General features: G+C 35.2%; 6 protein-coding genes across 12 annotated transcripts; 5 read left to right on the top strand and 1 right to left on the bottom strand.

The window, feature by feature from the left end:
* Positions 1 to 205: 205 nt before the first annotated feature.
* On the top strand, positions 206 to 5,197 carry LOC306867376 (CCR4-NOT transcription complex subunit 9-like). Of its 2 annotated transcripts, none has more exons than XM_079412990.1 (8): positions 206 to 385; positions 1,105 to 1,260; positions 2,416 to 2,531; positions 2,625 to 2,734; positions 2,808 to 2,917; positions 3,017 to 3,115; positions 4,342 to 4,433; positions 4,643 to 5,197. In XM_079412990.1, exons 1-8 carry the CDS (start codon positions 368 to 370, stop codon positions 4,809 to 4,811), a joined length of 870 nt encoding a protein of 289 aa, XP_079269116.1. In that variant the 5' UTR covers positions 206 to 367; the 3' UTR covers positions 4,812 to 5,197. The 2 variants fall into 2 exon arrangements, with proteins under 2 accessions (XP_079269116.1, XP_079269115.1); XM_079412989.1 differs by having other exon boundaries at positions 226 to 385; positions 1,078 to 1,260; positions 4,643 to 5,187.
* Positions 5,198 to 11,765: 6,568 nt separating this feature from the next.
* Positions 11,766 to 30,482, top strand: plcd4a (phospholipase C, delta 4a; the record flags this gene model as incomplete). The annotated part of the gene is made up of 15 exons (XM_079413171.1): positions 11,766 to 11,805; positions 12,723 to 12,881; positions 15,783 to 16,011; positions 16,388 to 16,517; positions 17,011 to 17,242; positions 17,493 to 17,694; positions 17,808 to 17,952; positions 19,590 to 19,742; positions 20,446 to 20,613; positions 27,155 to 27,311; positions 27,405 to 27,521; positions 29,387 to 29,562; positions 29,644 to 29,776; positions 30,164 to 30,313; positions 30,391 to 30,482. The coding sequence occupies 15 exons, from the start codon at positions 11,766 to 11,768 to the stop codon at positions 30,480 to 30,482; spliced, it is 2,283 nt and encodes a 760-aa protein (XP_079269297.1).
* Positions 30,483 to 32,709: 2,227 nt separating this feature from the next.
* Positions 32,710 to 50,118, top strand: slx9 (SLX9 ribosome biogenesis factor). Its single transcript, XM_079413863.1, has 6 exons — positions 32,710 to 33,086; positions 33,210 to 33,336; positions 44,164 to 44,232; positions 45,946 to 46,111; positions 47,557 to 47,622; positions 48,837 to 50,118. Exons 1-6 carry the CDS (start codon positions 32,895 to 32,897, stop codon positions 48,955 to 48,957), a joined length of 741 nt encoding a protein of 246 aa, XP_079269989.1. The 5' UTR covers positions 32,710 to 32,894; the 3' UTR covers positions 48,958 to 50,118.
* A 1,692-nt stretch (positions 50,119 to 51,810) lies between these two features.
* On the top strand, positions 51,811 to 80,513 carry LOC306867179 (double-stranded RNA-specific editase 1-like). Of its 2 annotated transcripts, XM_079412755.1 has the most exons (13): positions 51,811 to 51,981; positions 53,864 to 53,943; positions 58,646 to 58,696; positions 66,208 to 66,234; positions 69,362 to 69,430; positions 72,608 to 73,545; positions 74,336 to 74,450; positions 74,534 to 74,702; positions 77,227 to 77,378; positions 77,493 to 77,661; positions 78,730 to 78,911; positions 78,996 to 79,174; positions 79,297 to 80,513. In XM_079412755.1, exons 2-13 carry the CDS (start codon positions 53,874 to 53,876, stop codon positions 79,471 to 79,473), a joined length of 2,298 nt encoding a protein of 765 aa, XP_079268881.1. In that variant the 5' UTR covers positions 51,811 to 51,981; positions 53,864 to 53,873; the 3' UTR covers positions 79,474 to 80,513. The 2 variants fall into 2 exon arrangements, with proteins under 2 accessions (XP_079268881.1, XP_079268880.1); XM_079412754.1 differs by lacking the exon at positions 53,864 to 53,943.
* A 10,091-nt stretch (positions 80,514 to 90,604) lies between these two features.
* On the top strand, positions 90,605 to 105,701 carry LOC306867730 (centrosomal protein of 70 kDa-like). Of its 3 annotated transcripts, none has more exons than XM_079413570.1 (19): positions 90,605 to 90,947; positions 94,410 to 94,540; positions 95,496 to 95,525; positions 95,934 to 96,033; positions 96,359 to 96,482; positions 98,004 to 98,184; positions 98,261 to 98,436; positions 99,889 to 99,948; positions 100,023 to 100,134; positions 100,207 to 100,295; positions 100,371 to 100,448; positions 100,514 to 100,616; positions 100,735 to 100,833; positions 101,121 to 101,279; positions 102,662 to 102,811; positions 102,889 to 103,057; positions 103,150 to 103,264; positions 104,628 to 104,707; positions 104,880 to 105,701. In XM_079413570.1, the coding sequence occupies exons 3-19, from the start codon at positions 95,517 to 95,519 to the stop codon at positions 104,933 to 104,935; spliced, it is 1,860 nt and encodes a 619-aa protein (XP_079269696.1). In that variant the 5' UTR covers positions 90,605 to 90,947; positions 94,410 to 94,540; positions 95,496 to 95,516; the 3' UTR covers positions 104,936 to 105,701. The 3 variants fall into 3 exon arrangements, with proteins under 3 accessions (XP_079269696.1, XP_079269698.1, XP_079269697.1); XM_079413572.1 differs by lacking the exon at positions 90,605 to 90,947 and adding an exon at positions 93,335 to 93,494 and having other exon boundaries at positions 104,880 to 105,037; XM_079413571.1 differs by lacking the exons at positions 90,605 to 90,947; positions 94,410 to 94,540 and adding an exon at positions 94,933 to 95,054 and having other exon boundaries at positions 104,880 to 105,037.
* Positions 104,344 to 111,628, bottom strand: LOC306867731 (cobalamin trafficking protein CblD-like). 3 transcript variants are annotated; one of them, XM_079413573.1, is made up of 8 exons: positions 111,592 to 111,628; positions 110,940 to 110,978; positions 110,700 to 110,844; positions 107,628 to 107,845; positions 107,459 to 107,546; positions 107,260 to 107,381; positions 105,471 to 105,557; positions 104,344 to 105,376 (listed from the first exon to the last, which is right to left on the bottom strand). In XM_079413573.1, exons 2-8 carry the CDS (start codon positions 110,946 to 110,948, stop codon positions 105,161 to 105,163), a joined length of 885 nt encoding a protein of 294 aa, XP_079269699.1. In that variant the 5' UTR covers positions 110,949 to 110,978; positions 111,592 to 111,628; the 3' UTR covers positions 104,344 to 105,160. The 3 variants fall into 3 exon arrangements, with proteins under 3 accessions (XP_079269699.1, XP_079269700.1, XP_079269701.1); XM_079413574.1 differs by having other exon boundaries at positions 104,475 to 105,376; positions 111,399 to 111,628; XM_079413575.1 differs by having other exon boundaries at positions 104,476 to 105,376; positions 107,260 to 107,360.
* Between the last annotated feature and the right edge of the window lie 8,372 nt (positions 111,629 to 120,000).

Raw genomic sequence — 120,000 nt, 5'->3', positions numbered from 1 at the left:
CTATCTATCTATCTATCTATCTATCTATCTATCTATCTATCTATCTATCTATCTGTCATTTTATGTAATAATATTACAGTAATTCTATTTTTGAATTTTAATACTAATACAATTATTATTATTATTATTACTGCACATTTTATTAATAAACAGCGTCTGCTTGGGGGCAGCAATGAACACTAGATCCCGCCATAAACTTACGCCGAAGAAGAAAACCCTACAGAAGAGTACCGTAGAAGAAGCAGCAGCACAGGAAGGCGGTTGTTTTCGCTTAGCTTGTTTGCTCGTGCAAACAGATTTATTTCTCTTTGTTTTAACAACTACAGCTCACTTTTACTCTGGAGATCACAATAAAGTGATAGGGAGGATGTTGGCTACAGGAACAGTGAGTTTTTGCGGGGTTTTGGGCGCTTTACGCTTGTTTATGATGGGGTCTCATAGAGCTAATGGCTAAAGCTAATGCAGTCAGTTACTATGGTGATATATTAAAACGTATAGGCCGCTTTATATTAGGATATGATTAAGTATCTCGCGTTTGAGTTTATATATTCATTAGAGTATCTTATGTTTGAAATAATAGTCTTAAGAAGTGACGGGTCTACTGAGTTTTCCACGTGTAACGTTACTGTTTGTAAACATGCGTTGTCTATAGTTATGAATGTGTGATTAATAATTGTATACTAAACAAACTATTTATACAGAATATGAGTCGTCTGTTTTTGTTGCGGTTTCATGCGGAAAAAGTTGTATTATCCAATATTAATAAAAAGTAATAATAATGATTAATTGCTGTAGTTTATAGAGCATTTTTAAACAAGATTATAAGAAAGTGCATAAATAAACAGATAAAAGTAAACATTTATATAAACAAAATCTTACATTTCTGTAAGAATGATTAAATGGAAAAGGAAGACCAATATATAATCAATTAATGATATAAAATAAGCATTTCAATCAAGGTGCAATTGAAGAGAATGCACAAAACACATGCATTTTTAATAATAACAATTAATAAATACTAGTTCTAATATACATCAGTTGATGAGTTATCTCTCATCTGTAAACTCGGTCCTGTAGACTGTAACCACAGTGGGTCTGACGCAGGTGGACCGTGAGAAGATCTATCAATGGATCAACGAGCTGTCCAGCCCTGAAACGCGTGAGAACGCCCTGCTGGAGCTCAGCAAGAAGAGGGAGTCTGTGGCGGATCTGGCCCCGATGCTCTGGCACTCCTGCGGTACTATAGCGGCTCTCCTGCAGGTGCCTGCCAATCACTTCAGGCTCAGTTTAACACACAATATTATTTGTGTACATGTATATTTTAGTGATGCAAAATAAGGATTTAATAAGGACTTAATTTAGATCTATATATTGTCATTTTATTTAAACAATAGCTTAGTTTATAAAATATCGTTTAAATTAAATTAGAGCTGTGTAGGCCAAAATACTAAACCAAAATCTGTAATTATGTAAAAAAAAAGAAAAATAATAATAAAATGTTTTATTTTGCAGGAAAAAATAAACTAATTAAAACTGATGAATTAATAAGTAAGGAAAATACAGTATGTAAAAAAAAGTGATTTTTTACCGCTTTTTTATTGATTTATTGGATTTCTTCTTTTTTTTCAATTTATAAATTCAGCCAAATATTTTTGAATGAAAATGAGTGACATTTGGCAGTAAAATAATGCTAAAACAAAATTATCAAAACAAATGAATTAATAATGAAAACAGAATATAACAATTTCCAATTCCAATGATAGAAAATTACAAATATTATTTAAAAATTGCAATAATAATAATAATAAAATATATATATATATATATATATATATATATATATATATATAATTTTTATTTATTTATTTATTTTTTAATTGCAATTTTTAAATAATATTTGTAATTTTAACTAAGTGGTTTGCTACTCTCTTTTTATTGATTTAACTGATTTGTTTGTTTATAAATGTAATAATTGTTTGGGAAACCAGTGACGTTTGACAGTAAATTCTTAAAATATTCAGCTATTATTTTAAAATTTAGAAAGAGTGAAAATAACGTGTAAATATGATTGTAATTATAATTACATTATATGTGACAATTTTTACAATATTGTATTTTTTTTTAAATGAAGTATATTTGTAAGTAATGAAATACAATCTCAAATATAGCAATTGATTATACAAAAATAAAGTTTTTAAATAAATTGTCATTTTTATTACATAAAGTAATTTGTAACTTTTATTGATTTAACTGATTTTTATAAAACAATAATTATAAAAATTATTTCAAATTATAAAAAACAATACATACAATAAATAATAATATTAACATTAATAGTAATAACAATAAAACTTTCAAATCCCAGATTTTATTTAAAAAAAGGTGTTCTTAATTTTGATTTTAATTTTTTTACAGGAGATTGTGAACATCTACCCATCCATAAACCCCCCGACACTGACAGCACATCAGTCTAATCGAGTGTGTAACGCTTTAGCACTGCTGCAGTGTGTGGCCTCCCATGTAGAGACACGGTAACTCACTTCCTGTACACACAGGAAATGACACACTGTTATTAATCCTGTGCCGCGCTGACTGTTTTATCCTTTTTTGTCTTTCATCCTCAGCTCTGCTTTCCTGGCAGCTCACATCCCTCTGTTTCTGTATCCCTTCCTGCACACGGTCAGTAAAACTCGACCCTTCGAATACCTGCGGCTCACAAGTCTGGGTGTCATCGGTAAGAAAAGCAGCTAATACAGAAAACTACTCAACATTGTTTTAGTGTGTATTAGAATGTATTTGTCTGATAGGCGCACTAGTGAAAACAGATGAGCAGGAGGTGATCAACTTCCTGTTGACCACAGAAATCATTCCTCTATGTCTGCGCATCATGGAGTCCGGCAGCGAGCTCTCCAAAACGGTTCGCTTGCCAAAATATCACCAAATAACATCAATTATTTATAATTATGAGTGTAATTGGACATTCAAAAGGATGGATGTGTATTTTTTTCTCTTTCAGGTGGCCACATTTATACTGCAGAAGATCCTCTTGGATGACACGGGTCTTGCGTATATCTGCCAGACCTACGAACGCTTTTCTCACGTTGCCATGATACTGGTGATTCATTATTATTCATAATTCTTATTTTGCTTAATTGACATTTGTTACTGTTATTTGTTTCTTTGTGAAATTGAAATAACACTATAATAATATACTAATATAGCACTTGCATATTATTGCTCTTTTGTTGGTTTTGATTGCTTCTATTCTCTTCATTTGTAAGTCGCTTTGGATAAAAGTCTCTGCTAAATAACAAAATATAAATAACAAAACTAAATTGAAATTTTAAAACAAGCTCCAAAACAACTAAGTAACACATATAAAAGAAATCTCTTCATATAAACAAAATAAGGCTTTGTCTGATCTCTTTCCATTTAAAATTAGAGGCAACCACTGCATTTTAATCATGATCCAAACAAAGATGCTGCATATATGCAACATGAGCAGTTTTTAATCTAAATTAGATTGTATAATTTCCAAATCTGAAGCAAAAACAGAATGATCTGACTTCAGTTTTGTGAAACTATACATTAGAAATATCTGCATGAAACAGAAACAGCAGACGAGCCGAATGAGACGCAGATTCACTCTCTGCCAGCAGGTGGCGCTTAAAGCGTTTCCGCTGTAAACAAAGAAGCGCTGCAGTTATGAACTTTAATATGCATTATACAGAGGCAAGATGAAAAAAAAAATACAATCTAAACTTTTCTAAAGACAGTAAGTTCCCTTCAGACATACATTCATATAAACTCCTACCCCTAACTGAATAGCGATTTGTTTAGCATCTCAACCGATTTGAATCGTCACACATTTGAATCGATTTTCACCCGGCTCGCGGTTAATCGTTACATCCCTAATATGTAATGACTCAATGTGTCAAACTTTTAAAATAAAGTAATGAAAATACGGTATAACATTTTTGCATTTCTTTAAAATGATTAAAGAAATACAAAATGAATAAATCATCATTTTGTAATTGCATTTTTTGGATGAAAATGAATATTTGAAGGTAAAATGCTTTGAAAATCATTTTTCAAGTACTTGAATATTAAATTTAAATTAGAAAAAAATAGAAAAGTAATAAAGTTAAAAAACTGATGAATTAAGTAATGAAAATAATGTAAAAATGTGCATTTAATTATACGAAAAAAATCAAACATGCAAATATTAATAAAACAATGTTTTTTTTATAAAGTGATTTGTATCTGCGTTTATTGAAAACTGATTTACCTTCACACACACATTGTTTTTATGTATATATTTTTGTGTTTTTTGTCTTGCAGGGGAAGATGGTTCTTCAGTTGTCAAAGGAGCCCTCGGCTCGCCTGCTGAAGCATGTTGTGCGCTGTTATTTACGACTTTCTGACAACTCCAGGTATTTTTATTTTTCGCCAATAGTTTTCCTGCTTTTGCAGTTCCTTGCTCATTGTTGGTATGTAGGAGGTGCACAAATGTTGCAGTTTGATAAAGATTAGAATTCTGTTTGTGTTGCTGAATCATTTGTTAAATCAGTGTGATTGATCAATCAATATAAGGAGGATCAGAAATCATATTTAAACACAAATCATATTTTGCGTCTATCAGGGCGAGAGAAGCTCTGCGTCAGTGCTTGCCCGACCAGCTGAAGGACACCACGTTTGCTCAAGTGCTAAAGGACGACTCCACCACCAAACGCTGGCTCGCTCAACTCGTCAAAAACCTACAGGAAGGGCAGGTCACGGACCCCCGCGGCATCCCCTTACCACCTCAGTAACACGCACTCACACTCATCCCACACCCTCCAGGACGGCCAGCAACACATCAGACTGTTTCACATACAAGGGCACTTAATATTTTTCGCCAAGAAGCTCAGAAACGGTGCTCAGCATTCACGGTTCGTTTCGAGATATTAAAAATTGACTTTGGACTCTAACCTCTACGCCTTTTTGACGGAATTGAGAGGATTTGAAAGACTGTTTTGTTTGTATTTTTCATCACAAAAATGTGTAATTTTGAATGCTGTTAAATAAACTGTCATGCCATTGGAAATGTCAAGTGAAATTGCCGTCTGCTGTGCTGCCTTTCTGGTCTTGAGGAGGAATTAGGCTATTTCAGGCTAATTTTAAATTACAATTAAAGACCTTAGTCAGAATAGACTTTATGAAATGTGAATGAAACTGAGGATGTGAGAAGATAGAGATAGCAACATAATAATAATGTTTATATATATATATATATATATATATATATAGATGCACACTATTAAGCCCCATTCACACCAAGAACGATGACTATATTACGTCCACACCAGTGAACAATATCATCTGTAAGGGCATGCTCATCTGCTGCTTTAAATTCTTGAGCTCGTTACAGCAGGATTGATTCTGATTGGATGTCAATGTGTTTATTGTTAATCAGCTGAAAAAAATCATTCTGAAAGTGAGTCCAATGATATAGTTTCTCTGTGCCTTTATCGTTATAGCTGTGGTGTGGATTTTCCTATTCTTTAATACTGAGAAAGATTTTTAGAACTATATCTTTATCATAATCTTTACAGTTATCGTGCTTGGTGTGAACGGGCCTTAACATTTAGTGTAAAATGTATGCAATTTTATACAATTATTATTATATTGTATAATATTGTATAATAATATAATTACACTATATAAAATAGTGTAAAATGTATAATTTTATATATATATATATATATATATATATATATATAATTTTATTTGTTTTACACTATATATATATTATATATGGTTTAAAAATACAATTTCATAATATATAATATGCAATTAACATTAAATTATTACAGATTTTGTGTGTGTGTGTGTACAGTAAATTTTGTATAGTTTTTTTTTTTTTTAGACTAAATTGGATTTTTGAGTTATTTACACACACACATACAGTCATGGCCAAAAATATCGGCACCCTTGGTAAATATGATCAAAGGCGGCTGTGAAAATGTATCTGCATAGCTGATCCTTTTGATCTTTTATTTTAAAAATTCACAAAAATCTAACCTTTCATTGGAGAATAAGAATTTAAAATGGGGGAAAATAACATAATGAAATGTTTTTCTCAAAAACATGTTGGACAAAATTATTGGCACCCCTAGAAATTCTTATGAGTAAAATATCTCTGAAGTATATTCCAATTCATATTCACAATTTTGAGCACTCCAGGGTGATTATGAACATGAAATTATACAGCCATGGCTTCCTGTTTCACAGAAATATAAATAGGAGGGAAAACAAAGCTCAAATGGGACTGACTTCTATGGTCAGATGAAACTAAAAAATGAGCTTTTTAGCAGCAAACACTCAAGATGGGTTTGGTGAACACAGGGATAAAAAGTACCCCATGTGTACAATGAAATATACTGCTGTATTTTTGATGTTGTGGTCCTATATTTCTGCTGGAGGTCCTGAACATCTTGTTTAGACACATGGCGTCATGGATTCTATCAAATACCAACAGATAGAAAAATCAATAAGTGACTGACTCTGTTAGAAATCTTATAATGGGCCATGTTTGGATCTTCCAACCGTACAATAATCCAAGCAAAAACCTCAAAAACAACACAAAAATGGGTCACTGAGCACAAAACCAAGCTTCTGCTGGCCATTCCAGTCCTCTGACCTGAACCCTGTAGAAAATGAGTGAGGTGAACTGAAGAGAAGAAGCACCGTCATGGAGCTGGGAATCTAAAGGGTCTGGAGTGATTCTGGATGAAGGAATGGTCTCTGATCTCTTGTCAGGTGTTCTCTAACCTCATCAGGAATTATAGGAGAAAATTTAGAGCTGTTAAACTGGCAAATGGAGGTTTCAAAAAGTATTGAATAAAAGGGTGCCGTTAATTGTGGCCAATGTGTATTAGAGAAAAACATTTATTTCATAATGATATCCCCCCCCCCCCTCATTTTAAATTCTTATTATCCAATGAAAGGTTATATTTTTGTGATTTTTTAAAATAAAAGATTAACAATGCAGATTAATTTTCACAGCCTTCTTTGGTCATATTTACCAAAGGTGTCGATATTTTTGGCCATGACTGTATGTGTGTGTGTAAATAACTCAAAAATCCAATTTAGTTAAAAAAAAAGTATACAAAATGTATTGTTTTTTTTTTATTATTGTATGTTGTATTAATATATTTGTTTATATAATATGAATTTTTATTTCTTAAACAGCTATATGGCACATGCTGAATTAAACATAATGGGACAACAATGAAGCATACCATAGTTTAGAGCTTTAAAACATTGTTTCTTCCCTTTTTAGTAAACAGCATGCAGTAAAGTGTATGCATTACATCTTGATGCTTCCAATTTCATTGGCTACCACCTGCTGACCCTTAGTAGTACTACAAAAACCAGCTCTGGAACAGTAGAAATAATATAATGGCCACCTCTTCAAATCAGCAATCATTTATTTTTAATGCAGTGAAACCTATGGTGAATCAGAGGCTAACAGTACGTTTGTAACTTGTATAATAAAAGTACTGTTTGCTGTTCACTTTTATACATATCTACATACAAATCTACAACTTGATTATGTCCCATTTTCCTTAAATGGTGAAATCTAGTCTGAGATCCAGTAGAGTTGTTCTAGTCCCAATTACAAGCATCATATCAACCGAATGGTCAGTTGAGTTTAGTTGCTAAGTAATCACTATTGTGTAATGAACGATGTGATACGTCGTTAAACACAAGGTGAGAGTTTCATTGAGGCGATGTCTGCAATGGAAAGTGTTCAGCCACGTGTGTGCGTATAGGAGTCTGGAAGCGCTTTCAGGTGCTGGCTCGATGATATAGCGAGTAGGCAGGGACCCCCTTTTAAAGACGCCAGTGCTATGTGTGTAAACTGAGCTCAGACATCGAGCTCGGCTGTGTTTTATTCATGAACAGAAACACGAGGAAGGGACAGAGAAGAATAATTCCTAATGGGAGAAGAAGCCAGGTACAATCGAAATTGACCAACGAGACCTCTTGATAGATGCAAATGTGCTTCAGATGGGTTGATTTTTCAAATACAAGATGTTCTGTATTCACCTAAATAGGTTTACATGCTCTTATTCGCTGTTTCCGCCCGAATGCAATTTAACGGGGTTGCTAAATGTTGAATGCTTGCTTAAGTAACCTGATCCTATCATCTGGGGTCTCCGCTAAAGGGCCCAAGCGCAGACAATAGACTCTTGAGTTGTGCTCCACAAACATGCATTAAACTCCCAGAGGCGTGTTTCAGAGGCAGACTGGAAGCGGGCGGCAGTGTCCGATATATGGCTGTCAACATGCCATGAAGACGTTTTAATATTTTATGAACATTCAGTTGATCACATGTATGTAGTGAAGTTATGCCCCTTCATCATTTTTAGAGGGAGCGCTGTTTATACTGTAAAGGTCCTTGCACAAGAGTCCAAAATTTTCGTAAGCTTTTTTCGTAACTTACTCGTCAAAATTCATCACGCACAGAATGTCTCGGGGGGGGGGGGGGTCTGAATTGTCAAAACACCTTTCAAAATGCTGGCTACAGATGCGAATAATTTAGAAAATTGAACCCTAGCCGAGTTTTTTTATGACGGACGAACGTTTCGAAGGCAGTGTGTAAACGTGATTTGACACAACGTGAGGTATGCATTTATTTTTTAACGTGCGTAAATTTCAATTGAGAATTATGGACTCATTGTGCAAGGACCTTAAGTGTGCAATGTAATATGCCAATAGTGTTAACTCACATAGCCAAATATTCATTTGAATTCATTTATGGTGGTGTTAGCTAATGCTAGCACACTATTTCTGTTGCTCATACTTAGGGATTTGTACTCTTATCTTGAGGAGGCAAGTACTCACCTTGCAGCACTTGGGCCAGTAAGCAACATACTAGCATCCAACCAGGACCACTTAGCAACATGCTATAATGCCTTATTAGCCATATAGTACGGAAGTTCTAAGTGGCCATGCATTATTATAATTTTTCTGTCTTGTTTTCTCGTGATCACGACTTAATTTTCTCGTGATCACGACATAACAAGTTGTTTTGTTGTTATCACGACTTAATTTTCTCGTGATCTCGACATAACGAAAGTTGTTTTTTCATTATCTCGACATAACGAAAGTTGTTTTTTCATTATCTCGACATAACGAAAGTTGTTGATCTCAACGTAAAAACCGTTTTCTCACGATGTAATTGTAGCTATCGTGAGAAAATCAGGGTCTCTATATTGTCTTCGACGATAAAGTTGCAGACCCAACAGCCTCCTTCTCAAGTGTCGAACACTTATGTGTAAGTCGGCAATCACTGACAGACACAAAACTATTTCAGTTTGAGTGAGTCCCTGATCAAAGTAAAAGCGAATACGATCATCCATGATGCTGCGATGATGCTGCTTCTATAGCATTTTCTCATGCCGAATACACAGAGAAAATTAAGTAGTGATAACGACAAAACAACTTTCGTTATGTCGAGATCACGAGAAAATTAAGTCGTGATCACGAGACAACAAGACAGAAAAATTATAATAATGCATGGCCGCTTAGAAATTCCGTACTATAGCAAGAGCCTAGCATTCTCACTATTTTGATTCGGGTCCATCCAGAACACCTCGTACTTAGAAGTATTTGAGCAGGTAAGTATTCACACTTCAATACGTCTATAAAACGTTTCCTATCAGATGTCAAATAGACATTTAAAAGATGTCTTTCAGATGTTTATGATTTGGAATGTATGTAAAACTGACATCTTAAAGACGTCTATCAGATTTTTGCACACAGGAGATGCTCCCCAGATGATCTTTAAGACATCTTGCAGACGTACGTGTGTTATCTGGGTATGTCTTGCAGATGTAAATATAGATGTCAAAAAGACGTCTCTGCAATGTATGTGTGCAATCAGAGAGATGACTTCAGAAAAATACAAAAACGCTCTGTTTGGCATAATGTGATATGCAAATAGCTTCGATAACTGCAGCCAATCAGTAACTAGGAACGGTATTTCTGTGAATTCACATAGGATTATTTCGAAAAGTGTTACATTTCACATTTGCACGTTTATTTGGTCACAATTAAAGCTTTAGTTGTCACACCGCAGGAATGCAACACTCCAATTACGTAATGCGCCTGATTGTGTTTCCACCTCAAAACTGACATACCCTCGTTTTATGTTTACAGTGGACAGAGACGCAAGACAAAGCAGCCTGAGGGAAGGTTTTGACTCCCAAAGACAGAGAGGAGACAGAAAGTGTATTTTGAGGACAAGGGGCCCTTGTGGGCATTGAGTCGCGTGTTCTGCTGTGGATCTGTGGGTGTGTGGTTGTGCGTCAGAGGGAGGTGTGTTGTGGTACGATCAGTTGTGGCGAGATGTGGACAGACAGTCCAGTTGTGTTGCAGCGGGGGCCACATTACACCGGCTTCTCCTGAGTTATCCTCTTCAAAGCTCAAATACAGATCCAACTATGAGCCCACAGAGGGTAAGTGCTACTTCAACCATGAGATAGTGAATATTATTGTACTTAAGTACCTGACTGTGAAAGTTTATCTACAGATACAGGATACCTGTTCGTAACTGTTGCTTGTTTTGTCTTTCTGCTTATAGTTAAACTGTTATTTTTAATACTTATACATATTTATGGTGTAGTTATTTATATTATTTGTATTTTTTGTAATAAAAAAATATTTAACATAAAATGTATTTAAAAGTAAAAAAAATGTTTGCAGTTCTAATCCTTTAAATGTTCTATAATATAATAAAGTGAACATACGTTGACGATGTTGTTGTCATTTGTAGCTTGATGTAACTCATATGTTATATCAGTATTACAAGAGTTTTAGTTATTAGTTGTAACAGTAACTAACAACAAATGAAAGTATCTGGGACATATGCTTGAGTTCAGCATGTTTTTGAACTCGTTAGCAATGTTGGACATTTTGTCCACCATGTTTAAGGCCTATGTGAAACCTGAATCTTCATGGCAACTTTGGCTGGGTATTACAAAACATCTCTACTCACATCGCTAGCTTGAGGTCATTTTTAGTTTTTAGATGAGTTTTCCTGGTTTTATCTTAGTATACTTATAGAAATTCAGTTCATAATTCAATGTGTGACTTTTTTTGTCTGGTTTTGCATGGCTGTGCAGTATTTGAGGGCAAGTGTGAGATGCTTTCACACTGAACAGATCCGTACAAACATTAGAGAGTCTGAGGCAACAGCTCTAGTGCTGATTCCTGTCTTAAAGCTAGACGTCCAGCCATTTATACCATCTGAAAAGATTTGTTTGAGGGTGTGCATATGTATTTGTTTGAAAGCAGTGAAAAGGTTTTCAGCTGCATGAATGGATGAACATATAAGACTTAAAAATTGGTTTTAATATTATTACTAATGCAGTTAAGTTTCTTAAAAAATGTAAGTATCTGAATATTTTACACTTTTTGCAATGTTTGTGTGGTGTTTTTTTAATTTATGGCTGATGGCTTGTTACTTTTATTGATGAAAATTATGCTGTTACATATAAAATCTAGCTTTTTATATTAGGGAATGTCCCAAGTATACCTTTTTAATGCATGTTTTTAACATTTACACTACAGGCGTAAATGTTATTGTATAAATGTATAAGCATTTGCTGTGAAATGTATGATGTCTTTTAATATTCTTTTAATATTCCACTTCAGTCAATGTGACTCATTCATTTCTTCTCTCTCTTTATTCTAAAACAGGAGACACCTAAAAAATGACAGAACGACAAATGGCTTCTACTGAAAGGAGCCTACGTAAGTTGACATTTAAACTATGGGGAAAAAATCCCTGATTGTTTTCAATTTATTTATTTGTTCTGTAGTAATTGACTCAGTAAAAGTGATGTGACATACGGCCAAGTATGGTGACCTATACTCTGAATTTGTGCTCTGCATGTAGCCCATCCAAAGTGCACACACACAGCAGTGAGTAGTGAACAAACACACACGTACACACAAACACACCGTGAACACACACCCGGAGCAGTTGGTTCAGTGCCTTGCTCAAGGGCACCTCAGTCGTGGTATTGAGGGTGGAGAGAGCGCTGGACATTCACTCCCCCCACCTACAATCCCTGCCGGCCCGAGACTCGAACCCGCAACTTTAGGATTACGAATTCGTCTCTCTAACCATTAGGCCATGACTTCCCAATGTAAAACTGTTGGGCGTGTGAAAAACGCCAAAGTGTTGTACCTGTAGAAACACTGCAAGTAAGCAGGTGGCTTACAGTATATAGACCATTGTATACTGTCAATATAAACACTTTTAAGGTGATACAAAGGTTATTCCATTAGTTCTAGTAGATTTTGCCTTTAAATGTCTCCACAAACATTGAAAACCATTCATTGTTAAAACTGTTGGGAGGTTCTTACTGGGAAAGCTTGACAAAAGGGCTAAATGATATCTAATTTTGCATTTAAAATGCTAAATATTAAATCATATCTAAATAATAATTCCATTACCTCATCTGGTAGCGTTAGAGCACTAGCAACACAAACTTATAAGGATTCATAAAATGTATGCCAAAACCTCATTTCTATACAAAAGGAGCATTCATTATCTGAGGCAGGGGATGTTTCTAGCGTGTTGTGTTTATAATGATGTGCTAGGAATGTCCTGTTGTCTGACCCCTACTCGCCCTCTTCGTCTCCTGTACGGTCTTGCTCCTCAGGTATCCAGGCTGATGACGACTTGAAGTCTATGTTTGTCGGCACAGTGATGAGAAAAATCAAGTCTCGCACATGGAAAAAGCAGCGTTATTTCCGGCTACAAGAAGACTGCATGACTATCTGGTACAAGAGCAAGAAAGCAGGAAATGCACACTCCACCTGTAAGTAGAGCTGACAAGATCCAGAATTGTAATTATTAGTAATTTATCCAAAGCAACAAATACAAGAACAATCCCATACGCCAGGGGTTTCCAGTCCTTCTCCTGGAGGGCTTGGTGATGAGAATTGAAACACACCCTCCTAAAATTTGTAGTGATCCTGATGACCTTCGTTCAGGTGTGTTTAATTAGGGCTGGAGCAAAACTGCTGGAACGTGGCCCTCCAGGAGCAGGATTAGACTTTGCTGTTATAAAAGAAAACTGAGTTTAAGTATTTTACTTAAGATCACAGTAGTGATCGTCCATGGATCAACTTTTCCTGTGATTGAACCTATAACCTGCCTAGAACAACTGCACCATTACCCTAGGTAGGGCTGTGCAAATAATTTAATACACAGAGCTGTAGTTCGCTGACAAGCTACGCAATATCGCCTTCAAAATCGAATGCGATTCATCTGCGATTTTAAAGGCGATATTGCGTAGCTTGTCAGCGAACAACGGCTCTGTGTATTAAATGCCGCTCCATCTGAAAGCACGTAAAGGAGATTAACTACTAATCACAGAACCGGCTTTACTGACTAGATGCACATGATCATCGCATTCGATTCTTTTCACAGCCCTAACCCTAGGCATACAGTCATGGCCAAAAATATCGGCACCCTTGGTAAATATGATCAGAGAAGGCTGTGAAAATGAATCTGCATTGTTAATCCTTTTGATCTTTTATTTTAAAAATTCACAAAAATCTAACCTTTCATTGGATAATAAGAATTTAAAATGGGGGGGGGGGGGTATCATTATGAAATAATTTTTTTTCTCAAATACACGTTGGACAAAATTATTGGCACCCCTAGAAATTCTTATGAGTAAAATATCTCGGAAGTATATTCCCATTCATATTCACAATTATGAGCACTCCAGGGTGATTATGAACATGAAATTATCCAGCCATGGCTTCCTGTTTCACAGAAATATAAATAGGAGGGAAAACATAGCTCAAATTCCCTTAATCATCCATCACAATGAGAAAAACCAAAGAATATATTTCTGATGTGCAGCAAAAGATAATTGAGCTAGAGCAGTGAAAATTCCCATTTCCACCATCAGGGCAATAATTAAGAATTTCCAATCAACAGAAAATGTTACGAAACTGCCTGGAAGAGAACTTGTGTCTATATTGTCCTAATGCACGGTGAGAAGGAGAGTTTGAGTGGCTAAAGACTCTTCAAGAACCACAGCTGGAGAATTGCAGAAAATAGTTGAGTCTCGGGGTCAGAAAACCTTTAAAAAAAATTGTCAAACATCACCTGCATCACCACATGTTGTTTGGGAGGGTTTCAAGAAAAATTCTCCTAGCTCATCCAAAAACAAACTCCAGCATATTCAGTTATCAGACACGACTGGAAATTCAAATGGGACTGACTTCTATGGTTTCTATAAAAAGTACCTCATGTGTACAATGAAATATACTGCTGTATTTTTGATGTTGTGGACCTATATTTCTGCTGGAGGTCCTGGACATCTTGTTTAGACACATGGCGTCATGGATTCTATCAAATACCAACAGATAGAAAAATCAAAAAGTAACTGACTCTGTTAGAAATCTTATAATGGGCCATGTTTGGATCTTCCAACCGGACAATAATCCAAACACAAACCTCAAAAACAACACAAAAATGGATCACTGAGCACAAAACCAAGCTTCTGCTATGGCCATTCCAGTCCTCTGACCTGAACCCTGTAGAAAATGAGTGAGGTGAACTGAAGAGATGAAGCACCGTCATGGAGCTGTGAATCTAAAGGGTCTGGAGTGATTCTGGATGAAGGAATGGTCTCTGATCTCTTGTCAGGTGTTCTCTAACCTCATCAGGAATTATAGGAGAAGATTTAGAGCTGTTAAACTGGCAAATGGAGGTTTCAAAAAGTATTGAATAAAAGGGTGCCGTTAATTGTGGCCAATGTGTATTAGAGAAAAACATTTATTTCATAATGATATTCCCCCCCTCATTTTAAATTCTTATTATCCAATGAAAGGTTATATTTTTGTGATTTTTTTTAAATAAAAGATCAAAGGGATTAGCAATGCAGATTAATTTTCACAGCCTTCTTTGATCATATTTACCAAGGGTGCCAATATTTTTGGCCATGACTGTATATATAGCAGCCATCTTCATATAAAGTATTTTCAGAACCTGTAGATCAGGGCTGGACAACTTCGGCCTTGGAGGGCTGGTCTCCTGCAGAGTTTAGCTCCAGCCCTTGTCAAACACACCTGCCTGTAGTTTTCCAGTAATCTTGAAGACATTTATTAGCATGTTCAGGTGTGTTTGTTTAGGGTTGGAGTTAAACTCTGCAGGACAGTGGCCCTCCAGGAATAAAGATGCCCAACCATCCTCTAGACCAGGTTCGGCTCCTGGGGGGCCAACATCATCCAGAGTTTAGCTCTAATTTGCTCCAGCACACCTGCCTGGAAGTTTTTAGTAATGGAAAAGACCTTGATTAGCTATTTTAGGTGTGTTTAATTATAGTTGGACTCTGCAGAACATTGGCCCACTAAAAGCAGGATTGAATGCTCCTGCTCTAGACTGGATGCAGAGTTTGGGTGGGGATCAAAGTTTGATTTGATAGGCCAAATATTGGTCTGGTCTTGTCTCCAACTCTTAGGGCAGGGGTTCTCAACTATTGCCCTCGAGGTCCACTTTCCTGTAGAGTTTTGCTCCAACCCTAATCAAACACTCCTGAACACGCTAATCAAGGTCTTTAGGATCACTAGAAAGTTATAGGCAGGTGAGTTATATCAAGGTTACACTCTTCAGGAACATGGACCCCGAGGGCTAGAGTTGAGAGCCCCTGTTTTGGGGTTCAGTGGATGGTTAGGTAAATGTTTGCTATGTGTATCTATAGTTTCTGTGGGTGATGTGGAAGCTGTGCGGGAAGGGCACAAATCTGAGGTTCTGCTCAGCATTGCTGATGAGTTCCCACCTGACCGCTGCTTCACCCTTGTGTTCCGTGGTCGACGAGGCAACTTAGACCTAGTGGCCGAATCAGCAGGGGAAGCGCAATCATGGATTAAAGGGATACGCAAACTCATCGATAACCTGGAGAACATGGGGCAGAGAGAGAAACAAGACCAATATCCTTTACTGTCACTCTTTATCTGCCTGTCTATCATTCCACTCTCTGTCCATCTTACACACACAACGTTTCAGGCAGGCTAATAGGCATTAAAGGACATTTAAATACACATTAGACTGCAGCACATGTGATGCATTTACCTGCTTTCACTCCATGTTGTGCAACATGAATTATGCAAGGGGGACATGTTCCTGGGACAACATTCATGTTTCTTAAAGTTTTAACCCTATCACTATGCTTATTTTGAAGTCCAAGCCCCTAGTTTGAGCTCTTAACTCTCAGCTCTTAAACATAACCCTAAAATCAGTTGACAGGAACTCTACTTAAGTAAATCATACCAAGCACTTTGGTTTTCCCTTAAATGCTGTTTCCAGATGGATCTGTGATTGGTTTAAAAAGGCAGACAAAAACAGAGATGGACGGATGAACTTTAAGGAGGTCCGAGATCTGTTGAAGATGATGAATGTGAACATGAACGAGCATCATGCTCTTCGTCTCTTTACGGTAACTGCACATTTATGGTCGATCTACGGTTTTTCTATTGCTGTACCACTTGATGTAGCTTCAGTTCAATGACAGTTTTTACACTAGACACAATTAGGTCATTAATTTGGTGATCCATTTCCAGGTAGTTGTTTGTATTTTTTTAGTGCTGTCAAACGATTAATCGTGATTAATCACATCCCAAATAAAAGTTTTTTACATACTATACGTGTGTGTACTGTGTATATTTATTATGTATAAATAAATACACACACACACAGCATATATTTTGAAAACATGTATATGTATTTACATGTATATTTTATATTCATATATTATATTATAAATATTTAATATATAAACAATATATCTTTCTTAAATATATAAATGCATGTGCGTGTATTTATATATACATCATAAATAGACATAGTACACACACATATAACATGTAAACAAATTAATCGTTTGACAGCACTAGTATTTTTTTAATTTTGGAACTTCTATTGCTCTGCAGATGGCAGACAAGTCTCAGTCAGGAACTCTTGAAGATGATGAGTTTGTGCTGTTCTATAAGATGTTGACTCAGCGTGAGGACGTCCTGCGAGTGTTTCAGGAATATTCGGGTGATGGGCAGCAGTTAACACTCCAAGGTCTGAAAGATTTCCTACAGGAGGGGCAGCTACATGAGGACGGAATTCAGCAGTATGCACTAAAACTCATTGAATGTTATGAACCCTCAGATACAGGTAACTAACAGGGTTGTACTTTTCTTACTCAAGTTTCTTCAAAGGTTATTTGTATTTTACTTTCCACTTTCCATTGATCTGTTTAGATCGTCCTCGGTGGTTTGGGTTCTTGTCGCAATCAAATTTTTAACTTTCAAACTTCTCAAACTCAGTAACTTCTAGTTCCAGGTATCCTAAAGCTGCATTTTGTGTTCTTGACATCTTGGCTCACCTTTAAATGCATCCATTTGTTTACCCTATGTTCCTATAGCAAGAATGCTACAAGCGATGACGTTTGATGGTTTTCTGATGTACCTGAGCTCACCAGAGGGCTCTATCTTCAACCCTATTATGGTGGAACTCTACCAGGACATGACTAAGCCTCTTTGTCATTACTTCATATCATCTTCTCATAACACGTACCTTTTGGAAGACCAAATCAGAGGACACAGCAGTGTGGAAGGCTATATACGGTACACAAGTTTTCAAAAAATTATTTTAAGTAGACATTGCCTTCAATTCTTAAAACTGCAATTCTTCTTTATATTCATAAATATGTAAATATTCATAAATATGTGTGTTTTAGAGCACTGAAACGTGGCTGTCGATGTGTAGAAGTGGACTGCTGGGATGGACCAAATGGAGAACCAATTGTCTACCATGGACACACTTTCACCTCCAAGATCTTCTTCAGGGATGTTGTCACTGTGCTTGGCAACTATGCATTTAAAGTATGTCACAAAATATGGCTTTGTTTTCATTCACTCTTTTACAACTGCACATTCATAACAAAAATGTTCTGTGGTTGAGCCATGGCATAGTGGTGTTATCAGATGGTAATGCTACAGTGCTAGATGTTTCATTGTAATGATTGATTACCATATTCAAATACTATGGTAAGTCAAGGAATACCATGGTATTAGCATTATAATAGTGTTCAACATAATTTATTAGCATGGTACCATTTTGAAACAACATGTTATTACCATAATAACTTTATTTTAAACAATACTGTACCATGATATGGTTATGGCAACAGATGACAATACCACAGGCACGTCAAAGAATAGCAAGGCATTAACATGGCAAACAAAAAACCATAGTATTACCTTGGTAAATGTAAAAAATAAATGATACTTGGGGAAAATTAGCATAGGTTTTTGGACTTTTACTATGATATTTTTGAAAGCGTCATGTAAATGCCATGGTACATGCATGGTATATTTAAAAAAAAAAAAAACATAGGGTATTTTCATCAGATTCTAGTACTATACCATGGTGCAACAGTGCTTTTTTTTGTAAGGGGGTGATATCTGGTAGAAATACCATATACCTATACATGTTCTTAATTCTTAAAGGATATTCCCCCACCCCCCCGAAAATAACATTTTGTCGTTAATCACCCCCCTGTCTTTCCAAACCCGTAAAAGCTTTGTTCGTCTTCAGAACACAATTTAAGATATTTTGGATGAAAACCGGGAGGCTTGTGACTGTCCCATTGACTGCCAAACAATTAACAATGTCAAGGTACAGAAAAGTATAAAAAGCATAGTCAAAATAGTCCATCTGCCATCAGTGGTTCAACCGTAACGTTATGAAGCTACGAGAATACTTTTTGTACGCAAAGAAAAAAAAAACGACTTTATTCAACAATTTGTCTCCTCTTGTGTCAGCCGCGCCACAAATATATGCTGTTTTCGTTCAAATCAAAGCGTAAACAAACATAGAAGACGTATCCATGAGGTGCGGCTTACACAGAACAGCATACGCAGTTTGTGTCCAACGGATACTCTCCAAAATGGTGCTACGATGACACAGAGGAGATGAATTGTTGAATAAATTCGTTATTTTTTTCTTTGCGTAAAAAAAGTATTCTCGTAGCTTCATAACGTTAGCGTTGAACCACTGATGGCAGATGGACTATTCTGATGATTTTTTTTTATACTTTTCTGGGCCTTGACATTGTTAATTGTTTGGCAGTCAATGGGACAGTCACAAGCCTCCCGGTTTTCATCCAAAATATCTTAAATTGTGTTCCGAAGACGAACAAAGCTGTCACGGGTTTGGAACGACATGGGGGTAAGTAATTAATGACAATTTTCATTTTAGGGTGGAGTAACCCTTTAATACTTTATATAGCCCTCTTGGTTTCTTCATCTTTGAGCCTTCTAAACTGGTTTAGAGTACTGTACTAGCTTGCATTTTTGTGTGTGTGACAGACTGGGGACAGGGGCCAACATGCCCTTCTGTTTCTGTGTAATGTTATCTAGGGCAGTCGACCCCTGCTTGGCAGTGTGTTAGCCGCAGTTCTGTGTTGAGTGTTCCATTTCACTCCATCACTTATTCACACACACTCTCCCCCCCACAGGCATCGCAGTACCCTGTCATCCTGTCCATTGAGAACCACTGCAGTGTAGAGCAGCAGAAAGTCATGGCCCAACACCTCACCCAGATCCTGGGAGACAAGCTGTTGAAAAGCCCTTTAGATGGAAAGATTCCCATTGGCCTCCCATCTCCTGAGGTGAGCTGGAGAGCATGGATGCATGCAGTCACTTAAACAAGTACTTCCACTTAACAAGTCCACTTAATTGCTGCTTAATGAGCAGTAAATGTCTAGCACCAGTCATTCATCTTGAAGAGTCAAAGATCTCGAAGTTTCCACCCCACTAGCAGACGTTTGTATCAGAGTTCAGAGTGTGGTGACCTCTCCAGGATACATTCACTTTCTCCGGCCATTCACCTGGGGCGGCAGCCATATGATCTATGTCATGCGACATAGCCACACTGAATTATTAAAGCAAACGACCCTACTAAGAAAGACCAGCTCAGACTAGCATGCATTACCTTGTTTGTCAAGGCTAGCTGTTTCTGGCAAAACTTGCTAACCGGTGAATTCTTGCTAGAGGACTGCACACCACCATCATCACTTCAGCAGGGTCTAAGCAGAAGTGCTATATTACTGACAAGACCATCATAGCTGTTAGCCACTAGCAAAACTTAACTGAACACCATAGTCTACATTGTGAAGCTAATTGACTAAGGAAATCTTGCTGGTTTAGGTGCAAATTTATTGCATTCCTATTTGACCATCCACTATTAAAAGCATACCTAATGGACCTTTTTAAAATTTTAGTACCGAATGGTATCGCAGTCGGTACTTTTGACAACACTAGATGCTTGCTGATGAATGTGTATCTTCTTCATATTTGTGTGTGTGTGTGTAGGATCTGAAAGGGAAGATTCTGTTGAAAGGAAAGAAGATAGGTGGATTAGAAGATAGCATGAATGGGGTTGTGGATGACCCTTTGATGGGAGAAGTGAGCAACGAAGAGGAGACTGCTGAAATTGACGATGACCATCATCACAATGACAGCAAACGGCATAGAGTCAAGGTACAGTGATACATTTCAGGAGAGATGTTTGTGTAGATTTTCTAATCAAGGCAGGAGTAATTTATCAAATGATGATAAAGATGAATTCTACAATCTTGCACTTAAAACATGCAGTGGTGTAGCCAAGTCAGAAAAGTGTCTGAAACCCAGCAAAGGTAGATTTACAAACTACAACTGTTGTACCCTTCAACAACACCAATACCCAGAGGTTACTCGAGGGGGACTGTTCCTGTAATTAGTACATTCTAAATCACTCGTGGTAAAAATGGCAAATTAGAAGTTATTATTAGAACGAAATTATGTTAAATATAATGGAGCATTTCTAGGATACAATTTCTTTGGCTACTTTATGAGCCAACATATTGTAAAATATTGAATGGCGCTCTTGTCTCGCTGGGAGTTTTATCAGGTCTTCATCAGAGCTCTGCGGTGCTGCATCCTCGAGTAAGAGTTACAGTCTGCCACGACTTTAACCGCAAGATTTAAATCTAATTACGTAACATGTTGAACACTTCGGTTTCATCATCCCTGGAAACTTCCACTTCTGATCAGGAGGGTTACTTTGTGCCAACTTTTAGTGAAAAAAATCTGGACCATAAGCAGTTTAACTAATGTAGGCCAGCTTGTCTCATGTTAAAGGTAGCAAAATATTCTGAGACAAGAGAAGCTCAGTAGCCCTGAAAGCGGGTAGATTGCATAAACCACTAATGCAAGTTGGATGGACTGACACTGGAGCAATCTTGGGAAGAAAACAAGAAAAAGCAAGAGAGAAAGTCAGAGATACAGTGCCCTCCACTAATTTTGGCACCCTTGATAAATATGAGCAAAGGCAGCTGGGAAAATAAATCTGAATTGTTTATCCTTTTGATCTTTCACTACAAAACTTCACAAAATTCTAACCTATCATTGAAGTAAAACAATAGAAAGTGAGGGGAAAATCTCATGATGAAATAAATAAATGTTTTTCTGCAATGAATGTTGGCCACAATTATTGGCACCCCTAGAAATTCTTATGAGTAAAATATCTCTGAAGTATATTCCCATTCATATTTAAATTTTTTAGCACACCAGGGTGACTAGGAACATGAAATTGTCCAGCCATGGCTTCCTGTTTCACAGGATTATAAATATGAGGAACACAAAGGCCAAATTCCCTTAATTGTTGAGCATCACAAAATAGAAAGTGGCTGTAAGAAAAGAGTTAAAGCATTGACAATCCCCATTTCCACCATGGGGGTAATAATTAAGAGGTTCCAATCAACTAAAGATGTTAAAAATCTGGCTGGAAGAGGACGCGTCTATATCGTCCTAATGCACAGTGAGGAGGAGAGTTTGAGTGGCCAAAGACTCTCCAAGGATCTCAGCTGTAAAATTGTAGATATTAGTTAAGTCTTGGGGTCAGAAAACTTAAAAAAAAAAAAAAAAAAAAAAAATTAAAACATCCCTACACCACCACATGCTGTTCGGGAGGGTTTCAAGGAAAATTCTCCTCACTCATCCAAAAACAAACTCCAGTAAATTCAAATGGAACTGGCTTCTATGGTCAGACGAAACTGAAAAAAAGAGCTTTTTGGCAGCAAACCCACCAAATGAGTTTAGTACAAACAGGGATAAAAAGTACCCCATGTCCACGGTTAAATATACTGCTGGATCTTTAATGTCGTGGGCCTGTTTTTCTGCCTGTAGGTCCTGCTCATCTTGTTCAGATGCATGGCATCATGGATTCTATCAAATACCAACAGAAAAAAAAATAAAAACCTGACTGCCTCTGTTAGAAATCTTATAATGGGCCGGGTTTGGATCTTCCACCAGGACAACAATCCAAAACAAACATCAAAATAAACACAAAAATGGGTCACTGAGCACAAAATGAATCTTTTACCATGGCTGTCCCTGTCCTTTGACCTGAACCCTACAGAAAATGAGTGAGGTGAACTGAAGAGAAGAAATACTAACATGGAGCTGTGAATCTGAAGGATCTGGAGAGATTCTGTATGAAGAAAGTGATCTCTGATCGCTGATCCCTTATCAGGGGTTCTCCGAACTCTTCAGGCATTATAGGAGAAAACTCAGAGCTGTTACCCAGGGAAAAAGACATTGCAATAATTGGGAGCCAATAATTGTGGCCTACATGAACTAGAGAAAGCATTTATTTCACAATGAGATTTTCCCCCCACTTTCAATTGTTTTACTTCAATGATAAGTTGGAATTTTGTTAATCTTTTGAATGAAAGATCAAAAGGATAAACAATGCAGATTTATTTTCACAGCCGCCTTTGCTCATATTTACCAAGGGTGCCAATATTAGTGGAGGGCACTGTAGATAAGACAGAAACTACATATCTTCTGTGGTCTTCTGTTATCTGATAGGTGACCATGTGCATTTTCTGGCACTGCTGTTACCTTGTGACACTTGATTCTCTGAACTCTGGTTAGCTGCAGTCAGGGATCACCTCTCTTGGTTTCTCCAATCCGAGATACAGTCATCTTGTTGACTCATCAACTGGAAAAAAGTTGTCATGAAATTTGTAGCTTTTAACCTGTTACCCTGCGCCCCTATTTTTGAGCATTTTGTAAAAAACGATATAACCAAATAAAAATGTCTGTAGCTCTTGAACCCTAAGGTCTATATTTAAAAATCTGGTGTTGTTTGAAACTAGACACTTGATCCTTTGTTACTCTAGAGTCATAATAACTCAAAATTAGTATAGCAATAGAGTAAAACAAGGTAAAATATACATGAAATTGACTCGCGATATGTTTTAATGAAGCTCACTAAGGGAAAAATGGATGAGACTTGCATGCCAAAGGCCTGAAAACACCATAAAGATAAAGCTGAACATCTGACCATGTTTTGACTCAAATTTGAGGATGATACTCCCAAAAATGTAGTTTCTGTAAGCTTTTATTTAAAAAAAATCTAGGCGTCCTTTCAAAAAAGCCATTTGGAGACCCCAAATAGACACTTTGTAAACAAATGTCCAAATGAGTCAAAACTACATAATACATATATGTATATCAATTCAGAACTGCTCTGCCCACCAAAACACACAATAAAAAACTATTTCTGAACAGCATTTGTAGTGCTGACTCATTTAGTCATTTGGTTAGTCTACAAATGGCATTTTTGAAAAAAAAAACGCCTAAATATTTCCTGAAATAAAATATGAAATAATAAATTTTTTATAGGTAAAGACTTACAGAAAGTACATCTTTATGGTATTTCATTTCAAGAAAAGCTTTGGAAAAGTCATTTGGATATTTTATTTCAAGAAAAGTCTAGGAATCCTTTCAAAAATGCTATTTAGAGACTCCATAAGACACTGCATACTACATATGTATATCAATTCAGAACTGCTCTACCAATGAAACCACAAAAAAACACAAAACTATTTCAGAATTTGAACATAACTAAACAGTCTTTATTCTGAACAATTCCAATAATGAAAACAGTGAACCAAAACAGATTTGATCATTTTTGAACTAGTGAAAACACAAAACATGCAAAATACATTGTTTTTACAACATTTGTATTTTTTATTTATTTTATATGGTGAATATTATGAATATTACTATTTTACTAATATAGTAATAGATTACTATTACTAATATTACTAAATAATAATAAAAAAAACTATTTACAGTATTTACAGTGGAGGAAGACGCTCTAGCAGCCACTAAAATGGTTTTTTTCTGACCATCTGGATTCACCAGACCTCTGAAAAGACAGGAAAGAGTGAGAGAAAAAGAGTGAGAAAGTGTGTAAGCAAAACAAATCAAACTTGCAACACTGTTTACATTTTGTACACACACACACACACACACACGCGCGCACACACACACAATACTCGGGACATACCCACAAACAAACACACCCACACGAACAAAACTCATGTAATCCCCTCATATTATCCCTCTCCGTTGTCATTTTTAGAATCTAAAACAGCTAACATGAAACAAAAGCTGCAAATAACTACATGATAAACACACAAACATTCAAGAGGAGGGTGGAGACACTTACGTGCTAATGCTATCCACGCTTCCCAGCGATCTCCGTGCGTTTTCGGTTACTAAATTAGCCATTTTGTCTCCCCACGTCCTCCAAAACACCACCAAACGCCACAGAAACTCTTCTCAAGTCGAAGATCCATGATGGAGAGATTCAGATGTGAGCTTTGGACAACATCTGTTCGCTGATAGCCAGTCTGTGTAGCGCTGCGACGCCATTATGTGTACGCTTCATGCGTAACCCGAGAGCGCACGAAAACACACGGACAATACGCCGAGCTATTCTCTAAACAATCTTACGTAAACTATTCAAACTGTCAATCACTGTAAACGTCCTTGTGGTTGGCTAACACTTCCATCCATCAAAACTGTGCTGGCGAGGCATTGGCTGGCTTCAAACACCCCTATTGTGATGTGTCCGGATTGACACCTCGCTGACCCATTCACGGACGCGCTTACTGTCCCGGGTTATAACAGCTCCTGCGATTGAAGGAGAGAGACGAGGGAGGGCTATTCTTACTCGGAAGAGACGATTCTGCTGGAAATAGATGGCGTTTCAAAGCTGGAATCCGAATTATAATCGATATTTATTGGAAAATGGACGCTATCGATAACTATAACTCGAATCGCTTATGTAAACAAAGGAGGATCTATCGTGTTTTCCCCTATTTTTTCGTTGTTTTGGATTAAAAAGTGGATGCATTTTGAAGAGTGGACCCTTCTCTTGAAATGTATGCTGGTGTGTCTTGGAATAGTCTGAGCTGACCAGCGCTATTGGCGATCAAACGTGAGTACTGCGGTTCGCTTTGTTCATTTTAAATGGCCGGTCTTTCAGCATTTCTGTTAACCCTTTCCTCTCTGGTGTATTGATTTCAAAAACAAGCTCAGATCGTTAATCTTGAGTGTTTTAGCTTTCAAATGATATATAGTTAATGATAATTGATTGAATATTGTTCTAAAACAAAGGTAATAAAAAGCCCGACCACGCCCGACCACGCCCTTCCGGCCCGCCCACGGGCCGATGCGGGTTAACAGGTTAAAGGGGTCATCGGATGCAAAATTCACTTTTCAAGTTGTTTGAACATAAATGTGTGTTGGAAGTGTGTGTACACATCCATCCTATAATGATAAAAATCCACCCAGTGTTTTTTTTAATTCCTGTTTTAAAATCCCCTTTCTCAAATCAGGCTGTTCTGAGATTCCTGTCAGAATGACGTAGTTCTTTACAGACCGCTCCCACGATAGTTGATTGACAAGACCGTCTTACCTTAGAATGAGCTGAGAGCTGTCCGCCATTGTGTCGACTTCAGTGCAGGGAGAGACAAGATGTCTCCGATTGAGGTGTTTTGTTGTTGGATGTAATAATGAATAAAGTAGTCATCATTTACTCCCGACATCTGAGCTGCTGAAGACGCAGAGGATTAATGTTATTTTTGCTTTGAAGTGCCTAAATGCGTCTATGTTCGTGATCCAGCTTCATCTACAGAAGAAGTGAGTATAACGGTTTTTTATGAATTTTTGCAAATCGCCTTTCCTAATAACGTGCTAGTTAGCCAGTTTCGCGGCTAAAGTAAACAGTACTGCTCATCACCCCATGGAAGAGAGGGGCGGGGCGAGCAGAGCTCATTAGCATTTAAAGCAACCTGGACTATAAAAATGAAAACAGAGCTGATTTTGACAGGGTAAAGAATGTGTTTTTTACACTACCATTGAGAACTTTTAAACAAAGTATGTCATAGATTTTTCATTAAGACCCTAAAGAATCATATCAACTTGTGGAAAATGGGCATCCGATGACCCCTTTAATTTGCACACAAGCATTGTTCTCTTGCTGGATAACTGGTTTAGGCCAATTACTAGGCTAATTAGTCATTTAGTTAACAAATTTATCCTAAGTGACATTACTACAGGAATAGTCCCTCTTGCTCAATGGTACAATGTTGACGGATTAACCCTTGCTGGCTTTGGTTATCAGCCCAGATCTAGGCTTCACCACTCTAAGCAAGCTGAATATCATGTTAAGTTGGCACAGTGGGTTGGCAAGAATGAACCCAACAGATGGTAGTGTAAGATGAAGCCAGGTGGATATCTGGCCTCATTATCCAAAGGGTCGTCTGTCATGACATTGTTAAGTAGTCCTGGGTTCAATGGTTTAGGTAGCAGAACTGAATGCTTGCAGTAAAACCACATATACAATCTAGCTAGCAACCTTCTCAAATATCACAGCCATTTCCTTAAGTTTGCGATGCTCCTGGTAAAATCAGGCCTTGCTCCTTAAAAACTCGGCTAAAAAAGTGGTTCTCAGATCTTAGATGGCTTAAGCTGGTGTTTAGCTGTGTTAGCTGGTTGGCCAGTTTGCCTCAAAGACCTGACCAGCTTGAAAAGTGCCAACAACCTCTCTGAAATAATCAAAACAGAGCACCCTGACTAGTAAAAACTAGCAAACCACCTTAGGAAGGAGGTGGAAATGAAAACGAGGTGGATATTAAATTGTTTTTCTAACCTGTTAAAGACTTGTTTTTGTACTGTCTAGAAATCCAAGCAGCGTCTCTCTAAAGAGCTGTCGGACTGTGTGGTTTACTGCAAGAGTGTCCACTTCAGCGGCTTTAAACATTCACGAATTCACTCCAAGTTTTACGAGATCTCCTCCTTCACTGAGTCTAAGGCCCGGAAACACATAAGGGAGGCAGGTAAAGGAAACATGAGTCTGACTGCTCATAACAGCTCATAAATTTTTTTTTAGAGAATTGTATTGTCTTACTGTGTTTGTCTCTGTGCTACAGGAGCGGAGTTTGTTCTCCATAACGCTCGTCAACTGAGCCGGGTTTACCCCAGTGGTTTGAGAACCGACTCATCTAACTTCAACCCACAGGACATGTGGAACGCAGGGTGCCAAATTGGTGAGTGTACCAGATTACCAAAAAAATGGTTGAAATATAAATATTCCATAATTCATGAGATTTAGCTAGTTTAGCTAAGATTCATGAGGCTTTCGTGGAATTTTAAAATATTCTGTTGATTAACGTCACAACTATCTATACGATAGTTGTGATTAAGACAGATGTGATTAATATCTAGTTCTTGAGTCAACTAGAAATTAGTCTGACTAGCCTGTTGAAAAAACTGCTTTAACCAGCCTAGCTTTAAGTGATGTGCTTGTTTTAGTTAACCATCTTGCTGGTTAGGCTAATTTGGTTTGTTGGTTTTAGAGAAATTTTAGGCACTTTTCAGCTGGTCGTACTAGGAGACCAGCTAACACTGGCTAAATCAGCTGAACACTACCAACCTGACCAGGCTGGGAGACCAGCTAAACCAGATTAAAGGGGTCATGAACTACCTTTTTTTATTATTTTGTACTGTTCTTTGAGGTCCACTTATAATGTTATAAAGATTTTTACATGAAAAAAACATCATAATTTAGAAGTAATAGGCTATTTTCTGTCCTGTTTTGACCCTCCTCATCAGAACGCTTTGTTTGAATAGGTGTGGTGGATTGTATACTCGGAAGTAAACGCCCTCTGCTGTGATTGGCTAACACTTGTATATGTTTGACACCCTACATCCTTCACAGATGGACACTGCAGTGATTTAGGTTAAAAACGCATAAATACTCATTTCAAACGATCTAACAGACAAAGCAATAGTTATCACGTAATGAAAACAGTTTCTCACAATTGTGTGGTGCGACATTATTGTCAGATCCAATATATTCAGCACAGCATCGTTTTTTTATTTTCAATCTTTCTGAAAATCCTGCATCGAATTGTGCCTAGTTTGTAAACAAATCCGCAGTAAAAGTATACAAAGGACCAAGTTCTTACTGACACAGTCTGGAACTTCATTAAAAATAAAGTTCATCCACTCTTTCCTAATGTTAGGATAAGAAGGAAAGCAATGTAAAGACTGTTTTTCCACAACTTGACACTAAACAGCGTCTTGTCTTCAGAGCTATCTTTACTGTTTTCTGCATTGACTTGGGTTGCCAGGTTTTCCCAACAAAACCTGCCCAATTGCAACTCAAAACTAGCCCAATGGCGTTTTGAGGGGGTCCCCTGGAAAAATCGCGTTCTGGGGCTTAAAATACACATTTTTTGGCGAGGTTCCCCTGGTAAAAATTAGCATTGCAGGGACCAAATATCACGTTATTGGGGTCGCTTCAACCCGTGGACATGAAAAACAACCCGCGGCAACAGTGCCCAATTCCACAGGAAAACCGCGGACTTGGCGTTTGTCTCTCTCGTTCTTTACCTAACACGCAAATCGCTGGGCAGGGCTAAACAGGCAGTGATGTGTGGGGTGCGGAGGCGGTCTTTAGCAACAGTATTATGACAAAAAGTGGCACATTTCACAAACTGTCGTTTAGGCAGACTGGCTTCATTATAAGCTGTTTTTAGACTAACGAGAAAATTGAGTTCTGAAGCTTAGAGGGTGTCTTTATAGTACAATGACCTCTTATATGTCAAAAGATCAAGGGAATTTTGATTTCTTAGTTCATGACCCCTTTAAACCAACCAAGACTATTCAAAGTTGATGAGCATTGCTAGTTAACTAGCCGATATATCACTGAAAATAGGAAATGTTCCAATATACAATGTTTTAGGCAGGATCTCTTACTACTAAATACAAATGGTGGTAAATATTTTTTTAATTGGTAATTGTAGCCTTCTCTTCTCTTCTCTTCTCTTCTCTTCTCTTCTCTTCTCTTCTCTTCTCTTCTCTTCTCTTCTCTTCTCTTCTCTTCTCTTCTCTTCTCTTCTCTTCTCAGTTGCTCTAAACTTTCAGACCGCAGGGGTCGAGATGGATCTGAACGATGGCTTATTCAGTCACAACGGACATTGTGGCTACGTACTGAAACCAGCATTCATGCGCAACATTGACGAGAGGTTTGACCCAGAAAACCCCCAAAATGATGGTTACAAGCCACTTAGCCTGTCTATTCAGGTACAAACCTGAATTTCTGTGTATGTCCTGGCGTTATTACGTGTATATGCTAAACCTGCATATACTGTGTGATCTTTTCAGGTAATCAGTGGCCAACAGCTTCCCAAGGTAAACATCAAGGAGGGCTCAATCATTGATCCCCTCGTTCGGGTGGAAATTCACGGCGTACCACTGGACCAGGCCAAGCAGGAAACCAGATACATTGACAACAACGGTCAGTTAAAACATATAGGACGGGAGTTGTGTCTAGACTGAGAAAGCCTAGATGCAGTTAAACCAGAGATCTAGTTGTGTTTGAAAGACTGAACAAACTTGAAACAAATCTTGTTTTCGAACGAATGGTTTTGGACATGTGCTATGGTTCACAGTGAATGTGGATTATTTAGCCTATATATTGTATATTACTGTAAGTTTTTCACGATTTTAATCACTTTTGAGCAGTTGACTTAAATAGTCCTGTGACTAATTCATTTTTAAAAGTGCAAATATTCCATGTACTATTTGTACAATATTTATTTAATAATTTAGAAAATTTGCCTTAAAAAGTTCATTTGTTGAAAATGCTTGAAATTTTATGTCAGCTACCCATTTGTCTCTGCAGGTTTTAACCCAGTATGGTATGATATGCTTCAGTTCACAATTCACGTCCCTGAATTAGCGCTGGTACGGTTTGTCGTCGAGGACTATGATAAAACATCAAAGAATGACTTTGTGGGACAGTTCACTCTCCCTTTCACCTGTATTCAGCCAGGTACGTCTCCGTTCCACCAAATGCATCAAAAATGTATCCTCCTGTTAATACTAAGCACGTTTTGTTCTTCCTCGTAGGATATCGTCACATTCATCTCCTGTCTAAGGATGGCACCAGCATACCTCCTTCCTCGCTATTTGTTAATGTCCGTATAACTAAACTAACCTAAACTGACTTAAAGTTATCTTACACTGACACGCGCACAAAAGAAACTAAAAAATGCAATAATTTCAAGTCTTCCCAGTCAACACTTGTTTTCAGAATGCTGACAGTACAGTAAAAATGTATTAAAAAGTAACAATGTACAATTTAAAGATAAAGTTGCGTTGCTATAGATTTAGATCATTTGTATGCCAAATAATTTTATAGTTATTTTATTTACTGTTATTAAGATTTGTGTGATTGTAAGGAGCTGTATCTAAATATAATATCAATGCGATACATGTCCAGGTTGTGTTTTAACTTTAAAATGAAAAATTATTTAAAATTAAAAGGAAAATATAAAATTATATTTGCATAAGGAATTAATCATATTTTGGTTTGTTTTTAGGACTAAAATATAGATTGTTTCCCTTAAAGTTTAGGTTGAAATATGCACAGCAAAATATAAATTGTGTCTTGTTTTCCAGGACAAACATCTAAACGTTCTTAAATTACGATACATTTACTTGCGATGCAAAATGACTTGCATTAAGTCATGTTTTTCTGAAAAAAATATAACATAATTGAGTGAGTTTTTGCTTAAAACAAGAAAAAATACCAATGAAGGAAAAAAAATACCAGTGGTGTCAGAAAAGTTATTTTGGTTTCCTTTTGAATTTTTTTTTCTTGCCCATCTGGCAGAGATTTTTTGTTTATTTTCTTGTTTTAAGCAAAAACTAAATATATTTTGGGACATTTTTTTCAAAAAACAAGATTTATAAATTTATCTTGATTTAAGAATGTTTAGATATTTGCACTGAAAAACAAGACTTTTTTTTGGACATTTCATATAAGATGCATGACAAGTCTTTACATCTTGCTTTATGTATTTTAGAAATATTTAAATAGAAATAGTGTTTTTTTTTTTTATCCCACCACTACATTTCAGTAGTGATGTGTGTGTTAACTGCTCCTTTGGAATAAAGTACAGAGATAATGGGCTCAAGGGCTCAATTACAATCTTACTTTGACCCTGAAGTACCTCAGGGGCCAGACTCAGTTACACAAAGATACAGAAGGAGGGCAGTGAAAATTACCCCATCTGTTCCCACCTCCCCCTACAGTACCTGGATACAGTATATCATCAAAATACATATACCAGTACTCCTAAAATGCACCTAAGATGTACAAGAGAACTTGTAGTAGATTATTCTGAATCATGTCAAGACATTTGTTAAGTCAAATGTATGCTGCTGGACTAATAGTGTTATATTTTTGTATTTCTAAGCTGAATCTATATACTGTTTTTGTAATATTGTTCAGTAACTATCTGTAAACTGTCTGTTTTGCTTGTGTATATATGTACGTATGAATTTATTTGCCATATTCATCAAAGAATAAAGACAATTGTCAAAGGACTTCCAGTTTATACCAGTTTGATAAATGACTTGGTAAGAATGAGGTGACTAAAAATGATCTCAAAACTCTGATAAAGGCCTCTTTACACCACTGAGTTAAGGCTTCTCTGTGCCTGCACATAATTCAATGCAAAGACACAATGCCACATGATACACAAAATAAATTATGCCTTCTCTGACCACCCCAAGCCCTAGTATCAAATTAAACAACTGTAATTTTTGTGTAAATGAATTTATGCCACCTCTGGGCAGCAACAACCTGTGTAAAGACACCTAAATGCTACTTCAGAAGTGCATCTGTGCCAACTTTGTAATGTAAGTTTCATTTACTACCAAAATTACACTGCAAATGTGGCACACAGGTGCTACTGAAATGGCATTTAGGGTCTTTACAAAGGCTGTTTAATGCTGCTCAGAGATGGCTATGCTGTGATATTAGGAGCTGAGGTAGGTCAGAGCTGACTTAGCATTACAATTTTACACCAAATTTTGAACAGGCACAGAGCAGGCCTTACGAAAATGAACCATGGTTTTACCACAAATAAAGCCCACATGGTTACTATAGTTAAACTACGGTAACCACAAATGGTTTTGCTACACTAACCTTAGCTTAACCATGGTATTTATAATAAAACTGTGGGTATACAAAAGGTAAATATTACGCCAAAGGGAGCAAACGTATGGGAACGGTCATTTCTTGGAAATACCTTAATTTCGTTACATTTCTATTTACTTTTGCCACTTGTTATGTGTTTTATGTTCAAATTTGTTGTTTATTTAAGATTTAAAGATGGTTGGAAAACTATACCTAAACCTTTTCAAGTGTAGACGAGCCTCGACGACCTGAGGAGGAGTTTCGACGGAACTCATCTTCCGTTTCTTTTTTACTCGGACAATATTAGCTGTAACACCAAACAAATAGTCAACTTTAACACGTGCAGGACTTTTTCTGAGTGTATAAACGCTGTGTATAAACGTTAGGATCTCATCCAAATAAATTAAAACACGCATACTTAGCCAGAATGGTGGGGAAAATTAAACGGGTCCGGCAGAAGCTCCATCACGGCGCTGTGAAGCTGGAAAATGAGCACCAAAACAAACCCATGCTGGGGAGTCTGGAGAAGATACAGATCCAGCCCGTTCAACTCATTAAAACAGATTCACAAGAGACCAAACTCAACACATCTGACAGCAGTATAAATAAAAATTCAAAGGTATGGCCATTTGTTTGTATTATTAATTTGTCGTATGCTATGAAATAGTTCACACTATCAGTGTAGTGTCATTTCTCCTCAGATGATCTAAACGAGATCTTCATGTGTTTTCTATATAACTAGGCGTTCAGTTTTCCCTCTGGAGTTTTTGCTGGAACTAAAATCTCCCCAGAGTCTTTAGTTCAAACGCTGAAAGTTGATGAACCATCAAATGTGACCATAAACAAACAGTCTGCAGGAGAACACAAAGGTGGGTTTTCCCCTCTTTTTTAATATCACTTACAGATTTGCTTTTAAATATAATATTTCATTTGAAAATCAGACCGTTTATGATTAAACAAAATGTAAATAATGATTTATTGATTTTTAAAAAGTAAAAAAATGATTTAATATTGTTTTTAATATTATAAAATACTGTAATTGCACAATATTTTAGTTTAATTCTGAAAGCGATGCAAAAGGCAAAGTTTTATAATTTTGTAAAATGTAAAACAAAATACAAAATGAAGAATAGCATTTATTTTATTTATGTCATAATCATTTAATATTTATTTTACTTCTGCTATTATAATATTATACTTACAAATTTTTGCACAGATTTGCTTTCAATAATGCAAGTAGTTCAAATGAGTATTACATATTAATAATAAATTATTGTATTGTAATGTAGTAGAAATAAATCTGCATTTAAATATGTTGTTGACAAATGTAAAACTATGTAAAGAAATAGTACTATTACTATTATGGTTTTTCTTTTGCACATGTAATTCATTATATTGTAATATACTGAATAATAATTCATATTTTTTTTTACATTTAAATCTGAAAAATACTTATTTTAATCTATGTAAAACAGAAAAGTTATAAGCCTAATGCAAAATAAAAAGGATGATCACGATTAGTTTATATTCATTTTACTTGGTATTGTGTTTTAATTGTGATTTTGTTTGCGCTAATTTGTTATTAAATATGTATTTCTACTGAATGTTACAAGTATTTAATATAATACATACTCTATAGGCTGTAATCATTTCATATTATTGTAATTAAACTGTTATACAATTATAATTTAATTAATTAAAAATATAATGTTATATTAAAATTGAATTGCAAAAAAGATTATTTAAATGCACACGCATTTGTTGTCACAAGATGGCAGACTATTGCATGTTTTTGAAATCTTTTCAAATCTAATGTCTATTTTGGAAATGATGCATATGAGTCATCTGTAATATGTCTTAAATGTTGGATGTTTGAAATCAGTGAACAATGATTTGATTTAAGCTGTAACTCAGAGGGTGGTGTAGTTTACTGGAGAAAGAAGATCCAGGCTCCTCATTGAAAAGTTGTTGGTTGGAACCCTGGAACTAAGCGAGGAATGAAGTTGTAGCAGTGTTAATGGAGGTATAATGTAATTAGATGAAAGTGAGAGTGTTTTTCCCCTCACATGTCCTCTGGCTTTGATTGGTCTCTATAAATGTCAGCTGCGTGTGAGTATTAAGGAGGGATGTTCTATTCCTGGCTGTCTGCAGTATAAATAACTCATGCGTGAACATCACAGCGCTGCTGCATCAATGCACTGACGTGACCGCTGACTCCACGGCTGCTCACGCGAACCAGTCTGAGTTCCTCTTGAGGAGAACTGCTGGACTGAAAGAGGAGGCGACTAGTAAAGCTGGAACCATTATATGAGTTATGCCTCACTGTGGCTACTATTCGAATCCCATACAGTACGTTTACTGTACTTAGTATTCAGACTTTTAGTGTGTGGTTGTTTCTTTAATTACAGGCAGTTTTGATACTGCAGACTTTTTTTTAGAAACTCTCTTAAACCATATTTTTTACGCACTTAATACAATTTTATTTGTTCAGTATTGACAAACAAACACAATTTTTTTCTTAAAAATATTTAATATTTTCTTCCACATCTGAGAATATGTAATGCGTTTAGTATCATTTTTTTTTGGTGGAAATGTCATTTCATTTTCTTGTTTTCTAAGGCTAAGTTCATAGCTATAGAGTTGTATGTATCCTACATGCACAGTGTTAAATAACTTTTATATATATTTAAATAATTTATTTGAATAAATTATATAAATCCTTTTAATGTAATAAATATCGAAATGGTTTATTTCACTCTTTATTTAGATAATAGTATAAAAATTCAGTTCTTATTTTGGGATTTTCTTAGTTTCTTAAATAATCAATGTATTTTTTTAATATCGTTTGAAAATTATTCAGATATAATCAGTTTGAAGATATTCTAATAAATTAAAAACGAAAACATTGGAAATTTTTAATATGTGTGTGTATATATATATATATATATATATATATATATATATATATATATATATATATGTGTGTGTGTGTGTGTGTGTGTGTGTATGTACGTGCATGCATGCATATATACACACACACACACACACACACGCATATATATTAATCGCATCCAAAATAAAAAATTGTGTACATAACATATGTGCGTGTACTTTCTGTATTTATTATGTATATATAAATACATACATGCATGTATATATTTAAGAAAAATATGTTGTGTTATAGATTATATTAGATTAAATATATTTATATATAATATAAATTATATGAATATAAATTTAAATACATGTAATTTTCTAAATATACACTGTATTTGCTTGTCTTTATATATACATAATGAAAATACACAGTACACACACAAATTATATAAACAAAAACTTTTATATTTCATGCTATTAATCGCAATGAATCATTTCCCAGTACAAAAAAAAAAAAAATATATATATATATATGTTTATTTTTAAATTGTAGTATTTTAATAAATTAAATTGTTTTTAATTAGAAAAATTTAAATTGTTCTATTAAAACAAAAATTGAAAAGATTAAAATTGAAAATATAATAAATTGTTGTATTAATTTTAATTCTTATTAAATATAATTATTTAATATTCGTGATTGTTTAAATGCACTTCATATATATTCAGTCACAAAGATATTAAATTTTTTTATTGTTTGTTTATAGCTTTTGTACATGTAACAAATAAACAAAAACTTTTATATATAAATAAAAAACGGTAAAATAAAATGTAAATATATTTAATTACACACTCACACCCACATATGTATATATATAGATAGATATACATAGATACATATATAATTTATGTGTAATATATTATAAATATTTTATATACTGTATGTGATTTTTTTTTTTTTACATGCTTCATTTATAATCACTTGGAAGATATTTGATGTTTTATTGTTTGTTTTTGTATATTTTATTTTAATATTTTTTCAGACTATGCTTCATTCGTGTAGTTTGAGGATCTAGTTAAATGTGCCTCAGTTGCGGCTGTGCTTGAGCGAGGTTGACGCAGAGAATAGATGTGTCCGCGGCACTGCTTTGACAGAACAAGATCTTTCGCCTCTTTAATTGGGGGTATCGGTGTCTCGGCGTGACCTCGGAAATTCACCTCCTTCACCTCCAGCTCAGCTCCCCAGACGCCCTGCCACCTCTCACAGTGCTGGCGGGACAGGGAGACAAGAAGTGCAAGTGCAGAGGGGCAAAAAGGGCAGCCGGGGTGTTCTGTCCGCTCCTAATTGGCGGTATCCGTTTCAGCCAGCTCTCTGAACATGATGCTGTCTCTGGGATGGATGTGGTGGGAATTATGGATTTTTTTCCCTATCCCTGGTTTGCGGCAAACAGACGGATGCAGAGGCGAGATTGAGTTTCCAGTGTCAGGAGTGCTGGAGGGAGATATGAGGGCCGGAGATCCCTATCGGGCAGATACAGCAGAAAAACACCACTGTTGTTATTTCTGTGGTGGCTGATGGTTGGATCGGCTCACTGATGGTTGTTCCTGATCTGAGAGCGGTTTAGTGATGGCTTTCAGTGGTTCAGAGTGTGGAAAACTGGTTGTGGATCAGGCAGGGACTGGAAATTGGCAAACAGATATTGAATGGAGACAATGTAAATTAAAGTTTGGATTTTTACAATTGTAAATTATGGTATGCAATTGCAGATTATGGTCGTCTTTGATTTGGTTTTGCATTATAATTTGAGTGTAAATTTCAAAATCATCTTATTCGAAGCAAATCTGTGATGCCCAAGATTTCTACAGCATAACAGGACGTAAGACTCAATGCATTCAACCCTGTTATTTTAAGTTATTTTAAGAAAAATATTTTTTCTTTAATTTATGGGTAATGTAAGTTTATCAACAACTAAAAACCAACATGTGATTTTAAACTAGCTAGTACCTACTGAGTTATATCAAAATTACAGCTAATTGATCAACTCTGTTAAAAAAAAAGAGTTAGTGTTGCTAAAGTTGGCAACACTGTACATCTCCATTTCTCCAACTACGGGCTAGGCCACGGGTCAAACAGAAAATGTGCGCTGCGTTCATTTTTGTTGCTATGTTTAAATGTCATACATTTACTCTAAATTTACTCTTACTCTAAATTATTTGTGTAATTGTGGTAAATATATAATGTGATAAATATAGGCTAATATATTATTTAAGAAAATAACACACATAACTGTAAAAATACAATATATTTCCCCTTTTCTCGTTATTGTCATTTTCCCAGTGGAGTTGTGTAAAAGCAGATGTTTGTTTTATTTATCATATTGAAGGAGGATGAGGGCGTTTGTGTCTGGACTTCACATGCAGGTCAGTCTGGAACAAGTGATATAGTGTGGAGAAATGTGGGTCGTAGGACATGACGTTTATCTCTGTTATCGAGTCTCCTCTCCAGACTCATTTCCAGAGGACAGAGCTCAAAGAGCAGTTTGTCCATGGCCGTGTCATGCCCATATACAGACAAAAACACACAGACGTCTGTGTGTGTTTATAATGCTGTTAAAACTGAGTGAAAACTTGTTTTGATGTGTACATGACACGTAATCGTTCAGGACTCATAAGTAACTCTCATGTTATTCTCTTGAGTCCCCTGCATCGAATCTGTCCTGGTTCAGCTTTCCTTCACAGGAAGATGACGGTCATTTGAGATGCTGTTTCTCTTACAAACACACACACACACACACACACACACAGCAGGCCAGTCTTCTCGAAGTGATTGACACATACAAAATAGCAGACATAAATGCACAGAAATGTGCTGCGGATGTGGCTACATTTTTCCAATTGGATTACAGATGTTGATTCACTTTTCACGGCTGGGAAATGAGTGAAAACACTCTTTGGCATCAAAATGTGGAAAACACACAACAAACTCAAATTATTGGTTTAAGTTTAGATCATTTAGTTTGAGCACAGTTTTATAGAATGAAAATATTTTGGTTGGAAAAGAGTATGGTTTTTAGATATTTTCTCTTACTCGGTTATAAACAAACATGCACTTTTTATCAATTTATTTATTGTATTGTTATTTCGTGAGTAAATTTCATAGATCATATTTAACCCTATAAGCAAAAATATAAGAAATTATATTTGTATGACATAATTATAGTCTAATTATCATTACTGTAATGGGAATAATATAAAGAGACTTTTTATTATTTATTATCTAAAGTAAAACTTCTTAGATACCTTCACGCAAAATCTTATATCACAATATGAGGAATTTTAGCATTTCACAGTAACGATATATATCATGTTATTATCTTTGCTTTAAGGTCTTAATGATATCAAAATTTGTGACCATAGGCGACAAGAATTTTGAAATTTCTGTGTCAACATCAACAACTAATACTAGCCTAAATTAAAAACCAAAAAATAAAAATTCAAGCTCACTGGTGACAAGTAAACAGTCAGTGATTAAATAAGAAACTAATTGCAATTAATGTGACACAAAAAAAAAAATGCAGTAGAACAAATAAATAAGAAATGTGAAATGTTACATACATTGTATGTAATCAAATGTATAAAAACCCTGCATATTCTTCACTGTGGAAAATAAATATTTCTTCTTATTAAAGTTACAAAAGTGATATAGTCGAGAGCAGTGAGAGATTTTCTCTTTTGTTGTTTGATTATAATGAATGACAGAAAGCAGGAATATTAGACTGCTGTCACTTTAAGAGCTGCCCAGATCCCATGTAGTGTTACAAATGTGTTTTCTTTCTCAGCTGTTTGATTTCACTAAAATAACTCCATAACCTCATCTTCACTAGCCTCTCTGACAGCGATCAGAAATGTAGAGAAATGAGTTCTCTTGTGTGCTGCTTATTGCATTTCAACAGCTTAAAATCACTTGTTTTAAACAGCAATACTTATAAACACTTGTAAAGTTTTCGTCACCACATAGCACAGCAACGTTACGCGAGCGCGTAACTGCGATAGAGACAATAGTCCAAATTCTCTACCGGATGACAAATTTCTGCCGTTTAATTGTGTCTACCGGTATATCACACACCCCTAAAATATACATAAATATATATACAGTCATGGCCAAAAGTATCAGCACCCTTGGTAAATATGATCAAAGAAGGCTGTGAAAATATAACCTTTCATTGGATAATAAGAATTTAAAATGAGGGGGGGATATCATTATGAAATAAATGTTTTTCTCTAATACACATTGGCCACAAATTAACGGCACCCTTTTATTCAATACTTTTAGAAACCTCCATTTGCCAGTTTAACAGCTCTAAAGTTTCTCCTATAATACCTGATGAGGTTAGAGAACACCTGACAAGAGATCAGAGACCATTCCTTCATCCAGAATCACTCCAGACCCTTTAGATTCACAGCTCCATGACGGTGCTTCTTCTCTTCAGTTCACCTCACTCATTTTCTACAGGGTTCAGGTCAGAGGACTGGAATGGCCAGCAGAAGCTTGGTTTTGTGCTCAGTGACCCATTTTTGTGTTGTTTTTGAGGTTTGTGTTTGGATTATTGTCCGGTTGGAAGATCCAAACATGGCCCATTATAAGATTTCTAACAGAGTCAGTCACTTATGATCTGTTGGTATTTGATAGAATCCATAATGCCATGTGTCTGAACAAGATGTCCAGGACCTCCAGCAGAAATATAGGTCCACAACATCAAAAATACAGCAGTATATTTCATTGTACACATGGGGTAATTTTTATCCCTGTGTTCACCAAACCCATCTTGAGTGTTTGCTGCTAAAAAGCTAATTTTTTAGTTTCATCTGACCATAGAAGTCAGTCCCATTTGAATTTCCAGTCGTGTCTGATAACTGAATATGCTGGAGATTGTTTTTGGATGAGCTAGGAGAATTTTTCTTGAAACCCTCCCAAACAACATGTGGTGATGTAGGGGCTGTTTGACATTTTTTTTTTTTTAAAGGTTTTCTGACACCGAGACTCAACTATTTTCTGCAATTCTCCAGCTGTGATCCTTGAAGAGTCTTTAGCCACTCAAACTCTCCTCCTCACCATGCATTAGGACGATATAGACACACGTCCTCTTCCAGGCAGTTTCGTAACATTTTATGTTGATTGGAAATTCTTAATTATTGCCCTGATGGTGGAAATTGTAATTTTAACTGCTCTAGCTTTTCTTAAAGCCACTTCACTAATTTGTGAAGCTCAATTTTCTTTTGCTGCACATCAGAAATATATTCTTTGGTTTTTCTCATTGTGATGGATGATAAAGGGAATTTGAGCTATGTTTTCCCTCCTATTTATATTTCTGTGAAACAGGAAGCCATGGCTGGATAATTTCATGTTCATAATCACCCTGGAGTGCTCAAAATTGTGAATATGAATGGGAATATACTTCAGAGATATTTTACTCATAAGAATTTCTAGGGGTGCCAATAATTTTCCAACGTGTATTTGAGAAAAACATTTATTTCATAATGATTTTTCCCTCCATTTTAATTTTTTCTTATCCAATGAAAGGTTAGATTTTTGTGAATTTTTTTTAAATAAAAGATGAAAAAGATTAACCATGCAGATTAGTTTTCACAGCCCTCTTTGATCATATTTACCAGGGGTGCCGATATTTTTGACCATGACTGTGTGTGTGTGTGTGTATATATATATATATATATATATATATATATATATATATATATATATATATATATATATATATATATATAACACTGGAAATTACGTTATATTTCCAAAAATCAAATGTCTGCACTCATTAGTTATGCGAATTTAGGGGGAAATCTGTATAATTTCTGAAAATAATATAACAAGGTTTTTACAAATTTGCTTTGCAAAAAAAGTATTACAATTATATAAAGCTTATTTCAAAACAATGAAATGTGACCTTGCTATATTTTTCTGAGACATATTTTCTCAACATTGTCCTCTTAAAGATAAAGGTGTTGATTTGACCAAAACGCTCTGCTTAGTTCATATGTATTCTGAAGAAATAAAGAACATGAACTGCTATGATGAACATCCACAGCCAGGCAGGAGAGGTCAGTGAGGTCTCCTTCTGTCTCTTAGTGACCGGATCTTTGCAGAGCTGTGAAGGCGTTTTTCATGATCAAATATCTCATACAAACACTCTTTTCCTCTAAATGTTGCTCGGCAACCAGAAGCTTGTTGAGCTGAGTTTTTCCCCGGAGATGGAAATCGCAAAGGTCGACTCATTTCATGTGTTTCTCTCTGGGTTTAATGCACTTGTGTTATTTTTGGACAAAGCGGTCACTGTAATTTAACTGTTTTTAGCATATATTGCGCAACGCAGATCATTTCAGAGTGCCAAGCGAAATTGTGTGTGGGCAGTTTATGTTGTTTTATGGTGATTTTCACAGTAATTCAATTATTATTATTAATTAGCAGTTATTACTATGCATTACACCAACATTCAGATTATTATAATATTCAATTATTAATAAAAATTTAATTATTTTTGTTAAACACCCAATGTGCATTTTCTGAATGTAGAGCATGTACATCTTGACACTTTCTATTTTTTCCATGCTTTGTATTTTAAATATTTGTATTAATAGAAATTATAATTAATTTATATTAATAATTGGAATGTTATAATAAAATTTAATTATTAACAACATTAATTTATTAAGCACCCAATGTGCATTTTCTGAAAGTAAAACATGTATATCTTTTGATATATTTTTATTTTTTCAATGCACAATCATTTAAATATTTTATATTTAATATGATTAGCCTAATTATTATTATAAATTATATTAACATTTGCACTGTTATAACAATATTAAATGATTAATTTAGTCTTTTTAAAAGCTCCCGATGTGCATTTCTGAAAGTGAAGCATTTTTTAATAATTTAATTATTATTATTTTTTTTAATAGTTAGTTAATGTTTTAAGTTAATTATTATTGTTATTATTAATTTTACTAACAATTGGAGTATTATAATGTACAATGAATAAAATCAATTTAATCATTTTTATTAAGTGCACAGTAAGTGGATTTTATAAAAGTGAAATATTTTTTTATTTTTACAATTCACATAAATTTAATATTTTATTAATAGTAATAGATACTAACAATTTGAATGTTATAATTAAATTACAAACAAATTAATTATTTTTATTAAGCGCCCAATAAGTGGATTTTCTGCAAGTGAAACATGCAAAACTTGTGACATTTATATTTTTTCAGTGCACAGTAATTTAAATAATTATTTTAATGAATAGTAATTATTATTAAATATGCCATCAGAATATGTTATAATAATGTAAATTGATTAATAACAATTTAATATTTTTATTTAGCCCTTTTCGTGAAAATGAACCGCGTAAATCTTGTGCGTCACACATCACTTCTAAAAGAGGTTTATTTGTGGTTTGACCTCAGTGGTCTGTGAATGACCTCTGTCAGATGGACATTACACTGATGCATACACACATAGACAACTAAAGATTCCTCGTCACACTTGATCTGATCCCCAGAGGTCAGCACAATCGTTAAATACACACAATATGCTCCTCCTGATAAGACATCACTATCCGGGAACAGGAAGTTACATGCAGTTAAACAGACAACACTTCTGTGTCATTTCAAAACATTCATTCAAAGATCAATTCATTTTATTTGACTTTTCCCACCATACATTATTTTCTGACCAGCAGTGCAGTTCCTGGCTCATTTCTGTTGGGAACTGAACCTGCAGCCTTTGTGTGCACAGCCTTAACTGATTGGCTGCCACTGCGTTATTTTGACAGGTGCGTGAAGTTCACGCTCTGCAGACAAAACAATACCCACATGAACCAAAACACCTGCATTTAAACCCAAACTAAAACCCTCTTCAAAGAATAAGCTAAAAGTCTAATGCATGTGTTTTGCTTTTTGTATTTAAACCAGTGCTTAAAACGAAATAAAACTTAAAATGAATAAAAATAGTTTTCATTAATTAAAATGAAGCTTAAATAAAATGAAATATAAATATCAGATGACGAACTTAAACATTACTTTTTTTTAAGATTAATTGTTTTTAACTAAGGCTATTTAAATAGTTTTTATTTCTTTAATTAAGATAAGGCTGAAATAAAATATAAATATTAGATGAAAAACAAACTTTCATATTAGAAATGATTAAAGCGAACAGTTTGTTAATAAATTAAAATAAAGCTGAAATAAATTACGATGTATTTTAGATAGAAAACTTAAATTTATAAAACTTAATCTTACTATTATAAATATTGCAACTAACTTTTTTTTATTACTGACATTAAAAAAATAAATTTATGCCAAGTGGAAAAATACAAAAACTTAACAAAATGACAAAAAGCACTTAAAAATCCTAAATTTTAAATGAAAACAAAATAGTAAAGTAGTATATTAATAATACTAAATAACACTGGTTTAAATTCGTCCCCATTTGAAAGTAATGGTTTGTATTCCATTTTTAATTTTATGCATTCCTGTACCATTTTCATTTTATGAACGTTTTATGGTTTTTACTTATTTTTATTCCTGTTTTATTGTGTGATGCCTTTTATTTTTATAGTTATTATAATATATGTATTTTTAAACTAAATATAAAGCACACTTAGCTTTTTCTTTTTCCCCTTTTGAAAATAATAATTTTTTTGTTTTGTTTTTATTTTTAAGCCTTTTAGTGTTGAACGCATAAAATGTGTAACATCTTTGTAAAATTGATCACTAATGATCCATATGGAAATGTCTATTTTTAGGCACAGGAGAAAAGAAACAACAGTCGAAGAAAGAAAAAATGAAGGAGCGCAGGGAAAGATGGCTTAACAGTGAGTATTTTTTCACCTTCTCTTCTTCCCTTTCCCGCAAAGAAAATGATAATATCATCAACTGAATCCCGAAACACTCATGTGAGGCCATTTCTTTGATGGTGAGCTGATCTCATGGGCCGAGGGGAACTTCAGAGATGGATATGGCGGGATCATTAACGCCACACCCCGATTCTGACGCCTGGAATCGCTCCGACCGATCAATGCGGCATGTAACACAAGCTCCGGCCGAGGTGATTATAATTAGGATCTAATGGGGCTCGCGGCTCCAGCCGAAACCCAAGCCTCAGACTGCATGTCGCATTGTCAGGAAATTAAAAAGGGGGGAGAATTGAGATGTTGATGGATACATAAAACTCAAAGACCTTCAAGGTCTTAACAAATGGTGTACAAAAACACTTATATACAAGGTTAACAAAGTCATAAAGAAAATAACTAAATTGCCACTTGTGAGATGAAAAATGACATTTATTTTGTGTTTGCAAAAAGACGTAGTGCTTCTGTCAAAGAAGTGCTTCTCTGTCTGTTTTTTTTCTTCCCTACATGTACTTTGTTGTTTTTGGACTGAAGCACCTGGGGTGTCCTGCTTTCTGTCTCAGAGCTTCGGTTTGGTTTTAGATGGTCGAGTGACATCAGTCTGTTCCTGCAGGAGTTATTTTCTGTCTGAGGGCTGGAGAGGAAGTCATAGGCCTACTGGAATGAGCTGATTTCTTTGATTCCTTGCCGTGTTTAAAAGGAGATATGTTTATTTGAAGTATTTTTATGTGTAGGGATAGGTTTAGAGAGATGGATTATGTATTTTACACTTTTTAAAATTAAAGTTTTTTATTTTGTGCTTTTGTTTTTTAAAATGAATTTGTACCATATTATTTTATACTTTTTTTTAAATATATATTTTTATGCTTTTATTTTCCACTTTCTTTTTTTTATGTATAGCCTTTTATTTTACACGTTTTCTTTTTTGTTTATGCTTTTGTTTTTAAAAAGATTAAGCATCTTTTATTTTGTCTTAAGTATTTATTTTCTATTTTACATATTTTTATACATTTGTTTTTATTTTATGCTTTTTAATTCCTTTAAGACATTTTTTATTTATTTATTTAATTTATTATATGAATTTATGTTTTATGTTTTCGTTTTCATGCTCTTTATGGCTTTTTGCCTTTCTATTTAATGACACTTTATTATTTTTATGAATCTGTTTTATTTTATGCTTTTTATACCTTTTTTTAATATTCCAATTTTTTTGTTTTATACATTTTTAGTTTTATTTTATGCTTTTTTTAAATTCACTTTATTTATTTATTTATTTTTAAATGCCATTTTATTTTATACAATTTAATATATCATTTTAGACATTTTTTATTTATACTTTTTTAACACGTTAAAAAAGCTATGCCATATATTTATTTTATCCTTTTTTAAATAATTTTTTTATGTTTTGTTTTATACTCTTTATTTTATGATTTTCCTTGATTTTAAATAATGCATATGTGTTTTTTTATTTAATTGTTGTAACTATTTTATTTTATTCCTTTTCATACCGTTTGCCAGAGAACAGAAAATAAGGAGAAAAGGATCTGGAAATGGCTTCACAACCTCGCAACAGTTCAAAGAGCCTGTGTCAATTTGAATGAATATGTGTCTACTGCTTGTTGTAACCAGAAAAGCTCTTTTTCATATGTAGTTTGTTTGTTTCTGTATCATCTCCAGAGATCAGTGCAATCAAGCTGGCGAATGAGCAGCAGGTGGCGCAGGCGCGGAGGAAGGCCACACCCGTGGTGGGCGACATGAGACCGCTGGCCGATGCCCTTCCTGAACTCTCCCTGCTCCTCCCGTCTCTCAAAACCCCCGCCAGCACACAGCGGAGAAACAAAGCGTAAGCCTCCGTTTTCTCATGACTGCACACAAGCTCTGGGATAATTTATGCAGATTTGTTCATATTTTCTGGCATGAATGAGCGTCTCAAAACAACACGTCATGCAAACATATTTCATTCAACACCTCTTTTTTGTATTCATTTTCTGCAAATCAATTTACATCTTTTTTTTCTTTTTCTGCCCTCTTGAGTTCTATATATTTACTTAATATTTATAGTACATTTAAACTATTAGTTTTTCTATTTCCCCAGAAAGATATCTAAAAAAATGCCAGAAGATAATCTCATAATCTCAAACACGTTTCATTTTGTTTTACAAATTAATTCTGCATTAACTCGAGATAAATACCCACTCTCAGTATGAACATTTGCACTTTTTACGTATTATAAAAATGTATATTAATATAATTTAAAAAAGTTATACAAAAAATATTTCATCAGCTAGAAATTTTTCTTTTTCAATAAAATGTAAGCTTAAAATTAAAAGTAATCACAAACCACTGGAAGTCATGAAAATACATTGGTCAGGTGTGGGAACCCTGTAAGTAAACAAATAAGAGATTTATATATGGAGAAGTCATGTATATAAATATGATTTTAAAAAATTTTGGACAAAAATTTAATCGGCTTGAAATTGGTCTTTAAATTTTAGTGATTTTGTTCTGCATTATCATCTTCATCTTTTTTTTTAATGTCGTCTTTTTATTCATTTTTATTTCAGTTTTAGTTATTTTAGTACATCAAGGTAAACTAAATGAAAATGAGAAATGTTGCCTTGGCAATAAGATATGTTTAAAAAGTTAAAGTTTGTTTTATTTGAAGTGACCCAAATGTTGTTGTTATTGTTTGTTTTAGTTAACTATAATAACTCTTGTGTTAAAATGTAAACCTTGAACAGCAGACAAAACATTTCAGTCTTTGATATTTTTGCCAATCCCCCCCATAAGCATACTATAGTGAAAAGTATATTTATATTGCACACACAGGCTCTAAATGTATTTCTTAAGAAATTAAGCATGCCACGTGTCGACAGCAGTCACGCTGTTTTGTAGATTAATCGAATTTGGCTGAGCACACACAACTCTGAAAGACAAAACGTTTCTCACAACTGTTTAATTGCTTTGATCCAAACCACATTAGTCTGTTTTCTGTTTGTTTGTGGTGTTTTATCTGTTAGTCATTTGATGTGTTTTGAAGTCTTGCTTTGTCTTCAGTGAGTAATAAATAACACTTGTGTGAGGAAAGCCTGTGCTCTGGAGAACTTCAAAGCGCTTCTTCAAACATGCTTCTAATATATAAAACTCTATATATCTATAACATCTCTATATATAAAACACTTGAGCATTTTTCTGACATGTTTTTATTTATTTATTTCTAAGTTAATGATGATAACTATATATTGTTCTGCATGTAACACTGTTGTTTGTTCTTGTTTCTTGCCACAGTTCAGTTAAGAAACCAGAACCTACAAACTTCAGCTTGATGAAACCAGCCCAGAAACGAAAACTACTGTAAGATAATGGCTTCCATTATATTTCCACGCTTTGCTAATGTTAATTTCACATTAGTATTTTATTTTATAAAGCAATTTTTATTAATATTATAATTAGTTTAAATTATTGTCATGACAGTTAAGCACATTCTTTGTTAAATTCCTCATAAAAAATAAACAATTAAAAAAATATCAAATGTAAAATACAAAATCATAATGTGAGGTAAAAAGATTAATTATTAATTAATTAAAAGAAGTAATACCCTGTGTACCACAGTAACATATACTGTTCAACATTTGTAAGATGCAGCAATTATTCTATTGCAAGCCATTTAAAACTATTTATTTGACACTGTGTGCTATTTTTTTAATGCAAAATATAGATTCCACGGGATAATATTAAAAAAGACACTGATTGCAAATGTGCCTACTATTATTGGTGAGAAGATAGTATTAATCTTCAATATTTTGCATTATTGTCATGACAATTAAGTACATCACATTAATAAAAAAAAAACATTTTTTTATTAAAAACCTTCTGTAAATATATTATTTACAAATTATTTATAATTTAAATAAAAATCATTATTTAAACTTTCATTATTATAAATAATTATATTGTTTAATTGAGGTTAATTTATATTAAATTATTTCAATAAATAACAACATAAAATTGCCATGCAAGTAATCTTACTACTTGTTATGAAATGTTACTACTATATATATGTATATTAGTGTTGTCAAACGATTAATCGCGATTTATCGCATCCAAAATAAAAGTTTTTGTTTGCATAATATATGTGTGTGTACTGTGTGTATTTATTATGTATATAAAAATACACATACATTCAATATTTTTAAAATATTTACACGTTTATACATTTATATATTCATATTTTATATTATAGATAAATATATTTAATATATAAATATAAAATTTTTCTTAAATATATACATGCATGTGTTTGTATTTATATACACATAATAAATATACACAGTATACACAGATATATTATGTAAACAAAAACTTTTATTTTGGATGCGATAAATCGCGATTAATTTTTACTAATATGTGTTTGTGTGTGTGTGTGTGTGTATATATACTGTAAAAATTTAACAGGTTTGCTTGTTCACCATTGTAAGCTTTCTTTGTTTTGTCACATAACATTTTATTTGTGCACAGATATTTTAAAGTCAAATGTCAAACGAACCGTTATATTTGTCCGGTTTCAGCGAGACGGAAGCATCTCACTTCAGCGAAGCCATGAAAAATCCCGCCTTCAAGACCAACCCTTTAGCTGCGATTGGTGATCACCTGCGAAAACGACTCAAACAGGAAGAAGAACAGATTTAATCGCGACTCTGCTACGCCGCCCTGTTAGTAGACTTCAAGAACTGTGTTTATCATACGCTGGTACATCGAAACAAACAAATACAGTAAAACTGGTTTTGGACATCATAACAGAATATGAAAATGAAGAGGAATCCAGAGATTTGCATAAGTTTATCTGACATGCATAAACATTATGGAGGAAACGGTTTATCGCGGTTTTTCAGTGTAATTTCGTAAATGAGTTTGAGTAAAAGGAATTGCTTTAATAATCAAGTTACCAGATATTTAATGAGTGTTTCCACGCTGTCTGTTCCATATGCTCTTGATAAGATAAAAATAAATCCAAGTCGAAAATGATTACGCATATGTTTTTTCTTTATTAGCAGCACATGCTGAGAAATACTTGCCTTATAACGTCAAAAAATTCCATAGGCTTAAACTGAAAAGGATGGATTGCTTACTATGAAATTGACTCTACCTGCTGCTTTCGTTCATTGAATATCACAGACAAAAGCCTCTAATTAAAGAGACTTTTAGCATGTGCTTTTGTATTTCCATGGCAACACTTTGCAAAAAGAAGGAAAGGGTGGCAGTAGCGGCAACACTTCAGAGATAAAGGAGAAATTGGAACCGAAAGCCTGTCATGAACCTGACTTCTCTTAATGGCTTCATGAGAGCAGACTGTAGGGGCTCTTGGATGTATGAGATTGAGGAGGACCTTCTCTTGGATCACGTTTCAGCCAAACTGGATCCACTTCACAATCCCATCAAATGTGCATAAATGCAACATTGTGGAATAACAGAAGCATTGAGTCAGCACATATGTAATGTTTGTGATCAAGTGAGTGAGGAATGTGGGTGTAGATAGATGTTCTTCACCCACACAAGATTCATCTCGGCGTGTTCTTGTTGGTTTGTCCTAAATCCATTTATTATAGGATAAGATTCTAAATGGTGAAATGTGTATAATTTCAATGACAGATAGTTAAAAGAAAAGCAACATATCCATCTTAATATCTACTCAGCAATACTCCTAGACACATTTGCAATCAGTGTCAGAAATGAAAAATATTCCTGGAATATATTTTGATTTAATCAGTACAATGTGTCATTTTGTCAAGTTGAATTGTTTGCAATTGAATTAATTCCTTATTCACGTTATTATTAAATATATAAAGTTGCAAAAACATCACATGCCTTACAAGATTTGTTTTATCTGGTAGATATATTGTTTGTTTATTTTATTTTGTGTTTTTATTTATTACTGTGGCATTTATTTATGAACCTGGTCAGTAGTCATTACAATATTTATTCATTTTTAGACATTTAGAGAGAGTGCTTTATAATACTCAGTTTAGCTTCTAACACATGAAAAAGCTTCAGATTATATATAAAAAATATAACATGTAAAGGTAAGTGTTGTATAATGTACTCAAGATTCATAATTCACCTTAATCAGTTGTACAAATACTCAGAATTCATTTTAATCTAGCTTAATCTCTCAAAATCTGCCAAGAACATGACTGGGCAATAATGCACACCCAAATCAAAAGGAAGACATTATAAATATGATTTTATTTTCTCGCTGTGACATTTTTTTATGAAAACTAAGCACAGTTTCCTATTAATTCTTCCACTGTTAGTGTTCATTGATTTACAGTATTTTTTACAGTTATACTAAAAAAGGACTATTATAGCAATGAGATTTTTAGTCTTAATGGCACATCACAGAAGCTTAATTTTCATTTTTGGTCTCAAATTCTTGCAGCGTTTCTAAAATAAAATTTGGCTGTTATATAAGGCAGTATGCGTCAGTAGACGGAGGCGGCCGCTGCTCCTCGACTCCTCTTCATCCTTCAGCGGGTCAGAGTCGCACCCCAATCCCCCTCAGAAGAGTGAGTCACACACACACACACACACACACACGGGGTCAGGAACCACAACAAGCCTTCATTCATTAGTCTCAAATGTATGCATTTTTTATAGCTATAAAAATATTTATCTATAAAGTTCTATATTTTTATTTAAATGTAAAATAACATTTATTTATTTTTTTGCTTATTTTTAGTTTATTTGTTTGCTTGTTTGTTTGTTTGTTTGTTTGTTTACACACATTTGGATTCAAATACAAAATAATCCAGCGATGGTTAAGCATCTAATAATAATAATCCAACAAGTGCCATCCATAAATGCTAAAAAAGAAAAATCATTATTTTTTTAAATCCAGTTTTGCATAAAAGTATTTAATGTGTGTCACGGTGAAAATTGCGTATGGTGTTAATTTTGGCTGGTCAATCACACTACTAACTAATTGTATAAATAAATAAATATTGTATTTTATTTATAAATAACTAAACATTCGAAGAAAAAAAAAATAGCCTAAATAAATAATAAAAAGATTTAAATGTAAATAAAATATATATACAAATATGTATACATTCTGCTATTTTTATGTGTGTATAATATATAAGTGTAGCTATATCAAATATTTATTTTTAATAAGAATAAAATAAAATAAAAAAGCAAAAGAAGCCAAAAAATAATTAAAATATGGTAATGATTCAGCTTGATTCTCTATATATATTCTATATATTGAATATATAGATTCAGCTTGATTATTTATATATATATATATATATATATATATATATATATATATATATATAATCATACAATCTATTCTAAACAGTCTTTTTTTCTGATGTAGTAGTTTTACGTCTCTGTAAATGTCTCCGTATAAATTAAACCATACGACGACTCTCTGACCAATCAGCGCTAGAATTTTGCCTGTCGAGCTCCAATCAAACGACAGAGTGTAGAAGAGCCCGCCTACTCTCTGGCCAATCATGTCTCCGGATCGGTTAGTACTTCTTTACATCACTGTCTCTCAGATGCAAACGCGCATAATTGAATGTCGAGAAAAACTGCACGCCCGCTTTCTAACATATTCATTTATCTTTTATTTGGCGTTTACCTTTGATTTCGTGGTGTTCACTGGAGGCTTTTTGTTCATCTCAGCCCGGGATATCAACCCAACATCACACTGTGAGTAATATTCACATTTATTCACGGACAAAATTATATATACAGTGCTTTCAATTTACATTATCGTGTGTTTTACCAATACTACAAGATACCTGTATCAAATAAATAATTATGAATATAAATGAATGGTCCGTTATCTACAGTTCAGCATCCATTGGTCCACGAGCTTCAGATATGACTTATGGCCATATAGCCTACAGATACAGATGTGGTTGATTATGTTTTGTGTTATTCAAATTACTAGCATACAAACTGACTTGCAACCAAATGCATGGTGGACCAGCACTGACTGATGAGTTTTTGGACCCCCAAATCAAAGAAGCATCTGTCCCAACTGCTTTTGTCTCTCATGAGGACCAGCAGTTGGTTTCTGTGCATTGTTTTGGACATGTTTTTTGTTTTTTTACACATACATCTGAGATTATACATACCGATGTTTTGAGTTATGGTGTATTTTAGATAGCACATTTAAAATAATAGTAATAGACATATTACATTATGATATTAATTTGGTAACACTTTATTTTAAGGTGTCTTTGTTGCACGTTACATGTTACTATTTTAATTAATTATGCGTAATTGCATGCAAATAACCCTAAACTAAACCCTAATCCTAACTATATAGTAAGTACATGTAGTTAATTAATAGTATTCAGTACTTAAATGTATACTTACACTGTAACAAGGACACCTAAAAATAAAGTGTAACCATTCATTTAAAACCCCAAAACTTTTTTTGTTGCCTAAGAAGGTCATTGGTTGAGATTCATAATAATAATATATATATATATATATAATTCAATTGTTGTCATATAATATTTGTATTACATTTTTAATATTATATATTGTTTTCATATTTACATAAAACATACATATAAAAAATTACATTTTGATTAAATAAAAAAATAAAGTCATAATATAATATGTATAACAGCATATAATATAACACATATATAACACATTAAGCCACATTAATTTAAGGATTCTTTGAACTAAGTCTCTGCCGCTGTTCTATACTGACCCTGAAAGACGGCTTTGTTCCTTTTGTTTGGATTCCGATCATAGTTTAAGGAAAAACTATCTAAACCTCTTGCCCGGGCGAGTATGAATTCTGCAAGTAAAGAAATGAGGTGTACAAAGACATGGAATTGAACCTGGTTTGATTAAAATGAAAGAAAAACAATAATAAAAATACACAAAAGGCAAGCAGAATACAGAGATCAGAGCATTTGAAAGTTTTATTAATATTTTAGACTGGGTTCCTTTCAGTGTTTTTGACATTCAGACAGCACATACAGTATAAGCCAGCGATCAGGCAGTTTGCCAAACCTTGATCTTTCATAAGAGCTCTTTAACAGAAATTGCATTTGGTTAGATGATCTTATACTGAATTGCTGAACAGCAGTCCGTTTCACATCTAACAGTTTAGAGTTAGGATGGGAATATACTGAAGTTCTCTATTTCCATATCACAAATTGCACTTAAGCCGCATTAACATCATGTGTAAAACAACCATAGGTTCAGTAGATTAGGAGTGCAACAGTAGCCATGCCCTGTGCAAAATCTGCTTTTTTATTATTTAATATAACATTATTATATATTTAATATGTACTATTTTCTATTTTGTGTACATTTTCAGTTTAAATAAGTAAATAAATAAACATTTTTATTCATAATTATTTATTATTTATTGCTGTCCTGATATTAACATATTTAATGATCTATACTGTTTGTAGTCTTTGTTCTGTTTTGTCCTAAAGTGAGCCTGCCCACTGTTCTTGACCATTAAATACCTGACACTTTTATGACCTCTTAACATCAGCGTATGCATGTCTTTTATTTTGAAAAACTCGTTTTTTTTTTTTTAATCTTTTGTTGTTAGTTTCCTCTTCATGGTTCATTCCACCTGTTTGTCATGGATTTGCTGCTCTCTTATGCTGGAATCTAACCATGAGTTTATTGGTGAGTGTGTTGTGGTTGTTTTTTTTAAAATGTATTTTCATATCCAATTTTTAGTATATATATATACATGCATATATCCCAGCCTGCATTTGCCAAAAGTGCATTCGGCATTTGCTTCTTAATCAGATTTGGAGAAATGTAGCATTATATCACTTGCTCAGCAATTAACACTCTGCAGTTAGTGAATGGGTGCCGTCAGAATGAGAGTTCAAATAGCTGATAAAAACATCAAAATAATCCACAAGAAATCCAAACTACCGCTTTAGTTCATCAATTAATGTTTTGTGAAGTTAAAAGCTGCGTTTATAAGAAACAAATCTATCTTTTTAATTTTTAAAATTAAAGTCCATAATCGATGATAGCTTAAAAGTTCATCCGCTTATGTTCTTCTCTCACATCAAAATCCACTGACACGTTTGTTTAAAACTGTTTGGGGCTGTTTTCACTTGTAAACAGTGCTGGATCTGTGCATATTTCTCTCCTGATTCAGATGAGTTGACTTTTTCACTGGAAAGAAATATTAAGGATGGGAGACTCTATCCATATTAATATTAAATAACGGCTTGAAGATAAAATCATCTGAATGATTTATTTGTTTCTCACGAACAGTGTTTTTTCACTTCACAAGATGTTAATTGATAGACTGGAGTTGTGTGGATTACTTATGGATTATTGTGATGTTTTTATCAGCTATTTGGACTCTCATTCTGACGGCACCCATTCACTTCAATGGATCCATTGCTGAGCAAGTGATGCAATGCAACAGTAAATGTCTCCAAATTTGTCCTATAATGAAACAAACTGAATTCAAGCTGATCTTGCATGGCCTGAGAGTGAATCTTCATTTTTGGGTCAACTATTCCTAGATCATTGGCTGATGCTTGTGGGTGATTTTTCGCATTAAAACAGGTTGAGCACATTGCATTGTGGGATACACTGTACCATGCAGTGCGCTCTAGAAGTATACTGTACTTTTTGGTGAATACAATAATGAAAACGGTGCAAAATGTGATCCAGTATCTAATTAAGCAAACCCTGACCCTTTGGTTAATGACTGAAGTTAATTAATCAACCAGAAGCAGATGATCTGAATAATATCAACATAATACAGCGTTACAGCAGGTGGACGTTTAGCGCGAGTCTTTGTGTTGAAGTGGCTGATGAGGTGAATTTATAGTTCCCCTCTTTTTTTTGGAGTCACGAGCCAGCTGTTAGCAAAGACAAATGAAGCGCCTCTAGCTGAATCATCACCAAGCGTGAATCATCGTTTTTTGCCTCATGGGTTGTGTGAGAGGCACTCTTTCTGAATTTTACACTGCTGTAGTTTATATTTTCTCTCAAAAACACTAAAAGTGTTAGTCTTTAGGTTTCTTGTACTAAATATGTCAAACTTTCTTCGGTCCTTATAGTGGCTGTACAAGTAATCTGACAAATTTTAGTTGTGGTTTTGTTGTTCAAGCTTGACAAGCCGTTTCCATTGAAGCAGTGATGTTTATTGAGTGCTTTACAAGAGAGAAGAAGATTTAATCCATCGCTTTAATGATCTTTCTGTCAGGCGACAGCAAATAAATGAGGTTTTTGAGAGCTGAGGGCTGAGTAAAGACGGATTACAGAAGATTTGACTCTTTAGTTTATCTACGATGTGGGAAACTGGAAATGCGTCTTTCTAGGGCTAGTTCTGTGAAGCTGCTATTTAATTAAGACTAACGTATGTGTATGACTTTGACATAAACTGGTAACTATGTGTCTTTAGGGGGGTATTGATATCTTTTTCATTGTGAGATTGGTATTGTGTGCATTTCTTTGACACTTGACGAATAAGACTCATTTGCGGCTGACCCCTTTCAGATACGAGCCCTTTAGAGTTGTAGGGACTCGGTGAACTTATTCAACAGGAACATTTTAATTTGAGTTCTCTAGAGTAGGTAAAACCACTTTTTTGACATTTGTTTTCAAGCCGGATTATAATAAGGATATGCACAAATGTACTTTCTTTTTTTTTTTCTTTTTTTTTTTAAGTAACTATGTGGTTTGCCTGCACAACTAGCTGAATAATTGATCTTTATAGAAGCCCTGTTTAATTAAGACTTTTTATTATTTTATTACTTTATATTTTTAAATATAATAAGAATTAAATTCAATGTTTATGTTTTATAAAAATGCTTTTTTTTAGCACTATAAGATTTTTTCTTCCATTTTTAAGTTTGAGTTTATCATCTTTTTTAGAAATTGATGCAATAAATAGTGTTTTTTGTCTTTAGAAAAGCTACTTTATGAATCATCAGATCACGGTGTACATACACAAGCAGATTTGTACAACAAGAAAAAGATCAAAATGTTCAGATCATTTTGTACATATTAGCCAGTAAAACTTTTTATTCAATTTCGGGGTTTTTTAAATTGTAATTAATACATTTTTTTATTTATCGCTTATTTTTAATACTTTTTATTTAAAATATTATTCATTTTATTATATTTATTTATTTAAATACTATTATTATTTAAATTATGATTATATTCTTCTTTATGTAGGCTACTGTTTATATTTTATAATTTAAATTAATTAATTTTATTTAAAAAAGAAGTTCATATTCATTTGTGTGTACATTCAAATGCCAATATTTAATTTTCGAATAATAATATATTTTCACACTCAGTCCTGTGATTGTGTTACATTTTAATTCGGAAACAAAAACAGCTTTTGTTTAATTAGACGTTGTTTAAGCAGCTTGTTTTCATCTCGTAAATGGGGCTTTGTGTGTTTTGCTCAGTTAATTTGCAGAAGTCGAACTGCAGGATACTGCTGTGTTTATTTTTAGCTTTAATTGTGAATGTTAAACAAAAGGTAGCCGTACATAACCTGAGAAGATTACACGGAGAATCGTTCAAAAATATTATTTGCATGTTTGCCGCACCAAGTCATAAATGATGTTTGCTAGGTGGGCAACCAAGACTCATTTTAGTGTTTTGTTTTGTTGTTGTAAATGTATGGCAACAATTAATAACCTCATATCCTTTCAAAACATATGAATTCCGAGTCATTTGTCTAGGTATTTTGAGTTTTGGCTGTGCTCGGATACAAGCACTTACATGCTAAATGTATGCAGATTGAGATTGAAGGTAGAGTCTTATGAGCTCGATTATTTAAAGAATTAACCAAGGGATGTTGACATATGAGAAAATGTTAATGGTCTCTGGAAATGCTTTTTTATATTTCAACAGGGCCCTGCCTCCAATACAGCTGTGTGTGTGTGTGTGTGTGTGTGTGTGTGTGTGTGTGTGTGTGTGTGTGTGAGAGAGAGAGAGATAAAGTTTCATCGTGTTGTAATGGTGGTTTAATTTTATTGTATATAATATTCTATTACTATTTTTCCCAGTTAAATGGTAATATCTGCAAAAACATTGACAGATATCCAACCATTTGTAGTCTAGACATTTTGTACATGAGCTAGTATTTTTTTCATATGATTGCAGGTTGCATTTATTTAATTTATATTTTTATTTTATTTATTTTTAACATTATACTTTTATTGTGATATTATATATTACTACAATAAAAGTCAAATGTTACAAATAAATAAAATGTCAATTTAAATATGAAATTTTAATTCTTATTTTATATTTTTACGTATATTTTATTTTATAAACACTATTTTATTTTTATTAAATTTTATTTAATTTCATTACTGTTTCATAAGAGACTGGTGGCTGTTTATTAATAGTGCTAAAACTCACTTAAACATAGCATTTGATTTAAATTTATTTAAATGCATTTTATTTAGACATTTTAATTTGTATTATGGTATCACTTTAAAATACTTTTTATTTAAATGCTTTATTTTAATTTGTATTCTTGTATTATTTTCAGATTTTAATTGAAATTAATTTACTTTTAGTTTGGTATTATTATTATTATTATTATTAAGTGTAAGTTGGCGGGTTCACCTTGAGTTTACAGCGCTGTCTTCTGGCTGCTTTTAGATGCTGTTTGATCAACACTTTTAGACTGCATCTCAGATTTGCTCCTGAATTTGATTTGAATCCATGTTTTCTATTCCTTCAAGTTTTTTATTTTTATTTTTTTTTTTTTTACATGATTTCTTAATTAAATGTATAAATTAATTAATGCAAAATATGGGAATAAACTAAAATACCAAATTTTGTTTTATTTTAATTTTCATATTTTGTATTACTTTATTATATTGATTTTTTAACATTTGCTTTTTTCCCCCCATAATTTATAAATTAAATGCATAAATAGGATCATTATTAAATAAAGGAATGGAAAATATGCGATGAAACTAAAATATACAAATGTGATGTTATATGTTAGTTTATTTACGTATTTTGTATTACTTTGTATTGTTTTCATTTTTTAAATATTTGTTGTTTTTTTAATGTATACATTAAATGCTTAAATGGGATAATATAAATAAGAGAATGCAATACATGGGAATAAGCTAAAATACTTGCTGTGATTACTTAAATGTTTTTTTATTATTATTGTATAGCTTATATAAATAGTATGTTTTATTATATTCATTTAGCATCTTTTTTTTCTTAGAATTATTATTTTTTGAACAATTGCATGTTTGGTCCTTTATAAGATCTGTCATGCAGTGAAGATGTTTAACAGCTGACTGATCTGATTGTCTTGTGTCTGCTGTAAATATGAAAATGCTGATATATTCTTTTGTTACAGGTCTCAACTCTCGCTGTAAGGCTTGTAAAGAAAAGGAGGCTAAACATACAGGTGGGTTTCACATATATAGCTTCATTTGCAAGTGTATACAGGTACATCTCAAAAAATTTGAATATCGAGAAAAAGTTAATTTTTTTCTTGTAACTTATTTCAAAAAGTAAACCTTTCACATATTTTAGATTCATTACATGTAAAGTAAAACATTTAAAAAGTTTTTTTGTTTTAATTCTGATGATTAGAGCTTACAGCTCATGAAAGTCAAAAATCTCAAAATATTAGAATATTTACATTTGAACTTCAATTAATGACCATCCCTACAGTATAAATTCCGGGTATCTCTTGTTCTTTGAAACCACAATAATGGGGAAGACTGCTGACTTGGCAATGATCCAGAAGACGATCTTTGACGCCCTCCACAAAGAGGGTAAGACACAGAGGGTTATTACTGAAAGGTGTGGCCGTTTACAGAGTGCTGTATCAAAGCATATTAAATGCAAAGTTGACTTGAAGGAAGAATTTGGGTAGGAAAAGGTGCACAAGCAACAGGGATGACCGCAAGCTTGAGAATACTGTCAAGCAAAGCTGATTCAAACACTTGGGAGAGCTTCACAAGGAGCGGACTGAAGCTGGAGTCAGTGCATCAAGAGTCTCCACGCTCAGACGTCTTCAGGAAAAGGGCTACCAAGCCACTTCTGAACCAGAGACAACGTCAGAAGGGTCTTACCTGGGCTGTGGAGAAAAAGAACTGGACTGTTGCCCAGTGGTCCAAAGTCCTCTTTTCAGATGAAAGTAAATTTTGCATTTCATTTGGAAATCAAGGTCCCAGAGTCTGGAGGAAGAGTGGAGAGGCACAGAATCCATGTTGCTTGAAGTCCAGTGTGAAGTTTCCACAGTCAGTGATGATTTGGGCTGCCATGTCATCTGCTGCTGTTGGTCCACTGTGTTTTCTGAAGTCCACAGTCAACGCAGCCATCTACCAGGAAATTTTAGAGCACTTCATGCTTCCTTCTGCTGCCAAGCTTTATGGAGATGCTGATCTCATTTTCCAGCAGGACTGGGCACCTGCCCACACTGTCAAAGGTACCAAAAGCTGGTTCAATGACTATGGTGTTACTGTGTTTGATTGGCCAGCAAACTCGCCTGACCTCTCATCTTCCTCTTGGGTATTGTCAAGAGGAAGATGAGAGACACCAGACCCAACAATGCAGATGACCTGAAGGCCGCTATCAAATCAATCTGGGCTTCCATTACACCTGAGCAGTGCCACAGGATGATTGCCTCCATGCCACGCCGCATTGATGCAGTAATTCTTGCAAAAGGAGGCCCAACCAAGTACTGAGTGCATAGAAATGAACATACTTTTCAGAAGCCTGACATTTCTGTTTAAAATATCCTTTTTTTATTGATCTTATGTAATATTCAAATTTTCTGAGACACTGAATTTTGGGTTTTCATTATCTGTAAGCCATAATCATCAAAATTTCAAGAAATAAAAGGCTTGAAATATTTCACTCTATGTGTAATGAATCTATATAATATATGGGGTTCATGTTCTGAAATGAGTGACAAAAAACATTGACCTTCATGATATTCTAATTTTTTGAGATGCACCTGTAGTAATCTGCTGCTCTGATAAGCATTTGTTGGCGAATTGGTTGATGGGACAGTAATTGTGGTGTGGTTATATTGAATGTCCACCAGAGGGAGGCCGAGGTTTGCTAGTCACAGTTTGAATGTACTCTCGACTTCACCTCTTGCTCTCCTTTTGCCTCAAAATGTATCTGTGGGTGAAGTTTTTAATGCTCTCTGTTTGCATGTACACATCAGAAACTGAATTATGTAACCGTAATTGCAAGGACCTTCAGAATTTAGTATAAGAACACTTTTTTGTGTTTGAGCTTTCAGGAGTGAATTATGAGACTGAAGCCTTGTGTGATTGTGAGGTGAAGTAAGTGTGTGTGTGTGTGTGTGTGTGTGTGTGTGTGTGTGTGTGAGACAAAGGAGGTCGCTATGTACTGCCTAATTAAAAGGTTAATTACTTGTTCACTCAAACATAATTTTTGGTCACATACAATGGTTTGTAACTTTATATAAAAGTTTATATTTTGTCATAAAATGTATAAATTCAATACATTTTTGTTGAATTAAAATTATTTAAAATTAGTTCATTTAAAATTTGTTAAAATATTTATTTACATTTTAATTTAACAAAAAATATTTTAACTTAAACATTAAATACATTTAATTTGAATGTGTTTAATGTTAATTTAAGTGTATTTAATTGTATGCAATGAAAAGCGGTAGCGAATTCATTTTTATTAATTTTATAATAAATTTCATTAAAATAAATGCAATTGTAGTTTAATTAAAATGTAAATAATTAAATATTTACTAGTTACATTTTGATTTAATTAAATAGTTCATTTAAATTCATTTATTTTTAATTTAAATGTATTTAATTTTAATGAACGTATTTCTATTGATATAATAGAAATACATATTATATATTCTAATATATAAAAATAAATATATATTCTATTTATATTTTAATATAATGAAACTTTAAATTTAATTAATGTATTTTTAAATGAATTTTGTTTATATTTAATTTTATTACAATGAGGATTTTAATTTATTTAAATACAATTTTATTTCAGTTGATTTTTAAAAAGTAACTAACTCAAAAGAGATCTGCATGTTCACTGAAAAAAATTATACTAAATTTTTTTAAAGTTAAATTGAGTACAATTAAATACAATTGTTACATAATTTAAATGGAATTAATAAAGGTAACTATTAATAATAAGAATAGTGTTTAGAATGTAAGTATATATAAATATTAATTTAAAAATAAATTAATGTTTAATCTTACTTTGAGAATTTTAATTGATTTAAATGACATGTAATTAACTTGATTTAAATGTAGTAAAAAGGTGACTATTAATAAGAATTGGCAAACAATAGGTATTAGAGTTCAGTTGTGTGTTGATAACTAAATTAAATGATGTTCTGTAAGCATTTGACTAAAGAAAAAGCAGAAAGCTGGTTTCAGACGAGTGAGACGTCAGTAACATGAGGGAGTGAGCAGGAGAGTTCACAGCACGTTACATCCCACCGTCAGCCCTCCCTCTCGTTCCCTCCGTCTCACCCTCACTCCTGTCGAAGTTGACTTCAGAGACAGGGATTGTGTTTACGGTGAGCGTGCGGCGGTATGGCTCAGAGTCAGAGCTGCTCTCAAAGCATGGGCGCGTATTACTGCCTCGTTCGCAGGAGGTTCAAGAGAAGACGCAAAAAACGATCCGAACGCAAAGGTAAACCATTTTTCTGTCCACATTAAATCTAAATCACTTAGAGTCGCTCTGGATCAAAGTTTACATAAATGTTCAAACGTTTGTGTAAACATTTAATCGCAAATGTTTGTGTAAACATTTGCCTTTTTGTTTGACACGTTTTTCTAATTTTGATTTGTTCGTTTAATTGTTGAACTACATAAAACTGCAATCTACTAAAATCCTCTAAATGATTTATTGATTTTTTGAGAAGATTTATCTTCTGTTTGCCCAAATTGTGTGGTAGTATTGCTTTTATTTGTGATTTATCAACACCAATATGTAGTTAATCAAGGTTTACAATCTTGGAAAAACCTGAAAATGTTTCGGACCTTTGAAAGGGTGGAACAGTAATTCTATAGAAATCATATCATCTTAAATTGAGTTTTGTTAATAATGCGCAGCAAACATAACATTTAGAGTTGAGTGTACTTGATTTCTAACAACGCAAATAAAACTTGGTTCCAACTGCCATGGAAGTTTTTATTAAATTGAAATTTCTATTAAATGAAAATAAAATAATTTTAATAAATTTTCCCATATGTAAAATATTTATTTAAATTTTAATTTAACTTAAATGTTTAATGTTAATTTAAATATATTTAATTTTATGTAATTATTTATTTGATTTGTTTTATTTTATAATAAAATTAATAAAATGCTGTTTTTAATTTGAATTAAAATGTTTCAAATAATAAAATGTTTATTATTTACCTTTTGATTTAATAAAAAATATATTTCATGTAAATGTATTTAATTGTATTTATTGAATTTATTTTATAATTTATAATAAATTAATAAAAAAGTATTTAATTGAATTAATACATTGTATTTACACTTTAGTAATTATAATAAAATATTTAATGAATTGAATTCAGATTAATGTAATTTTTAATGGATTGTATTTATATTTACTCATATTTCAATGAGAAGTTGAATTAAATTCTATTTAAACTGAATTAAAAGTGATTAATAATAATATAAATTGATGAATAACAGATATTAGTCTTAAATTGCATGTTGATAATGTAAGGTGTTATACAATTTTTATTTAATTTAAATGTATATAATTATGTATTTAATGAAATGTTTTTTTAATTAAATCTTATTTTTACTTTTTTAAATTTAAATTAAATTGAATTTTATTTAATTTGATTTAAAAAAAATATATAGACAGACATATAATTAATATTTTTTATATATATTTGAATAAAATGAAATTAAATTCGAAATGCCTTTTATGTATATATTTTATTATTAATTAAATAAAAAAAGCTCTTTGATAATCTAATGGAATGAAAAATTGGAAATTCTAATGGAAAAGCCTTGGAAATCCATTGGACAAGAATTGTTTGAAGTTCAGAAAGCTGTTGTTGCTGTCAGTGACAATATAGCGTCTCAGACTGGCGTTGCTGCCCTCCTACATACTGTACTAGTTCTTACATTATTTCTGTCAGCCATTATTTTGGTGTAGGTCTCGAGGTTCGTAAAGGCTCGTCCTGTTTCTCTCTCTTCGAGTGTGTGGTGTCGGTGCTGAAGGCAGCAGATAGCAGGTTCAATTCAGAGAGCTCCTCATGTGTGAAGTTTAATCCGTCTCATTAGAACAGCCACTTCACGCCGCTAATCTCTCACCATGGTTACGCTGCCAATCCAGTCCAGCAACGACGAGCAATTGAGTTAGTGTTCAGATAACAGATTTTATCAGTCACTTGTTTAGTGAACAGATAACCTTTTAATTCCCCGTCACTTCAGCAGATTCGTGATGCTCTGAAGGACGCACGGCTTCCCTGCTAATTTGTAGCTCACAGTCTCTTTAAGATTCCTGGATGGAGGAGATCTTGATAAGCAACTGTTTAAATATAATACAAACCTTCCCTCTTGGTATGATCTTGCCTTTGTTCCCATAATCTCCTTTATAATGGCCAACCTCTGTGGTTGAGTAATTCATTTTGCAGCTTTCTAGTTGATAAAGTGTTATTAAAGGGTTAGTTCACCCCAAAATGAAAATTATTTCTTTAAGCAGTATTAATAATATTATAATAAATGTACATATAAAAATATATAATAATGTATGATACCATTTTTAATAATAATATAATTATAAATATAAAAATAACAACTATATATTTTAGTATTAGTATTATTAAATATTAATATTTATTAGTAGTATTTTATTAATGATTTATAATAATAATAAATAATATATCATTATAAATCATTCATATTTATTATTATATTTTATATTATTATATTTATATTATGTATCTCATTTATTTGATTTTAGATTAAGTGAACCAATCTTAACAATTCTGTTAATTATTAATTTAATAGAGAATAAACCCTGCTGATGACAAAAATATGGGAATTTCATATTTCAGTAATAACTTCTTAGTTTATTAGATTTTTTCTTTGTTCTAAAGGCTAATTGAATTGATGAGTGTAATGCTATAGTATTTGAAATATTATATTTATTGTATATAGTAATATATTTAGATATTGCATTTAGTCTATATTACATTCTAATTATAAACATATATTAAAATTGTATATATGCATGTGTTTTCTGAAAAACAAAATTCAAAACAGTTTTATATATATTATTACATCTATATTAGCAAATTATAATATATATATATATATATATATATATATATATATATATATATACACACACACACACATCTTTACTAAAACTGTTATGAATATTTTGTTCAGAAAACACAGCTTATTTATTATGTATTTATTTCTTTCTTTTTTTCAGTTGACTGCTGTCTAGGAATAATTCTGCAGTGGTAAATAATCCCCAAGCAAGGATTAGAAACCTTCTGGCATCAGATGGTTGAAAATATACATAGAAAAATGCAGAGTTATTTCCTTATGGATGCCTGCTTGAAAATATTGAATTTTGAACAGAAATGGTGCACATCAAATTAGATAAACATGGTTACTTAAGCGTTTCTACACCCTGTGCTGTCGTCTCTCATGCTCAAACATGGAGATAAAAAAAACCCATTTCCTCCAGACCAAGTGTAGTGGAGTGAAGTCCTGAGGGACGGACTGTGAGTTTAATCTACTGGAGGGGGGGGAATAAATTCAGCATTAGCTCAAGCGCTTCAGGTTTGACCAGCCGAAACCGAGACCGTGTCCAACCCACCTGTCTCCTCCTCTCACTCTCTCACTCTCACTCGCTCTCCCTCGTTTTTTCCTTCTGATGGAGTCGGCGATAGACCCGTCTCTCTGGCATGTGGTCTGGTCTGGAGCTTTGCTGATAAAGTGTGTTATCTGTCGCACCTGTTCTCACCTGTAACATCAGTGGCACCAGTGTTTGCTCCTTCATGTGTTAGGAATAATGGCTGCTTTTCACATTTTTAAAAGTTTGCTTCTAGTACAAACAAAAATAAAAAGTTGTGTTGCTTACTCGCCCTCATGTCGCTCCAAACCTGCATGACTGACTTTCTTTTGGAGAACCTTAAAGAAGATCATTTGAACAATGTTTTATGTTTTTATCCATATAATGGAAGTCAGTGGGGTCCAAAACAGCATAACATTGAACCCCATTGACTTCCATTGTATGGGGGGTGGGGGTGGGGGGGGGGGACTGACACATTTAGTAAAAAATTTCTGACATGTTCCACACAAAGTCATGCAGATTTGGAATGACACAAGTAAACGATTTTGTCTTCTTTTTATTTATTTATTTTTCAATCTTGGTCGAATTTTAGACTCAACATAAACTCAATAGTAAAAGATGCAACTGCCTTCTTTCATAGTATGTCCGAGTCCATTTTTCTAGCTCTCTCTATCACACTGCTTGTGTGTGTGTGTGTGTGTTTCAGTTCATGTGTGTTAAATGATGAAATCGTTTGATTGGCTTTGCGAATTGACATGCAGCCCTGCCGCTGCCCGCCGAGTCCCTATGGAGTCGACACTAAACGAATGCTGTCATAAAAATTTTACAGGTCCTGTGGTGAAGACATGGCGGTAGTGGCAGCTGCTAATTATCTGAAAGATGGCGAGCTTTATTTGATCAACTCTTATGCTAAAACCTGTGACTGGCTGTTAGCATTGTGCGCTCTAAGGATTCGTAGAGACCATGACACATTCGCAAAGCTGGGCTCACAAATAAAGCAGAACTACTTGTTGTATATATGTAATAACTAATATTATGACATTTAAATTGGATGTAATGGTCTATCACTGATATGTGTATATATATATATTTTCCCCCCACAGGGATCATCAGCAAGACAATGAATGAAGGTAGGCAGAATATCTTGTGTGTTTATTAAAAATGTTATGTTAGTTGAGTTTAATGTGTTTTAAACCTGTAAAAGTAAATCCTTTCAAAATGTTTATTAGTGCTGTCAAGCGATGAATCATAAGTTTTTATTTGCATAATATATATGTGTGTATTGTGTATATTTATGTATATATAAATACACACACATGCATGTATATATTTAAGAAAAATTTTATGTTTATATATTAAATATATGTAAATATTTTCAAAATATATATTTGTATATACATAATAAATATACACAGTACACACACATATATTATGTAAACAAAAACCTTTATTTTGGATACGATTAATCATTTGACAACACTAATTTTTATGCATTTTATTGTTTAAAAAAGCTCTGGCCATAAAACTGCTCTTTAAAAATGAAACAAAACCCTTTTCTAAGACTTCAAAATGTCTACAAATTTTCAGTCACTTCTGTGGAAACTTGTAATTTTAGTCTCACTAGTGTGACCAAATGTAAAAGAAATTATTGTTTTCAAACAGGTTTTTTTAACACTATCATTGTCTGTTATTGGTCAGTCCAACAGAAAGCCACGCCCCAAGCTCACACCATTGGTTGAGACCCTGTTGGACAGATCAAGAATAGTTCACCCAAAAATGAAAATTCTGTCATTAATTACTCACTCTCATGTCATTCCAAACCCATAAGACTTTAATTCATCTTCAGAACACAAATTAAGATATTTTTGATGAAATATGAGAGCACAAACCCTGCATAGACAGCAACACTACTGAAATGTTCAAGGCCCAGAAGGGTAGTGAAGACATCGTTAAAATAGTCCATGCGTTGTGGTACTGTCGTGAGTGTGCGTCAAAGACTGACACGGAAGAGAAAAAATAGTTGAAGTCGTTATTTTTGTTTTCTTTGCACACAAAAATTATTCTTGTAGCTTCATTACGGTTGAACCACTGATGTCCTTACTACGTTTCTGGGCCTTGAATGTATCTTTATGCAGGGTCACAAAGCTCTCGGATTTCATCAAAAATATCAAAAATAATGACAGAATTTTCATTTTTGGGTGAACTATCCCTTTAAAACAGAGCAATGTTTGGGGTAGGATGACTGCAAGGATGAGTTTGCATTTCTGTTCGGCGACAGCCCTGTTAGTTGCGCTTACCTTTAATCCAAGAAAACATGTAGTACTTGTGGATTGTAATACCTTATAGGCTGACACCGAAAGATTGTTTCTTTACTTTTGCTGACGCTTGGAGAGAATCAGGCCAAATGTCTTTTTCTATCTACACAGCACTCGCCCCCCAACACACACACCTTTTTCTGTCCAGATCACTTTCTGCATTTCTTCAGCTCTCCCTTTGGTCTCTCTCACTCCAGTAGTTTCCTGATGAGCTGGAGGGTCGTAGAGCTGAGCTATTGCTCGCGTTCAGGCTGCGTCTTATGATCGTACATCTACCCTTCACTCAGAAAGACCCGCTGTGCATTCTAAGCCGTCTGCTCTCCGTGGTCCTGAATTCATCTTTCTTAGCTCGCAGCTCTCCATGGTGCTGAACAAGAGTGGCATTTAATGCACCGTCCCGTGCTGTTTTAAAGCACCAAATGCAGTTTCCAACATGCTAACAGTGTCTGTGATGTCATTTCATTTTCACAAGGTTTGTCATGGCTAACCCTTCTTTTATGGTGTTTTACCGTCGTCAACATCAATCTGTGATCGCATCAACGAGCAGGTGCACTTATCTCTGAGTGAAATGTGGACAGATTTCGCATTCAGAATATGTGATTTTATCCAGCTCCCGACACCTTATTTTCCAGTTCTTGCATTCATAATGGTTTCTAAGAGGGAAGGTACTTTGATTTTGTGTTTGTTCACCTAAGACATTTTCTCAGTCCGGCATCAAATGGGACTTTTCGGAAAGATTGAAAAGTTGAGATGACAGGAAATAAAATGGTGTTTATGTCTAGAACGTCAGTATATCGGCTTTAAAAAGCTTCTGTTGAAGTGCCTGCGCACGTCACTCGCTTTAATAGCTTTCGTGATTTATCGAGCTTCTCGGGTTTGTTTATCACGGAGTCTCTTATCAACTCTGTATCCACTTCACTCAGCCCCTTCAAAGTCTCGTCTTGACAGCCGTGTCCTCGTTCAAGCCTATCTGTATAGAAGCTTCCATATCTCCCTGCCTTTGGATTCAGTTATTTTGTTTCTGCCAATATTGGTTTCAAAATATTTCGTAAATGTTGCTACAGAGGTGTGGCAAAGCATGAGAATGAATGATTGTAAAATGTGACCCTGGCTGGACCACAAAACCAGTCTTAAGTCGCTGGGGCATATTTTTAGCAATAGCCAAAAATACATTGTAAGGGTCAAAATTATCCATTTTTCTAAATCATCAGGATATTAAGTATTGTTCCATGAAGATATTTAGTGAATTTTCTACCGTGTATATATATCAAAACTTAATTTTTGATTTGTAATATGCATAGCTAAGAACTTCATTTGGACAACTTTGAAGGGGATTTTCTCAGTATTTAGATTTTTTTGCACCCTCAGATTCCAGATTTTCAAATAGTTGTATCTCGGCAAAATATTGTCCAATACTAACAAACCATACATCAATGGAAAGCTTATTTATTCAGCCTTGAAATGATGTAGAAATCTCAATTTTGAAAAATGTACCTATATGACTGGTTTTGTGGTCCGTGGTCACAAATATCTTTTGCTAGTCATCTTTCCTTTTTGATGTCGTTTCAAACTGGCATGACCTCAGTTTTTAAGTATTTTAAAGTATTGGATCCAATAAACAGAACTGCTCCTCCTCAACAGACGTTTAATTCCTCCAAAGTTTTTTCTGTTCACACTCGGGCTGAGGCTTGAATGCTAAAAGTGACTGTTTTCTCAAAGCGTGCTCTGCCTGTCTCTTTCACTGATTCATTAGGGGAATGTTAGCATTTAATTGGGCAATAATTGCACCTGCACATTAGTTGTCTCCCATCATTAAAGCTGGTTAATTAGCCTCATTAAGGGAGCAGGCGAAGGGTGTAAGTGGGAACAGATGACTTCAATAAGCAGAAATCATGATTGGAGAGGAATTTTAAATGTCCTTCCCTTGGTTTCTCTGCAATAGGAGCCGGTGGGCGGCCCAGGGGGCAGCAGAAGTTCTGCAGTCTGGATTTGGATGAAGAAAAACACTTGAGTGAGCATTTTGTCTTTTTCCATATCTACCTCCATCTCTTTGGAAATTCAACAAAAGATGTTTCAGTTTTAACAATGTTCTGATTTTTGCATTATTAAAATTATTTGAAAGTGGAAGATTGGAAGACTTATCCTCACAACCTAGTCAAATATTCCTCTCTGTTTAACTCTAATCCTAAATTCAGGGCAGATGAAAAGATTTCAATGGTTTAAGGAAGTACGTTTGACCTCCTGAGGGAAATCCATACTCCATCTTTATTGTTTTTTTTTTTTTTTGTCTATTAGGTATAACGCTAAGCCATTTTTACAAGCAGTTCCTTACTTCCTTAGCAAATTCTCCATATGCATTGTTTTGTTGCTGATGTGCATAGCCTGTATACTCCAAAAACTGCAGTGTTGCATTGTTATTAGCAGCGTCATTGTCATTTTTTGCCAGTTAAGTGATATAGATTATTAAAAAAGAGGGTACCTGACAGCTCTAAAATAATCAGAGAATCTGCAACAGAATAGCAGATGTACACATATAGTGACAGCCCTTGAATTCTGCGCTCTCCTGCTTTTTTCCACCCTATCAGTGAGATCCTGCTACATGTTTTCCACTTGATTGTTGCCTTTGTGCCAGTGCACAATCCACAGTATCCTCAGAGTCTATAGGGGGCATGGTCAGGAAGTTAACACCGTGCCCAGGAGGACAATTTGTAGACAGGCAGTGCAGAGGAAAAGTACAGGTTTTTGACAACTCTGAAATTGGAGTGTGATGATTCAGTCTGGTGAGGATTATAAACTCACACTCCAACCTGTGTGAAGATTTGAAGCATTTTTTCAGGTTGTATGTTATGTTCTGTTTCGTTCATTTCTTTGATGAAGGCCTTTCTTTAACTCTGTTACTGAATGTTTGCCAATGTTTGAAGTATTTTTTTTTACTCGATAGGGGCTTTTGCACTGGAGGAACCTTTTCATAGTTCATAGAACTATTGGTGAAAGTATGCTTTTTGGTGTGTTTGCACCACAGGAACTAGGAACGTATTTAGTTCTAGGAACTCTGTTTGGGGGAACTAAATTAGCTCTTACTTCAAAGTAGGGTTTAAAACATTACTATAGGAACTACAAGTGACATTAGTAGATGTTGATTGGCTAAATGCATACGAAGCACCTGGCATTTTTGACAAGACATGTAAACATATTTACTCAATGAACATGGGAAAACAGTGATAACGGCATTTACCTGTTGTCTGCAGCATTGTTCTTTTCTCAGCCTCGATGATTTGTAACACTGCAAGTTGTTATAGGAGATTTAGTCGGATTTTCATGCTTTCAATCGTGTAAATTGTGTTTACATTCCATCTCCGTTGTTGACGTTTGTAAATGCAGCAAATGAAGACGTTGTTGTTGGCCGCTTCAGAGTTCCTGCTGTAAATGCAACCAGGAAAATGGGCCGAGAGAGAAGTTGGTTCTCTAGGAACCACCCTGCTGGCTAGTTCCTAGAACTGAGCGAAAGCCCCTTATGAAGAATCATGTGTGGTGCCCGTGTGGTGTTTGTGTTTTGTTTTTATCCCCTTATTTACTGACTTTTACTTTCGTCTGTATTAAAGGTTGCAAACAAGGTATTGAAGCTAAGGAGATGGGGTTGTACCCTAAGATTGTCCATTGATTCTTATACCTCTTAACGTTCGGGTTAATTTCAGTTTTTTTTTTTTCTGCCATTGATTTAATATTTGAAGCTCCTGAATCAAAAGGCAAGGCTACTCTCTTTGAAGAACATAGGTTTGCTTAACACGGAGGAAAACCACAACCTAGACAGATTTGTGAAGGAAGCCCTTGGGGACCCATGAGGAACAGGGCATGAAACGGTCACTAGTTGAAGGCAACCAAGGCCATGATAGTTCCACAACGACGCCCAGGAAGCACAGGAAAAAAACAAGAGCCAACTGAACAAGATGATACGAAGTACAAAGTACACAAAAATGGCTAGCAGTCTTTATAGATTCCCAGTGCACCTGAGGCTATCGCCGCCGACTGACCCGCTTATTTTTAACATTAATTGCCTGCATAATAATTGTTAGTGTTTGTAATTGACTTTTAGAAGATAACAATTTCAATCCAGTTACAGAGAGATGAATTAAGTTTTGAAGTTCTTGGACCGAAGTTACTTTCTCTGGACATCACAGGTTTGTGTTGCTACCTGTACATCTTCCACTGAAGATCCTATGAAACTCCTTCTGGAGAAGGACAACGAAAGTCGTGTCTGCTCCACTTTCCAAGGCTAGTCTGGCTAAAACATTGTGTGACACAACTTGAGACAATACAACAACCATAGTACAAACTGCTTTCTCAGGTCATTCGTTTATCTTCAATATGTCTGTAGAAGTTGAGGGACTGCTGTTTGAGGATACAGGTTCAACTAAGAAGGAAGGCAAGATGAATGCTGGGAAAAACACTTTCACTCTTTACAGTTTCCCAGTGCATCTCGGGCTCACATTTCCATGAATGCACATTACCTCCAAACAAGCAGATCTTCCCAATCAGAATTTGGGGAGAACCTATTGACAAAATTGTCCCAAATTGACATCTTAGATTCATTTTCTGGTTGCACTGTCTATATCAGTTGTTTTCTGTTCTCTCTCTTTTAACTTTTATTTCCTGAGCACCAAATGGAGTAACTTGTCAAGCTTTTTCTGCAGGATGTTATAAATGAGAATTTACACTCATTTCCATCAGCTTTGGGAACTGGTTGATATGATGTTCTTTGTTTTGGTAGTTTGCAGTTGTTCTTTAGAAAGGGTGAACAATGAGACACTGTATTTTGGGGAAAAATCTGGATTCCCAGGAAAATGCAGATATTTACAATATTGTTTTTCTTCTAGAAATTGTATAAATATCTAAATTATGGAAATATAGTGGAGTTTATTGCTGCAAGTTTGCTGTACATTTGGTTTTAAAATGTTAACAAGGCAATTTGCTCTCAATTTAAGTGTCATATCTAAAAAATATTCTTAAAGCAATATTAATTTTTAAACCATATTAGTATTGTCTTAATGTTAAATGTTTTAGACTAAACCTGCTTTTAGGATGGTATCATTCAATCCAGTTACAAAGAGAGATGAAAGAATCTCTAAATTTTACATTTACAAGGTCCTGCATGGAAGGCATTGTAAGTTACTCTCTCTGGACATCACAGGTTCGTGTAGCATGGACGTTAAAGAAAACCGCAACCTGGACAACCTCTCCTCCAAAGAAGTGCTGGGGCAGGGGCCTCACTTAACCAATGGAAATGCTCGGGGATTGAGCAGGAAACGCCCTCTGGAGGAGGGCAACAAAGGCCATGGGCATTCCAAATTCCGGCCCAAGAAGCGCAGGAAACCGCAAGGGCCGGTCTTGCCGAAAAATGCTCTCATGCAACTGAACGAAATCAAACCAGGACTGCAGTACAAGCTTCTGTCTCAGACAGGGCCGGTACATGCACCCGTGTTCGTCATGACCGTTGAGGTTAACGGACAGTTATTTGAGGGCTCAGGCCCAACGAAGAAGAAAGCCAAACTGAATGCGGCCGAAAAAGCGCTGCGCTCTTTTGTTCAGTTTCCCAATGCATCCGAAGCTCATCTCGCGATGGGCCGCACACTGACTGTTAACGCAGACTTCACCTCAGATCAAGCAGATTTCCCAGACATGCTATTTAATGGATTTGAGACGCCCGCACCGCCTGATGACACCTTCTACTTGAGTCTTGGCAGCAATGGGTCTCTCTGCTCCTTAAACGAATACCCTTTGCCTGTGGCACTGAAAAACAACAAAAGGTCACATCTTCCTCTCCCACTACCCCCTGCACTCACAACGCCCCCTACAGGCAGTGGCAAAAATGCTGTGATGATCCTAAATGAGCTTCGGCCTGGACTGAAGTATGAGTTTGTGGCTGAGAGCGGTGAAAGCCATGCCAAGAACTTTATAATGGCAGTTACTGTAGATACTCAGATGTTCCAAGGTTCTGGACGGAATAAAAAGCTGGCGAAAGCGAGGGCGGCCCAAGCGGCTCTGTCAGGACTTTTTAACATGAAACTGGACCAGACGCCATCCCGACAGCCAATCCCAAGAGAGGGACTTCAGCTGCACCTGCCTCAGGTAAGAACTGTGTACCCCATCTTTTATAAGTTTTATCTTTTACAGTACTTTCCCCTTTGACATAAAAATATGTAATTTTTTCCCCCCTATGGTCTCAATTTTTGCCCCAGAAAGAAAACCGACTACGCAATAAATGATTTAATTTAATTTCTATAGGACCCCATACATAGGACTTCTGTCTTGCATTTTATCAAGCTTGATATTGAAAAAGCAATTTTAATGCGATTAAATGCTATGCTTCGGTAGCTTTGCTTAACCATCATTTGTCCTTTATAAAGCTCCTGCCAGTCTTCATTTAACAATTTTAATTAAATCAGAACCTACACACGAACGTTTCAGTTGGATTTCAAATTAACTCAAGCATTAAACCTTTAATCGGTGCGCCAGTGTACACGGCATTATTTACACATTAGTTAATCCTGTTCATAATCCCTCCCATTCCCCCTTGATAACAACTGAAGAGAATAAACAGAATCTTAATTAAAATCAGATACAGGAGCACTTCTCAAACAGGAAAACGCATCGCTCTCACCTCTCTGTCTAAAGAGATCTTTCTGTAAAAGGTCTGTGTCAGTCAAGCAGTTCATTTCTTTTGTGTTTGAGCATTTGCCATTTTGTCAGCAGTTTTCAAATGGATACATGTTCTCTTTAAAAGCATCAATTTAATGTGTCCTTGGAATTTATTCCGTAACGCTGTAGTCTTTTAGCAGTTTCATAGTTGCTGATTAGCTTAGTGACATGCAAGCACTGTATACAGATGTTTGTACAGTTATGGTTGTGGGTTCCTCAGGTCCTCGCAGACACCGTCTCTCATTTAGTTGTGGAAAAGTTCAGTGAGCTGACGGATAACTTCACGTCTCCACATGCACGGCGGAAAGTGCTTGCGGGTGTTGTCATGACAACTGGTAAGCACAATGCATGCTTATGACTGAAATGTTGAAACAATTATATGTCCTATTTGGCTAAATCACATTGACTGTTTTATCAGGTACGGATGTGAAGAATGCTCAGGTGATTTGCGTCACCACAGGAACCAAGTGTATAAATGGGGAGTACATGAGTGATCGAGGACTGGCCCTTAACGACTGCCATGCTGAGATCATCGCACGTCGCTCCCTCATCAGATACCTGTACAGTCAGCTGGAATACTTCCTCAGGTGAAACACATATACATATTTATCTTACTGTGGCGGGAGGAGCCAACGACAGACACAGTGGGCGTGGCGTCAAGCCTCGGAGAGGTTTTTATTAAACAATATATTAAAATAAAGTGTCCAAAGGGGGAAAAGTGTCCAAAATAAACAGGGATCTGGTGTCCTCGTCGTGCTGCGGGGCTGTGCAGGAGGGCAGTGTTCAGGAGGGAAGGGTCCAGGGAAGGGGCGGAGTCCGGTGGCCGCACGCGCTCCCCTCTCGGGGCCGGGAGCGAGTGGCGGCGGCGTCTCTTGCGCGGCTTCGTCCATCTTCGGGCATCCCGGCGCTTCTGGGGGATTCGGCGGCCCGGCATCCTGGCCCGTCAGCCGCCTAACGGGTGCGGCAGTCCTCCTCGACGCTCCCTTCCTGGACCCACGAGGACACCAGCGTGCATGCACGGGGGAGAGACCGGTCTCCCAAGGAGAGGCGCGCTCGGCGTTTAAACGGCGGCGGTGATGAGGCTCTACTCACGTCAGGTGCGCCTCATCACACGCCGCCAGCCCTGGCTGTTTCAACGCCCCTCCTCTCTCACACACCCACTCCTGTCGGGAGCCTGGTGAAGGGCGGCGAATACAGGACGGGGTGGTGATGATGGACAGGGGGGAGGCAGCCGACTCGTCACATTCCCCCCCCCAAGCGACATCCCCGTCCGAGGGTCGCCGCCCACGCAGGAGTGCTACCTTCCTCAACCAGGCTCCAGCGGTCGGAGTGGGCGGGGCAGGGATTCCTCTCCGGGCAACTCTCCCTCTCGCACCGCGCCGGAACCGGGACAGAGAAACCGGGTATTAGTTGTCAGCCTCAACCAGCCACAGGGTAAATGACCAATAAAAAGAACGTCACTTACCCCTTTGGTGGCTGGGAGGCTGTCCCCGTCGTTCCTCTGTCCCCGTGCGGGTTCCACGGCTTTTTGCGAGCGAGAGGGGATGACGTCATCAGATGTTGCCCAACTGCGCTGTCTAGGCTCCGCCTGCCCGCATTCTCCACCACTGTGGCGGGAGGAGCCAACGACAGACACAGTGGGTGTGGCGTCAAGCCTCGGAGAGGTTTTTATTAAACAATATATTAAAATAAAGTGTCCAAAGGGGGAAAAGTGTCCAAAATAAACAGGGATCTGGTGTCCTCGTCGTGCTGCGGGGCTGTGCAGGAGGGCAGTGTTCAGGAGGGAAGGGTCCAGGGAAGGGGCGGAGTCCGGTGGCCGCACGCGCTCCCCTCTCGGGGCCGGGAGCGAGTGGCGGCGGCGTCTCTTGCGCGGCTTCGTCCATCTTCGGGCATCCCGGCGCTTCTGGGGGATTCGGCGGCCCGGCATCCTGGCCCGTCAGCCGCCTAACGGGTGCGGCAGTCCTCCTCGACGCTCCCTTCCTGGACCCACGAGGACACCAGCGTGCATGCACGGGGGAGAGACCGGTCTCCCGAGGAGAGGCGCGCTCGGCGTTTAAACGGCGGCGGTGATGAGGCTCTACTCACGTCAGGTGCGCCTCATCACACGCCGCCAGCCCTGGCTGTTTCAACGCCCCTCCTCTCTCACACACCCACTCCTGTCGGGAGCCTGGTGAAGGGCGGCGAATACAGGACGGGGTGGTGATGATGGACAGGGGGGAGGCAGCCGACTCGTCACACTTACATTTGCAATTATACGTATTCCATATAATTTTTCATCATTCTAAATTATAACGATACGTTTATTTTATATAGCGCCTTTCTACAAACTCAAGGACGCTTTACAATCATTCATCACTCACCGTGACAGCAGAAATAAAGGCATACATATACATTGAATGTAGAGAACACAAAAAACACAACCAGATCAGGAGATAGGAAAATTAGAATAACAAAGTGAAAAGATATGTTTTCAGGTGTTTAGCTATGTGTCATCTGCATAGAAATGTAAGTTAGAACCATGGCGACAGATAATGTGATCTAACGGAAGTAAATTATGACAATAAGAGGCCTGAGAACAGATCCCTGAGGAACACCATTAATGTCAAATTGACACTAATATATAATTTTCATGCTATTATATCATATAACGACTGTCAGTTTAATGTTATTTATTGAGGCTAAAATTATAATTATAAACTATAAATTATAAGCCAAATATACTTTTAAAATAAATATATAGGCTAAATTCTTTTTTTATAATAATAATAATAATAAAAATATGTAATATTGCTTGGGTGGTAACAATACTCTCTTATCATCCTTTATTTTATAATCATTAAAAATCATTCACAAATCATTCACACTAGCCTGTGGATATGGAAGATTATTTTTGGATCAATTTCTCAGATGCCGATTAGCATGAAATTATATGGACATGTATATGTGTGTGTAATCAATTAGACACGACTTTTATTCGCTGTGAAATAATAAATGACAGATTTGATGACATGGGTGTCAGGCCAAGGACCTATTTTCAATTATAGACATTTCAAAGCCCTCTTAATGGTCTCTGTTGACATCATAGATCTCACAAGTGTGTTTTCTCTTTAGCGACAGCACTGAGGAACATGAGAAATCCATATTCAGATGGTGTAGTGAACATGGCTACCGGCTAAAAGATGATATTCAGTTCCATCTGTATATCAGCACGTCACCCTGCGGAGATGCCCGGATCTTCTCCCCTCATGAGGCTGGTGCCGAGGGTATGTATATTATGACGGATGGATGGATTTTCTCATTTTGTTGTTGTATGCCACAACAAAATACGGACCAGTTTTTAAAATGTAGTAAACTAAATTCTAGCTCGCTCTTTCTAGACCAGGGCGACCGGCATCCAAACCGCAAGGCTCGCGGACAACTGCGAACCAAGATTGAGTCTGGGGAAGGTACAATACCCGTTCGTACAAGTAACACCATTCAGACCTGGGATGGAGTGTTGCAGGGAGAACGACTGCTAACCATGTCGTGTAGTGACAAGATTGCCAGGTATGTTTAACAATATTGTTTTCTTAATTGCCTCTCTCAAAATTTATTTGCCCTAAAGCAGATATTTTTAAGTTGACATTTGCAATCAATTTCAATTCCATATAAGAACAATGTATTTTTGATGCATTTCAATGTATTTTCAAATCAAAGTTTGTTTTTGCTAAAATTCTGAATGTAAATAGGGGTCAGTGTTTATTTTATTGTGCTGTGACCATAATTAAAATCTATTCACATTTTAAGCTACAACTGACTTTTTTCCTTTTCGTTTTGCCTTTTTTTGGGAAATGCTTTGGCTTTGATGATTCTTTTTGAAGAAAAAAAAAAACACTTCTGACATCAGGTGGCCCACTTTTGTGGTGACACCTCTCCTTGATCTGCTCGATGTCGAATGCTTCCAATGACCGTCTTACTTTTTTCCTTGTGCCCCCCTCCCCCCATCTTTAACAAGTCTCGTTAGCATTCCGTTGCCTGCATCCAGTGGCACTCAGAAAGCAGCTGATTGGCTGTCTTCTTGCCTCTGAAACCCCAATCACTTCAGCTCTTTCCAGAGCAGGGGGCTCCCTGGAGCAGGGGCATTGGGCCCCTGATTAGGGCTCTGATTATGGTCTCCAAAAAACAGCCGTCCTGCTGAGGGAAGCCTACTGCCGCAAACACATCCGCGTGCTTCGCATTGGATGCCAAGAAATCCACTCCAGTTAAACGCGGTTGTTATCATCCAGCTGTGAGCTGAGGCTTTTTGAGAGCTCAGATCTGATGCATCACCTTTGGAAAAAAAACTAATTCTGAAGGCTTCGGAGAAATCACAGTGATTGAGATTATAGATCCCAGGTGTTATTTTTCCGATCATTTCAATGGTTGCCGTCAATATAACTGTGTGCGACTGCACTCTCTTGACATCAGGATGTTGTTTTATTCCTTTATGGTACTGTGGCATAAGTATCGTGCTGTATGTCCGCAGGGGGTGAATACTTTGTACTGCATGGAACCAATGACTTTGTTTTCTTCCGTCAATCAGGTGCACACCTGTACCTTTCAAAAACATCTGTGGTTTTCTTTCTCCTTTTGTAGATGGAACATCATTGGAGTGCAGGGGTCTCTTCTGAGTTACTTTACAGAACCCATCTATTTCTCCAGTTTAATTTTGGGAAGTCTGTACCATGCCGACCATCTTTCCAGAGCCATGTACCAGCGCATCGCTGACATGGATGATCTGCCCAAGCCATTTGCCCTCAACAGACCTCTTCTTAGTGGTAAAAAATCTCAAATGAATGACTGATTGTATCAGTTTTCTCAGCTCTTTGCCCAACCATGTCTGTTTCCTCCCTCCTCTTCAGGTATCAGTAACACAGAAGCGAGGCAACCTGGGAAAGCTCCCAACTTCAGTGTCAACTGGACAGTCGGAGATCAGGGGTTGGAGATCATTAATGCCACCACAGGAAAAGATGATCTCGGAAGGCCGTCTCACCTCTGTAAACATGCCCTGTACAGTCGCTGGGTCTGTCTACATGCCAAGGTAAAGCATTTCTATAAAGGTGGACGATAGTTCATGGATGAATCTAAACAATCAAGGTTTAATTTTGAGCAAATATGGTAACTTGGTATATTAAAAAGCAAATATCCTTTTACCACTCTCAGCTCAGTGAGACTCTCCGGATCCGAGGATCTTGGCCAGGCTCCTACCACGAGACAAAACAAGCGGCAGTGGAGTATCACGCGGCCAAACAGACTCTCTTCAAAGCTTTCTACAAAGCAGGACTTGGAGCGTGGGTTGAAAAACCCATTGAACAAGACCAGTTTTCCCTTACCTCTTAAGATAAACCAAGAGAAAGGGATTGTCGGCAAGAGATCTTTTGTACATTTACATGGAATGCAAGGTTTTAATCTAACCTCCATAGTTATTATTTTTTTGCCTCTGTTATTACTGAGAGTTGCTTGGTTTCTTTTATCTGTAAAAAATCATGGTTGTGTTTACTCCAAAAAAAAAATGGCTCAGTTAAAAGCAACCCAGCGGAAATCTTGCCATTGGGTATGAACAATAACTTGCGCTAAACCAACCAATCGGGGTGGCTTGCACAATTAAACACATTGACTATAATGCTGGCTTAATTTTACCTCAGAATGATTTTGTTACACCTATAATTTTATTAGGTAGTGGATCACTGTTTTCACTCCAATTAAATAATGTAAAAAAAAAATTTTTACCAAGGAGGTTCCCCACAGGAAGTTTTTGCTCAGGACAGGAGACAAACCGATATATATTATGGTTGTTATATACCAGCAGCTTGGTTGCACACTTTCGGCCACCTTTTTAAACACCCTTACATTAAATAACTTATAATGGAATTGAAATATTTTATTCTCTATTGCATATTTTCGACATTTAGCTAACCTAAGGGGCTTAAATAACAATTGCGATAATAATAATTAAGCGCTATTAATTAAGCCGGAGATGTTTTATTCACAGCATGAGTTTTGTAATGGCCCACTTTTTCACCTCCCTTTTGATTGATTGGACATAATTAGCTGATGTCTGCTAACTCCAATAGTTACAAATATAGGCCAATAGCAGTAATTGACCAATATGTGTAGCTAAAAAATAATCCAACAAAATGACCCAACAGGCTCAGCCCAGTTTTGGGGAAAGTCAAAACAAGTTTGTTTTAATACTTGTAAATGTATTTTTATGTACATGCTTTTTGTCTAAAACCACATCTCCACTTTATTGTAAATGTGACAATTTAGTTTTCTGTTTTAACTGATTTTATCACCCAATTTATAGTTTAATGTTAAGAATGTGATGCCATTTTATTGAAAACAATAAAGACTGAACTGTTTCATCCGAAATGTAAATTAATCAGATTACGATTGAGGAACATTTGTTGCTTTTAAAGAAAATAAGTGGTATAGTGATTGTAATTATGTAAATAATTTACAATGTTACAGATTCCAGAAAATTACTTAAGATTTCATATTTATTACTTAGATCTTGCCTCAAAAGGCTGTTTTATGTGTATTTGTGTTCCTGTTTGCATGTATCCATGAAGTACACAAGAGTTTAGGGTGTCTCGATCATTGTTTTTACATTTTAGTAGGGTGCTTTTTAGCTGCAGTGCACACTTTAGCAAAGCTCTGAAGTGAACTTTACAGTGGGTTTCAACCCAACAGTCTGCTGCATTACGTCACCAAAGTGTCGAGTCCTCAGAGGACTAAGAGCAACATTTGAGACCAGGCCTTTATTATTTTGTTTGTTTCAGCTCACAGCAGGAGCTCTAGAATCAATGTAAACTCTAGAACTCTAAACTCTAGAACTCAACCTAGTTATGTCGAGAACATGTCCTGGAAAATTCCCATGATGCCAGTGTGTTCTGCAATTCAGGATGCTCTTTGTTGTCTGATCTAAAGTCCTGCATGAATTCGATTTGAACTGGTTCTGCTGAGCCGGAATCAGAAGACTCAAAAGTTTTTACATGAGAGAAAAATTATAAAAGGAACTGTACTGTAAGAAAATAAAATGACCACAGTCTTTGTGGCTTATCGGTCGCTCTGATTTTGGTCTGTCGAACTTCTGTTCTTCTAACATTCCCCCAACAACTCCAAACGTAATTGCAACATTTTTCTCTTATAATCCTTAAAGTTGTACTTAATTTCCAAAAAAACGGCATTTTGTGCAATTGTACCGACTTTTGAAAGCTTGAAAGTTTTTAAATACCCAAACAATTTAATAGACTTGGTGAGGGATTAAAAACACATCAGTATTCTGTGCGTTCTTAAGAACAAAAAAGGTTCAAGTGGATTCGTTTCAGGAATTTTGATTCCACTAAATTATGACCTTTTGTTTGCCTGCAATAACGACATGCAAAATGAAGCGATTAGCGGTGTGGTAATCACAGTGACTAGAGGGAAATTGTGTTTATCTGAGCTCACAGGCTCGTTGTGGCGGATTGGTCTTTGAACAATGGCACTTTCGGCTAAAGTGCTTTTATCCGTGACTCCTTTAATTCAAATTCTAGAGTGTTTCCTCTCTTTTTCTCTTTTTACATTACCATTTATCAGTTTTGAGGGCTGAAGCCTTTGTTTCTCTAAAGAATGCAAGAACTTCTAAAAACATACCTGTATCCTGTTTTATGTGTGTTTAGATGCGTTCAACGAATTTCCAATACAATACGATGTTCATGAACACTGGATTTTTAAAAATGCTTACATTTATTTAAAAAATATTTGTATTATTTTAAAATAATTTCATGAAGATGCAATAACAGTAATTTCCTAAACATTTAAAGCAGTACTGTAGTACTAAAATGTAACTAACAATAAAATGGTAGGACCACATAATGAAATGGCTTATCAACTTTTAAAAAGGAGAAAAAACACTTTTACAAAACAATCAATTAGTATATTATTTGTCAAGTTTGTGTTTATCAATACAAGTTTTTCTGATTCTGTTCATCTCTAAATGTCGAACTTGATAGGAAAAGTAGTTTTTGGTATATTTATTGGTGTCTTTTGGGTGGTGTCAACAATATTATTTCATATAACTGAATCAGCCAGATTACACGAAAGTATGTTTTAAGCATCAAATAATCTTCATTTATTATTTAACGGAAGTCATTTCACTGCAAAGGTAGTTTTGCGTTTGCTAAACAAGGAAGTATGAAGAATATTTCCCCATATACTGTACACAAACTAGAGTTCAGACAGGACTTTTCTGAGTAATATTCTAAAGCAATTAATTTCTTTCTTCTCCCATTCGAGTAGAGAAATGGTTTCTGATAATCTGTGCAAACCTGGCTTCCCTCTCACAGCTGTCCCGCTTCTTCCCATGGTGCACTGGGAGCATGTGGGTTTGGGCCATATCAGCTCTCCACACCTGTGCAAGGTGAGAAAGTGGAATATAATCCTGGCATGGATTTGCCTCATCTCTGAACCTCACAGGAAGCACAGGAAAATAAAATAACCTTATCAGCCATCAAAACTTAAAAATGTCCATCTTTAACTTCGGAGAACTTCCAGTGTGAGAAGAAGAAAGCTGCCCTCCGTTCTGCGAACCTTGTGGTTGTATTTACGGTTTAGGGAAGAAACGACAGATTTGCGGATGATTTTCAGAGTTCGATCAGACTCGAGGTGAGGCAGGATTAGCGTTAGATGCCTTTCATGGCTTCCAGCTTCAACCTTTATCTCCAAATTGCCTTTCAGGAGGTGAAGTGTGTAAAAAGAGAAAAGCGGCGCTCTTTCTGCCCTTGTCGTTGGAGTCATAGATGTGCGTCTCACTCCACTTAAACTGTTTTTGTGAAGCGTAATTTCAAGGCATTGTGTGCAAGCACAACATGTCGGTTGTTTTGGTTGCTTCAAATTGCCAAAGCGAGATAAGATGATTTGAAGTGTGGAAAAAAAAAATGTCAGGCTTTTGGATGAAAGCATTTTACCTCAAAGAAAATTGACTCAAGTACTTCCGAATGAAATCTCGGACAAAGCACACAAAGTTAAATTTTTGATGGACATCTATTTTTTGTTTCTTTTACCTCAAACACGCAATTGTGTTTCACAGAACTAAAGTGATGCTAGTTAAAGTTCACAAACAATATAATTTATAATAACTTTTATTAATAAGTTATTTCAATAGAATGCACATCAATCAAGTTCAAACAGAAACTTCAGATAGGAATGTAATTAAACTTTTTTATTATCTATAGGATATCGTAATTTTTAAATAATGCTAAGAAAATTGTATTTAAAATATAATATTAATGTTCAACCAACAAAATTTTATTTTAGGGATGTCAAATGAGATTCCCTTCAACCAGTAAAATTAAAATCGATTTACCATGTGCTTCACATTTTTGGTAACAATGTAGTAAAGGAGGCATTAGCACATGTTAGGTCACATGCTCTTAAGGCTCCATAGTGAGCTCATTTTATTCAGACTCGTAATCCAAAGGTTGCGGGTTCGAGTCTCGGGATTGTAGGTGGGGGCAGGCGCGCAGATGGCACTAGGGACTGGGGGGACATGACCCCCCCAGATTCATAGTGACCCGATCCATCCCCCTCACTGTCTCTACGAAAGGCAACATCAGTATACGGAGGATAAATCAGGGTTTCCGCTATGTACATTAGCCTAAGTAGTGGCGGCCAGGCCACATGCGCGAAGCCATTTTTGAAAAACGCTTTTGATCGCAGTGTCTGACCGAGTCCCAAAACACGTGTAGCCAATAAGCAATAAGGGGGCGTGTCTTGTACTGATAGAACGAAGAGAGCTCTCTATTTGAGTGCACAGGAGTCAGGACGTATATTATCAGATCGACTATAGATAGAGAGAGATGGCAGATAAAAAAAAGAGGAAAATATCATAGAAACAAAACATTAAAAAGAAGGGTTACGATCAGGCAAGAGGTAGGACCCGTGTAAGTATAGATCGGAGCAGCTTTCCAGCGGTGGAGAGAAACTCAAGGAGCGACACACTCGAATTGGACACCGAGGTTGTGTTGTTTCTTTTTGATAGGTGAGTAACATTGATTTTGCTTTGTCTCACACAACTTATCCTTGTTGGCTTTTGCTTGAATATGCTTTTGTGTCATCTTTGCTTGTTTCCGTGATTGTCATTGCCATGGTTGTGTATGTAGGCTAAGCCTACATGTGGATGCTGAGATTTTTTTCGAGATTCGCAATCGCACATACTCTGTTTATACTATGGAGCAGCAGTACTAAGCCAGTACTATGAAGCAAGATTCACACTTCGGGCACACCCTCTCACTCCCCACCCCCCCCGCCACCGACAACTGGACTGCTGACAGCTTGGTCCCCGCCAGTTAAAAAATCCCATCTGCGTCCCTGGGTGGGGGGAGTGAATGTACAGCGCTCTTTCCTGAAGGGAAATCAACAAGAAGTTGTACCGGCGGGATGCACCGTAGTTCTGGATGGACTTGTTCAAGTGAAAGCGCCTCTATTTGAGAAGTGGGTGTCAGTGGAGCCACCTACAACATCCTCTTTACCTGGTGGTCTTTTAGTGGCAAGCTGTCTGAACAGTCTACCGCCAAGGCAACGCTTTGCACAGTTACCAGTGGTATTGAGAAATGACACTAAAACTGACATAGTGATTCCCTCGAAGGCTGTAATAGCTGAAGTCCATGCAGTCCAGCGAGTGGAGAAAGAGTTTTCCAAAGTTGATACTGAAGGCAAGAAGATGGAGCCAATTCTGCCCAAGGTTCCAATTGACTTTGGAGATTCTCCTCTAACACCAGAGTCGAAAAAGAGGATAACATCACTGCTGAACTCCATGCCTGATATATTTGCATTACATGATTTGGACTATGGTCACACTGACCAAGTAAAACACAGGATAAAGCTCAGTGATGAAACGCCATTCAAGCAGAGAGCTCGACCGATTCACCCACAAGATGTGGATGCTCTCGGGAAACATCTTCAAGAGCTCCTTGAAGCTCTGAAGCTGGTATTATTAGAGAGTCCGAATCTCCCTTCTCGTCTCCTATAGTTGTGGTGCGAAAAAAGAACAATTCTGTGAGATTGTGCATTTATTTCAGGAAGTTAAACTCCCAGACAATCAAGGACGCATACGCCCTTCCTAACTTGGAAGAAGCCTTTTTAGTCTTAACCGGATCAAGATGGTTTTCAGTCCTTGCCCTTAAGTCAGGCTACTATCAAATTGAAATGGATGAGTCTGATAAGCAAAAGACCGCCTTCGTATGCCCATTAGGCTTCTGGGAATTTAACAGGATGCCGCAAGGAATCTCAAATGCACCTAGCACATTTCAGTGATTGATGGAACGCTCTATGGGAGATCTCAAACGGAAGGAAGTGCTCATGTTCATTGATTTAATAGTCTTCTCGAAACTCTGGAAGAACATGAAGCTCGGCTGATTCAAGTGCTCAAGAGGTTAATGGAATTCGGACTGAAACTCTCACCTGAGAAGTGTAAGTTCTGCCAAACATATGTCAGATACTTGGACCACATTGTATCCCAGCACGGAGTTGAAACTGACCCAGCAAAGGTTGAAGCTCTTCAAACCTGGCAGAGACTGAAGAATCTTAAGGAGCTCAGATCTTTTCTCAGATTTTCTGGTTACTATCGGAGGTTTGTAAAAGATTATTCGAAAATTGTGAAGCTCCTTAATGATCTCACTCCTGAGTACCCTCCACTGCAGAAAAGTCGCAAGAAAAAGACAGATGAGAAAAAGCAGTACTTCAATCTGAAGGAACAGTTTGGAGAACGATGGACTCAAGAATGTCAATGGGCATTTGATACTGTTATCGCAACACTTACCTCTGCTCCAGTATTGGGATTTGGCAACCCCAAACTCCCATATGTGTTGCACACAGATGCCAGCACCACCGGCCTTGGTGCAGCATTATACCAAGAGCAAGATGGACAGATGAGAGTCAAGTAGAGGACTTACCAGGAGTGAATCAAAGTACCCTGCCCACAAGTTGGAATTTTTGGCGTTGAAATGGGCCGTGACGACAAAGTTCAATGATTACTTATATGGGGCTGAATTTGCGGTGATAACTGACAGTAACCCATTGACCTACTTCTTGACCTCTGCAAAATTAGATGCCACCAGCTACAGATGATTGTCAAGTTTATCAACATTCGCCTTCAAGATACAGTTCCGAGCTAGGAGTAGAAACCAGGATGCTGATGGACTCTCTAGACATCAGCAGTAGAAAAGAAGATCAAAACCTGCGAGCGTCGTGTTCGACGAAAGACTCTGCCAGAGAAAGTCACTCCACTGGTGAACATCAGAACCAGCAGAACGCTGGAGATAGTTTGTATGGATTTCCTGTCACTAGAGCCGGAGCGAAGTAACACCAAGGACATACTGGTGATAACAGATCACTTCACCAAGTACGCCGTGGCTATACCAACACGGAATCAGAAAGCCCAGACAGTAGCCAGATGTTTATGGGATAATTTTCTGGTGCACTATGGATTCCCAGAAAAACTCCATAGCGACCAAGGTACAGACTTTGAGTCTCGCACAATTAAAGAACTGTGCAAAGTGGCTGACATATCCAAGACTAGAACCACCCCCTACCATCCGAGAGGCAATCCGGTAGAACGCTTTAATCGGACACTTCTACAGATGCTAGGAACCTTGAACAACAAAGACAAATCAAGATAGAAGGATTATGTCAAACCTCTAGTGCATGCTTACAATTGCACAAAGAGTGATGTGACGGGATTCTCTCCATACGAACTAATGTTCGGGAGACAACCGCGACTACCGATTGACCTTGCATTTGGTTTACCTGTGGATGGACAGTCTGGATTCCACTCCAAGTATGTCCAAGGTCTCAAAAGCCGACTGGAAGAAAGCTACAAGGTTACAACGAAAAATGCTGCAAAGGTAGCAGAACGAAACAAGAAGAGGTATGGCAAACATGTTGTTATTTCCACTCTTGAAGTCGGTGATCGTGTACTTGTGAAAAATGTTAATCTGAAAGGCAAACACAAGCTTGCGGATAAGTGGGAACCTGTGGTGACAAAGAAAGCAGGTGACTTACCCGTTTACACGGTTAAACATGGAAAAAAGAATGGACCTCTGAGAACTCTGCACAGGGATCTGCTGCTGCTTTGTGGATTCCTGTTGACAAGCACACCTGATGATTCTGTTGAAAGAAAAGTGATTCGGAAACCCAGGACTAGAGCCAGATGTGCCGAGGAACCTGAAGAGTCTGAAAGCTTGAGTGAACATTCAGAGTCAAACCATGATCCAGTGGACTATTATGACCCTGGAAAGTTCTTCGAGATTGAAACCAGAATTCTGTCTAACTCAGAACCTATCTCTTCTTCCAAAAGTAGAAGAGCAGTCCACTTACCTGGTGCTGAACCTGTGATGGAAAAGGATGAAGGACGTCCTATCTCGACAGAACCTGTTGATAAAGGAAACTTTTACCTGAAGTGGAAACCTCCAATCCACAGGAGGCCGATCATCCTACTTTAGAGCAACCGGTAGAGAGCAGCCTATCAAGTCTACCTGGAGTTGAAGCTCTTGTTGAAAGCCCAGTTGATGAATCTGGAAAGGAAATTGCTCAGATGACAGATCAAAAGAAACCAGATACTGATAGTGAATCCTCTGAAAATTCAAGCAGGAAAGATGAAGGAAGTAACCATTCCATCCAAAGAGAAAGTTGCATTTCCAGAGAGTCTCAAGCGAACCGGAGTGAAACAACTGAAACTGAAGATCTCAGACGTTCGAGAAGACACCGTGAACCCCCAAACAGACTTAATTACCCGCAACTGGGTAATCCTCTCAGTTTAGTTATTCAGTCCCTGTTCTCTAGTCTAAGTACTGCAATTACTACCTCTTCGGAACACCTGAATCCCTCAAAGAATTACTCTCTGGTTGAAACCATCTGAATTCAAGCATGCAGAGGGACCTGCATACATTCAGTAGGGGAGAGTGTAACCCAGATCATTCATCTAGGTCACTAATATTTATAAGAATTATTTTATTCTTACTGCTGTAAAATGATTAGACTGAGGATCCCTACCCCACAAAGTTAAATTAATTTATATTGTTATAAATAATTAAAAGAAATAAAAAGTTCCTAAACCGATTTCTGATTAGTAAGGTGAAAGGTTAGCGCCACCTTTGATGGAAAAGTTCCAGAAGAGTGCGTGCGAGCAAGAGAATAGAAGAGACGTGAAAAGTAGTGATGGGAAGTTCGGATCATTTTACCGACTCGGACCTTTGAGTCTCGTTCAGCAAAATGAACGAATCTTTTTTCGAGTTATTTCGTTCATTTCGTTCATTTTAGCAAAATATAATTCAAATGTTATGTGTTACTTTCCAAACACATCTACTACTTATGCAAACGTTTATCACACTACAAACAATACAAAACTATGCTATAAGAAACAGAAAATATTACTTAATTGTTTACCTGGGTCTTTAGTCTATGATTAGCGCACCACCTCTTATCTGACAAGTGTTCGGGTTTGAGTCGTTCGTTCATCACGTGACAGCCCCATACGCTTAACCAATGCAGCGTGAGCCGGAAAGAGAATTGATTAGTTCGTCTATATCGAGTCTCGGGTTTGAGTCGTTCGTTCATCACGTGACAGCCCCATACGCTTAACCAATGCAGCCTGAGCCGGAAAGAGAATTGATTAGTTCGTCTATGGAGTCTCGGGTTTGAGTCGTTCGTTCATCACGTGACAGCCCCATACGCTTAACCAATGCAGCCTGAGCCGGAAAGAGAATTGATTAGTTCGTCTATGGAGTCTCGGGTTTGAGTCATTTGTTCATCACGTGACAGCCCCATACGCTTAACCAATGCAGCGTGAGCCGGAAAGAGAATTGATTAGTTCTTCGATCGAGTCTCGGGTTTGAGTCGTTCGTTCATCACGTGACAGCCCCATACGCTTAACCAATGCAGCCTGAGCCGGAAAGATAATTGATTAGGTCTTCGATCGAGTCTCGGGTTTGAGTCGTTCGTTCTTTTGTCACGTGACCACTTGCCGGATCAGTACATATCAAATAGGCTACCATAAAGTAAAACTGTAGTTTTTGTATGTTGGATCATATTTAAGAATTATCATAAAATTATAAAAATATGTGTAATAAGCATTTTCCTAGAAATAAAAATGGTCTGTTCATTTTTTTGAATGCAAACATGCATTAAAGCATGTTCTAAAATATAGCCACAGTGTTATTTTAAAGCTTATTTATTTTTTATTTATTTAAAAAAGGCCTAGCTTGTTGTGCTTATATATATATATATATATATATATATATATATATATATATATATATATATATATATATATATATATATATATATATATATATATATATATATATATACTTTTTTTTTCATTGTTTAAATTCATTTGGGATTAGTTATTCTCTTAGCTAGAAAGCTTTTTTTTGGCACAAAAGTGTTATTTATTTTAAAGCTTATTTATTTTATTTATTATTAAAAAAAGCCTAGCTTGTTGTGCAGTATTTTGTTTTAGTTTTTAAGGCTCTGTGGCTTTAGTATATTTAAATTTTCTTGTATTTTTTTATTTAAATAGTTTAAATTCATTTTGGAATAGTTATCTTCTTTGCTATAGCTTTTTCTGGCACAAAAATAAACAATAAAAAACAATTCAGGAGTGTGTACAGAGTGTTAATGTCTAAAGTGTCATATGTTACAAAAGTATAGTAAGTAACACTATAGTCCAATCTAAAGGGTTAACTCAAAAGACAACAAGGTATTGTATTTTATGAAGATTAGACTAAAAAAAATAAATAAAAACAAAGCATAACAAGTCAAGTCTGCTTTATTGTCAATTCTTTCACATGTACAGTACATACATACAGAGAACTGAAATTGCGTTACTCTCAGACCCTTGGTGCATACAGTTAACATTAAACACTGACAGTAGACGTTCAAATACAGATAAATACAGTTTAAACATATGTACATACAACTATATAGATATACAAATGAGGACGTTTGTAGAAAAATAAAAAAAGAGATAAAGTGGCATAAGGCACATGGCAGAATAGATAGAGTGCAAACCAGTTAAATAAAACAAAACTGTGCAGATATATGTGTAGTGCAAGAAGAGGTTAACCAACTCGTTATTATCTTTTTTTACCACATGGTGTTATGGAAAAGAACCATGTGACAGAAATTAAAAGCAATAATTTGAGACCAGAAAAGCATGACATAACTGTAAGAGTAAATAATAATACTAATAATTCTAATAATAATAATAATGACTATGCACCCGTTTGTAAGGAAGGTTGTAAATTAACTAATTTCTCTGTCCAAAACTGTCACTTCACGTGACAAAAGAACGAACGACTCAAACCCGAGACTCGATCGAAGAACTAATCAATTCTCTTTCCGGCTCAGGCTGCATTGGTTAAGCGTATGGGGCTGTCACGTGATGAACGAACGACTCAAACCCGAGAATGCTGTGCAATGCGCATGCGCGACTGAACGAATCACTCCCGGAGACGACTCGTTCTTCCCGAGTCACATTAAAGATTCGTTCAAAATGAACGAATCGTTCAAGAACGACCCATCACTAGTGAAAAGTTACAAACGACGCAAGAGTGAGAGCAAACAGTTTAATGATTTAGTGTTGGATTTTTAACCAATTAAGAGATAACTTAAGATATCTTGTTTTTTTTATAAATTCACGCTGTGAGAAAGACGCAACAAGAAACAGTACTGAAAGAGACGCGATGAGAAGCTGCTGAAATAGAGCCTAATTAGGATTTCTTTGGAGGAATACTCAATTTATTAATTTTTTTCTGACACATTTCTCCTTGGTGAGTACAAATTTCGTTAATAAGAAATGTATTAAATTAAATTGAATGTGAATACGGTTATTGGAGATTGTAAAGTTAACAAGAAATGTGTTATATTTGTTTAATTTGTGCTTCAATACGATCTGTGTGTATATAATTGTTCAAGTTGTTGAAGGGTGTTTTATTTGTGAAGACGTGAATTTTTTTTCCCCTTGTGAAATGTGCACCAGGTGGTGCTAGCTTTGCTAACATTGTGCTTGGACTCTTAATTGAGCACTATGGGTGACTAGCATGTATGTGTTGCGTATACGCAAATAATTGAAGCAGGTGCTTTAGTCATTTGAAACTGTTTATTTGAACGAGTTACTGATGATTGTTCTTGCAAGGCCAGGTTTTTTGTTTTTTTTTTGTTTGTTTGCTTTTTTTCCGTTTGTTTTTGTTTTCTTCTCTTCCTTGAGTGTTTGAAGAACTTCTGCTGTGATCCTGAATTTTGACCGGGCCGTGGATTCCTATTCCTGGTTTGGACTGGAGAGCCATCCCATTGTTCGTACCTGTAAACCAAGTAAAACGTCATTTTTGTTCTGATCGGGTAGGCCAGAATTATACACAATTTTTTTCTCCAAATTCACCTGGATTTCTGTGGGGACGAAGTTTTTTTTTTTTTTTCTCATGGACTGAACTGTTCTTCTATTAATGAACGTTACTGTTCATTAACAATTGGAATTGAGACTATGATTTGAAGACTGTTTTCTGAACTTGATATTGAAATTGAAAAAAAAAACTGAGGTTGAATTTCAAAGATTGTTGAAATTTGCAAATCAGTTTTGATACATTGAACTGTCATATTTGTATTTTTGTTTTGAACTATTGCTTGTTATTGTTACTTAATTGGGTTTTTTCTATTTCTATTATTTTAATTTCAAAAGGATTTCAATTTAACGAAACAAAATCTCAGAACAATACACTTACCTTTTCTTTGAGTAATTGCATCCCAGTGGTCCTAGTATTTATTTTGTTTCATTGTTATTTTGATGTCCTCTGCTGCCTTTTGCTCTAGTGAGTCGACCTTGCTCTTCTGATTTCTGGTCCAAGAAGTCTCACACAGTAATTGTGAACCGGGCGCTACTCAGTGCATGCTACAATAAGAAAAAGTATAATTTCATATTGTTAATAATAGTTGTTCATATTAAAATATGTATGAACTTAATACATGACCTAGACTTTTTATTTAGCAAAATCCTGTCATTTTAATAAATATTACATGAAATTTATGAAAAACTGTTGCTGCTCTAATTAAGCTCAGTGTGCTCTCTTTAAACTCTAACACATTGAACGTCTATGTAAATACTTCATAAACAGACTTTAAATATTAACTGATGATTGTCACTTTAAGTTAAGTTAATCGATTTTGTATGGATTCTGCCGACTCTAATCTGCAGACTGGCTCTGATCTTTGGCAACTAGCATCAACTTCTCCAGACTGTAAATCTGTGGAAAATCAGGGCAAAAATCGTGTAGTGTATTCCAGCCTTAAGAGACTATAGAGAAGTTGACATCCATTTAAAAATAGGTTTCATAATGAGTCTAGTTTCTGTGTTCATCCCCATGAATGAAATGTTTTATTGGTTTGTTTTATTTGATTTTTGAATGTTACATAGCTGAACGTGGACTAGTATAGGCTAGATGTTGCAATGTGCTTAGATGATACTTCATTAGATTCAAGATTTTTATTTGTCACATACACAATTATACAGAGTATAACCAGCAGTGAAATGTAGGTCATTATGAATATATAATGACTTAAATGCCTTGATTTTAGTGTTCTGTTTTTTTGTGATTGACCTTTGTACCTTCAAAAACATTTTTTTACAATTATTCTTTATAAATTTTCCTTAAAATAAACAAGAATTTGTAATAAAACATGATGTGAGCTTAATGGGAACAGGGGTGTGCTTAAAGGGTACAAAAATGTACCCATTAAGCACAGTCAGACTTTTTGAATTTAACGATGTATATCTTAATTGAAATGCTTTTGTCATATAAAATAAAAGTAAATATTTTTGTGTGAGAGAATAATGCTTTGTTTTAACAACCTTTTGTACTGAAACCAATATCTTGTGCTCTAAAACTGTCTCAAAGTAGATTTTGGTGAGCTTAATAGGTACGTTTACCCTATTTTAGTTGTGATTAATTTCAGAATGCAACATTGTACAAAACAAAGTTTCTGGCCTTAAGCTCTAGATGTCAGTGCTGAATGAGTTGGCCTACAATGTTGTGATAACGTATCGATTTGCCAGTGTCTTCCAGAAACCTCTGCACCTTGTTTCATTTGTCACAGTTCGTTTATTCGTTCTATTTACCACCATTAAAATACTTAATGGACCTTCCAGGCCTTTTATCATCAACAGATGGGCGAACAGACACCAGAGCATCTTACCTGAGTTAACAGAGCATCAACGTCAATCTATCACCTGGTGCTGAAATGTGACCTACCTGCTCAACATGTCGAGCTGAAGAAGCGTGCTTCTTTCTAAGAATGTGGAATCCAACATGATAGTTAATAAAACAGTAAGACCTTACAATATACCTAGATAAGCCAGCTCGGTCATTTCCGGTCAAGTGTACTGTGCTGTAAGAGGAGCGCCCTTTGCTCAATTTCTCTACATAATCCATTCACAATTAAGAGAATTTTTGTCTAAGTTGACCAAACGTCCGTTTCAGGGATGACAAAATGCGAATGTTAAATTTACGAGAGGGAATCTGTTAAATCATGCAGCGAGTCATTGCTATGATTGACAATGCCAACAGAATGAATCATCTGACGAGCCGATGTCAAAATAAAGATGTGCATTAAGTGATTCAGACTAACAAAACTACAGGTCTGTGTTGGATAAAACTTAAACGATGTAGCCTAGTTATTAAATTTAAATTGGATGCGTTGTGTTATATCAACTTATTTAATTTGTATTTGACTATATAGGTATTTAAATGATTCAGCATTATAGGCTGTGACTTTGTGACTTGAGCATGCTGGTTAGGTAGGTTTTGAAGCATGGATGCTGGTTTGAGCTGGTTTGAGCTGGTCCTAAGCAACTAGCTCCTGCTCAGGACCAGTTTAGGACCAGCTCAAACCAGCATCCATGCTTCAAAACCTACCTAACCAGCATATATGCTGTTTTTTTCAACAGGGCTGTTGACAATAGTGTGGTTATTTTCGCCTCAAGGATTGTGATGGTGTGTGTTTCTCTTTGAGGAAGTCATCTGTATAATTTTTAATTGGATAATCTTTTATATATTAACCTTTTAAAATGAAAACGAGTAATAAATTAGCATTTATTATTTTTACTTTAATTTTTTAAATGCTTATCTGCTCATATCCAGTTGGTCATTTTAAGGTAGGTTTCTGGATATTATAAAATGAGGTAAAGGGTTTACATGAACAGACGCTCAAAGCTTCGCTTTCTCTGTTTCTTTCTTTTTCAGAGAGCGGTTTCATTTGCATGCTGACCTTCATCCGAGGGCGAGTTTGCGCTTTCCAAACCAAGGCTGCACACTGCGAGAAGAGCAACATGAAATGCCACAGAATCTGATTTTAGGAGCACAGCTCCTGTGAAGTAAGATAAGAGCCTCAATAAATGCTGTCTGTAAAAACTGACGCTACACAAACGTTGGTTTGAAATATTATGGAACTGATCTTGTTTGCATTTTATGCATATTATTTTTGTAGTGTATTCCATAGTAAATGGCAACTGCTTCTTTTATTAAATATTATTATTATTAATAAATATAATTGTTGCGTACTTTACCATGTATTTACGTAATATAAAAATACCTTATTTAAAATTTCCAGCTTGTCCAAATAGTCCAAAGCTCAGCCTCTGCAGCCATCTAGTGGCCACTAAGTACACCACTACAAAAAAAAAAAAAGAGGGAAACGTCAGACCTGAGGCGCAAACTACGTGATGGGCGTGGCTTGGTCATTATGTCTTCCTATTGGTCTAAATCCAGGAAGCGATTCGTCCATGTCAGTTTCCACTGTTATTTGAAACAACTCGAGTTTGTCGGTTCATAAAATGATGAATTGACGGTTTGATAGGATAGTAATCAATTAATCTTCGGTGCTTTAAGGTAAGGTATAAATGACTATTGCTTATAGGAAATTAAATTCAAGCCGCGTTTGTAGTCATTGTTTGCCCTGCAATGTTTCCTTAGTGCTTATATTTTGTGTGTACTGTGGTAATACCATGTTTTTGGACATTTTACCATTAGAATACCACCTTTTAACCATGGTAGTTTTTTCTTTTGTTTTAAAATAGTACCTTATTTTACTTCACAGAAAATCATAGTATCGTAGCGTGGTATTAGTTTTATTCAGTTGAACATGATGAACATTGAACTGTCATAAGATTTAATACCATGGTATTCTCAAGTACTAGGATTCACATTAAAATACCATATTTTACACACATTGACTAATCTGACAATTGCATGCAAGTTCAATCAATGCATGTTTGTAAATGCACATTACATGGAACTATACAATATTTACATGCATCTGTTTTCTTACAGGCTCTCAGTTTATTAGAGGTGATGGAGCAGGTGAGCTGTCATTCTTTCCATCATGTGAAGCTGTTTCTAATTGTACTTGTGGATAGGAGGGATAGTAATCTGATCTGTGTCAGTTCCCTCCACCCGCTGTTGATGATAGAGGGGGTTTGCAGAGCTGGTCTAGTCAGAGGAAAGGTGGAAGACTGCAGAAGATGCTTAAAATAGTGTTGTAGCTCATAGTTTGGCATAAATAAAGATGGATAGAAAAGCTTTGACTTCTGCATTGCAGTCCAGAGACAAAACATATGTGTTTTTGTGGACCTACAGCCAGTTTAAGGTAGAAAAATTGAGGAGACTGATATTTTTGCAGTTATTTCTGATGTTTCGGCATGCATTGGTTTATTCATGATATTGCATGTAATAATGCAGGTGATTATAATGTGTTTCCTTGTCTTGCAGCAGGAGCAGAGGGAGTGGGATGCTGTTAACAGGTTGCTGCAGCATCATGGCTTCAAACCTGTCAACTTTGCAGATCCAACAGAGAACAAGAACCTTGCAGGTAATGCATTACTGATATTTTCTTTCACATTTTTAAAAAATAGTTTTTAAAACAGTTAAAGGAAAATAATTCTCAAGTAATTTCAAGCAACTGGAAGTGATCTTATTTTTTGTTATAGTCCACTATAATTTTTATATTTTATAAAATATAATTTAACAACTTTCTATAATTATTATTATTTTTAATGTATTTTTATTCATTTTTAAGTATGTCTTTAATATTTTAAGTCTCTATATGTCTATATATATCAGTCATCATTTTGGTTAGATAATAATAATTTTTGGTTTTCAGTATTGACAAGTATTTCTATGTTTGTTGTCTGTAGAGTTGGTTTTGTTGGAGCGCAAGTCCGCATCTGATGTACGGCTGATGTTGAAGACGATGCTGTCAGATTCTGAAAGGAGACAAGGTCTAATTCAAGAGCTCATTCAGTCTAACAGCCAACTAAAGTGAGTCTAGCGTTCATAAATTCAGTCAATATGCTTGAATATGCCTCTAATGGATTAGTGGTCTTTATTTTTTGTCAAAACCCCAAGAAATGGATATAATAATGTTTAGTACAATAAATTTCATGATGCCTGTGAAGGGTCATACTTCACCCAAAAATTATAAAAAATAATATAAAAATGCTTGTTATAAAGTTATATTTCGCAGAATGTGAAGCCTATTTAAAGCTTTGTGATATTATTTATGACAACGCATTTTCCCCTGTGACCAAAGAGTAGAAAAACAAATAATATTTACCATTATTTTGGTTATCAACCATATTCATAAAATAATTAAGATGATCCATAATTAAATATAGTTACATGAACAATATGTATATGTCAAATTTTAAAGATTTGTACATGACTGTTGTACTAAATAGCATTTGTGTTGATTTAAATTTTAAAAAGGTTATTTAAAGCATTCCCTGATCACCCAAAATCGAATGTAACAAATAAGATGATAAATAAGATATTTTGTCTAAAGAAAATCAAGTATATTTTTGGAGCCATTACAAATGTTTGCACTGTGACATTGTTTTCATTACCGTAATGTAACACAACTAGTGCTGTCAAACGATTAATCACATCCAAAATAAGGTTGTTTATATATGAGTGTACTGTTATATATATATATATATATATATATATATATATATATATATATATATATATGTATGTATGTATGTATATGTAAATACACACACATGCATGCATATTTAAGAAAAAGTGTTATGTTTATATTAAAATTTATTTAATATAAATATATATACATGTAAATATTTTCTAAATATATACTGTGTGTGTATTTATAAATGCATAATAAATATACACATTGTAAAAAACGTATTAACAAAACCGTTATTTTATTTTAGTGCTGTCAAACGATTAATTGTGATTAATCGTTTGACAGCATTAAAATACAATAAATAAAGTTTTTACTTAATTGAATATTTTGTCCTGACTTTAAATTGCATGTTGATTTAAAGTTTTAAACACCAAAATGACTTTTTTGTTACGATATTGCAACTTTTATGTATTGCGATAATTTGAATTTCAGAGGTAAATGTACTTAATTGTCAAAAAAATATCCTAATGGTTTTAAAAGTAGACTGTTTTCTTTATGCAAAATATACTGTAATTTCTCATTTTGGGGTGAAATGTGTCATTCCTTTCTTTATTGGAATTTCAGCATAGATATTCAAATGACTCTTTAATATTTGAATTGTTTAGCACTTGTGGTTTCTCCAGGGACGTCTCCTGGACATGTGGCTTCTGTCAGCACACACTCAATAATGTAAACCCCTCGAGTGCGGCAGTGCTGCCCATCTGCTGTAGTGTAATATAATGCAGGATGAGTGGAAGGAGATGAGATCAGCTGACAGGACAGACGTGTTCCCCCGCTCATTCCACAACACAGCTAATCCAAGCAAATAAGTGCAAAAACTCGCATACAGCACGTAAAGATATCTGTATCATTTTCAGAGAGGAAGTGCAGCAGCAACAGACTCGAGCCGCCCGTCAGTCTCAGAGGGCTGCCGAGCTGGAGGGCATCCTGGATGGGGTGAAGCTCAGAGTTCAAGACCTAGAGGACTCGTACATCGGTAAAGCAGCCCAACAGCACAGCCAGTTCCAACAACTGCAGCAGGAAAAGAGAGATGCTGAGGTATTTCTGCAATTAATGCATGAAATGATTTGCTCTCTAGATGTCAGGATCAATATTATTGGTTGTGTATTTGCAGAAGCGCTGTCAGTCTTTGGAGCAGAAGCTGTCTCAGGAGAAGGAGCAGGTGTCTCAGCTGCAGAAGAAGCTCCAGTACGCCGTGAGGGAGGAGGAGAGACGTGTGGCCCGACAGAACCAGGCCTTCCAACAGATCCACCGCAGATCAGCCCGACTCAACTCCACCACCGACCAGCAGTGAGGATAATGGGATCGGCATGAATTATAATCAGCCGTTTCTAAACATGCTGTTTTATTTGTTTTTTATTTGTTTAACTTCATGCTTAATTCATAGAAATTAATGCAAGAAATTTGTAAAATTTTTTGTTTTTTGAATACTATAAAACAATCTGAACTTGATTTAAATGATTGACAGTAACAAGTCTAACTAAATATAACACTTAACAGTGACAGTCGGAGATATAACACTGACATATGAAAATGACATTAACAATTGAATCACCCACCCCTCTCCAAAAGAAAAAAAAACTACAACAACTACATAAAATATACATAATTAGGGTTTTATACATGCTGAGACCTCTTAGACTTCACATACACTCTTAAGGAGACAGAGCATATTTGACATTATACTTATCTCTTTATACCATTTTCTCAATCAATGCAAGAAAAGATGTAGAAAATTTTCTGTTGAATATTACTGTTTATTTTATTTTTTTTATTATTATTATCATTTCAATTAAATTAGAATTATTTAGTAATTGTGATCAACTCAGTCATTGGCCAAAAGTAACTCTGCCATGGGCGATTGTATTATTATTATTATATTTTGAGGACCATATTCTTTTGGTATAAAATTATTTATTCAATTAAAATTAAAATGATTAAATTATTAAATCTCTCAATTGTTTTATTACAATTAAAAAAAATTGTATTAACATTTTATTGATCAGAATTGTTCAAAAATTTCAATCTTGCTTTTATTATATTATTTTCTGTATTTATTTTTATATTTTCAGAATTTTTTTTATTTATTTTTTGTGAACCTTATTTTTATTGACTAGAATTTTTCTCCATTTTCAAAAATCATTTATAAATCTCTCTCTCTCTCTCTCTCTCTCTCTCTCTCTCTCTCTCTCTCTCTCTCTCTCTCTATATATACATATATATATATATATATATGTATTCTTTTTAAGAAATTGTCATCCAGTAATTGCATTGATTATTTGTGACCCCACAAAATACGGGTCATACGGGTCAATGTTTTTGAAATTGAGATTCATACATCATCTGAAAGCTGAATAAATAAGCTTTCCATTGATGTATGGTTTGTAAGGAGAATATTTGGCCGAGATACAACTATTTGAAAATCTGGAATCTAAGGGTGCAAAAAAATCTAAATATTGAGAAAATTGCCTTTAAAGTTGTCCAAATGAAGTCCTTAGCGATGCAAATTACTAATCAAAAATGAAATTAATATATTTACGGTAATAAATTTATAAAATATATTCATGGAACATGATCTTTACTTAATATCCTAATGATCAAAAATCTATCATTTTGACCCATACAATGTATTGTTAGCTATTGCTACAAATATACCCGTGCTACTTATAACTGCTTTTGTGCTCCAGGGTCACATTTCTTACTCTGCTTGTAACAGCTGATACTGTTTTTGTTCATCTGCAGGATTTTGGACATCATTGATATGTACGAGTCCCAAATGCAACAGCTACGAAATGAACTGAAGTAAGTGTATGAAAGATGTTCATTTTAATTAGAAATGTAAATTCCTCTAACATCAGCGTCATCGTTTCCTGCAGATTATATAAAAGTAGCTCTGGAGAGAAGGACTCCTCAAACTCCCAAAAGAACAGATCCACAGTGGAGAAAGCCGCCACTGACATGTCTTCCAACTATAAGGCCCTTTTAAAGGTGTCTATAATGAGAAATATTTTATTTATTTTCTTGATCTTGACATGTAAACGTGATTCTGCTCGTCTCCAGTCATACCAGGAGCAGCTGAAGGAGACCAAAGCTCAGCGAGAAGAACTCAGGACCGAAATCCAGCGGTTAAAAGAAGATCTGGAGTCCAGGTTGATAGCGGATTTTTGTAGTTACTATTGGTATATATTTTTAGTTGAAAAATGTTTTAATGTTTCACATTTTAGACCCACCATAAAAGAACTGAAAACCTGCAAACAGCAGTTGAGACGCTTGGATCGGATCATTCAGCAGAGCAACATCAGGTAAGACCTGAAATGAACAAACAGTTCTTCTAATGAATCAGGCTAAAGAATTACTTGTTAAACAGATCATCTCAAGCACTCAAAACTCTGGAATCGGCAGAGACGCTAAATACAGCTAACACCGGCATCCAGCACCTGGATGTCTCTACCTGCAAGAGACACCTTATGGTACGTGAAGATAATATTAAAACCATAAACTCTTTTGTTCAATTTTAAATTGATCAGTAAAAGCAACTACGGTATCTCAATTATACTAAAATGTCTGATGTTTCTGGTTATTTTCCAGGATGTTTGTGAGGAACTCAATGTGCAAGATGTCAATCATCTCATTTCTGCTGTGAAAGTTCAACGCCAGCAAGTCGAATCTGCCTTCAAGCTGGAGAAGGTGATATTTATCATAGTTTGGAATAGCATACTATTTTTTGGTATACTAATATATACACACAGTATAAACTAAAACAATTTCCCAAAACAGTCAAATTTGCAGTATTTTGTATCCCACAATCTGGTCAACTTGACCTTCTGTTTTCAATGTGACAAATGAGCTACATGAAACAAAGCCTCGCTATTTGATCGGACTGACGAAAAATTTAAAATTTATGTAATGAGCTCATGATGGAATGACAGTTCCGATGCATTTCTGACATCATTACAATCTGATTTACTCTACAGATCCTACATGACATCACTGCAGTCCTGACCAATCCCAGGGCTCCGTTGGGTTTGCTGAGGCAGCGTGCGCAAACCAACCTAGAGCTTAGCAGGGAGGCGGAGTTTGAGCTGATTGTTCCCACCCTGGAGGTTTGGAGCCGACAACTAACCTCTCAAGCAGTGAGTCAAATCTTTGGGAAATGAATTTAACTAAAAGTACGGTCACATTTATCAATGTTTGGCGAATTTTTCAATAGGAATCCCAGCAATTGGAACTTGAGATTTTCAGATTACGCAACTGGTTTAAGTTGATTATGCAGCTTCGCCACATTGACAGCGGTCAGATTGGTTTGAAAGTGACTTCTGTTTGAGAAGTGCTTCATACATCGCTACGCTATCGATAATAGACAATGGACCTTTTTTGCAAAATCTAAATTTTGCTGAAATTTAGCATTGTTCGGTTATTTTTTTTGTGTGCGAAATTTAGTAATTTCAGTAGGAATCTATGCATTTTCATGTGAGGATGAAAGATTTCGCAACTGGTTCAAATAGGTTACGTGGATTTGGTGCATTGACCAAAAGAAATCTGTTTGGTTTGGAAGTAACTCTGCTTCATATATTGCTATGCTTTTGACGACAAAATTTTGCTGAAATTTGAACATTTTCACATTTTACGAATTTTCATGGGTGAAATTCAGTAATTTCAATGGGACTCTATGCAATTGGGAATGGTTGAACCAGTGGGTAAAACCTGGTTAATCTTTGGGCAATGAATTTAACTAAAGGTGCGGTCATATTTATCGTTATTTGGCAAATTTTTGATGGAAAAATTCAGTCATTTCAACAGAAATCTATGGGAATGGTTGAACCCTGAAGTTCCTGATTGCATACTTTCCTACTGAAATGACTGAATTTCACCCACAGAAATTTGCAGAAGAATGGTAAACGTGACCGCACCTTTAGTTAAAGCTGCAGTCCGTAACTACTTTTTTTGTGTTCAAAATTTATATAATAAGCAAGTACACCATGAATCCAATTTCCAAACTATGTTTTTGATTTGTCCTCGATCACAACGGTACACCTATAAGTGTTTATATTCGGACTATTTTAGACTGGTTCAGGTAGGTACCGCTGTGGAGTAACCGGTACCTGCGTGATTTGTCATAGACATAAACAGAGAAGTAGCTCCAGGTACAATGTTCTTCCGCAAGACGCACACAGTTCTGTTTATTATAAAAGTTACGGACTGCAGCTTTAAATTCAAATTTCGTCCAACTTTTGTTGATAAAATTGTTATTTCAATAGAAGTCCACGCTACCAAAATTTGCACTTAAAGTTTTTCCCACTCAGATTTCGCAATGGGTTCAACTGTTCTAGATCACATTGAAAAGACTGAATTTCACCCACAAAAATGTTGCCAAAATTTAAACAATTAAACAAAAAGGTACAATGTATTCTGTTAATAGTGTGGTAATCTATGAAGCAAATCTCAAACAGAAATTTCCCTAATGTGAACACACCGTAACTCATAGGGTTTGAATGTGATTTGTTTGGTTTACTAGGATCTTCATCGTGCCCTCATCCGATTGGAGAAGAGGTTGTTGCCATGGCAGCCAGAGGGCAGCATCGCCGTTCCTTCAGGTCCTGTGCGGGTAGAAGACTTGATGCTGATCGTCGACACGCTGCTCGATGAGACCGCATCAGACGACAAGGTACTTCTACTGAAAGCAACATTTGCCTTAGAGTGCTTAATGATCCATCAGCTGAAGATGCTCACAATGTTCCTCAGGTTCTGCGGAGCCCCACCAGACACACTCTGGAATCCATGGTCACCCACTTCCAGAAACTCTTCGATGCGCCATCGCTGACTGGAATCTATCCTCGCATGAACGAGGTCTACACCAAGCTGGGCGAGATGAACAACGCCATGAGAAACCTCAGAGATGTTCTGGACTTGGGTATTGAGATTGAGAATTATGAAAGATGTCTCCGCATAAGTGAATGACATGCAAATTCCTCTTCCTCTGTGAATTGTTGTTTTTATATCTAGACGATAAAGCGCCCCCTAGCGAGGTCGTCAACAAGGTAGCTGCAGTGGTGTCGCAGTCAGGAAACGCTGCAGGGCAGGAGCTCTACAACCTACTTGAAAACAGTGACATTGACAGGTACGTCCCTCTCAGTGTTTTAGTCTTTGTGCTCAAATGTCTGTAAACACTGTTCTATAACATTTTATGATGAGATTTAAGACACTAACATCAGTTAATGCAGTAATTCCTAAACTTTTTCATCAACCAAAACCCCTTTGTCCTAAATATTTACTTGGCGTCCCCTTCAGATTTCAAGATAATATTTCAAGAATGTAATAACATCCACAGTCACATAATGGTCAAATGACATGTAGGTAAACAAACCAATTTAAAAAATATATATATTTTATTTAAAATGTCCTTTTTTTTTTTTTTTTTTTTTGTCATTATAATTGTATTCATTAATATTGCCTTTGTTTATCCATTAATTAATAGTATTTATATTTATTTTTTTCATTAGATAATTAGCTTTTCATCAGCTAACAAACTTCCTGCAGTTTGTTTTTGCATTAGGTGTCATGAATTAATAAAAAATGTTTTGTATTTTTATATTTTATACCATTAATCATATTTTTAGGTGTTTAAATATGTGCTAAATATGTTGACATTTTAAGTTTTTCAATACTTTGATACCTAATACATTACCGAAGTACACTTTTTTTATTTTTTTTTCCCATGTAGTTCCATGCGTCAGCTATCATGTGCAAAAAATTATTATTAATGCCATAAGTATCATGCACTAACAGTAAATAATTAATTTTTTACAGCATTTACTCATCTAAGTTGATGTTAATTTAGAAATATACTTTCATTGTTAAATCATATTCTTTCATAAGTTAAACAACTTGAAATGTCAAGTGTGTATGTATAAACTGACAAATAGTTTGCTCATTTAATGATATCTTGTACATTTAATGCTTATGAATTGAGCCTCATGTAAATTGACTCGTTCAGTTTGGTGCTTCAATTTATGTAACAATGGCATGTAAAAAAATGAAAGCATACATTTTCACATTTAATTTAGTTTAAATAATAATAATTTTCAAATTAACGCATCAGGGTTTCTACAGATATGAACAAGTGAAATTTAAGACCTTTTTAATACCACCTTATATGAAATTTAAGACCTAAACCTGTAATGAAAATACACATTACATGCATGTATATAATGTTTAATGTAAAAAGAAAAAAAAATCAGCTATCATAAAAAAAAATATTTATGACTTTATAACTCGCAATTGTGAATTGATATCACGCAATTTCTGAAAAAAAAAAAAGAAACCTGAATTGTGAGAAGTCGCAATAATCTTTTTTATTTTTTATTCAGTGACTTCCATAGTTTCAGGAACAAATTTACATAAATGCTCCTTCATTCATTTGGCAACTGCTGCTGATTTAATGCAAGTGTACAGAAAGTTGGTGTTTGTATTGCATTTCACAGTATCATCGTAAAGCTGAAGGAACATGAGGAATTCTTTCCGGTTTTCCACTCGTTCATACTGGAACTTCTGCAAACGCTGGGTGAGAACAAACTTTATTCACATTCAACAAGATAAGAATCAATCAAACTGAAATGAACAGTTAATCCAATAGTAGTCTAGTGCACAAAGCATACCGCACGGATGATTTGTTTACCTAGAGAAATCTTGTTAGTCAGACAGTGGCACTAGTTGAATTGCTTCCTCTCTTTCAGACATCCCGACTCTAGATGACGTTTTACCGACAGTACGTTCTCTCAAAGGCTGCTGATGTTTTGTAACGCACCATGTGGATTCACATCTGAATTTAAATGTTTATTGCATTGTTTGTAGTTTTTAAATAAATTAGCATTGTTGCTGTTTGTGTTCTTTGAATCAGCTCGCAACAGCAGTTACTTTCAAAATCATTTTGTAACACCACGACCAGCAAGTTTGTATTCAAAAGTCTCTTCTATAAGAAACAGTACGTTATTTTGCTCCGGTTTGCAAACGTCCATCAGTCTTTGTCATCTGATGTGCTGGAGTGTCCCTGGAGTTTCTCCATGATCAGACTGTTGGAAGGTGCGTTAGTGATGAGCGTTAAGACAAACGTGGATGTCCCCTTGAAGACGTGGCGTATGACCGTACATGACGCCAGGTCCTCGATGTGAAAGCCAGCGTGATGCTCAGCGTTCTGCTGTAAAATAGAGTCCGGCTCCTCATCGCCAAAAAACTGCAACAGAAATTAAGTTGTACATATTTGAAGCCACTTGTGGATGGATGTACAGGAGTTTTTCATCTGTTTGGACTGAGATGAAGGTACTTACAGCTTTTCCTGACAGTGGATTGATGAAATCGGCCCAGTATCCTCCTCTCCACAGCATGAAGCAGATTTCTTTAGCACCACTGACAAACTGCAATCAGATGTTTGAATAACACTTATTTTAAATTAAGTTTTCTTCAGCAAGGATGCATTAAAGTCACTAAAAGTGACAGAAATCTTTTGTAAAATTATAAATGTCTTTTCGATTTCACTGCTCCATTCATAAACAAATCCTAAAAAATGGATTCAACAGCATGACTGATTTAAACATGTTTCTTGAGCAATAAATCAGTATATTCGAATGATTTCTGAAGGATCATGTGACACTGAAGACTGGAGTAATGATACATATATTGCCGCTCAAAAGATTGGGCTCAGTAGGATTTCTAATGTTTTTAAAGAAGTTTCTTCTGCTCATCAAGGCTGAATTTATTTGATCAAGAATACAGAAATATTCTTACAATTTAAAATAACTTTTCTATCTTCATATACTTTCAAATATAATTTATTTCTGTGATGCGCAGCTGAATTTTCAGCATCATTACTCCAGTCTTCAGTGTGACATGATCCTTCAGAAATCACTCTAATATTCTGATTTATTATCAATGTTGGAAACCGTTATTCTGCTTAATATTTTTTGGGAAACTGTTTTCAGGATTCTTTGTTAAAAAGGAACAGCATTTATTTAAAATACAAATCTTTTGTAACAATATACACTACTGTTCAAAAGTTTGGTCAGTCATTTTTAGTTTTTTTTTTTAAAGAAATTAATACTTTTATTCAGCAAGGATGTGCTAAATTGACACAAAGTGATAGTGAAGACTTAGATTGTTAGAAAAGATTATTATTATTTTATTTTAATGCTGTTCTTTTTAACTTTATATTCAAACAAATCCTGACAAATGTATCACAGGTTCCAAAAAAAAAAAAAAAAATTATAATTAAGCAGCACAACGGTTTCCAACATTGATAATAAATCAGCATATTAGAATGATTTCTGAAGGATCATGTGACACTGAAGACTGGAGTAATGATGCTGAAAATTCAGCTGCGCATCTCAGAAATAAATTCTATTTTAAAATATATTAATTAGAAAACCATTATTTTAAATTGCAATAATATTTCACAATATTACTGTTTTTTCTGTATTTTTGGTCAAATAAATTCAGCCTTGATGAGCAGAAGAAACTTCTTTAAAAAACAATAAAAAGTAAACTGACAATGTGTATATATAAAATGCATCACAACAGATTATAATAATATATATTACAACAATTTATACTACATATAATGTATGCTTTAGAAATAAAATTAATATATACAATAAGAAAGTATGATGATGCGATTAGTGTAAATATAAGAATAAATAAAATGCATCACCATCCAATATAATATATAATTTAATTCAACATATACAATAAACTTATCACTATGCAACTAATATAATGTAACTACATTCTTTTGAACGTTTTCGGTATTATTGATGATCCTCATTGTAAGGCAATTACGTTTGATTGAAATCTGCATTACAAACAAGTGTCAAAGCAATATAATAAATAACTTATTTCAAATATAATTTATATTTACTGTCAGTATAATCATTTATAATGTATACATAATATGCAATTTAATCAATTATGTAAAACAAAATCAATGCAATTGATGATTTTTTTGATGAACGTAAACTGCATTAATGTTATAATTCATGATAATATAATTGATGTTAGCATATAATCGAATTAAGTATATACAAATAATATTGAATGTGTCATTGAATTTCCAGTCAGACTCACATGATCTAGTAGTTCGTGTTGATCTTTGTTCTGATCTTCTGTGGCCGTTTTCTGGTTCTTCGGTGTTACGGTGACGACAGTGATGGGACTCGCAGGCAGCACTGGGAAAAACAGCTCTAACTCTGTCCAAAACCAACAACGATTCGATTCAAAAACTGTAAGTGTGAAGAGGTTTGACACGTTCTATAAGATACAGTACCTTTCTTCAGCAGCTCTGGGCAGGAATGCATGGAACACTCCACATCTGACTGACTGAAATAGTGCTCAGCTTTAGACGCTTCTTTACCCTGAACAAACAAAACCCCTCGCTCACTGGAAGAATCAACACTACAACTGAAGAACCAAAAGATCTCTGAACAGATTTTTACCTGATACTCATTAACAAACTGAGCGAGGATGAACTCGTGTCTCTCTGTGCTGGACGGGGCGGTTAAAACGTCCGGGACCGTCCTGTGAACCGGCCATTTCATCTGTAACCCGGTACCCTTCAGGTGACAGTCGAAACCCACATTGCCTGGCAACTGGAAGCGCAGATCCTGAGGCCCAAACGGACCCATGGTCTCATCCGGCCACACTGTCCTGGGACCTGTCAGACAAACCATTACATTAACTTTCATTTCAAACCACTGCTGGATGACAGTTGGGCATTTTAAGCTATAAATACTATAAATAAAGCTATATACACCACCCCTCACAATGTAGAGCGCTTTGAGTGCTTAGAAAAAGCAGAAAAGCGCTATATAAATGTAATGAATTATTATTATAAATATATGTGACCCTGGACCACAAAACCAGTCATAAGGGTCAATTTGTCTAAATTGAGATTTATACATCATCTGAAAGGTGAATAAATAAGCTTTCCATTGATGTATGGTTTGTTAGGATCGGACAATATTTGGCCGAGAGACAACTATTTGAAAATCTTGAATCTGAGGGTTAAAAAAAAATTCAAAATACTGAGAAAATCACCTTCAAAGTTGTCCAAACGAAGCCCTTAGCAATGCGTATTACTAATCAAACATTAAGCTTTAATATATTTACGGTAGGAAATTTACTAAATATCTTCATGGAACATAATCTTTACTTAATATCCTAATGATTTTTGGCATAAAAGAAAAATCGATAATTTTGACCTATACCATGTATTTTTGGCTATTGCTGCAAATATACCCCAGCGACTGGTTTTGTGGTCCAGGGTCACATATACAAAAAGTGATATTTAAATATATAATATATAAAAATATAAACATATGACAAAAAATAATAAATATAAATTAAAGTATGCATAATATATAAATAAATGAAAAAATATATTGAGAAATAAAATAAAAAATAATATTATACAAATTTGTTAACACTATACAGTATAACACGTGTAGAAGTGTATAAATATACTTTATAAACAATAAATATGAATAAAATAATGATCTTAAAATATTTTAATATTAATATTATAAATAAGTTACATTATAGATAGTTACACTAATATTAAACATGTTCAACAATAATGATAAACAGTATATTCTATATATAAATAGAATATAAATATATTAATAGATTCTATTTATATGAATAGAATAATTTTATAAGCATAAATAATTAAAATATATAATATTTCATATTGTTGTTAGCTAATTTTAAACATGAAATGTCAAATATATTAATGAAACAACAATATTAATAAATAAATAGTTAATTTCATTATTTCTAATGTTATTATATTAAATGTATTAACTTTAAATGCATAACATATTACAATTTTAATATTCATAATATATACGTTAAATATATTAATAACAATTATATAAGTGTAATCATAAACATAAAAAAAGATATTAACATCAATGGACATGGAACAAAATTGACATACAAATTATATATTACATCATCTGTTATTATACTCTATGAACACATCTATTTTTAAATATAAGAAATGGAAAATAATAATTACATTTTTATATACACTGAACAAAATTATAAACGCAACACTTGTTTTTGCCCCCATTTTTTATGAGCTGAACTCAAAGATCTAAGACTTTTTTTATATACACAAAAGGCCTATTTCTCTCAAATATTGTTCACAAATCTGTCTAAATCTGTGTTAGTGAGCACTTCTCTTTTGCCGAGATAATCCATCCACCTCACAGGTGTGGCATATCAAGATGCTGATTAGACGGGATGATTATTGCACAGGTGTGCCTTAGGCTGGCCACAATAAAAGGTACACAATTCAGTGTATATATATATTATATATATATATAGTTTTTTTTTGTTGTTGCAAAAACAGATAACTCCGCTTTTTAAAATGGTCAAAAATCATGTTTTTTATTATGTTTTTATTGTGTTAGTTTGCTGTATTTTTCAGTTATTTTTTAAACCTAATCAAAATAACCCAACTGCAGTTTGATTGAGATTATTTGGAATGCACAATGTAAAAACATGATTTTTGACAGAGTTCTGTTTTTGCAAATTAGCTCTTCACACACACACATATATACACAGTCATGGCCAAAAATATCGGCACCCTTGGTAAATACGATCAAAGAAGGCTGTGAAAATTAATCTGCATTGTAATCCTTTTGATCTTTTATTTTAAAAATTCATAAAAATCTAAAAATCTTTCATTGGATAATAAGAATTTAAAATGGGGGGAAATATCATTATGAAAAATGTTTTTCTCTAATACACTAATCTGTGAAGCTCAATTATCTTTTGCTGCACATCAGAAATATATTCTTTGGTTTTTCTCATTGTGATGGATGATTAAGGGAATTTGGGCTTTGTTTTCCCTCCTATTTATATTTCTGTGAAACAGGAAGCCATGGCTGGATAATTTCATGTTCATAATCACCCTGGAGTGCTCAAAATTGTGAATATGAATGGGAATATACTTCAGAGATATTTTACTCATAAGAATTTCTAGGGGTGCCAATAATTGCATCCAACATGTATTTGAGAAAAATATTTATTTCATAATGATATTTCCCCCCATTTTAAATTCTTATTATCCAACTTCATTTCCAGCAATATCATCGACCTGATTGCAAAGACACTATTTAAACTGAACTGAGCTGGATGATGACATCACTGAATTCAATAATGAAATGCCTTTAACTGGAAATCTTTTTTTCAATCTTTTCATTTGACATTATTGACACACTAGTTTCCTTTTTTTATATTGTGCAGTTGCTTTGACACAATTTACATTGTTAAAAGCGCTATATAAATAAAGGTGACTTGACTATGAAAGGTTAGATTTTTGTGAATTGTTTTAATAAAAGATCAAAAGGATTAACAATGCAGATCAATTTTCACAGCCTTCTCTGATCATATTTACCAAGGGTGCCGATATTTTTGGCCATGACTGTATATGTGCGCATGTATGTCCCCTTTAAAATCATGTTGGTGTAACAGAAACGTTCATAATATGCATTACACACCTGAGTTTTGAGATGGTACAGCTATATACGGCTCATCTGATCCAGACGAACCCGCAGCTGAAAAACCTCTGACGGCCACGATCCTCTGAGCCAGTGTGTGAACCACAGACGACTGACTTGCCTGTCTGACCCTCCTGCACAGCACCTGCATTAATAACACACAAACAGCGTTACAACACACACACACACAGACAGTACAAACACATGAAGAACTGGAGCAGCAGTCTGTGTAACACTCACACTCGCCATAATGTGTGCACCGCTCCACCTCACTGCAACCTGCAACAAACAAATATATAACACTCATTTATAGACTAAACCCTTGTACTTTAAGGAAACAAATATAATAATTAGAATAATGAACAAATACAGCAATAGCTTATATAATAAAGGCCAATATAAAGTATTACATAACTATAAAAAAGAATATACATGTAAAACATGTTTGTTTGTTTTTTAAATAAAATAAGGTTTCTCATAGTAGACAAATATTACTTGAGCCAGTGTTTCTATGCGTTAGATTGTCAAACATTATTTTATTAAAAAAATATCCATAACAGCCCTTGTTTTCTTGACTAAATAAAACTAACAACACGTTAAACGTCAAAATCTGTCATATGCACATTGATATGTGTACAAATGATCATGGCAGAGGTTGATTATGTTTTTCTTTACAGTATAAATCAGTTTTTAAATCACCTCAAACACTCCACTGTTATGATCCTCTCACTTTCACTTCAAACGAACGATATAAAACGCGACTTTAGTGTCAAACTGTGATCGACGTGCTCTTCTGGTGTTATAGATTTACATGACACGGGTTTAATCGCGATTTGTCGTTATGTTTAAAGTGTTTTTTAGGTAAAGTACAGCGTGTTCTCCGCTTACTCACCCAGTTTGTGTTCACAAGGTTCTGCTGATCATCACGTTCGCACGCCGGACGTCATGACGCCATGACGCAGCGCCGCAGAGCACAAAAGCCTCGAAAAATGTCAAATGTTGAGCGATTCAATAAAATAAAAAAAGTAAAATGTTGTGATTAAATAAAGAAGAAAATGTTCAAATAATATTTTAAACACATAAATAACACGTTAAATATGTTATAACATATAACATTTAACGTGTTATTGATATTAGTTATATGTGCATTTAATGTCAATTAATTATGATTTATATATGCATTTAACTGAAATATGTTTTGTTACTACATATTAAACATTTAATGTAAAACATTAAATATAATAAAAAAAATATAAGTACAGAAATTACAATATTATACATATATATATATATATATATATATATATAACTTGTGAAACGGAAAATATACTAGGTTTATTATAATAATTAATGTGGTGGACCACTACTAGTAGTAGACCAATGATAGAAAGTACAATAAAAGTATTTTTTATTTACTTTTATATTATAGAGGGCTAAATTACTCAAAAAAATAAACATTTATTTATTCATTTATACATTCATCCGTTTTTATTTATTTATCTATTTATTCAATTAAATGAATTAATATTTATTAATTCATTCAATTAAATGAATGAATTAATAAATATTAATATAGGCATTTATTTAATTTGATTTACATTCATTAATTACTTATGTATTTAACGATTTACTTACAACCTACATATTTCAACCTTTATTTAATGATTTAATTTTGAGTAATTTGGCCCTCCATATTAAATCATCTTGCCTTTATATTCAGTACATTGAGAAGAAATGATAATAATTATAAATAATATTGTTATATCGCTCATGCGTTGACAGGCAAAGTCTGCTAGGTGTCAGCAAAAGCAAAGCTGTGCCACTGATCTATCATAGAGAATTGTATTTTACAGATCAGTGAGCTCTGCTAAAAAATGTCATCTTAATTGCACTGTAAGAAATCACAGACAAAAACCTCACGAAACAACAACAAAGAGCAAAGGAGAAAGGGAAAGCAGTGGCAGGGTTATAAAATAGTCATATGAGGTGAATGTCGCTGCAGAGGAAGGTTAAGGGCGAATGTGTCAGCAGGCCAGAAAAAGCCTGTTTGAGGGGCAGCGCGTCTCCCTAAGGACTGACGCGTCCTCACGACAGAGTTGAGATGCAGTGAGCGAGGTTTGTGCCAGAGGCTTTTACTTTCTCAGATATTCGCTCCCGCATCTGCATTACTAGCGGCCGCCCGCCATCTGGCGTGTGGATGCGGGGACGAAGAGGTCAGCAGGTCTTTGAGACAGGTGGGTCGCACAGGCGCAGGGAAGTTGCTGTGTGGTTGCTAAGGTGTATTGAGTTGTTTTAAGTGTGTTGCTATGTGGTTGCTAGGGTGGTTTTAAGTGGTTTCAGTTGCTATGTGGTTGCTAAGGTGTTTTAAGTGGTTATAGATGCGTTATGTGGTTGCTAGGGTGCTGTGACCGATTTCAGTAGTGTTACTGTGTGGTTTCTAAGACATTTTGAGTGGTTTTAAGTGCGTTGCTATGTGGTTGCAAGCAAGACAACTTAAAATGTGATGCAGAGACCTCAGGGAACACTTTTGAGCCCGATGATTCAATGAATCGTTCATTAAAACGAACAAACTGAATTCACCAAAATGAATCTGGAATGCCAACTTTTATCGTCCATGGGCTACTTTTTTTTAACAAAAAGAAATTATTACAAAAGATGTACCAAGGCCAGATGTTTCAGAGCAAAAAACGTGAGTGATATAAACAGCAGTGTGTAGAAGCATCCTAATTCAGAGCCGTCGCCTGCTGTTCTTGAGACTCAGAAAATGCGACATGGGACCGGCGCTAGTTCAAATCTGAATCATGTTCAGAATCTTAATTACTTGGCATTTGTCTGTGGCAGATATTAAACTGTATATGATTATATCTTCCTTCTCATCACGCTAGAAACTGGAGTCTGAAGGACATTTTTAAGCTGTAGGAGACACAGTATGCAAAACAAATAACGGATTTAACTGTTTCTGTGTGCTGAAAAAAAGGAGTAGGAGATAACAGACAGCTTCCTCCTTCTTGGTCCATTCTTGCTTGGAATGACCAAAATAATCAAAATCAAATCAATGCTTGATGGATAGCATTAAAATGCCCACATTCTCCACCACTATTATACAATTTTATGCAAAAATTTGTCACAGAACAGTAGTAAAATTGGCATTTAGCATGTCCATTTGTTTTATTTTTTCTGTTTGAATTTTTCTGAATTCCATTTTGTTTCAGTTTAATTTTTTTCTAGACACTATTTTAATGGTTAAATAAAAATTTTATTTATCAAAACGCATGTCTAATTAATTGAAATCATGAAACTTGCAATATTAAACAGCAATTTATTAAAAGTTTAGCAAAAAATTACTTTTAAGGCCCTATGAAATAGGTTTTATGTTTCTGCTAAATAAATTCTGGTAAATAATTTTTCTGGTATATATTCCTATGGTATATAATCATTAAAATAATCATTTAATAATAATTTTATTAGTAGTAGTGGTGCTATCATTACATTAAATAATATTTCTGTCATGGTTTCTTCAAGTTAAACCAAACTTTTATTTTGACTGGTTGCTGTGAAGACCTTTAGGTTCCAGTTTGTATATGATATGACAAGTTTTACTCAAAAGAAATGGTAAAATGCTCATGAATTGACTCTCAGAGAAGTTCTAGAGATTATGTTCATGTATTCATATTTTGAGGCGGTAGAGGCTGAAAACGCCGCGTAATAAACTAAACTGTGGGTCTGCGCCATTCATTCACACAGAAACACGCACAACATGCAGGATTCATAATTAAATGGTATTTTGCGGCTTAATATTCACAGCCACTAGTACATATCGTGTTTTGATTTAAGTGTACTGATTTAGTGTTTGATTTATCCATCCAAAATGTGGCAAATTCTACGACATTCCCCATTATACTGTGAACTCCGTTTTTGTGATTGCTGCATTGCTGAAATCATAGGGCCATTACAGTACTAAAATGGGTGTTTAGCATGTCCATTTTCAGAATGGAGCATGTATTGAGGTCACTCTAATAGTTTAGACTTCAAACTCCTCGTATTTCTGGTCTGTAGCAGAAACGTACAAGTCAGAACTGGGCCTTTTATTGCTGCGCTGTCAAGCTCAGAGAGCCCCAGTGCCAAGAATCAGCACTTTTCCAGGGCTGTTTCATTTCTCGTCCTCCCTCTCTTTTTCTCTCAGGAGAGATGGTAGGGGGCTGTTGGAGCCTCATTAACTCGCCTGATTTGATTTTGCAGTCCTCAGAGGAGCGTGATGGTCACTCGCTGAGAGAACCGACTGCATCTGTCACCGTAAAACTCACAAGCGCTGCGAAGCTGCTAGAGAACTTTGGGACAAGCCTGATGTTGGTTTCACAAGGCTGAAAAACCAACTTTTCATGCCATTACAGGTAAACGCCACAACTGTAATTTCTGTTCGCCCCATGCAAATAAAAGTGTAACCAAAGCTGGTCTCTGAACCAAAGCTGACTGACAGAAAACGAGTCTTTACTATAATTTTTCCCCTCAGCAACTTCACTGATTAAAGGATGAAAAGAAAAAGAGCCACATTCCGCATTCTCTTTCCACACCCTGACTTGTTTAACCCTTGACAAGAAACTCTTGCTCTCTCGGGGAGATTTAGTAGGTGTTTGTGTGATGCTCGTAGAGCTGGTTGAAGGTTCGCAGCTGACGAAAGTTTAAATTTTTGCCTCTGGATTGAAATATGCAGCTGCCTTTCTAAGCATATTCTTCTTTCAAAGATCAATACATTATCTGATGACACACTGGCTTAAAAAGACAACATTTTTTGGATTTAAATCTTCCAAGTTGTTCTGCCTTAAGCATGGTATAGAATTGTGATGAATTCAATTATTCCAGTTCTAATAATGAAAAAATGCTAATAATTTATTTTGATTGTATTTTTAAAATAAGTTTTGTGAAAATCTTTTAGATCTTTTTTTTCCATTTCAAATATAATTTTTTTTATAAAAATAGGACAAAACTCAATGACAGAACTCATAATGTGCATTTCTAATTACATAACATCATATGAGTGACTTATTTAAGTCTCGCGGGCAATTAATACAACATACCAGCAAATTGTAAGCCATCTATTTTGATTCACTAAAAATAACCAATTCATAACAATGATTCATTCAGAATCAGATTTCATTTGTTGCGCTTCATGCTCTGATTCACTAAAAAGAACCGGTTCATAACACTGATTCTTTCGTAATCAGATTTCATTGATCATGCTTCACACTCTGATTCACTAAAAAGAACCGGTTCATAAGAGTGATTCGTTCGGGAATCATACTACACTGGTTGCACTATGCAATTAACTAAATATACTTTGAAACGCTATATGTTTTTTACACTACGTGTTTTTGATTCATTAAAAACAACAAATTTTCAACAAGAGTTATTCGTTCAGGAGTCAGACTACACTAGCTGTGCTGCATCTTTTTGATTCACTAAAAATAACTGTTTAAAGGATTAGTTCACTTTTAAAAAAACTTCTGCTGATAATTTACTCACCCCCATGTCATCCAAGATGTCCATGTCTTTCTTTCTTCAGTCGAAAAGAAATTAAGGTTTTTGATGAAAACATTTCTCCATAAAATGGACTTCATTGGGACCCAAACAGTTCAAGGTCCAAATGACAGTTTCAGTGCAGCTTCAAAGGGCTTTAAACGATACCAGACGATGAATAAGGGTCTTATCTAGCGAAACGATCGATCATTTCAAAAATAAATAAAAAAGTTTAAGTTTTATAAGCACAAATGCTCGCCTTGCTCTGTTCTGTGATGCGCGTTTGTGACGTCACGTAATACGCAATTATGTGGAAAAGGTCACGGTTGAGGTAGGCGGAAGTACCGAGTCAGTAGGCTTTTTAATATTAAAACACCCAGGATACGCACACGAAATGGGCATTTTAAACGATAAACTGACACAAAGACATTTGAATATGTGTATATGGTCCTCCTTCCGCACATTTGTAAACACTGACTCGGTAATTCCGCCTAAGTCAACCGTGACCTTTTCAACGTCATTGCGTATTACGTGACGTCATGAACTTAATTATTAGCTCACGTTTTGTTTATTTAGTAAGAACTGAGCGAGGGAAGCAGGTGTCCGGAAGACTCACCTATTCTCATTTTTATTTCGGGAGTCAGGTAAGAGCTTTGTTCCGAGAACAGGTGTAGTTAGGAGTCTGTTTTCTTAGCTTTCCTACCCGTGAGCTGACAAATTTTTTCTTTATTACTCATTAGATTGTTTATAAATATTGTGTATTATTTTCTGAAGGTTTGAGTTGATACCGTAAGTGAATTTAAATAAGAAGCGTCTTGAAATTCACATCAGGTGTTGTGATTCTTTTCATATGTTCGGCCTGTGTCCTTTATTTAATAGTTTGAATTAAAAATGGTTACGGGCTGTAACAATCACTAAACCAGTTCATAAGATTGATTCACTCAAAAATCAAACTACACTGGTCATGCTATATGTATGTGATTCACTAAAATGAGCCAACCCATAAGAGTAATTTTATTCAGGATCCAGACTGTACTGCTTGTGCTGTATATTTCTGATTCAAAACTGCTTTAAAAGATGGATTTGAAGCTGCACCTTTCTGATTCACTAAAAAGAGCGTTTCATATTTGTTCAGGAATCTAACTGCACTGGTTGCACTGTTAGTGTGATTCACTAAACAATGATTACTCATAAGAGTTATTTCATTTAGTACTTGTCACACTACATTTTTTGATTCAATAAGAAGCACTAGTTGTTCATTCAGGTATCAAACTACACTACACTCTCTATTTCATACTTTAGATTTAGAAGCAGTGTCGCGTCGCTGCTGAATACTAGTGCAGAAAACTTTTTCACAGTATTTTAGTATGAGTAAACAATGAAAACATTCTAAAAGTGTTTTTTTCTTAGTATAAACAGCCTAGGCAAATAACCCCACATAACACAAGTCTATGCTAGTCAGGACTTTCTACTTTCTGTGGAAAAAAAACTGCTGTCAGTTCAATTTGTGCAGAGCTGCTCCAGGGGTTGTCAGTTCAGCCGGTACTCAGAAGACCCCTCTCTGTCCCGGGGAACTCAGCTCTCTGATCTGTGTGGGTTTTGTTCCTTCCCCTGCTTTGATTCTGGAAGAAAAGAAATGAGTATTTAATTTGAATACTCTTAACAGCCAGGAACAGAAGAGATATATAGTATGAGAGGAGGTGGTGAAGAGCGATAGAACTTTGAAAGGAAATAGTTTGCATATAATTATGACTGATTCAGTGCCCCCATTCTGAAAAGGGTTACAAAGTGTGGAAATATTGTTGTTAACTCAGTCCAACACAGCAAAAACTCATTCAGAAAGAGAAAATTAAAGGAATAGAAACCCCAAAATGAACATTTATGCAAATCATGCAAGGCATATAATGCATTATTATTCTGCTGTCACCTGATTTCTGCTCTAATTACAAGTTTTTCTATGTGCTGGCAGGTTTGTGTGTGCACATCTGTGTGTGTGTGGCAGAATTGCCTTAAGCCAGATCTCTACCTCTCGCTTTCCACACACACACACACACACACACACACACACGTAGAGATGTGTTGAGGGAAAGAGAGCAGAACGGTGACATTTTGTAAGGCTGAAATCATTGTCACACTAAAGCATTCTGTCACTTTATGTCACACCAGCACAGAAAGATAGCTAGACTGCAGAGAATAAATTGTTTTTTTTCACAGATGGACGTTTACAAGGTTAGCCAGAACATTTTTTTTGTTTTGTTTGCTCTTTGTTTGGATAGTAAATTTGCAAGCAAAACGTTAAATATTTGCTCCAGGAACATTTGTTTGTATTTTGAGAAATCGAACAAACAAAACACTTAATATGTTTTGACAATGTTTGTACTTCGTTCAGTATCTCACTGAAATTTACTTGGTTCATTTTGCCAGCTCAATTTGCTAATAAAATGCTAAATATCTGATCTTTCATTTGTTTTACCGTTCAATTCGTCACCTCGCAAAACAACTATAGCTTTAAGTATTTTTGTTTGCTCTTTGTTCGGGTTGTCAATTCAATTTACAAAAACAAAACGCTAGAAATACACAATAAAAAACATTTTTTTTTTGACTTCTCACCATTATTTGCAAACAAAATGCTTTACATTTTTTTGTTTGTACTTCACTTGACCTCTCAACAGAATTTGATTTAAAAAGGCCACGAAAACCACTTATCCAATATTTGTTAGAAATGTGTTCTTGTAATAAATTAGATATTTTTCCTTTACCAAAACAATTTTTGTTTGCACTTTAATCGACTTGCCGACTTATATACCCACTATAAAAACATTCACTTATTATAATTTTTTTGACTTCTTCTCACTATTTGAAAATAAAATGCTAAGTATCTGCCTCAACAGCATTGTACTTCTCTTCACTTCTCAAAAACTTGGCTTCAAAAAGTGTTGGCTGTAACACTTTACTTAAAGCCCTTATGTATAATGCATTATAAAAGGTACTCACAATGTACATTGGAATGCATTATATCTTTTCATAAATAATTGTAACCAAAATTAAAATGCATTATAATATTATATGGTTTGTTTGTCCTGTGTTTTAATGCATTATACTTTGTAAATTAATAGATAATGTTTTATAATTGTGGTTACAATCATTTATGAGATCAAACCATGCATTATAAGGTGTATTTCAAGGCATAATTAATGCATTAAAACTACTTTTATAATGCATTATATATATATAAAACGGTTTTAAGTGTTTAGTATCTGCTATAACACTATTAGAAATCCATGCCATTTTTAAATAATTAAAACAGTTCACATAGTGAGGTTGCTGTGATAATAACAAGCAAGTACTGCATAATTTGAATAGTACCGAAAGCATAAAGCAGAATTCATGGAGCAATCATATTCTGTGTTTGTGTGAGGGGTTTGATGCAGGCTTTGTGTTTGGTAGGGAAGGCAAGCCTTGTTTACCTGAGGGAAATTCAGACGGTGAAACTCTAATCCAGACACACTCTGCAGCTGATGGCAATGCTCCTGTCAAAACACTCACACACACTCACACACACACACAACCCCTTTAACCTCCCCTCTCAACATGCATCACGCACATACACGTTTCTGGGGTCCTAACCTGCCTCCATCAGCACTCATTAAGCACGGCATGTGTGTTTCGAACCCTGACAGATAAAGGGGAGTGAGGCCGCCACACGACACCTCTGTACACATATACGATAATAAATGCAGATTAGATTGACTGTCTCTTCCTCCAAGTGTGCCTGCAAACAATGTAA

The sequence above is a fragment of the Barbus barbus genome (assembly GCF_936440315.1).
Source record: "Barbus barbus genome assembly, chromosome: 49".
Classification (NCBI taxonomy): domain Eukaryota; kingdom Metazoa; phylum Chordata; class Actinopteri; order Cypriniformes; family Cyprinidae; genus Barbus; species Barbus barbus.
The sequence above is the reverse complement of the archived record's forward strand: the minus strand, read 5'-3'. Positions and strand labels throughout refer to the sequence as shown.

What these genes read in the sequence shown, in the direction of transcription:
- LOC306867376 (XM_079412989.1), top strand. An exon ending in CACAAGTCTGGGTGTCATCG is followed by an intron (nt 2,735 to 2,807) that starts GTAAGAAAAGCA and finishes TTTGTCTGATAG; the next exon opens with GCGCACTAGTGAAAACAGAT. An exon ending in CGACTTTCTGACAACTCCAG is followed by an intron (nt 4,434 to 4,642) that starts GTATTTTTATTT and finishes TGCGTCTATCAG; the next exon opens with GGCGAGAGAAGCTCTGCGTC.
- slx9 (XM_079413863.1), top strand. Translation starts at nt 32,895, where the DNA reads ATGGTGGGGAAAATTAAACGGGTCCGGCAGAAGCTCCATCACGGCGCT. An exon ending in GTATAAATAAAAATTCAAAG is followed by an intron (nt 33,087 to 33,209) that starts GTATGGCCATTT and finishes CTATATAACTAG; the next exon opens with GCGTTCAGTTTTCCCTCTGG. An exon ending in GTCTGCAGGAGAACACAAAG is followed by an intron (nt 33,337 to 44,163) that starts GTGGGTTTTCCC and finishes GTCTATTTTTAG; the next exon opens with GCACAGGAGAAAAGAAACAA.
- LOC306867179 (XM_079412754.1), top strand. Translation starts at nt 51,828, where the DNA reads ATGCAAACGCGCATAATTGAATGTCGAGAAAAACTGCACGCCCGCTTT. An exon ending in TATCAACCCAACATCACACT is followed by an intron (nt 51,982 to 58,645) that starts GTGAGTAATATT and finishes CTTTTGTTACAG; the next exon opens with GTCTCAACTCTCGCTGTAAG. An exon ending in GGATGAAGAAAAACACTTGA is followed by an intron (nt 69,431 to 72,607) that starts GTGAGCATTTTG and finishes TGGACATCACAG; the next exon opens with GTTCGTGTAGCATGGACGTT.
- LOC306867730 (XM_079413570.1), top strand. An exon ending in AACTCCACCACCGACCAGCA is followed by an intron (nt 98,437 to 99,888) that starts GTGAGGATAATG and finishes GTTCATCTGCAG; the next exon opens with GATTTTGGACATCATTGATA. An exon ending in CTGCCTTCAAGCTGGAGAAG is followed by an intron (nt 100,834 to 101,120) that starts GTGATATTTATC and finishes TTTACTCTACAG; the next exon opens with ATCCTACATGACATCACTGC.
- LOC306867731 (XM_079413573.1), bottom strand. An exon ending in CCCAGAGCTGCTGAAGAAAG is followed by an intron (nt 107,382 to 107,458) that starts GTACTGTATCTT and finishes GGTTTTGGACAG; the next exon opens with AGTTAGAGCTGTTTTTCCCA. An exon ending in AACACGAACTACTAGATCAT is followed by an intron (nt 105,558 to 107,259) that starts GTGAGTCTGACT and finishes ATCTGATTGCAG; the next exon opens with TTTGTCAGTGGTGCTAAAGA.